Raw genomic sequence first — 144,179 nt, 5'->3', positions numbered from 1 at the left:
ACCTTGACAAACTCTGATCACTAGTACTTGAGCTATCTTGAATCACTTCATTTGCGATATTCTCATTAGATAGTCAAATTAGCTCTAAAATATACCTTCTAATTGCCTCTAAAAAAATCCTGGTCCTCTGATGAGTTGACATACTGTTTTGACACATGTAGCTGAAATTTTTTTGTATGAAAGCTTTTTCAGCTGAAAAACCCTTTTCCAAAATGAAATTTTTCATTTAAAATATGGTTTTGTTTTTCTTTCCTAACAGTGAAAAGTATCAGATTTCATTTTTATTTATCTTATCTCATTTTTAAATTTCATTTTCACTTATCTTAACCTCCCTTTCTTTTGTGTCCCTCACTTTTTACTATTATCTAGTTAGAAGATGTAAAGCAGTAGGAAGCTAGGCAGCAGTTCCCTCACATTACAATTACTGTAGAATAGCTAGTATATGATTACTTACAATCTGCAGTAACTATTTTTTTTCTATAAGAGTATCAGATGAAGAATGAGGTTGGTAAGGGGATGTGAATCAAATGGCAAGAGAGAGAGGGGGAACATGGAAGTCAGGATGACGTCGTCAGTTAATACTGTGGTCTTTGCTACCAAGGTAACATCCATATTCTTTGCTTCTGTAGTGGCAGAGGCCAAGTCCTCCATGTGTTATACCTAAGATATCTAAAACAAGGGACTTCTTAGCAAGATCTGAAGTACCAGCCAGCCTTCAAGTTTGCCGCTTGGTTGCTACCTAAGCTAGAGACATGAATTTCCTAAGTAAGTGCGTGCCACAATTTTTGACAGTCATTGAAGTTTCTCATGCATTGATAGCTGTACTCTGTTGTGTATCCCAGTGTTCAGTACCAGTTCTCTCTGGTACCTGCCCTATGCTTAAGGCCAATGAGAATCAACAGTTAGATGTTCTTCCAGCAAACTTATCTCAGAGCCTTAATGCAGCAAAGGGACCAAGGTCAGAGTACCAAGTTCCACTGCCTTTCAAAGCAGAAGCTGAAGTAGTATGCCTGCTATATCCATAGTTTGATGATTACAATCCTCCACCTATGATAATCTGGCTGAAAAATAACTGGGCTGGGGGGAAAAAAGTTTTCTTAGCCACATTAGTTCCACAATCCTATTCAACAAAATATGTGCCTAAGAAGTCAAGTGGGCGGTGGGGACAAGGCACTGAGGACAGAGCACCTGCTTAGACCAGCCCAGCTGCTGACAAAACAGATGTGGAACTACAGGCTCCACTCCACTTGTGATCTGGGCTGAAGGCTCCAGTTCAGCAAAGCACTTAAGCACACATCCAAGAGTCATTAAGGAAGCAGACCTCTGCGTGCGCTTGATGAAGAGCTAACATTGTACATCAACTGAGATTCTGCCCCATTAACTACAGAGGACTTAAGCAAGTGCTTAAGGGCTACAGCCAAAAATGATATAGTTTGAAAAGGTACCTCTCTTCTTCCCAAATCCAGTCAAGACTCAGGAGCTACAAAACTAAGTAAGGCTAAATAGTTAGGTTTAGTGGATCACTTACATTTTGTTGCAAAACAGCACAGCTTCAGTGACCTGGTTAGACGAAAAAACTTTTGCCTTTTCCTCCATCCCCTCTCCTTAATGGTCTGGTTGTTAATATGCATCCCTGTGAGATGGGTGATGTATTTAAATCCTTTCAAGCTGAGGAAGGACATGAATCCAGCTGTTCTGCTTCCCAGATTACTGCTCTGCCAGGGCCTATTAAATAAGGGAGAAAATACTGATACTGGTTGTTTCTTTTAAACAATGACTACAGATGTATTCCGGAAGGATTATCAGCCTGTGGCTACCTTGTTGGACACAAGCAGCTCTGTAAGGTGCTACACAGCACAGCCAGCCTCAGGATCCTTATCAGCTTGCTACAGGAAGATCTCTGCTGTGGTTGCTGGCTTTTCTGTGTCCCGTTCCGAGGTCTCTAAATCTACCTTAGGTAGGGCCTTGAACTTGGGGATGAAGGAGCGCATGTTCTGTCTCGGAGCTAGCCTTCAAGTCCTAGCAAACAGCTGCTATTTGTTGAATTGGGGTCTACAGAGGAAAACTCATGACAGCTTTAGGAGAAATTTCAGGTCTTGCCACTTTAATGACAAATTGAGAATTAACTAATCACTTTAAAGTTAAACAACTTGTACAATTACTTTCTATAAACAGATGCACTGTTAAAGCTGTTTTGTTTTTAGAGTGATTTTGGAGATGTTAATTTGTGTGATCAATTAGTAAAGAGCATGAGAAATACATGTGGCTCTACGCAAACATTTTTAATTTTTATTTAAACAGAACAGAAATGAAGCATACCCTCTTTAGCACTCAGATGACCTTCCAGATTTCCATGTACAGTATCTATGGATTTTTAAGTATAATTAACAACTGCCATTTCAGTATTTAAGAGCTTTAAGTTCTGTTTCTTTGACAGTCAAAAGCTAATCAATCTTGTTCTCAAATGCTAATACAAGCAATTAAAAATAACATTAATTGAAATACTGCAGGGGCTGTTAGGTTTTTTTTTTAACCTCATGGCAACACTAATTTACAGTACTAATTAGTGAATTGCCCTTTATATTATAAATCTTTAGAAGGGAGAACTGGCCTTTAAAGCCCAACAGAGAGATGCAGATGGTCACTGTAGTTTCAGTAAGCTTTCATGCTAACTATCAGAATATTCACTTCGCCACATAGACCAAACATGATGGATTATACTGTTTACAATGAAGAACATTCATTTCTGCAAAGAAAAATGCATTGCCCATTTGTCCTGTTGTAAAACATGCAAATATCCTTTATAGGATAGATTATATTCTGCCCAGTGGTCCTAATTAGAAGAAAGAGTATAACTGCCTCATACGAAACACAGGAGGCAAACGTAAATGGACAGTATGTTATAAAACTGAACAAGACAACCTATGAGACAGATAAAAATATATATCACATTGTTTTTAAACAAGCATAATTGAAAACTTTTTGCTGTGCAATTAAAAATTCAAAAGAACAAAAAGTAAAATTAAAAACTATCAAGTAACAGTTAAAAAAATGTAATTATTTACCTTAACCAATTTTTCCAGAAGATCCAGTTTAACGTGTTGGTATGGCCATTTTTACTCTCTAAACCAAGACACTTAGAGTAGTTTCTTTGCCAGAAACTTACCGAAGGCTCAAGGTGACTTTGATTTAGGAACAAAGTTGGGAGTCTTTAGTGATCACACTATAATCTACACAAATAAGAGTCCAAGTTCTCCTTGGAAATACCATTATGGTATCATTATAACACGTAAATATGAAAGTACACTTAGCTCCCTCTGTAGTCATGTAGGCTGATTTTTCATGTTATTTTCATGTATTACTCTTGTGGGTTTTGGAAATCTGATAAGAACTTTTAGCTTTTTAGTAACAGGGGAATGGAAGTACATCACATTGCATTTTCCAGAGAAGTCATCATCTGTGCAAGCAGAATACCTGCTACTATACTATGTATGTACACTGGGCTATAACAATGGGAGGGTGAGAAAAGTTGTTGTTTGAAACAGTAAGATGAGAGGTGAAGTGAAGGTAGATAATGACAGTAAGGTGTCATAAGTGTAGTCAGTCCCCCAGGGTTTGTGTATGATATACAGGGGTTGCTATTGAAGCTCTGACCTTCCAGAAATGCAAACACTCCTCTTACAGTAGAAAACCATGCTGGGTCCTAATTGCCACCAGGAGAAGTAATTGGTATGATTGGCATCCTGCCACTGATGTCATCCCTCACAAGCAGAAAACATACACATGGGGAGACCCCCTTTTAAAACATATAACACACTTAGGGCTCTGGATGTGAAACTACCAATAAAGCAGGAAGCCTTTGAAAAATAATATGAAAGTAGATTTTTAGGCCTTTACCAGGATTTCACTGCTTAAGCAGTAGGAAAATAGGATAGTAAAGACAGATAAGGTAATGATTAGTTACTAACAAATGTTGATTCAGGTAACTTTTATTTTAATTGTTTCTATCCTGTTCCTGAAGAAGAATATTTCTTAAGATCCTCTCCTGTCCAGCTTTGTTCCAGATAAACTTGTGTGTAAATAACCACAGCAAAAGTCTGATGCTGGCTGCAAGTTTATAATCTGGTTCTTTGGCTGAAGCTGAAGTACCCAGAGACTAATGTAGTGGAGCTTCTCCAGAGTGCAGGATGGTGGTGGCCTTAAGAGATCAATATAGCTGCACATTAGTGATACTGGGTATATTCACATTAACAGGGATTGTGCTTTTAGCACACACTTAGTCTCCTGTACACAGAGGCAATACCATTGCCAGCATGGGCTACATGGTCCACTGTAGGTCTGCTAATGCTGAAATCACCAAAAGAGCCAAACTTAAACAATGGCATAAAATTAAACAGAAAGAGGTATAGTGTTGATGACATTCTTGGAAGTCATGTGCCTTAAAAAGGGGTATGGGAGGTGGGCAAGCAAAGAACAAGACAAAAATGTAGGGGAAAAAAGAGATTTTGCAATGAGATGAGGAAACCACAGTGTTGTAGTCTAATCTTGATCCCAGCACCACACTAAAGTAATTGTTGCCAAGGAACCTCAAGCTGTAGGTGGTAAAATCAACTCTGCCATCAATTGTATCAAAGGTCAGGAAGCTAACATTATGACAGAGGCTGGCCAAATATTGAAATATTGTTGCAGCTCATAGCTCATTTGATTCCTAGATTCTGAGAAACTGAAGTGCATGGAGGTGACATGTGCCAGCTACTGGAAAAGAGCGAGCAATTGTAAGATTAACCATCAGTGTAATATCTGAATGTAAAGCACTTATTTTTCATCTAGTTCCTTCCCCATCTGTAAAATGCAGGATACTTAGCACTCTGAGTCTTAGAAAACCACTTTAAAGATGAAGCATGAAAGATTCTTCTCAAAGTAAAAGCAAAATATTATTACTTTTTCCTCTTCCCCTCCCTCCCAAATGCCAAAAGGAGAAAAAGAAAGTCTTGATTCAAGGAGAGCACCTTGATGTAACACTGGAACAGGTAAAGTACACGTGTCCTTTACAAGAAAAGAAGAGAACAAAGCCAACAACCTTACTTGCTTATATATTAAGTCTTCTGGTCTTTTGTGAACAGCTGCAGATTGCAAGTATTGTGTATAAGGGTAAAACAACTTGTTTTTAATCTAAGCATCAGAGCTATGTGATTTCTTTTTTTCCCTAGGAAGCTACAGTCTTTTCACATTACTTTTTCTTACTGTAATCCTTTTCATTAAAAAAAAGGTTCAACTTTTTTGTCTCCATTGTCAGAAGGCAGCAGCTGCTAGTGCAATGAACCTCTTACCATAAGAGTGTGATAAAGCAAGGGGTCACTAACAGAAAATTTGAATCTATGTTAATATATTTTACAGGGATGGAACATCAACTTTTTCTGCATTGCTTCTGTCTGAAAACTTTTTGCCTACTCCAGCTTAGACTGTGCCTTTCTAAATCAGGGTTAATTTGGACTGGCCCTAAGGTAGGCTGGTGCTCCATGAAATTAAATGCTTCTGAGATACTCAGAGAGATTTCCCTTGTTTCTTCCCTCTACTTCAAAGAAAGTGAGGAGCCAGGGCAGTGACTTGCTGCTGGTGCTACGAGACCCCATGTCAGTACCGCACTGGCATTTCAAAGAGGTGGGGTTTTGTTCCAGTTTTCTGTGGCTCTTTCTCACAGAATTTCTCTAGGGAAGGGGAAGCATGTTATCAAAGTTATCAGGGGGATCACACAAAACATATTATAAGTTGGACAACATAAAAAGAAATGGTTGGAATTAAAATACAACACATAATTGCAAATGTGGAGTATATATGGTTTCACATTTTTATATTCAAGTTTTAAATGAGTCAATGCCCCAAAATGCAACACTTACTATTTATAACCTGTCTTTCTGTGAATGTAATCCAGAGGATTAGTCTTTTCCTGTTGTTCATAAAGAATTGGCAGTAAGGTTGGCAGACCTGAACATAACATTGTTTTACTCACGGAGGTTGTTTAACTCCCCTTCTCTACACTTACACATGCTCTAGTGTAAAGTGGTTTGGACAACTATAGTAGGGTATTAAACTTCTCTCCCCTTCCTTCACCTTTGTCTGTTAAAACCAATCTAGACAGCATCCTTCTACCTCTGTCCTGTAAGCTAATGAGTACAAGAGAGTGTTTCCTCCTCTTCCCAGCTACATTTTTTCAAGGAAGGGTTGGTTTGGGAACCTAATTTGGGCGATGGTTTACTGTTGTGAAATTCAAGTTGAGTAAAGCACATAATTTAAGATTTTTTTTAATGGAACTTTTTGCAACTTCCTCTCAACATGACAGCTTTTATGGGATGCCTGTCTGAAGAGCACTGTGTGTATATCAAGGACAAGGCTACACACCAATTCCTAGTTACATTCTGCAGCACAGTAGACAAGCAGCATGCATGATTTAGCCTCCGTACAACCTCTAATTATCAAATTGCTGTTTAAGTAATACACATATGCCATGAAGCAAATTAGTATAACCACGTTATTGCTTGACTTCTCTGTGCTTACATAGGTTTTGGTGCAGATTTTGTTAGATAACTAAGGCAGGGTTTAAATAGCTTCCAGCACCCCTCCAGATCTTTGTTCTTTCATTAATACCAGACTGTATTGCAGTCCCCCGTACCATATGTCAGAGGCTTGGCCATATCTGTATTTGTCTGTCTACACAAATATGAGGGTGGATGTGAGACAAAGCTAATAAAAATGATCAAGTAACAATTGCCTGGATAGCTGTTTGGAGATTTTCTTGGAAAAAGTACCAAGAGAAATTGCATGAAACTTTACAATGCTCATATAACCTGGTTAATCAAAACCAGGTAAAAATTAAGTGAAGAAAACCTGGATTCCTTTGACTGGTTTAACTAAGAAGATAAACCAAACCTAATCTGCTTCTCTCTTCCAGATTCCTAGAAACATAATCATGCTTGTCACTAATTATACGTATGCATAATTTTTTAACAAAATGTAACACAGAAAATCAATCTCTCAAGAATAAAGATGTTGCTACCATAAGGCAAAGGGAGAAACAGAAAAAATTAGTCCTTAAAAACACCGCTGGGTCCATGGCTGCTACAATTATGTGGATTCAGTAGTGGAAATATGGCTCTGGTTTTGCGACAGGAAAATATTGCCTGGGTAAAACCCAGGAAAAGCATGCTGTAATACGTGAACTGCACAACACTATGCTTTTGTTAGAAAATAAGCCATTGAGGAACCTACAGTACACGCCTGTCTGCATCCAATAGTCTAAATAGGGAAAGAAGTCCCATCATGTTGTCTGTTTGATTTATGATGTGCCTAAATCTTGAGGGAAAAAACTTTTGCGTATCAAACCTCTGTTCAAAGCAGTGTTGCATGGAAAGATAACTGAGACTGACAGGGACGTCTGTTGGTCCAAGGAAGCTGGAACAGATGTGATAAGCACTATTCTTCTCTTGTTTCTACTGCTTTTGACTTAAAACTATTAAAAGGGAGGGGCAAAAGCAAATCTAATTCAAAGATGAGACACAAAAATAATATCCACAGTGAACTTTTGATACACTGCTGCCTTGGTAATAGGATGGTCTCCAAATACAGTGAATTTCATGCTGATACTTTGATTAAAAAAACACATTAGGAGCTCATTATTTCTAAGCCCTAAGCACGATTTTCTAACACTGCTAGTTAAATTGTGCACCAGCTCTTGTCTGCATAGGCTAGTCAAGACATTTTTTTTCCTTCAGGAAGAGGGTCACCATTACAAAATTCTATAAAAGATGTTTTTATTTCATCTTCAAAGCATGAACACTTCCTAGTCCTGAAGATGTACACAGTACATCACTGCAGAGAGGCCTTCCCTGCTTTTGTCATGCTTGACAAAATTTTGCTTATTTGGGATATATCTTTATACCAAACGCATCTAACCATAACTGAAGAAAATATTCCACTACTGGATAGCGACTATCTTTCTTTAACTGGCTGCTGTGATATCTGGATACTATGATGACAGGCACTTTATAAATAGGCATAGATCTCCCTGCCCCTATCACGCCATTTATCACTGTGTTTGGAAGATCTTCTAATTACTCTGCCAATGTAGGTGGTCGCAGTAGCTGAAGGAGTTGCTTTAGGTATACTGCCAAATATCTAATTTGTCTTGTCATCCTTCACATTAAGTGCCTATTTCTTGTAGGGTCATTTCTCTGTGCTCATTCTTCCTTGATAGCTCTGTTACCTTTGACACCACAGGCCACTTACTACTCCACAAGAAACTCCCACCCTTAGGTTTATGTGACACCAACTTATTGTTTCTTCATCTGGCTGACAGCATTAGAGAGTTAGTGCTGATGGATCCTCTATTTCTCCCTCGTCTCTGCTGGCACCTCTCAAGGCTCTGTCATCATTCCCTTTCCCCTCTTCCCAGTCACTGTCTGGGTGTCTTTGCCAGCTGTCCTGGACCCACTTATTTCCCAGCGTTAATGACTTTTAAATCTGCTCTTCTGCCTGTCAGCCTTGCTTCTGCGGTATCTTGTGCTGGACTCCCCATGGCTTCCTTAGGTGTTGCATGCCTAAGGATGAATGTGCAGCTTTATCCACGGCAGCTATTCTCCTTATCACCACCTTACGCACGTCTCATGGTTATTGTAACTACTCCTTCAGTTCTATCTCCCTGCAATCATTTCCTTCTAAAATATCGTTACCTCTCATCACTGTTCTTCCATTTCCTCTGCCTAAATTTTACCCAAGTTCTTTCTCAACAGACTGAATTGAACTTTCTCTGAACTTTATTCTCCTTTGGCATTGTCTCCTGTTCTATTTGTTACAAAACTTCTTCATTAAGGCTATTGCCTACCTCCTTTCAAAATCAGCAAATCTAGCATATGCATATGCTAAAGTCTTTTGAGACTAAATCTGAAAAATGTAGAAGAGTTTATTTGTTCAGAATATAGTATATTTTTAAGCCATTATGGTCAAAACATTTGACACAATGAATACTTGTAACACTATCAAAAATGTTTACTTTACACCATGGTGGTAAACTGTGTCTCTGTGATAGTACTGTTCATATCTTCATGAACACGATATAAGATTTTCTACTGCAATGTCTTCTACAGTAATTTCTAATTCTTTTCATCTGGAACTTACAGCTCTAGCAACCAGTAACTTGGGAATGTCGTCTTCGAGCCTGAAGTTTCAGCAAAGCTGATACCTCTATCTAGTCCCCCAAAACTGATGAGAGAGCAAAGATGAATTTTGAACCCGAGTGTCACATATTGTAGGCAAATATTCTCACAGGCCACATCTGACCACTCTTCCAGCTTTTGTGATGGTAGATATAGGGCAACATTTTATTTTGCAAATGGCAACAGTCATGGCATAAGATAGGCAGAGAAAACTCTTTTTAATCCTCTCATGCAATTATATAGCTGCATAGGAATGGAAACAGTTGAATAAATGACTTATCTGACAGACAACAAGGGCATCTAGGCATGGAAGAGGGAGATTTGTAATTGGTGATGCTGAGTAAATGTTAGGTCATTTTAAGCACATTGAGTCAGATTTGAATCACCATCTTAGCAGTTCATTCAGCAACCAGCTGATCTGCTTTGCAGGTATGAAATACTGAAAGTCTACTGGTGACTGCTCAGAGATTTTAAACAATGGCACTGCTGAGTATTTTCCACATTCCTCTATTTTTGCTTTCGTATTACAAGCTGCACTGCAAAATTAAACACTGAAGATCAGTCAAGGGGGGTAATGAGAAATAGCAAAAATATCCTGAGAACAGCATTTTCAAAGTGTTGTTCTGAGAATGACAACTGTATAGCACCTAATGTCTGCAGGACAAGCAGATTTGTAAGTATCAAAGCAAACATTATCAATGAACCACTTGGCATATTAATAAGGGAAAGAATAGGGGGAAACCCTGGATGTAATGTAATAAACCTGTTTATTACAACTCTGCAGCTTTTATCTGCTCAGAGTCTTAACTGGAAAGTGCCCCAAGCATGGCCACTGATGGCCAGGACCATGAATATTCAGAACAGATGAGTAGCAGCCGTTTATCCAGGCATGGATATAGAGACTGACCTCAAGCGATTTCCATCAGAGTACTAACATGGAGGGTTAATTTATAGGCGAAGGGGTAGGTATGCTCAGAGTTGGACTGTGTCCCACCATGACAACCTGACTGTCATTTTTCTTTATAAAGCACCTTCTGTTCTCCCTACCTTAGAGTGTCTTTAGAAACGCTCCCAGCTTTTTAAGATGTTACTATTAACAAACATTGGACCAAGCCCAACCTGAGTCATCTGCATTAACTATTTAATCTGAGAGACTGTTATATCTCCCTTGCTTACTCGGCCTTTAATATACTAGCAAAAATGGTAGTATATGGTATTTGCTATGAGAATACTTGTTCACTGCTAATCTCTTCTTGTCACTTTGGGCTCCTTTTAAGGAGAGATTGGCTATTCCTTACCAATACAGATGGCAATACCAGATCATTTCACCCAAATTTGTGAGAACAAGAACCCCATAGACAGTGTCCCATACTTAAAATGAAAATGTCAAATCTTGGTTTTCATACGGATTTTACAGAAGTCATTGCACATCAACATTTGCACTTACCTAATTTTACAGTGAGCACAATTACTAAGTTGCAAGTGTCAAGGTACTTTTTTCCTATTGGATTGCCGTGAATGCTCTTGTTCATCATCAACCAAGCTCATTCTTTCTGAATAAAAGGAAGCCTTGTACATTTGTACTATGCAATCAATACTTATTCAAAAAATAAGATTCCTCATAGACCACAAAGTGAAAACTATGAAATGCACTTCTCTGAAAACTTCTGGAATTGGCATATTACTGTATACAGAATCTGTCTCACTACCAAAAAGCATTCAATGATGCAAATGAAATGTACAGGCAAATGATATATATGGATTTAAATAGATGTTGAATAATCAAGAGAATAAAAAAGAACATTAATTTAATACCATGTGTATTGCTATGCCTCATACCTGGACAGAGTTAGCAAATTTGACAGAAACACAAAGGGGAAAAAATTGATCTGAACAATGGAATGAGATTAGACTGAGGCTTAGATTTCAACAGCATAAACTAAAAAAGCACATGAGAAAGACCAAAAAAGGAAATCAAAATTCCAGTAATATAAGTGACAATCTGGGTTGCTAACACAGAAGTATGACATAAAGACAGCCATACAGCATCACAATTGTCACACTTTACAAAAGTCTAAATATTTGAATTATGTTTCTCTGTATGGAAATATGCAGAAAGAATCAGGAAATACTGTCAAAAAATATCTAAAGAAGATTTCAAAATCTGTACATCCACTGAAATTCAAAGAGATATCCATTCCCTTTTGTGAATGATGAAGGGACTTAGGACCTCCTACTAAATGGAGTGTATGTTCATGTATAATTACATTTTGGTCACATTGACATTAATGGCAAACCTCCCACTGACTCTGGAATCCTGAATTTCACCTATGTATGTGGCATGTTCAGACATCTTCAGACCACAATTCATGCCTAACACCACTCACAAAAATGATCAATACACACTCAGGTAAATTAGAAAATTTTGTCCCAGCTATACTGATACCATCCTAATGGAGACTTCAAGGTTGTATTGGTGTAACAGAAGGACAGATTTACCATATCATGCTTACATACCTAACCGACACTACACAAACCACACTCTAATCAAATGTCTGAACTGACATAAAGGCTGGGTTTCAGTTCCAATTTCCAATTTCTCATTGTAAAAGAAACAATTTAAATTTGAATGTGATTTTTCCTCATCACCAATCAAATGTATACTTTTTTCCTCAAAGCAAAGTAGGGGCAGGAGGAGAAGAAGTAGTATTAACAGTCCAGCAACACACACTGGCTTCCCCAAAATAGACGGATGAAGACAAGAAAAACATTTTTGGTACAGAAACAGATTTGTGTTTAAAGCCTCTAAGGAATTATTAAAACCCTAATGAATGTTTTTAATTAACATTCACAGTGTCCTTTTAAGTGAAATCATTTAGGAGTTGCAGTGGAAACCTGTTAAACAAATTGCTAGTTGGGAAAAAAATCCAACTCTGCCTGTTAATAGCTCTTCTGTTTCAAATGGCTCCACGCAACCCACTCGGCATATCTAGGAACTCACAGTGGAAGATTTAACCAGTATTTAGGTATTTTTAAAGAGGAGGCGTGGGCTAAATTTACACCCAGATGGTGCAAACTGGTAGCTGCAGTGCAGATATGCCAGGCTACACTAGCAAATAGATGTCTCTCTGCACCCTGGACTAGTAAAGAGAATAGATACTTTAAATAGATCATTTTCTTTAATAGATCAATATTCTGTTGTTTTACAGATTCAGGTACATACAGTGGTTTGGCTGGTAAAAAAATCAATACACAGATATAGTGTCATTTTTGCAGCTGGGACCAGTGCAAGGGAGCAGGATGCTGTAGCAGAGTCTCTCCTTCAGCTCATCTCCAGCCACTCCTCTGCTCCTCTAAAATCTCCCACAATTCGTCAAATTCTGCAGGACTAGCAAAATGTTCACTGCTCCACAAAGTGAACCGAACCGCTTCTCATCACCAGAAAGAAAAAAGGTCACCTCTGGAGCAGGGCTATGGTTATTACTGGTAGGGGGCTAAACCAAGGGTTTGGTTTCACAGTGTCTAGCTTGGTTGTTTTTTCTGAAATCTTTTGCATAACTATAGCAACCATGCAGTATATTCATACTTCCAGCTATCTGTGACAAAGAGGGATGTCTCCTGTGTTAGAACACAATTTGCCTTTGTTGCACACAGAACTGATGCTACCCTACAGTATGTTTTGTATGTAATTTATAAACATTGCTTATAAATTAATAAAACTAAGGTTCTGGAAAACCTTTTTATTTAAGTAAAGACATTTTTCATATCATATTAATCTTCTCTATTACAACTTTCAAACAGGTGCACACACTTTGCTTATTTAAAAGCAATAGATTAAGACTGAGAGAATTAAAATGGACTTTCCATGACTAAAACTAACTATGGAAAGGATGTAGCAGAACACTGCCACCTCCAGTTACAGATCATGCACAGAATATACTGTCTATATTATTCAGACGCTTTCTCAGAATAAATGAAAAACAGGCACGAGCTCTGGCAACAGGCTCAGACTGACTGCCAGCAAAGAGGCACATACACATTTGAGCCTTTGATCACAGATGACTTTTAAAAAAATAATAACAAAAACTGATACCAGAGAAACAAATAAGCCATCACTCCCCACATACTAGTAACAGCATGTTGCCATGTTAGCAAAATTCTTATGACTAGAGACTGTTCAATTAAGGACTGTAATCTCTAACTTCAATGCTTTCCCCACTCAGCTTACATTTGGTGTAAGGACAGGGAATCTACCTTCCCATTTTCCATATGTCCTTGCTGTCTAGTTGTCTAGGATGAACTGCTTCTTGAATACTTATAAAATTCTGGGGGACAGCCTATGACATGGGAAAATGCACAGAGGGAGGCAACGTCCAGGCTGAATCATGAGGGTCCATGACCCAGAGAAAATAGAGGTGGTGGTTTAGACTAGAAGACTGCACTGATGTGGGGTACTTTTTTGCCAATGATGTGAAGAGAGAAGCGTTATCCAAATACATGTAAAACAAGGAGGGCAGAGTTGCAGCCGGTGAGATAAAGAGGATGATTATGGATGCTGCTACCACTATATGGGTGGTGAAAAGAGATGAGATAATACCAGTAAAATATGTGGAGAAGTGTGAGAATTCATCTCCTGAGGTCCAGGTGGCTAAAATCTCATAAAGTTCCTGTACCCAATATTTCATTATGGCTAGAGCAGAGTTTCCAACTTTTATGTAGCCAAGGTTCACTGCTGCCACAGTCTCCTTCTCCTTACCTCTCCTTTCCATCTAACGTGCCTTGACCACACTCCTGAGACCTTTGTCTTCCTGCTTCACCCACTAAGCCATGCTACATACAACTCCACTTTCCACATGGGACTGATATTTTTTCCTCTGTCCCTTCCCCAGCCTCAGACCTGAGACTGCTCCTTGTCTTTTCCTTGGCTGAAATTGCATTGGAGTTTACTTGAAACATATATTGCCTGTCAGATCAGCAATCACATCTGTGTAACACTTGTTATTAGTATGGTCTCATGTTCTGGGTATGATTTGTTTGGAGAGACAGCGAGAAATTGAATGAAGCTGAAAGAAAAACAAAAGCGATCAAGAGATAGAAAAAATGAATTATGAGTTAAGACCAAGAGAAAAGATAAACATGCATGGCTTGGCTAAGTGATGTCTATGGCTGGAGGAGAGGAAACACTGTTACCGACAGTTGTATGAATAAACACAAAAGAAAGAGAGAAATTATCTAGCATGGCACTTGGAAACAGTAGCAATAATGGGAAGAAAAGAAGGAAGCATATTGGGATTAAATGACATATATTAGACAGGGGAATTGCTTTCCAAGTCTGAGTCTTACAATAATATTAATATTCTACTTTTAAAACAATTTGTGGAATATAATTAACCTTTTAGAAAATCTTTATCTTTAAAGATAAAGCCATTACCGTTTCACACCTATATATGATTACATCATTTAAAAACCTATCACTGCCTGCATAAATGATAATGATTCTCGGAGTGGAGAACAAGCGAGAACAACCAATGAGCATTAGTATGGAAAGTGTTTCCCTGTTTTTCTGGACAAATCTTGGCCAGTTTTCTCATTGAAAATAAGCATACTGTAAATGCAATTATGGTGTGAGAAGGGTAGAAATCTTTCAGCCAGAAAAAAAGGAATGTAAAAAGATTTGGGGAAAGTATAAATATTTAAATTAAAAATCTCCCCGAAGAAACAGCTTGACTTTTCTTTACAAAATGAGGTATACATTTTGGGATTGTCCTGACTTCAAAAATGATAATAATTTAAAATAATTTAAATATTAAAATTATATATTCTGGACCACTCCATTCCTTTTTTTGTTTGTTTGTTTTAGATTTGTCTTTAGGCCAATAAAACAATTATTTATATAGATCTACTTCCACAAAAGCAGTGTCTAATATTCCAAGGGCACACCTCACACCAGCTTGCTTTTCATGATATATGGACAGTCATTGTAGTCAGCACTTTTACATTTATAGAATTAAAAACCGAGAGATCATAAGATCATCTAGTTTTATCCTCAGTGAATCACAGGCTCTTAAATTTCACTAGTTTCCCTGGAATGTATCTGAAACTTGCATTTGGCTAAGGCATGTCTTCCAAACTACACTCAGCACTGATGCGAAGGCAAGAGGTGCAGAATCCAGTCCTTCTGACAATTTGTGCCAATATTGAATCGCTTCCACTGTTAAAAAATGTGTCTGATTTCTCATTTGAATTTGTCTGGCATCCAGTCTTTGGCTCTTTTTACGCTTTTCTCCACCACACTAAAGAGTCCTTTAGTACCTAGTATATTTTCCCCATGAAGGTACCTGTACACAGTAATCAAGTCACCTCTCAATCTTCTTTTTGATAAGCTAGACAGATTGAGCTCTTTTAGAGTCCCACAGTAAGGCATTTTCTCCAGCCCTCAAATCATTTTTGCAGCTCCTTCCTGAACTCTCTCCCATTTTTCACCGTCCTTTTAAAAAAGTGGACACTAGCACTGATGAAATATTCCAGTAGCTGTCTCACCAGTTCCTTATGCTCTTCGCTGTACTTATTCATCCTCTGAAGAAAGGCAGAGCTAGTCAGAAGGCACCATCTGGTGAGGAAGTCTGACTGGTAGGGGGCAGATTTAAATACTTAAAGAGTAGCAGAGGGGAGGGTGGAATGGGCAAAGGACATTTAAAGACTGACTTGCTAGACTATGATCATTTTTAGTTTCCCCAGGAGGTTAGTGAATTCTTCTCCCTTGGACTCCTATTGCCTGTGTTTAGAAAGGTGAATAGCAGCAGACTATAAAATATGGAAAATGAAAATTTCATTGGGATTACACATGGATGAGGAGAATCAGCATCTGCCTGCTGGAAAACATAGGACTAACGGGGGTAAGGCAAGCAGGAAATAAAAAAGAAGAGAAATGCCATGATAGTCAAATAAGAACAGAAAAAATCCACAACAGTCAAAAGAATACAAATGGAAAGGGGATTTTATGACCCTAACTGATGCTGTAACCTGTATTAAAAAAGTATTGAATTACTGAAATCTCAGGATGCAGGTCCAGTATTCAAGCCAATGCCCACCCTGCAGAGCCAACACCTGAAAAAGGAGACTGATGATTTTGCCCCACTCTGGCTCTGCAAATTGTATTTCTTAGTGAAAGATCCTTTTTAGAAGCTTATAAAGATGTTGAGTAAAGGGCAGGATGTAGAACCTGGGAACTGTTTACTTATGCACCCAGCTGATCATAACTGCTGGGGTAGCTCATGAGAAAAAGACTGCCAGACAAGCATAAAGCTGGTTGCTGAGATCAGAGGCGACAGTCTGAGTTGCAGATATAAAAGGCATGCAAGTCCAAGAGAGCTTTTGAATGACTTTCAGAAGCTGCGGAAGCCAAAAGCTCTCTCTTCCTCCCTTCTGCAAGGACTAAAGCATTTGTCTCTGGCTCTTGCATTACGTCATGCTTATTCATTCCTTTATGATCTTTAGATTGGATTTCTGCAATGCACGGTGACTGAGGAATAAACTTGAAAAGTGCATGGCAGCTTCAGTTGTTACCGCAGGAGGCTACTTACTGCTGTGAAGGTATTAGCCCAGGCAGAAGATATACTGCATGAGCTCTTCACTGTAAGTGCTGACCCTGTATTCACAGTAGCACAAGCATTCTTTTGCCTTTTTTTTTTTTTAAATCATCCAAGTAATCAATAAGAATTCATTATAAAGGGCACACAGTATTTAAAAACATGGAATTTTGAACATTCTTTGTAAACTTATGTGTCATATAATTTCTTACACTTCCAAGAAAGGAGAGTGCAAAGTACTGTTGTTGGGTTTTGACCATCTGACTTTTTTTTTAGAAACATTCAAACAGCTAAGGCACGTATGGACTACAGTTGATCCTTTCTGAAAAATCAAAGCTTTTCTTTGTTGCTTATGCCCTTTACTAAAGCTCCCATAGCCCCTGCTAATATCCATATAAACTTTATCATTCCATACCAATGTTGCCTGAATTCCAATAAATTAGGCAACACAAAGAACATCAACAGCAAAAATTACACTTTAACTGAGGAGACAGTCAGTGCTTCTAGGAATTCAAGTCTTTGCTATGCCTAACCCATTGGTGTTACCAAGGGAATACAAACAAAGGAAGACTAACATGGAGGTATCTTAAAGGCTTCTTAATAACTGAAACACAGGCAAGATATGGTGTGGGACGCAGGAGAAGGAACCTTTCCAGACCTTCTTCCCTTGTTTTGCAAACAGCCATTGCAGGGGCATTGTCTTCTTTCCTTTAATGGGCAATTAACCCCTTGAGCCCAACACTAGCAAATACTTGTCCTCCAAGTCCAATTCACTCCAGATTTTATCTCCCATGCAAGATGGTTAAAAAAGCCCTATATTCTGATGCTTCCAAGTCACTTTTACACTGTGTAAATGTGCCTGGATGCACAATTTGAGAGTAGAACACAGAATTGCTATAAATATTAGGAAGGTCTTTACTTTCAAGTGTTACTTTTCCAAAATAAAATAGTGACACCAACAGAGGGTTCCTCAGGGAATAACAAGGAAAATACATTTAACTGTTACATTATTGTAAGAAAATTAAATGTAAAAGTAAATTCTTTTCAAGCATTCATGAACATGATAAATTTAATTCTCCTTTTGAGAACCGCATTTTATTACATTTACTTCTTTCTGAAGATAAATTGTTAGAGAAGTCTAGAAAACTTCATGTAGCTGGTCTTTTGTTACTCTAGCATGAAGAAGTAAAAGCCATGGGTTTTTTTCCAATTTGTATATTCTAAATTGTGTTGTGTCCAGATAGATGCAGCATTCTTATAGAGAAATAATGCCTTCTACTTATTTTCCTATTTGATGGTTTGATTTTTCATTTCCCAGAAATATAATCATCCACCTTTTTTCTGGGCAAATTATTCCACCGTGTAATAGAATTATTAACTCCTCAAAAATTTTCTGTTCAAACATCAGACTTGCCTCACTAAGGATAAGCGTCTTTAATATATTTGAAATAGTAACATTTTGTATTTAATTTCCAGCTACTATATGAGTTCAGTAGATGACTTTCTCATTAGTGTTTTTGAGAGATGTATACCATGCATTCCTGTACGTCGTCATATTCTCTGATATGAATGTTTATTTCAAAATGTGTTTGTTAGCAGCAGGAATGTGACATTGCACACAGAGAGTCAGAACAGGAGAGCAGAAAAATCCAGGTACTATTCCTGTTATTACCCCATCTGCTTTTTGACCTTAGCTAAATTACACTGAACTTGTGCTACCTCAATTTCCCTAGTTTAAAATTGAGATCAAGATACTTCACTCCCTGTGTAATGAAGCTAAGTATTTCTTTATATAAAAATGGGAGATCCCTTAGCAAAATTGATTCAATGCAAATAAACTAATGCAATGTTATGGTTGAGAATCTGAACAGAGAGCTATCAAAAAATGCGAAGGCAAACTCCCACAGCAATTATAAAGTAGCTCATATTGAATGTATGTGTTAATGCATTGAAGGAACATATACTTGCTCAGTAAAAACTGCAGTGGCTTTAAACACCCAGACATATGTGAGTTCAAATTCAATGCACTGTTATAGCCTGAAAGTTGTATTTTCATTTAATAAGACTTTATAAGAGATAATGCATTGTTTGCATTTTATCCAATCACTTCTGATACTCTGCTTTATTGATCAATATGATTTCTTTCCTTTTATATTACATTGTAGCAGCATATACGTAGAACTGCAATGATACTGCTTCATTTGACATTGTAATATTCTCTGTACAGCTGCATTTACATCATTTTCAGCCCTTTAGAATGACAATAACTCCCATGAAATCAAATGATGAGCTATTATTATCACAGAAACATCATGAAAAATAACTAGTTTTGAAGCTGGATAGCAATATATTAGCTATCAAAGCACTTCAAAACACAGATTTTTTTTTTTTTTAATATAGTAGACCCAAGCTAAGGTTCTTTTCTCATTCATTCTCCTATTCGCACTGCTAAAAACATGTCTTGGAAAAGATCCATTCTTCAGTAACTGTCAAATGAACATAAGGACAACCATATCACAGGTCTGTCTACTTAAATGGTTAACAGCAGATATTTAGACAGAAAGATGAGAAGCAGGGCATGAATAATTCCCATGGAAAATACTCAGGAATCATCACTTACAAACATCCTGAGACACTGAGTTGTATCAGCACTACTACATTTAATAGCTTTCTCACTAATTTTCTAATATTTTTGAACCAATTTTCATAATATTTTTGGTAATGAGCTCTGCCCTAAGAAGAAATACGTTTCCTGTTGTATATTAAAATGCAAAATCTCATTTTCTGGAATAGAAATCTGTGACTAAGAAGTGATAGGTATCTAAATAGAGATGTTTATTCTAATAAAATGGACTTATCTCCCAACTCCAGGAAAGATGCATGCCTATATGGAAAAGCTTAGCTGAACTGTACTATATATTAACTTAGTTTCTGCTATGAGCAATCATATATATAATCCTAGGAAAGGCATTTAGATGCACATAATGGGCCTGAGTTATTTAAAACTGAATTATCTTGAAAAAGGGGAGATTTAAATTAAAAACTGTCTCAAAGACACAACACTAGCACAGTATTTTTTTATGATACGCCTCTGTGGATTCAGTACATTTTCTCCTGAAAGGTAACTCCAAATGAAGCACGTGGCTTAGAACTGATATCAAACCCAATGATGTTATATGCAATCCACATCTGATGAATTTAAACTCACAATTTTCATAAAAGTCTGTTTATTCATCATAAAGGCCAAAATCCCTCTTTTTTATTTGTGAGGTTTTTTTCAGTGGAGTTGCTATTATCTTTCATCTTGTACAATAAAAAAGCAGAATCAAAAAAACTACAGTAGCTACTTCTGATGTGGGGATTATGTTGTATATGTATGAATCATTTCCTAAGGGAAATCTCTAATGTGCAGGTGACTAATAGTTGCCTCTAACTTTCTGGCCACAGAGATATGATTTGGAGATTAGAGACTGGTTAGTTGTTGAGATCCCCAATCTTTGCTTGCACAACTGAGACAACTAGCAGCAAAGCTGAAGACTCCTGAACTTTGCTTCAACAATGCAGTAGTACTTCTATCTAAGAAAGCAAATCCTCTGTTTGTAACAAAAGTCATACCCCAAAGGGGGTTCTAGTATGGACTTAATCACAAGCTATCCAGCAGTAGTACAACATCCACAGTGCCTAAATATTTAGGTTATCCTCTCTGAGGTAACTAGTAGTCACAAAACCTCCCACACAGTATCTCTCCTCTACAGAGTACGAACTATTCTTGTGCTGCAGTCGCTAACACTTTTGAAAACTAACAGTTCACTGGGGGCTGGGGTCTAGTTACTTTTGAATCAAAGCACATCCCAGGTACCGCATGAGGATGTGAAATACTGGTTACATCCAGATTCCCAACAACTTGAACAAACTGCTGCACCACTCAGTTTAGCTACCCTCTTCCTAACACTGCACACAGAGCTCCAGCGTCTTCTGCAGCCCTTTCCCCAGGGACTATCTGATCGGCCCATAGACATCTAGCAGCTGTTGCATAATCTTGCTTTTAATTTAATCTTTTCAATCAAAATCAAGAAACTGGCAAGCAAGAGATCCACTCACGTATCTTTTTTTCAGAGAGATGATCCTCTTCTGTTGCTGTACTGACCAGACTCCTATTACCCTGGTTCCAGCAGAAATTTTCCCAACACGAGCACAGAACTGTGTTTTGCTATCTTCACTGAAGATACTTTTGAAGGCAGATTGCAAAGCATTTTGGAGAAAAAAAATGTTCCTTCATAATTTTGCATTGGAAATTGCAAAATTGAATTGGAATTGGAAATTGCTGATTAATTGGAATTGAAAAAAAAAAGTGATCACTTGCAGATTAAAACATTCAGATTAAAGGATTAATGTGAAAAAAATGAGGTATAAACTTTCAGTAACAAGAAAATAGTGCTACAAAGTGGTCGTTTCTATTGTCTAGAGGTGGTCTCAGACACCTTTCCTAAGAAAATATGTGTGGCTGTTCTTGTCATAACGTGAAGTTATAAAACTGGCATTTAACTGGAACTTTATGGAATCATACTTATGTATTCTGGACCTTTTAAAACTATATTAAAAATCTGATAAAGACACTGTTCTATGCTAGCTATATCTTTATGATTTTAGGGGTTTCTAGTTTTTGTTTGTTTGTTTGGGTTTGGTTTTTTTTTTACAGCTTTGAATCCCTCATAGTATTCACAACAAATTCAGCCTGATTTTCACGCTTCTGCAGTGACTACTGCAAAGCTTCTTAACTTTTACACTATAATGCAGTCAATGTATTTATAGTTCTTGAAAATGTCACATGGCAATGTTATGCCAGGGACAGCACAGCTCAGAGACTCCTTAATATGTCTGCATTGTTGTATTCTATTTGTAGAGGCATTTTTGTCAGCAGCAATGAAGAAACAGAGCTGCTGCTGCAGCTCTTTCAATAACGTTCAAGCTTATAGTTGACCTGAGGGGCTCACATTATGACATCCATATTTAATTTAACAATAAATCATATTTTCATGAAGTACAGTATTGCATTATAACCTCACTGTTTTATGTGCATGGGAATGCAGCAAAAGCAGGTTTGTACGTATCTACAACAGAGACTAAATGGTTAGTTCATGAAAGCAAGGTCAAAGTGTACAGTGATGACAATATATAAAAGGTTTTATAACAACTCTTAGAAGTCTGAGGGAAAAAAGGACAAAAAAAGCTGTCCATAAAGGACTGCATTTAACTTAAGGTGCATTTTTTTAAAATCCTCTTAACTGCACCACCTTGCTTACTGTCAGTTTTAGTTCTGCTCTGCACTTCCCATTGCAGTCAGCATTCTCTGTATCTCATTTTCTCTTCTGCTTCATTCAAGCATATTTAAGGCAAAAATTAACACCATCTGAATTATTAAGCTTTACCCATCCCTTTCTCCTCACAATAATTTCTCCTATTTGCCCTGCATTTTTTATTGTTGACCTTCTAGCTGACTCCAAATTAAATGTTCATGTTTTCTATTCACTCCCAAATCTAGTCCTGTTTGTCTACATTTATTCTTGTTCATCTCCCTCTTATTTGCCTCTGCCTGTATCACATCACATCATCCTCAACTTCTTTACTTTCTATTCCTACTAACTTCAACGCTCTTTCCAGTGCCTACTTCTTGCAGCTCCCTGCAACCTAAAATTCATTTAATTCATTCTTTCCTCCCCATCAGCATTATTAATAATCTTCTACCAGCCAGATTATGGAATAACTTCATTGCTCTTCTCCATCAGCTGCCTCTGGCAATAGTTTACCCACTATTTGCATTGCTCTCCTCCATAGACTTTATGAAACTCTACTGTCTCTTTTAGAAGGTACCACTTTTCAAAACTAAGTAGTTTCAATTACCTTGTTATTGGCAGCCTTGATCTTTGGTCTAGATGTCATCCTTAACATACATTACATAAAATTAAGGAAGAGCAACCATAGTAAAAAGCTTTTCACTACTCTGATCCATGTTCTCTTTTTACCTTTCATCCAGCTTTCTGTTCATCATCTCTCCATGCATTGTATCTAAATTAGATTTTCAGTTCCTTGGGGTAAGAAGACATAATTTTCATTTATCTGTAAAGCACCATGCATGCTTATGGCTCGATAGAGATGCTAAATATGTATATCCACATTTATTAAAATATTGATGCTTTTATCTATTCATATAGTGCAGAAGCAACATGGCAGCAGTTGTACCCATTTAAAAACTATTTTCCATGTATAATAGCTATAATATGATATATTTATAGTAGCTGCATGCTGTTCACTCTCTATTTCCTAGTTCATGTTTACGTTGCTCTTTCTGGTCTTATTAACTAACACTGCCCAAAAAATAAAAATCTCAATTTTCTCTGACAGCATCAAAATCTTTTTCTAAAAATAAAGCATAGGGGTAACATACAGTGGTTTTATTACTTATCCATACTGCGTAATCACAGTCTTAGTGGGTGAAGGTTGCTGTACCAACTCAGGACTGCTCCTGCCCTCCAAAATCTTGTGATTTAAATAGTCCTGATGATAGTAAAAATTTTAGGAATTTTGGACACCAGCATTCTTGCTACCTAGCTTGAGAGGCATTGAAGTATCTGATTTTCAGAGTACTAGAGCATAGCTCTTTCTAAAACACAAGGTCTTGAAAAGGGAAGCTCTTTATTATTTTGAAAATTTTGGCTGACAAAATTAACATAATTAGTGCAAGCATGTATTCTAAAAGCTAAGAGGGTTTTTAGAGCAAAAAGATAAAATGCGGATACTATCAATCCAATTACAACATATTAAAATATTTCTATTAAGAAGTGCAGTAACAGGCTGTAGATACACTCTCCTTTGTAGTGAAGTATATTTATTTCTTGGTTAGACAAAAGTAAGTAGGCATGCCCAAATCCCACAGCAGAATCCACACAGGCCCCTGTCATGACCCAGAGCTCATTGCATGAATGAGCCTGTACTAATCATTTCAAAAGTTAGCTCAAAAGATAAGGAATTATTGTACAGTAGATACTGCATGCAGAGCAATTAAACTGTTCTGCTTCACATTACAATTAATAAATGGTTAAGCATTTAAGCATTGAATAAAGTGAACATCTTTGAATATCCTGCTTTGCAGGATATCTGAGCTGAAAACTAGAAATGGGTTGCTCATTCGTGGGTCAGTACATACAGAGTGGCCTTAACAAACTTTACTCAGAGTAGCAGGGGAGAAGTTACACGGCGATAATGTTACTGGCATTTCTTCATAGAGTGCCTTACAGCTGATGGAATTAATATTTATATTATCTTTGCATACAGGGACCTGTTTCAACCAGTGTTCCACCATGCTTTTTACTGGATAAAATGATAAACATCAATCCAACTCAATGTCAAACTGCACATATAACTAAACATGTGTAAGGTTGCACTGATTACAGTCAGACCACATACATGTTTAAAAGCTTTGTTGGACTGAACAAATGGCAAAGGTTCATTTTACCCAACTCTTGATGTCTCCCATATAAGCATCTACCTCAGAGCTAGTCCCCTTCCTTTCCTTACTATGCATGAAGAGAACTGTGTCAACGAATGCACTAAGGCATGATTCCTCAGACCTAACCTAAATGTTTACTTCAGGATAAGCCATTGTACATTGTAAAACAACTAGATTTGGTAAATGAATCCCATTTCTTCAAACAGTGAGAATCCAATGGTTATTCATTTCTTTACATCTTCAGAGAAAGTCCAATCCAGATATCCTGTCTACTACCTTATAAGTAAACAGAACTCCTTGACAAAACCGCTGTCCGATGCCAACTATTACTCTCCAGACATGGCTTGGGGCCAGATACGGCACAGCCCAGGAAGTGCTCTCCAAAGGCAGCTAGAAGATGGTCTGCCTTCTTCAGATAGAAGTAGGCCCTAGCAGTTGGTTTCAGTGCCAGAAAATGGTCCTTTGCATCTTCTACTTAGTTGAAGAAAAAAAGTTAATTGGTATGGATGACAAGTCTAAATTGCAACTTTAAATGAAAAGGAAGAAGATAAAAAGGTAGCTTTTAAATGAATATTTCAATGAACGTAAGGATAAAATAAAGAATATAAACAGCAAAAGTAAAAAAGAAGCATGAAGATGGAAAAATGGCTACAAAAAACTATTGAACTATGATATGACGTTCATGATTGTGAACACTTTGGACAAATGCAACAGAGGGACTAGCTGTTATCTAAATGAACTGGCATTTTAAAATATAGTTCACTTAATACATAGTGAGATCTACTCCCTGTAAATTACCTCAGAGAATACTACCAACAGAAGAAGGTAAGGAAGGAATTTTCAGAAGATTGGAAATTGGACCAACTTTGTTTCTATCAAAACTAATGGTAAAGCATGTTTCAAAAAAAAGAGTTTCACCAGTGCTGAACACTTTTGGCCGTCCTGACATAAAGGCAGAAGCTGAGCTATAATGACTTAGTGGCCCTGTACAGGAATTAATTATTACATGGACCTCATTGCGTATGGGAGGTTGTATTCTGTAAGGATATTATGAGATGCAATGGTCAGGTTTTCAGGTGCACTCAACTATACATCCTTCACAATGAGAAGTATCAATGATAAGCACTTTTGAAGATCAATGTGGTTGCTTTGCTCAATGAAGAACAATGGCCCTATAAAACTGAGAGTTTAGAAATAATGTATGTATGGAGCACCTTTTCATCTGTTTCCACCCCAAGATGGGGGAGTAGGATTAAAACTACTTGCTTTTGTTTCAGCTAAACATTTTATTTCCTAATCACATCACTTTACTCCGATTTACATGAGTTTTAGCTTCAAGAATTATTGGTCATTGCTGAATGCAAATAAGCACAAAGTAAAATTATATTAAGTCTGCACAATTGATCTTTCATCATTTTAAATGGTACCTTTTAAAATTTCCTGTAAAATCAGCCTGAAATACTCCCATCATTGACTGTCATCAAGTAGAGCAGGGTCACTTTGGGAAAACCCATTCTCAGTGATGTAAATTATAGAGTTATTATATGTATCCTAGAACAAGAGAGCAGAAGTTTTATTCAGAACAGATGTAAGAAAGTCCATAAAATCAGATGCATTACCCTCTATCTTTTCTAAGCTACAAACTAAAACTAGTTTTCATCAAATTGCACTGACCCTATTAACTTAATTTTCCATGAGCTGACCTTTTATGACTAACAATGGAAAAGCAAAACTGTGCAAATATCCATGAAGACAGTGAAATGACTTATTTTAATGAGAAGACTAAAATATCTTTCCTGCATTAGCATCTGCTTATTGTCACTGCTCCTTAACCCCTTGGTACTGGCAGTCACCACACGTCCCATTGCCAGGAGTAGATGCATGCCAGGAAAGCCTTACTGCTGGCATTAGAAAGATCATTTCTGGAGTTCCAAAGATGATATAACACTGGTGTGTCATTTCAAACTGTAAAATAGCTATCAAGTACAAAGGCAATAGGAAAACACTAAGGCTTCTACTCTTTATAGCCAGCATGCAAAAATTAAATTAAGAATCCCAAGGTGACTTGTTTATTTATATCTTGTACGATGTCTTATGCCATCCAGATGGGCTCCTCAAAAAAACCCAGATCACCAGTATTACTCATTGGATTCTCGGATCCCCTCATTGGCCAGCTAATGGTGGTAAAACGGTCCTGTGAGCCTTAGGTCATTCCTCGATATAACACAGAAGTCAGTGCAAACCCCATGGTACTACAGCCAGCCATAAACTCCCAGTTGCAACAGGCCAAGAAGGATCCATTATTTGCTCAGCTTCACAGTCCATTGAAACACTTAGCTTCTTGTCTGCGTTTTCTTCATCTTAAGTTTAACAGTTCAGAGCAGTCTTAAGTTTAACAGAGCAAAGAAGTCAGCAGTACCCGTGATCATTATTTTTTCCTCTTTAGTGAATTCCAAAAGCCTTGATGATAAGTAAACCTGCTTTGAAGGCATTGCAGAAATCTGGGACGTCATGATGGCTGGATATTCAACACCGAGCAAATATTGTCCTGACAAACCCATCTAAGGTAAAGGACAGGTACCCTTTAGTCGCTTTTTGATCTGCTGCAGAATTTGTAGAGGTTCTACCAATCTGAGTTCAGAGCTATAGACACAAGGCCACATTGTTTTCTCTAAATATCTTATTGCAACTGTGTCAGGCTTTACCATGAGCTTTTATCATATTTTAAGCTGCCTTGTAAGCTCTGGTACCAATGCTGGGGCTATACCTTTTTCACAGCCACCTATAGCAACAACATAAGGCTCATTAATAGTGATCACTCAGTCTCCAAATGTTCTGAAGCAATACTTTGCATGAATATCAAAGGTCTCAACGATCTTTTCAGATCTCCAGCCACCTTCATCTTCTAAGGACTGAGGTAAGTCAAAGTGATACAGGGAGCAGGATGCCATTTCCCATGTTATTAATGGCTTTGCTGCAATAATTGACTCCTGAAAATATTAAAAGAAACAAAAAAGGGTTAACTTAATAACTTTATCACATTTTAACACACGAAGAAACCTCACTGCACATTTTCTCTGTTATGAGATGCAAATATTTCCTCTCAACTGCATGCTGACTACTGTTACAAGACCCCAGAGTTGGCAAAAATGCTCAGCACACAAAATCTTCCAACCAGGCACATAAAATGAAATGAGGATGCAAATTTTCAAAATAGATCAGTGGACAGCAACTCCCCAGGAGAAGCATAATTCTGATGGGTGCTGGTCACATGAAAATATAATCCTTTCATTTAAATGCCTGAATGGCAGCCTGGCTGCATGTACAAGACGCAAGTGTGTTGGAAAAATCCTGACACTTGAGAGCCTGACAGGTACATTTGTTCTAACGAAAGCATTTCTCTCCTTGAGAACTGTGTCTTTTAAAAAGTTTAGTGCCACACTCAGCAAGGTAACTAAGCTCATCTTTTATGATTTGAACTTGGCTAGCTGGGTGAGCTGTTTCCTCTAGACTTTTCCATTCTCCATCACTGTCTGTGCCAGCATCAAGACAAAGAAGATACTGTCAATGCATTCAATATTTTGCAATGGTGTGAATTCAAAGATTCCCTCATTAGATCTACATAACATTTAAGGTTTTTCATTGGGTTTTACTAGGTTTTAGATGGAGTTTAGGGCACTGGTCTCTTTAGCCACCAATTTGAATGGCTTGGCAATAGTTTATCCAAGAAACCAACTCTCTTCCTTTTACACTGCCACTGCTGCAGACTGCTCAGTCCCTCTAACTGCAAGAAGGAATTAGCTCACCTCTCTAAAAGCTCATGACTTCCAACCTTTCTTATCCCCCCTTGATAAGACAGACATCAACTTTAATTTCCTGGATGTGTTGTTAAAGCTGGCCAGTACTGGGGATGTATTTCTAGAGGCTTAAAAGGAATTCACCTTCTGTTCAGATTTAGCAGTGCCTGACATGAATATGTTTCCTAAAGGACTATTTTTATGCTGCTGAGAGGTCACTCTAAGTTTAAATATCAGGATACCTTAAGCTCTCACACAGGCATTTTTAATTTTGCTTACATCCAAACACAACTACATTGCTTTTAAGCCTTCTGAAAACACTAGATATTGCAAAACACATCATAAGCTCTGGTTCAAAGAGTATCAATTAGCTTGCTCTTTTACATGAACTATCTGGTTTAGTGCGGTAATTGGAAAAGGCCAAGAGTGGCCTTGAATTATTATTTGTTAAGCTAAGAGGCTCCAGCCAGGAATAGGTCTCTATCATGCTGGTGGAATGTAGAAATCAGTTGGCCTTTGCTTCAGAGAATTGGGCTAAATACACCAAAGTGTTTAAGAACCTTAGGAACCTAAAACTTCTAAAAATTTTGTGGGTCTTAGACTACTACATATCCTAATAAGACATAGGTGCTTATGAAATGTCTATCCCAAGGCCTTGCTGTATTGAAACCCAGAACTGAGAAAGGTCTAAAGAAGTTGAAAACACAGCAGAAAGGAGGAGGAGGAAGACTAAGTTGCAAAGGTTAACAAAACGTATGCTTAGGAGGTTATGTATGGTGTAGATTATTATTCTTAACAGTTTCTGAACCAGAGGTTTTGTTTAATCCAAAGCCGAAAACTTGTTCATTAGTAAATATGTCTGTACTATATTGTACTATATATTCCTATTGTACTATATATTCCCTGGTATTTTCAGGTTCAGCTTACCCTGTATCGATATTTAAAAATGCCAACATAGAACCTCATACTACCTTCTTCTTAAAAGGACAGTATTAGACTTCAAATTATCCTAACTTCAGATGACTGATCATAAGGATTTCCATCAAATGGCTTTTTTGAGACAACATTTACTGCACCAATCAATTATGAACCCCAGATTTAGACAGTGCCTTCTCCTAAACAAACAGGTGCATACACATCCTTTAGCACAGCAAGACTCAATAAGTTTGTTTACAAAGTAATTCACAATAAATCTCACAGGTAGTTTGCTTTTCCTTCCGAATACAGCACCAGAAATACACGTTGAATTCTGAGGAGATACATGCCTGTGCCTGAGAATTCACCCATGTAAAAGAGGAAGGAATATACCAGAATTCCAAATTTTGAAAAGCAAATTCTTGCAATTTGCAAGAGCAATTGGGAGGAAATACAGTTTGTTACTGTTACTTTTGAACAGGGACCTATTTGACCTCAGTGGGACTGGGTGTGCATTAACTGTTTGCTGGTGGGACTACAAGGTTTACTACATAAGCTTAAACTGGGAAAAAAGAAATCCTTCGCTGGTACAGGAAACTGTTCTACCATATTGAGAGTAATGCGTGCCTAGAAGACACTAGCATTTCTCATTCTAATTTTCAGATTATAAATTACTTAGTACAATTTAAAACATTTAAGTGCAACCAGCTATCATTCATTTTTTACATCTCAATTAAACACCAATATTGGAAAAGATTTATATTTTGTGTTAGGAAATGAAGAGAAATAGAACTGCATCCCTGAAAAATGTAAATGTCAAGTCAAATTTTTGGATTGTCTCATACCTTCCAGAGTAGCCTGATTTAGTTTCTATGGCTGTATCTGTGGGTCAGCTAGAAGCAGAAATACAAAAGAAAACGTTCTTCTGAGAAAGTGTGTATATAAGGTTTTTGTGGAGACACCCCGAAATTTTGGGATTACAGACATTAAGGAGCATTTTGACACTGGAAAGTGAAGGATTGTTCTTTTCTCCTTTCTGTCATCTTCTCTCCCCATCCTGATTCCCTACCTTCATGCTGAAGTGAGGCATAGCATCAAACTCTCCCAGACTCGATACCCCCACGGCTACTACTTCTGTCTCCCTCCACACTGACACCTAGTGTTTAACAGCTAACAACTTCTGCTCAGGGCACCTTCTAGGGTAACAATAATTGTACAAAAATACTTTAAAAACAAACTTGGTGTAAGTTTTAACTTAAAACCTGACACGTCTTAGGAACAATACACCTACAACATTGCTGCTTTAAAAGACCCTCCCCCACCGAGTTAGAAACAGAATGGTTTTAAAGGTTTTCAAATGTCCTATGTCTTAGGTGTGAAATTGGTAGTGAATCAGTTGGTGTGAATGATTTTATTTGAAAGGACATTGCTCTAAGCTTTCTAATTCTCCACATGCTCTTTGTAAAAATGTTTATATAGAAGATGATGGCCTTTCCATGCTATGCAGTTACAATTGCTTCAACAGATCACTGCACAAGAGAAGTGAACTCCTGCCTAACGAAAGCTGGCCTACTTGGAGTTCCTCCAATGCCCTTTCGTTAAATGTAAAGTTCATAATATTAATCAGACAACTGCCTATACTGGGGATCAAGCGAACATTTTCTGAAATTACAGCTGAGTTTTGTCAAAATGTTAGCTTTCCTTACCAAGTGCATTCAGAATGTCTGCTTGCTATCATCTCCCACTCTGACATCTAAATAACAAAGTCCATTCAGTAGGCAGCCCTGTGGAGTTGCACAGTGCCTGCAGCCCCAGCCGAGGCAATATCAGTACAGGAAAGAAACCACAAGGACTCAGCCAAATTTAAATTCAACACACCACAAAAAGCGTTCCTAGGGAAGGGCAAGCTGTGCCAGTGAAAGTGGGCTGCATATTGTAAATTTTGGTGGCAAAGGAAAGGCTTCCATTCAAGCCTCTCCGGGATGCTGGCATGGTTTTTGCAGTCATGCTCTGCAGGGGAGAACGGCTGGTTGGTCTGTTTACAGCAGATTCACCAGCCCCTCTTTCTGAATTCTTGAAACAAAGGCTCCTCCACTTTCTGGTGAAAACCGTAATCTGCAGGATGCAGAGGACAGGCTGCTGCCTATTGAACAGCCAAACCCTACGTGACCAAAATTCTGCAGAAAAATATTGCTTCTGCTGGTATCTTCCTAGTACAGATCAGGATAACGTGAAGAACATTTTCTAAGAAAACCTTTCCCTTTGTATCCTTCCATCATTGCAATCTTCAAACCAGGGGAAGAAAAGAATTGCCAAGGCAAACACTGCCCCAGAAGTATAAAGATATATATCTTCTTGGTAGAACTGAGATTCAGAAGAGTAGGAGGCAGAACTAGGACTCAGAGGTTCATCCAGATCTACTTTGCTTTTTTCTCCTTGGAACGTTATCTTCCCAGCATACAAGAGACTTCAGCCAACTACTTTGATTCTCTCATCCTTTCTGGTTCAGCTTCAGTTGCTTTTATTCTTCACAGTTCTCTTTTTATTTCTTCTTTCTTCCATTCCCTATGTTCTGCAGGCAAAGTTGCCATTTCCTATCTTTTCCTAGTGAATGACCTTAATCTTTCCCCCAGTCCATACCAATGGAATTAAAATAAACAAATCAGAAGTGTAATAGATTTTATAGCTGACTTTTAGCAATCTGACCAGCTTTGTTATGTGCTGTATCCCTTTCACTTTTATGCTGTCTGCTGAGACTGTGAAAACTCTTCTCTTCAGAGCAGGGACTGTCTTGTGTTTGTCACAGAACTAACCACAGTTCCTACCTGAGTCTGAAGAATCCTCTCTAATTTGCTAAAGAAAATATCTGGGAAAAGTATGTCCCTCAGTGCAAAACAGTCGATGTGAAGTTCATCAAAGTATACTGATAAACTATCTAAATGCATTTGCCAAATAAGATACTTGTCTATTGTAAGCCATCCAAAAATATCCTCATGGCTAGGATCCCTGTAAGTACAAACATTCTGATGAAGCAAAATGATTTAGAGTTACAATTAAAAAAACTGGAGTAAGCAAAAAGATACATACGAAACATAATACTAATCGTATCCCAAAAGATTGTGCTATCCAAGGGGATCTAGAATATTAATTAGTAAGTTGTTGCAAACCTATAAAAAATCATCCCATAATTACTCTGAAAAAAGTTGCAATTTCAAAGCTACACTGCAGAATAGCATACTGGATTAATTATGCCAGACTGCAGCAATAACCTTGAATTAAAGCTGCAACCTTCTATTTTTAAGAAACAATTGCCTTTCTGGTTGATGAAACCTGTCGTCCCATCAGGTAACAGACGTGACCAGGAAAGAGAAAAGCGATAATGAGTCAATCCAAGCTGTTTGATACATTTCAAATCTTCCTCCCACAGAGTGTAGCTGCCACAAGCTACATCACCAGTCTGGTTCTTGAAAACTCGATCTCCTCCCTGATGGGTGAATGTGTCCCAGCCATTAGGGCCCTTTCCATCTGCATTCCAGCCTTCTGCTTGAAAAACAAAACTTGGTCGTTACACTTTTGACATCAAAAGACATATGTTGAATGTAAATATTTATCACAAAGTAGGCACAAAACCCTCAAAATCCTATGAGCAAAATAAGCATCCTTATATCATTGAAAGTAACTAGGAACTTTCACGCATTAGTATGTATTTGCATTAGGTTTTGCATTTATTCATATTTGTGCTTGCTGCTAATTATTTGAAAATCCTGTTTTAAAAAGCATTCAGGGTTCTGACACTTTTCATATTTCCTTAGCAAAAAATCAGATGTTTGCAACTCTTGAGATATTACAGGTTTTCACAAAGGGCATTTTCTAATGCAACTTCCATCCATAAATGTAAAAGATCAGTCCATATCAAAGAAAGCCTTTAGGGTATGAGAAATACATCCAACAAATAGGCACTTATGGCTTTCTGGATGTCCTTTGAAAATCCTGACAGTCTGTTAAAAAGAAAGGAATGCCATTATGAGCCATGGCCTTAGGCATATGCAAGCTGAATTAATAACACAGCTCTGCAAAACTTCTGCTTTTTGCTTAGCCAAACGTTCACAGAAATGAATTTTGAATGCTCAAAAACCCTGCACCATTTTCTTCACTTTCATAGTTTTGGAAAATTTCTTCACAATTCCAAAATTGAGATAGACAGATTAACTTTTAAATATTCAAAATTTAGCTGTTGTTTAAGATTACACAGTACTAACATCACATAGTATTTAAACCAAATAAATGCACCTTTCTTCACGACAAGCTTCTTTGTCTTTCCAGAGCAATGCTGCAGCTGAGGCAAACACTTCATTTTTCATGTGGAGAGCTCTGTAAACCTCTGCAAAGTTTGATTTTATCATAAAATTCCAAATAACCCCAAAATGGCCAACGTCATTTACCAGCAAGATTTTTCAGAGCCCCAGTGAATGCACTGTTCCAGGGTTACTCTTTAAAAACTAAAATGACATAGCATGTTAAAATCATGTATAAATTAAATATCAGTTGTGTTGTAAGATTAATAACTATATAATAGCTACATATCAATCCTCAATAAAAGTGTTTTAATAATCAATTAGTATCATAGAAATTAGAGATGGAGGAGAACTATTAGGAGGTCATTGAGTCCATCCCCTGCCAACGCAAGATTGCTCCCTTAAGTATATTCAGTACTTAATACACATCTGTCTTATTAAATCTAAGTTTAATGCAAGGTTAAGCATATTGAAGACACTTAATTTAAAGCATTACTAAAATCTGTAATATCACTTCTATAACCTAGCTTTTCAAAGATCATTGTCACATTTCATGTTCTTTACAGAATTTTATTGCAGCACAGGAACACCGATACATCTACATTTGGTTGGTCAGTAAATTAAACTCTTACATGGGACAACCTTCAAAGTAGGTCAAATTTTAGATCCAGACAGTTTGAGTTTCTCTTAATCTCAGATTTTATCACAGACTTTGTGCTCTGTCTGTGTGCTTCTCGGAAAAATACAGTACTAAAAGTTTTCTATATCCTGCTTCTGATTTCAAATATGCCTGCTGAAATAAACAGTCATTTTAGAGGAGTGCAGGAAATAACAAATAACAGTAATTTTTTGGCGGTACCTAGAATTTAGAAGCCTTAAAGAGCAGGCTTCCTGCACCGTATCGATATGATATAGCTCTTTTTTCACTACGGTGGGAGTGAAGGGAAGCCAAAAGCTGCCATAATGGGCAGCTAACACACTTTCACTTAAGAATCAGCAGCTAGAGCAGATGCTGAATGATTTCTTTTTTGTCTACCTTCCTTCAGCAAAGGAGGTGGGAGGGAGGAGAAGCATTTGATTTTCAGCAGAGTATGACAGTACTACTCCAGTGGCCATTAGTCACTATGAAGCCCTGACTGGGGCTGCAGCAAACAGACCCACTTTCAAGCATTCTTCATGCTGTTCGAAGAGCATCTCTGTACAGTGTAGACTATCTGAGCTAGCTAAATAAAGTGTAGGAAGCAATCCAGCCAAGGCAACAGAAAGCTCCGCATACACTAATGTATCCTGCTGAGCCACAATTAGTCTGCACAGAGCTCTGCTCTGCTTCAATGAACCGAGCTTGCACCTCTGAGCTTGCTCAGAAACCTCCATGCTACACAGCACTTCACAGTGTAGCCATACGCTGAGTTTTAGCGAGCTTTGGGGCCAGGAAACAACAGTGATGAGGAACTGATTTTACATTTCAAACACATAGGTGAGACTTAGCTACCAAATCATGGCATAACATGTCATCAAATGATTAATATTAATTATCATGAAACCTGATGCATGCTCTCTATTCTCTGCAATTATTACAATGGACTAAGATAGAATATTTTTCCATTTTGGTGAAGGTAGTGAAGCAGGAATATTACTGATCAGAATATTTAAGTTTTCACATACTTTTCCAAGTTAGCTTTTCTTCTAATTCAGCTGTGCTTTCACCTTTTGGAGTGAAATTTTCTTGGCCTGGTCTCTGCCTGAAAGATGAAATTTTGTTTGAATTAATGCAGTTCAACTATTTGGCATATGAAAGAAGTGAAGAAAACCACTTTTACCATTATGAGAATTTTTTGCAACTTTTCCCTCTCTCGCAAAAAAAAAAAAAAAAAAAAAATCCAGCAGAGAGTTGAAATTTAGCATAGAAATGGCCCTCAGTAAGAAGAAGTGCTTTTGAGTGTTCTGGTGCAAATTGATTTTGATTTGACTGAGTCATGAACCTTTGAAATCTGCACTTTGAGCATGCAGAGTACAATTGGTATGATTTTTTAGCACTTTGAAATATACAGAGTGGAGAAGGTTGTGCTGTGCATAAATACATAGCTGACAGTAAAAAATAAAGTAGCCTGTCAGCCCTTGCCTCATCCACTGTGTATCTTGTGATATGTGCAGCAACTGAGTTTGGACTCTACAAGAACTATTGCTTCAATCATGCTGCCTCTAAGTTGGAAGCTGCACAGCTTCCAAAGCTTTCAGGAGGAGGAATTCCCTGTTGAGTTTCTTACTTCTTTGGGAAAAGGGTCATTTGAGTAGTGTCTAGACTACATTATAGATTTTTTTTTTTACATTTCTCCCACTCAGACGCCTTAGGAAAGCTCATTAAAAATACATTAAGAGAACATTAAAGTTGCACATCTAGCCACTCAAAAGGCAGGAAATTATAATGTCATTCTATATGCACACACAATTCACATTTTAGAAATTAGTAGAGCTATGCGCATTGCAGGACTCGAGTTAGAATCTGGGAACAGCGAGCTGTTCAGTCTATTAGGTGAAGCCAACTGAGCTCGTTAAAAGGTACCAAGCACAGGCAAGTACTCTCGCTTTCAGCAATAACCAAGAACTAAAGGCTACATCCTCAAAGACAATTTTAGATCTACAACTCCCATTTAGGTACTGAAATCAATGGCAGTTAAGTACCTGTATGCTGCAGGGTATAATATGAGAAAATCAGATCTATACGTATTTTAAAGGTCTCTAAACACACATTTATGAAGGGATAAAGTTTGGGGGGGTTATGGCTGTAGGTGTCCCTGTACCTTATGGATTTACATTCCCTAATCTGCCACATATTTTCATATCTTGCTGGGCAAATCACTTTATCAGCACCACCATTCAGTTGGGAACATGATACATGTCCCTGGGGGGGGCCTCCACAAGTCCAACTGTTAACCTCTCAGTTCACCATTTTTCATATTCTTTGAAGATGAATTCCTAACTGAGGACCCCTTGTGAGTACCAATGTCTGATGAGGTAGTTCTCCCATTCAGTTTCGGATTCACTGATAGTAATCTACTTATATTAGCTCTAGAGAAAGGAAATACTCAAGAACTAGTTGGAAAATTACTTATATCTGCTTTTTTCCCCCCACTCTCAATAGCTAGTGCAAGGTTCCTCCTCCATTTCCATTATCTAGCCATATTTCTGAGATTTGAAACATCTTTTACCCTCTTCTTTCTGCTTAGGCCAGAAGTGTTTAAACAGAAGTGCTACATGGATTTGCATCAGATGTAGCATCTACATAACAAGGCAAAGATCAAACACTTTCTTTCCTGGATCCAGACTTTTCGTTCACTTAAAACTTCCTTAACACTTTGGCAGCTAAAAATTGACACCTTCAATTTGATATGCTGCTGTAGCTGCACCCCAAGCAAATCCAACTGGAAAAGCAATATCCTCTGGCACCGGCTGCAGAGGACAGGCGAATACACAGCATTATGCAATGCTATGGAGATGTGGGCTTCATTTGCAGACAACGGTTTCTGGCTCGATCACTCTTCCACTTGTTACAAGCAGATTCTATACTGAAGACAAAAATAAACCCTGTGCAGCTTCACACACTGAAGGGCAAGCCATGCACTTTGCATATCTCAGGATTAAAGCAGAGAGGTTCAGTCAGCTAACAGTGAAAGTGGAAAAGGCAGCAGTGGAAAAGCCTAGGGTGGTCACGGTAAAAGGGCTCCACCTAGTACAAAGCATTAGTACACAGAACAGATCCCTGTTCCCCTTCACTTCCCTCTCACCTCCCACCTCCCAGCCAAAGGACTTTGTGGACCCTCTACTCAACATAAATCCTTTAGCCACCAGGCAGAAAGTCATTTCCACCCCTTTCAGTAAGCTTCAAAAACCAGCAGCACCTCTTCTTTTCTGGCATCAAATTCATATTTTTTCTCTCCCAACACGAAAACAACTTGCCTGCAGTAGGTGAGAAAGGATGTTTTAGTCGTTACATGTTTAGCAGTGGAAACCAATGAGTAGAGGAAGATTTGTAGGGGAGTACAGACAGAACAGCTATCTTTCTCCTTTTTTAAAGTCCCACGGATGTTCATTTTTTCTAGAGCAGCAATGACAACCTTATGGCATGTGTGCCAGAATCAGCATCTGCAAAACAGCCCTCAGGTCTCTTTCTCTACCTTCTGTCAATGCTGTTACTGCTCTCCTGTCAGCAGGCTGAGAAGGGAGCAGCAGCAGGAGGACGAGGCAGGGTATGGCTGTAACAAGTGGGATGGGCTGAAAGTAGTTTACTGTCCCTTCCCAGAAAACTGCAACACCTGGCACACTAGATGGCACTACTGCAATTTTTTTTTGGACTTACAGGAATTTTTTCCCCATTTATTATACCACTATATCCACACTGCTTCTGCCAAGGTCAGTATCTGCACATATTGGACTGCTATGCGATAATGTATGACCACTACTATTTTTTCTTCTTCTTTACTCTTCTTCCACCTTTTTGATTTTGAAATCTTTCTGGGTGAGGACCTACTCCTGCAAAGCATTATACACATAAGTGTATTGGGTTTGCGTAGCAAGGTTTTGGTAGTGGGCGGGGCTACAGGGGTGGCTTCTGTGAGAAGCTGCCAGAAGCTTCCCCTATGTCTGATAAAGTTAATGCCAGTGGTTCCAGGACGGCCCTACTGCTGGCCAAGGCCAAGCCCATCAGCAACAGTGGTAGCACCTCTGGGATAGCATATTTAAGAAAGGGAAAAGAAGTTACAGGGGAGTAGCAGCTGCAGCGAGAGAGAGGAGTGAGGTGTGAGAGGAACAACTCCGCAGACACCAAGGTCAGTGAAGAAGGAGGGGGAGGAGGTGCTCCAGGCGCCAGAGCAGAGATTCCCCTGCAGCCCGTGGGGAAGACCATGGTGAGGCAGGCTGTCCCCCTGCAGCCCATGGAGGTCCACAGTGGAGCAGATGTCCACCTGCAGCCCGTGGAGGACCCCACGCCGGAGCAGGTGGATGCCCGAAGGAGGCTGTGACCCCGTGGGAAGCCCACGCTGGAGCAGGCTCCTGGCAGGACCTGTGGCCCTGTCGACCCGTGGAGAGAGGAGCCCACGCTGAAGCAGGTTTGCTGGCAGGACTTGTGACCCCATGGGGGACCCACGCTGGAGCAGTCTGCTCCTGAAGGACTGCACCCCGTGGAAGGGACCCATGCTGGAGCAGTTTGTGAAGAACGGCAGCCTGTGGGAAGGACTCATGTTGGAGAAGTTCGTGGAGGACTGTCTCCCGTGGGAGGGACCCCACGCTGGAGCAGGGGAAGAGTGTGAGTCCTCCTCCCCCTGAGGAGGCAGGAGCGGCAGAAACAGCATGTGATGAACTGACCCAAACCCCCATTCCCCGTCCCCCTGCGCCGCTCGCGGGGGGAGGAGGTAGCGAAAATCGGGAGTAAAGTTAAGCCTGGGAAGAAGGGAGGGGTGGGGGGAAGGTGTTTTAAGATTTGTTTTTATTTCTCATTATCCTGCTCTGATTTGACTAGTAATAAATTAAACTAATTTTTCCCCAAGTCGAGTCTGTTTTGCCCATGACGGTAATTGGTGAGTGATCTCCCTGTCCTTATCTCGACCCACGAGCCTTTCGGTTTATTTTCTCTCCCCTGTCCAGTTGAGGAGGGGGAGTGATAGAGCGGCTTTGGTGGGCACCTGGCATCCAGCCAGGGTCAACCCACCACAATAAGTGATATTTTCTTTGATAAGGAAAATAAGACAAACCTTAACATACACAGAAAAGCCACTAATACAGTTAATGCACATACATTTGCCAGAAATACACACAATGAAAGAGTCAACCTCTTAGGAAAAAAAATCCTTTGTAGAGATGCAGAGAAGCTGATTTAATTCCAAAGTGCACATTGCAGAACCAGACAGTGCAGATGCAATGCAAAATAAATCAGGCTTTCACAGCAGGCATGCATTTCCTCAAGTGTCTTTCAAAGGAAAGGTAAAAGCCCCTTGAATACAAAGGAACGAAGGGGGAAATGAGGCACAACATACCAATTTGTTCCCAAAACACATGCTGACACATGGTCTAGGCAAACATACATATCCATTACATGTTTTATACAGATGACCAAAAATTGATGCAATGAACTAGTTAATGTTCTCTGGTTGAAGCAGCCTCCTCAGGCTTTCATTTGCAAGAAGATAAGCATTGGACAGTTAACAGTAAAACCCATCAGGGACACCTTAAATCATGATTAATAGGTATTAATGAACCAGAGTAATAACACATATTTTTTACATCATTAAATGTTATTGGTAGGCACCTTTGAAAATGTAAGTGACATTAAATCTTTTCCCAGAAAATCATACAATTCAATTTCACAAGAGATATAATAAATATGTAACTCAATAATAGGGGGAGAGGGGCAGACAGGAGATAGTAGCAATAAAAACCCAATAAAAAGTTTTATAAAAATGCTTAACCATAAAAACAAGGCTAAAAAGTGTCACTGCTGATTCCCTAGCAGGAATCAACAGAGACAGAGATGGGTTTTAGGAGAGATTGAGTGGGAGGAAAATATTCCATAAGCAGTCTGGGGAAGAGTGAACAAAATTTGCCTCAGAGGTTAAGGCAGATTCACAGTAATGAGATAGCAGGCTATGCCAGATAAGTAGGCAGATACTGAAAGATGCAGAGCTTCAAAATTCAGAGAAGCTGCTTTTATAGCAACTAATCTCAAACTCTCCTGGCAACCCAATTTCTAGATTTGTGACCCCACTTCTGGTTGTATTTCTGGACTCATGAACCCACTCCTTGTTGCAGTAGTGGGACCTGCAATTATATTTCCATTAGACCCACTGCATGTCATGGCCCCTAGGATGCACCCACCTTCTTACTCTGATAATTTTCCCTGCATCTAACAAATAAGCAGACCCCAACCTGAATTTCAGTATTTCACTGTCCCATTGTTTTGTTCAACACATGTAAGTACAAAACTATAAGAGATCTCAGTCTACCTAGAGGCAAATTTTTTCCAGACTAGCTTTAGGGTTTTTACATTTGCACTGACACAGACTGTATGTAACTAAATGAGCTCAAGCCAAGTATTCCTAGGAAAAATCAAGCAGTTCCTGGACATCGTATTTGGACAAAGATATTTTTGGCAAGTCAATAAAGACCAAGAGTAATTGGCCCTGCTGCTAAGGGTTGGCAACTTAACTTTATAAAATGCTAGGTATTATATTCAGGTGAAGGATGAACAGACTTTGGTGTTGGGCCCTTAAGTCATGTCGGATTAATTATTATCAGAGGAATTGTGTCTTGTCAAAATGAGTTTTTCCTGACTGAATCGATGTTTCCTAATGACATATTATAGAAGTGTTTAATAGTATTTATTATGGAATTTAGAAATTAAACTTTGAAGGCGTTGTGAAAATCAAAATATCTTTCCTGAAATTTTACACTGTGCAGGAACAGAAGAAGGATATATCTGCTTTGGAAGCAAGACTGTACATCTCTGAAACAGCCAAAGATAGAAGTTCACATATTCTGTGAGTTGTCTTTGTAATTGCTACTCATAAATGTAGCTTCCCTCCCTGGCAACATAATGGAACAGCTATTGAGAAAACAAATTTACTAAAACACTTTGAAGTCTGCCAGACAAACTTGATTTTTTTAATAGTAATACAAAATTAATGAATAAAGAGCAGAAGCTATACTGTCACATGTCTGAATTTTAGCAGTACACTGTTTTATTCAGGATATTTTAGCACTGAGCTTAAGGTGTTCTCAATTAAGTTATGGAGACAGTTTCCACCTTACACTGTGGCTGCAGTAGAGGACTCCTAACTTTGATCCTCTAAATCGAGCCTTAATTAGAAGCCTCTGCCTGATTGTTGATTAGCCTTTCTTCTCCCATCTCCAATGTGTCAAAATTCTGTTCCCAAACTTAAATCAAGTTGGAAATGAACTATCATGTTGACTGAAATGAAGGGTGATGACAAACAATGAAGGGTAATGATAAACAATAACTTTGAAGGGAGGCATTTAGTGCAGTACACAAAGATTAGTATTACTTCTGATCTCATTTAATAGCTTCAATAATGAGCTAGAAGAGGGAGTAAATGGTACATTAATGAACTCTGCAGATCTATTAAACTAGGAGGAGCTGAGCACACTGCTGAAAATGGAGAAATAATACAAGGGGTCACGGGAAGATTAGAAACAGCCAGAATATTGCAATGAGATTCAGTTTAGAAAACAGAAGAATAATATTTGGGTAAAAAAAATCAACAGATGGTAACAGGTAAAAATCTGGAGAGCTGTAATGCTGGAAGAGATTTAAAATTAAGAACATCAGGAAAACTAGGCAAGAATCTGTAACTGAGCAGCAGAGAAAAATAGTGAAATTTGGGCAAAACTATTAAAGAATAAGCAAAGAAGTAATGACTCATCTTAAAACAGCTCTACAACCATCAGCTCTCTTCTGCATTTAGTCTGGGCACTGGAAAAACAGACTATCAGTCAGATGGTTAGAGATTTTGCAGCTATGGAATTTTTTCCTGGAAGAAAACTTATAAGTAAGCCATCCATTTAACAAACAGAGTGTTGTCCTTCAGGAAGTGAATGACATAACAGTGAGCCACTGGCTAAAAGACCGTAAAAGAGCATGAGACTGAAGAAATAAAATATTCTCCCACTGCTTCTGGTAATTGCATCATGCGGCTTGAATTTTTGATATTGCTGAGGAAACTGCCGATGTAATGCCAGCTGCTATGAGCTTTCCAATATCAGATATATGTGCACAATATCTTGGAGAGCTAAAGCTAGTTGTAGGCAAGTTAATTCCAGTTGAGGAGCTCACACAAATTCATCTTGCTGGGAATAACTCTACACAAGCTACAGCAGAGCGCCGAACTAGTGTTACATCACTCCCTGTACCAGAGACAGTTCGGTAATTCTGCACAGCACAGCATTAGGATGTATAGTACGTATGTAAAGTGATATTCCATATTGGTCATCAGTCTTCGAAAGTCCTTGGTAGCTCTTGGCTGTTGAAGGCATTGTCCTTTATTGCTGAGTGCCTCCATACAGTATTTTTCAGTGGGCTTGGCTGCTCAGGAGTTTGTCACTGTCACTACATTGTGACCCAACATTGAGTGTGCAGAAAGCAGGGTGTTGATCCACAGCTTTAAATTTGCACACTTCAGCAGCAAACCTGGCAAAAGCCCTTTCATGTAAAACCATGCTCTATTCATTTATATCTCAGCAGGTCCTGCCATTCCATGCTTCTGGATTGTTCACATTCTAGGTGAACAAGCTTAAAACCAATGAGCCATCATGCAAAAACGTCAGGATAAAATGGAGGATATATGTATGACAACCAACATGAAAAATACCAGAAGCATAGACAGACCCCCTGGTCCCTTGTGAATGCAACTTGTTTGCTGAGACAGCACCCCTTCACTGATGTTTCAGGGAGGGCTGCATACGTTTTCCAGAAACTGAGTTTCAAGACATTTGTAGAGCTACCTACTGGCAAACTTGCTTGATGTGATTTTGCCAGGAAAATATCTGCTGTACCTAATCAGATTGGCTGCAACGGGTTAGAATGACACATCTGAACGATTTCAAACTAAACTTGTTAACATGTTTAAAATAGAATGCAAAGAAGTCTTACATGTGCATGAAAGCAGTAAAGTTTCCCTATTTATGTCATGAATCTGTAGGCTATTTCACTACACAGCTGAATTTTCAAAACCATGTCCATATAATCTTCGCTGCATATACCAATTTCTGCTTTAAAACCAGTATGACCCATTTTTTTACAGTATGTACACTTCAAAATCCCATCACCTTATCCAAGGGTTACCTCACTCTGGAACATCTTTTAAGTGTCCATATGAATACAAATCTAGAGGTTAAATTTTACTCTTTCGAAAATGCGGGCCCAGTATCTGGTTGTTTTGATGCTTCTGAAACTTCTCCCTTATTAACAGCTAAATCATATTTACCCTTAGAAACCTGTCATATCACTTGGGTTTTATTCCTGGGAGATTATATACGTGATGTCTGTATTATTCTCCCACTCTAACACTCACAACTTACATATTTGCCAGCACAGCACTGATTTTTTTTGCTTGCTTCTGACCTCACATGCCATCAACAAGAAGAAGCCAGAGCAGGGCAGAGCTTGTGGCCCCCACCCCATGCACACATCCACCCGCAGCCCCTGCTGCCATTGCATTCCCAGGAGGCAGAGGTGTGTGCTCCCGTCACATAACACAGCAGGTAAAAATGTTGCTGAGAAGTTCGAACGCTTACAGGGATGATGAAGCTTTGTCCTCACAGGCTATCAACTGATATCAGAGGAAATCACTAGCCAGCACCAACCAAATTTGACAGAAAACTAACATTTGTGAGAATATATGGCTGAATAAATGGATCGACTGATGTTGGTGTTGCAATTGACAGAAAGTCTGCAAAGTAGGTGCAACTATAATATTAGGCACCAGAGAATATACTCAAAGGAGACACATTACAGATGCCGATACTATGGGAAATGCTTCAAGCAAGATTCATAAAACCACAAAAAAGCAAAAATCAAAACCCTCAGATAAACCTGGTTTTAAAACTGAATGATCATAGAAGTACTTTTTTCTTTTTCAATTCTGTGCAGGTTTTCTCACCAAAACACTAATAACCTAGAAAAATTCTTAACACTTTCTACTGTTTTTTTTTTCCTTTCAAATTTTTTTTTATTATTTATTTTAACACATACAAAGAATAAACTAGGAAAGGATTCTGCTCAGACCAGTTTTATACTGGGGATATATTGACTAAACCAAATTATTTCAACATTTATGATATGTATTAAGTCCTGTAAAGTCCCACATTTTGTTTTCAGAATTAGCTAGAAATAGTGCGACGAGTTTTTATAGCAGTGAAACTGTATCTTTCATTTTCTTTTCTTACAGAAATGCTGTTTCTAATGTCACTGACTATGACTAATGACATTGACTATGACTTTAGCAAATATGCTTGAAAAGCTTCTTCCACCAGTCAGGATTAAGAAATCCCATTATATTAGTGCATTTACATAAAATTCACTTCCCTATATCAGCAATATGGAACTATCTACTATTAAGCAGCAGCACACTATGAGAGACAGTAGTTGATATTACTTTTCAAAAGATTTGTGCTGCACCATTATGCTGTAAATATTTTTTCCTTTTGCAAGAAATACTATCCATTGTACTCTTCATTTTTATCCTGCAAAATATTAGTGAACACTACTGCTTGCACCTGGAAAGGGAGATAAGTAGCACAGCAGTACTTTAATTTGACAAAGTAATCCAAATACCTATTTGGAATTCAGTAAATACAGGTTATTTTTCAAACAACTTGTGCTTTATATATATTTTTTTGATCTTCCAAATGGTATTACAGATGCGCAGTGACATCTCAGGATTATGTTATTCTGGGAATATCACAAAACATGTACCTGACCCTGAAGCTAAACTAATAGAATCAAAAGAAAAAAATCAATACAACTGTTTAACATAGCTCTCTCTTTCTTGATTCAAACACATAAATAAAAAAAAGATTAAAAGATATGGTAGGTATAATGGTGCAGCACTGACCTTTTTATCATCACAGAGGTTGTCTACTTAACAAAGAAGTCACATAGATGAATATGGTATCTCATTCAATTTAAACTCTTTAGATCTTTCCTCATGTTTTAGCTTGGCACAGAGAAAACTGAACAGTCCCATAGTGTAGATGAAATCATACACATTTTTCCCCTTCTGATGAATACTAAAGAATTTTATAAGCACACAACAAAAAAAGTGGAGTTTATGGGTAAGCAAGTCTATTTTTGGATCCAGCTCCTTTGTATCTCTCTCTCTTAATTGCCTCTTACAAACTAGACCGGTGAATAGACCTAGTAATAGTTGTATTAAAGCTTTTGGCTGCTGAGTGATCAATATCCACTAGGAGGCAATAGTTAAAGCTGTGAGGATGTGAAAGTTGGGTGAACATACATACCAAGCTCTTGGAAATGTTTCTGGTTCCTTACATTGCCGTGGAGGCCTGTAGAAAAATAGTGGGTGTTTATGTAATTAAAAGACTACATCATGATCTATGACATATAGATTGGGATGGGAGACACGAAGGCAACCTTTTATTTTCTAGCCTTTGAAAAGCAGATTTTGTAAACTACCATTATTTTAGCAGAATACATATAGCAGCTTGTTAAATGTATTTAACAACTGTCCACTGGTGGTGCTGCTACCCACATCACTTTCCTCTCAGTCTAAGCCAAGGCAAGAAGTCATAGCAATAGAAAGCCGTTACCTTTTATATGGACTACTACAGCAGCTTGTCATTGGTTTCAGTTATTTGTTTCCTTGCCAAAGACTGAGTAACTTTATGTTGAGTTCCAAGTTCTGCAGTGGAGTGTGCTCTACTGATTATCAATTATTTTTACACTCTGCTTCTGGCCTGCATTCCTGATCTTAGCGTCTGGGTTTTTTTTTTAAACCATCCTTGGCAGCAGTAGGAAAATGGCAGGGAAAGTTTTGTTTGGCCTCTGAACTCTAGCATGGAGGCTGCTCAGTCTCTGTAGGAACAGCCCAATCCAGTTAACGCAAAGAAGCTGAGAGGGGCTGAAGCGTTCTCAAAGCGGACTGAATCTTTGGCAGACTACACAACCAAACTCTAACAAGTTCTCCACTGAGCCTATGTAAAGTATATTTCTTCCAAGGCTTATGCTGGGTGCAAACTTCAATGAATCTTAACAGATAGGGCAAGAGAGGTATGCTGACAAGCATGTGTCATTGGTGTCCCAATTTTGATTCGCTCCTTCAATGTCTGGAGATGCTAAAGCTATCTTGTTTTCTTCCCGCAAAAATCTCATGTTTCAGACACCTCTGACCCATACCAGGACAAATTTGAGACTGAAAAGAAAAAGGCAGTCAGACTCGTGGTCCAAAACAATGAGGAATAGATACAATAGTTATTAGAGGTGTTAGCTGAAATATTTGCAAGAAAAGAGTCCGGTTCTTACTTTGCCTGAGTCAGGTTAGAACGTGCATTTCTCACTAACCAGATGAGTATCCTAAGCAGCACGTACTGGCTATCCTGCACAGAACTTATAAATTCCTCTCCTTTTTTTTGGCATTCTGGATATCTTATTGATAAAAAGTGTATCACAATGCTGCATTCTGACAAAATACCTTGGTTCTAATGGATCTATCACTTTTCAACAGTAAAAAAGAATTTTACAAAGCATGATAATCTCTGCTTTTTAAACCCCATCTTTCCGTATTCACTGTTTTTTTCCTTTTAAATGTATTAGTGCAGAATTCCTCAGAGTGCAGTGGAAAAATGCAAATTCTATCACACTTCCGACAAGTAGAATACAAAAAGATTCCCATTTTGGACTCTATATGGACACAGCCTCTACGAACAAAATCAATACAAGTTTTCCATTAAAGTCATTGGGAGTTGGATCAGGTCTTAGCTTTCACCAAAATAAAGCATTTAATCAACCTGAACAAAAGGAGAAGAAAATATAATACATGAATGGTACCCAAATTTTTTCCTCCAACAAAATGTCTTTTTTCATATAACTGTAACTGACATTTTAAAAGCTATTTTCTCAGTCTTCTTTCAACATGGCTGAACTTCCACTATGGCAACGGGATGTTAAATGGGAATTGTAAAAGGGATTGGGATTTTTTTCTTTCACTCTCCCTCTCCCAATCAAGATTAGCCAGCTCCTCATTAACATATGCTATATATAAGATTTCTAAGGGTTTTCTAAAGACTGCAGGTTCTGTATTTCTCTTCCAGTTACAGCACAGAGTCTTGGATTAATGCCTAGAACAGACCCAAGATGTGTATCTCTCAGCGTGCTCTGTCATGTGCTATTGGTTATAAAGCTTGTAATTGTTATACAGCTGGATTAGTGCCTTAAGCATACTTTTGCCATTCAAGGAGAAGGTTTAAAAAAAACAAAACCTTTGTTCTCCTAGGAAAGTTCGATGTGAATGTCAGCATGACAAAGCAAGCTGGGAATATTTTCTTAAGACCTTGTGATTAGTATAACTTTTGTTTCTGGCAATATCTGGTTATTTGCACGGAATACTTTACAGCCATTAGTTTCTCTAGGCATTGGTTTATTCTCTCCCCTATTTAGAAAAAAAGGTGATATTAAATTTTTTGAACTTCCCCCCGCCCTCCCCTTGAATGTGCTGAGTCTTCAAATGAGAAGAGTTCACAGATGGAACAATGGAAAGAGAACACAATAAGTAGGAAATAACACTGTCAAAAGACAATCCTTAAAAAATCAACTGATACCAATTGTTTCCTGCCACAATACAGTAAGCATTCCAGTGCAAAAAGATTCCAGTGCTGTTATGTACATATCTTTCTCTGTCCCTGAAAAGACACTATACAGGAGAACAGAGTCCCTAGAGAAAAGAGAAATGATTTCTCAAAAGCCATACAAAAGATCAATATCAGGATTAGGAAAACATTTAGATCTTTCATCAGGCAAATGTTCTTTTCAGGGGACAATACCTGTCTCTACCTTCTCACATCTACTGCAGAATTACCTGCACATTTCTGAAGAGTTAGGAAAATGTGCAGATAGATGTTTTGCTTTACAATATACAATTATAAAAATAGAAAGCTAGAAGTTTTTTGTTAGCTTTAATTGTCTTTTATATTTATGTACATGCTGAAAGTAAGTTTACAGTGCTGCTTTGTTCTGGAAAGCATGTCTGTAGAAATGCTCAACATAAGATGAAACTTCATCTATTCCTTCAAAACTGACATTAACGGAGCTTTATAACTCAAATGTTAAAATGTCAGAAAGAAGACCTGAAACCCAAAATCACATATCCCAGCTCTGCCCTTCTGAACATTTTGTATGCGGTAACCTGCATGTACTGCTGAATGGATGCTGACACATATGTTTTCATCCACAACTTTGCAATAGCAAGTTTCCTGTACTAAATTTACTTTGTATTTTAAAAGTTTAAAAGTTGAATGATTGCCTATTAAAGTCAATACTACAGAATCTCAGCTCCTGTAGAGAAGGAAATCTTAAAGGCTTGTGTTCAGTATACAACCAATTCAAACATGAACACTGTAACGACATTAGAGATTACCTTTTTATCATTCAAATTTCTCCTGTGAATCTGTAAGGGAAAGAGGTGATTTTATAAAAGACATAATTATAACTGCTTTTGAAGTGAGTTGTGATCACAATCTACTAAGAGGGTGGATAAGTACTTGACTGTAGGACTAGAATTTTAACAGATGTGGCATATCTATCTGCAAACAATAGCTTTTTCATTGGACAGCATTAAAAAACTGCTACACTTTTCCATTGTGGTTTATCTCTGTCATTGCCCATCTAGCACTTTAAAATTTATCCTCTTAACAATCATTAAAGTCTGAATACAAACTCTTCTCAAACCATGTTTGTATATATATGGTGTAGATATTCATCACTCTAATAGATGAAGGAAAGTTTTTTTGAAAGCTGGAAATAGCCAAAAAACCTGTTTGGTTATTTGAGCCTAATTCAGGGAAATCTATGGAGTAATGCCCTTATCCCACTCACAGCATCTGATACCTGTAACTTCCCATGAGATCACTCATCCCGCTCACTTCTTCAGGCACTATGTCTCTTTATGATTCTTTGACCATTGTGGAGTCTCTCCTAGCTGCTAGTTTCCCATGCAAAGTCACTGCATCATTTAGTGAGATGATAAATGTTTGCATGCACTTATTCTGAGACAGGAATCTCATTGAGAGGAAATAATTCAAGTTTGCAAATACTGACAATCTCATAATTTCATTTGTTTCTTGAAGCTCTGTTTCTTTCCACACATGGCCCATACCATTGAAAAAGAAACATAGCTTGGATAATCTGTATAACTCTACCAAATAGGAATAGACAGGTAATAAAGCACTAAAAAGAACATGTCTATACTAAGTGTTCTCTGAGATAAATTTCAAAGTCTTCAGATATGAGTGTTGCGTAAAGCTCTGTAAGAAAAAAATCCACCACACTTCATGTAAGAAAAAGCAAACTGTTACATGACTCAAGATCACAAAGCTGGATGAAATGTTCTTTTTTCTAAAACTTAATAAGTGACCTAGGATAAAATTGACCTTTGGTCAATGATCATATCTGAGAAATTTCAGTTATGAAGGTGAAAGTTTGACAAAGTCATAAATAACTGAAAAGGATAAAAAGAAAACATTAAGAAAACTATAAATGTCACTATGCTTTCCATCTGGAATACCATTTCTAGTACTTTTACAGTGCAGTACAGACAGCAACTAAGGTGATCTATGGAACAACAGTCTGTCATTAATAAAGAGGAAAAACATCATGAAGACTGAAGACGAGATTGTGGATCATCCAGAAGACTATCTACTGAAGAAAAAGACAAAGAGGGAAAGAAAGTCTGTTTTAGCCAGCTTCAGTTTCTTACTAGACTGACCCTTGAACCACTAAGTCATCAGTTTCCAAATACTCAGTTTTACTGGCCAATTACTCAGCAGAACATGACATGATCAATGATCTGGAAGTTTTCAGCTGGTTGTATTGATCAAATATATAAACAAAACACAAATGTCAGCTGCTCTGAGTTTACTGCTGATGAAGTGATGTTTAAAACAATTAATGAATTAATGCTTGAACACAGAAGAAAAAAGCCTAACTGATATAAAAGAGTAAAAATGTTTAGTGCTCAATTAATAATTTGCCTTAGAATTGATTTTTTGATTGTTTGACTGGCAAAACAGAAGTGTGAACTATAATTACCAGCTACCTATAATAGCTCATTTTTTGGATTTCTATTAATTATTTCTAAAGTGAAGGAAGCAGGATCGAGGCCGCCAAACTGTCTTCAAATTATTGGTGCTAAAAAAATAAATATCAGAAAATGCCGATTATTACAAAATGTGAAGGTTGATTACTTTTTGTAAAAAAAGGCAGATGAGCAAATGCTATGAAACGCTGAGGCAGGGCTGGGGCACACAAAGGAATTACGGTAAACTAATGAGCTTCCAGGTGTCGGCTGAGCTTGGGTAACTAACAATATTTGCACTCTTAGCCCCAAGCAAATCTGAAGCAAAACGTGTTAGATAAATCTTCAGGGAGAGCACCCTCTGTTAGCAGGATCAGCCCTAAACAAGAGCCAAGTTTGCAGTGAGGCACCACTTCATGAAGAACAATTTACCTCGTTCCTCCTTGTCCTGATCTGAGAATAGGAGCAATTTCAACTTTTAAAGGTGGCAATTTAATTTCCCTCTGACAGCAACAGAATGATCCAAGACTCAGTACTATCTTGCCTTTTCAGAGGAAGTATCTATAAAACAGGGGCCGCTTTCAAAAAGAGACTTGGAGTCAAATTCCACATTGGTCTCCCTGGAAAATGTAATTTATGCCTTGCTTAACCAGGTAAGATGGGAGGCAATCTAGCTGTTAGAAAATAAGGACCTGAATTAAAGAAAATGGAAGGGGAGAGAATTAAGCATGAAAAGAACACTATTTAAAGAAAGGATGAAAACCGAGAGATTAATTTACTGTTAGTTCCATTTTATCTCGTGTAAGTACATTTTTTAATTCTTTAAATCAAAGTTCTTCTGCTCTATGCGTGTTGCCATTATTTCCCTGGAATTGAAAATGTCTGTTTTGTTCAGCAAGTGCATGTTAGAAATCTTGGGCTATTAAAAGATGGTGCCAATGTTAACTATTATACAAAGGATTAAATCTTAGCTAAGTAGTATTAAAAAGTGACTCTATAAACCTTTAGGTTATTGGTACTTCAAGATTTTTCAAAGAAAAGACGACCAATATGAAGGATTAATAGTTAAGGTTATGCAAAATCCACTTAATCAGCATGGCTAATTTTAGCTTTAACTAAAGCTGCCGGCAACTATGTGCATTTTGCTTTGGGGCTTTACTTTTGAAGAGAGTGATGAATACACTTTTGAGGTAAATTTATCTTAACTGAGAGTCTACCTAATGGTCTTTAATTGCTGAAAAAGTGATGTTAATAGCATTTGCATTTAGGAGACGAAGGATGTCTTCAGCTGTGCATCTTTAAGACCCTAAAAAAAGCATTTTATTTTCACATTTATATAATATACTGCTTGACTGTAAAACAGGTGAGTTTTATAAACAATACAGTCATCAACATGGGTATTGTTTATGAAGAAAGAATTGTTCGCCTGACAGTACATACCCTATTCAGAAAAGAGCCTAGGAAAATTGGAGCATACTCTGAAGAGATGAGTACAACGACTTGCCAGACTACCTGGAGCAGAAATGCTGAGGATGAGGGTCTTTCATTGACAAATGCTACCTAAGCAAGGCAGATGTACAGAGTGTCAGCTCAAGCACCCCAGGCGTTTTAAGCCAGAAATATAAACTTGCTAATACTTACAGCTCTTTTACCCAGCTCCAACATCACAAAGGATTAGATCATTCAATGTGAAGTGGATTAGATATGGTTATGCTCATAGTTAAAACAAAATGATATGAGCACTAAGTTTCCTGTCCAGTGAGAGTCAGATAAAATCTGACTGCATCTCCGACTGGTGGGGTAATGTGTGGAGAAAGCAAGGGGGTGGGCATTTGGTGAACTCAGCTTTCACAAGATTGTGAAAATCTTCTGGGAGGAGCTACCCTTTACATTACAAAAATTAAGAGCCATGGTCATCATTCCATAGTGGATTACAAAGGGCTTTTTCTAGTGGGAAAAGTGGGTAAGCCTAGTAAAATTAGACTATTGATTTACAATGATGTTATTGCAGTTGGAGGCCCAAGTGAAGTTCGGATGAGCGTACCTATGTCAGCACACTGCTATTATTTATACAAAAAAGGTAATGCTATGTTAAAACATATGTCTAGATCCTAGCATACCAGTATAGGATAATTTAATTTATCATAAGCTGAAGTCTTTTTAGGCACCTTCAATACTATTTTTATCCTGTGTCATGAATAAATTAATTGTAGTACATGCAGTGTTGCCTCCCTATGCCTGCTGTCATGGCCTGAGAAGGTCATCCCAACTTCCCATTTCTCTTAGGATTTTCACTACTAGTACTTTTTCAGTGGAACCTGTTTATCAGCTAGGATCATAAAGGGTGATATACTGGATTGGATTCCACCTATGTGAGTATTCTGTGTGTGGCAGCGATCAGCATAAGATCCTTCAGAAGGTGGCACATGAGCCTCCAGTGAGCAAATGAACTTTCTCTCAGTCTACACTAATGGCTGGAGAAGGCTTAGGCCCTGTGGACCAAAGCTGACAATTGCATGTAATTAAGTCTGTTCATTCTATGTAAAATTAGGCAAAAAGTCAGTAACTGAACAAAAAGCCACTTTAAGGAAACAGGGAATCTCAACAGCAAGTCAGGAGTGATGCTCCTCCTTCTGGCAGTAAATTTATGCTGTAATGAAGGTTGTGATTAGCTCTGTGCACTTACAGAGGTTAGAGTTTCAGCTAACTAGTTTAAGTGCTGTTAGCACTGTTAGTGTGCTAGCAATTCTGCTTAGCAATCTACTAAAGATTCACATAAATATTTGAATGGCAAGCTCGCACTGATCTTGGTGCTGCCACGGCCATATGGCTATCCACAGCTGTTATAGGTGGCCTCTGCTACAGCTAGTATCTGCAAGACCTGGTTTTCTAGGGTTTTTTTTGAGTGCAGCATAGATGTCTTGAGAGCCTTGCATGTCTTTGATATATGTCCCACAAGAGGATTGAATCATGCCTATGTTACCAATGCTTTCTTCCAGATTGCAAATGGCAACTAGATTGACTATACTCAATGAAACTGAGATAATACATACTGTACTATTTCCCTTAGCTAAATGTCATCCAGTAATACAATTCTGCCTGTTTAAAATCTTCCTGTTCCTGCCACCTAGTCTTACTCAGATATTGTCTTTGATTCTTGATTTAGACCATTGTGTAGTAGACCACTGCATGGTACTCTTTGCTACACCTCAGAAGAAGCTGTATCTCTTGGATGGAAAAAATTGTTAGTAGAGATTTGTGGGAGGTATGTCTTTGAAAATAAATTATGCTAATAGTTCACTTTAAAAAAATCTTCCAAGTTTTGGCTTTTCTGTTTCTCGTTGTAGACTGGCACTTGGAGAATACTAATTTTGAGCAATAAGCATTTGAGCCTGAAATTTCATATACAGCTGTAATTCAAATTTCTTCACCTTCAGGGTATCACACAACCCCCATCGCCTTATGCAGTTGCTTTTTTTTGCTGGAGGCATTCAGAAAGGATATATGTATAATTATCTTAACATTTGTTATCTTGCTTTGTATTCTTACTTATGTTCATGTGCCGTGTCCTGGTTTCAGCTGGGATAGAGTTAATTTTCTTCCTAGTAGCTGGTATAGTGTTATGTTTTGGATTTAGTATGAGAAGAATGTTGATAACACACTGATGTTTTTAGTTGTTGTTAAGTAGTGTTTATACTAAGTACAAGGATTTTTCAGCTTCTCATGCCCAGCCAGCAAGAAGGCTGGAGGGGCACAAGAAATTGGGAGGGGACACAGCCAGGATAGCTGACCCAAACTGGCCAAAGAAATATTCCATACCATATGACATCATGCCCAGTATATAAACTGGGGGGAGTTGGCCGGGAGGGGCTGATCACTGCTTGGGAACTAACTGGGCATCGGTTGGCGAGTGGTGAGCAACTGCATTGTGCATCACTTGTTTTGTATATGCTAATTCTTTCATTATTATTATTATCATTTTATTATTATTATCATTATTATTTTTTTCTTCCTTTCTGTGCTATTAAACTGTCTTTATCTCAGCCCATGAGTTTTACTTTGTTTCGATTCTCTCCCCCATCCCACTGGGTAGGGGGAGTGAGCGAGCGGCTGCGTAGGGCTTAGTTGCTGGCTGGGGTTAAACAACGACAGCCCAAATGCATTTCTGTGGGGTAGATCTGAAAAACACTTTAAAACTCTTTGAGAACTATTTATGTGTGTCTGTATGTACATACATGTTTATACTACAGCTTCTCAATTAAAAAGGAAAAAAAGCACCCTTCTATATCTTCTAGGAAACATTCCTAAAAATGTGTTTTGAGCTATAAGCTCTGACCAGACCTCCCTAAATCAGATGCTGTAGGGTTTTTTTAAGTGGAAGTATTGTTACTTATGAATAAATCTGTTTAGGTATGCTATAACAAATGGTTTTAGTTCTAGAGTAGAAAGTTAAGTATTTAAATCCACTATAACTTACAAGGAAGAATGGTAAACTTTAGAGCCCATGTAACCCTCTGTACTCTTCACTGTGTTGCTTCAAAACACCAATGTCTAAAACAGGCTCGCAATTAGCTGGAATGTAAAAACTGGGATATTAGATAGGGTGTACTATTCCCATCAACTTTTGTAAAAAGTGCCTGGCACATTACTTCGTCAGAAAGAGGTGCTGGTGTGTGGGGGCTTCCTAAGCGGCAGAGTATTCAACAATTGTGGTAGCCTCTGAATTGGAAGTTGAAGTTTTACAATGTCCTTACTGCCTGGTGAGACTAATTTAACATATCTCATGTCTTCTGTTTTGACACTGCAGCATCAACTCTAGCCATGTGGGTCTCCAGTAACAGCAACTCCACAGCCACTCTTGTTTACTGTCTAGTCTGCTCATTGTAAACAAAATTTCCCCTTTGTAATTTGCCTGTATCCTTTATTTTGTTCTCAGTAAGCAGTATTTGCAATCTAATATGTATTTGTAGGCTATTAAATGTTGCCGTCATTCTTTCCTATGAAGTGAACATGCCTCCCTAGAAACTGAGTTATAAGGGTGTCGTGGTTTAACCCCAACCTGCAACTAAGCAGCACACAGCTGCTCGCTCGCTCTGCTCCCCGCCATGGGATGGGGGAGAGAATCAGAAGGGTAAAAGTGAGAAAACTCATGGGTTGAGATAAAGACAGTTTAATAGGTAAAGCAAAAGCTGTGCATGTAAGCAAAGCAAAACAAGGAATTCATTCACTACTTCCCATCGGCAGGCAGGCGTTCAGCCATCTCCAGGAAAGCAGGGCTCCATCACGCATAACAGTTACTTGGGAAGACAAACGCCATCACTCCAAACGTCCCCCCCTTCCTTCTTCTTACCCCACCTTTATATGCTGAGCATGACGTCATATGGTGTGGAATATCCCTTTGGGCAGTTGTGGTCAGCTGTCCCGGCTGTGTCCCCTCCCAACTTCTTGTGCACCCCCAGCCTACTCGCTGGTGGGGTGGTGAGAGAAGCAGAAAAGGCCTTGACTCTGTGTAAGCACTGCTCAGCAGTAACTAAAACATCTCTGTGTTATCATCAACACTGTTTCCAGCACAAATCCAAAACACAGCCCCATACCAGCTACTATGAAGAAGATTAACCCTATCCCAGCCAAAACCAGCACAAAGGGAAAAAACCTAAATCCATGCATTTTTGTTACATGTTTTGAACTCTTAAATTTATCTTAAGATAATATTGTGATTGTACTAGTATGCACATTTGAGGCAGTATTCATTACGGAGGAGAAAAGAGTTACCTTATTCTTTCCATCTTCACATGTGATACTTCCCCTGAAAAAACTCAGTGCAGTATTTTTCTACTCTTTTAAATATAAGCTCCCAATTTTGTAACCCCAATCTATCTAATGATATTTTATCCTTGCCCTTTTTAAAATTAACTATTCAAGTCATGTAGTACTTGGCTGAAATTAGAAGGCACACTGCTTATGAGTGCAAAGCCATTTCTGGGGAAGTCAGAAGCAATTTTGCATTTATTTCAACTTTAATGTAATCTGGACTATATTAAGGGTGCAGAAATGACTGTGGCAAAAGTTTTACTGACTAGGCTTTTATTTGTCACCTATATCTTACCAGTTTTATTCATTATACTTTAAAATAAACACTACTGCAGTCTGCATGGGCAGAGAAAATCAACTGTTTAACAATTAATGGTATTTGCTTTTTCTTGTGTAAAACACTTTGTTAATTGCAGCTGCTTATTCTCTGTGCTCTGCATTTCAATCTTTTTCTGCAACTGATGTCTCCTTTCAACATTATATTTTTATTCTAATATCTAAAATACATTTGTTGTGTTTTATTGTCAGATTTGATTAGCTCACTCTGTTCAGGTGTGTGCTGCCCTTCTTACTCGGGAAGGTTGTCTTGTAAGAATCTGCAAAACTAACCTGATAATCCTCCTTTAAGACTTCTAAAAAAATGTCCTTTCCTCTAATAGCTATGAAAAATCTTGACAATGATGAGGCAGCTGATGTTCTTGCTACAATTGCTGTCTATAAGTCTTACAAAAAATCTCTCATTGATATCTTGGGCTCTCATGTCTCTATCACCTGTTGCCTCTTGTCACATCACCTTTTGGGACAAGAACAAGTTTTTATTCTGTATTCTTAAAATCCAAAATATTCTCTTAGGTGTCAAAATGCATAGGTGGCCATAACTGCCAATAGCATGCCTATTTGCTGTGGTAAAACCAAATAGATAATCATAAGAATCTTTATTAGCTTTTATAAAGAAAACAGAGCAAAGGTTCCTGGAAACATGTGATGCCACTAGACATCTTTTCTCACTCAGTCACAACAAAAAGGCATAAACATTTCATGAATTGTGCGATTTTTAGATGAATGGACAGAAATATCAGTCAACAGAAGCAACGTCAATAAATAAATTTGAGATAATCCTACAGTAATCAAAGCTCTATTTAGATATGCTTTGGAGTATTTAATATATCTAAATAAAGAAACTCAGCTGTGTGGCAGAAAAACGATGCTGATGTAAGCTATTCTGGTGCTGGCATAGAATCAAAATGGCTGTCATTTTTGCTGGTCTGCTCAGTTTCTTTATTTAGGTATTTCTTACGCTTGATGCTGTTTTATGGCATTTTTTGGTCTTTAAAAAAAAAAAAAGGCAAACAAAACCCCTTCATGTCTAAATTGAGCTATGTAAGGTGTTTGATCACCTAAAGTGATTTTGATCTCCTCCCAGCTACCAGCTCAACTGCTCATAAAGTTTCCCAGTGTTTGATTTATTTACCTGTGTATTCATTTTATGCTGGTTCCATTTAATCCAACTTTATTTAGCTTCTTTCTGAGAATGCCATGTGCAACCAGTATCGGTGTCTTACCAATATTAAGAAATTCTGTGTCTACCACTTTTGCTTTACGCATTCATTATTCCATCAAAGAAACCAATTAGTTTGGTTTCACTTGATTTGTGCTTTTTACAAATGTGTTACCGATTTATCACTGCATTTTCTTCAAGCTGTTTACATACTGATTGCTCTTGCTTTACTAATTGTTCTAGTTATTTGTCAGGTATTGAAGTTAAATTTAGTGGCCTATAATTCTTCTTCATCTTTTGTCAACCCTCACTTATTCTCTTCTTTTAAATTGTAATATAATTTGAGCCTCCCCTTGGTTTCCAGAGGCAAAGAAATGGAGATGGATATTAAACTAAGCAGTAAACAGTAACACTTGACTAATAAAATCTAGTTTGATCAACAAATGACTTTAGTGGGCAAAGGAGAAAGTTCTGCTTAAACTGGACTAGAGAAGTGGCTTCCATCTTTGGCTCACAAGACCATACCCTCTCTTGTTGCCTGTACTTCTTGTTTTCCGTAAGTTTCTTCAGGGTGAGAGGGACAGTAAAGTAAAACGTTGGCACTGTTGTTCTCTTAGTATTTTTGGATCATGAATCAGCTGAGATTAAAGATCCAGCCAAACCAGAGCTAGGGCTACAACATCAGTGTTAAGGCAGTACAGTAAGAAATAGATGGCAAGAGCCAGAAATGATGTAATCTCTGGCTTTATATGAGAAACAAAAGTTAAGTCCCATCAAGACAAAGAAAATGGGCACTATTTGAAGAGTGCAGAGAAACATAAAATATCTGGTTCTTAAGTAGCTAAGAATTAACCCACAAAGACATTTATTACTTAAATCTCATCAACTTTTTGGATCTTGGCCTTAAACTCAATGGTCAGCCACAAACAGCTAAACAATGTAAAGGGTAGTAAATCTGTCTATATTATTTCTTTAGCTAACACAATTTAACTTTTTAAACACTCCCTATTTTCTCACACTGGACAAGATTATGAGGCTTGCACTCTTTTATGGGAGTGACTGTCATCAGGTCCCTCAATATTCAACTTTCATGGGAGAGGAAGCACCGGATGATCAAGACCCTAGAAGGAGCTGTGGAAGAGTCCTCACCAACACTGTTTTATCTCCGCAGCAAATACAGATTCAATTCTAATAAGATTCTACGCACCAAATGTTAAGCTAGCCTGAGAGGCTCAATGCTAGCCTGCACTTCAGGAATGTGCTTTTTAACAGCAATCCTTTGACTGCTCACCTGATGCAGCATATCATGCCAGCCTCCATCCTGTTCTGTGACTTTGCCTGCCAGCAACAGGTAGGTAGGTGACACATCTAGTATGCAGTGCTATAGAGTGGGAGAAAAACTACAACATGGCATTACAAACTTACGAGAACACAGCCTGGCTGCAAGATGCTGCAAAATAGGAACTACTGGACAAACTTAACAAGTCTGCACAGGAGCGGAAAAAATACAGTTGAAAACTACATATTTCATGTCTGGAAGTCTTGTGTCTTGTAAAAATAACACATTTGATTTTGTCCCTTTGCTGTGGCCATGGAGAATGTTATACAACATCTATAAAGGATACTACTATCTTTTTTTCAGTGCTCAATTAGCTCGTGGCTGATACTCCAAGGAGAGTCTGCTAAGCATCTCTCATACTCAGAGATGTTCAATCCCAGCCGAAACCAGGACATAGGTTAAGCCTTCAATAAATACTACATTTAAAGATTCCTTACACTGAGACGTTTCTAGTGTGTCTCATGAGAGACTCAGTTCTGGTACTATCCAACATTTTCATTTCAATTCTGGAAATAAATAATGCTGCATGACAGTGATGGATAATATGTACAGGGTAATAATACTGATCCCTTAAGACTGTAGCATGGCAACTTGCACGGAACTTGGATAAGAACTTGTACAGAACTAGGCAAGGCCCAGAGCAACCTGATCTAACATAGAAGTTGGCCCTGCTCAGAGCTGGAGCTGAACCAGATGATGTAAAGAGGTTCCTTCCAATCTAAATTACACTATGATTCTAATTTGAAAATTGCAGGTTTCAGTGGGAATGGTTTTGGGAAAAAGAGCCAGAACACTGTTCTGCTGTGCTTGTGGTTTGGATGTTAGATGTTATTACAGCATCAATGTAACAGGTCTATCAGTAGAACATCAAAAGTTTGATTTCAGAAACATGGAGTCTTTCATGCAAAACTGACATGCAATACATGGAGCAGCCTGCTGTACTGTTTGTATTTAAAAATTTATATGCATCTTCATATTGCCACATACACAAATATATCTAGGCATGGTATCTAGATAGGACAAAGAACTCAAGGTAGATCAACAAAACAACAGACTGTTCAGTGGGCTCCTGAACACTGATTCTCAATGTGCAGTGGCAGAAAAACGAAACACAATCATTGGAAATAATGGTAATTAGGAACAAAGAAGTTATACAGCATTGATGAGACTAGTGTTGGAATACTCTATACAGTTTTGGCAACTGTGTTTTTTAGGGGTGTTGAGAAACTGGAGTGAAGAAAAGATCCACATAAGGGCTGGGAATATTTCTGTATGACTGACATTGTTTGGCTTTAAAAAGACTGAGAGGTGATATGATTAGGGTGTATGGATACAGTCCTGAGAATTAGATACAGGGTGCTGAATAATGCCTTTATACTAGCTTTTAAAAATAACATAACTGAAGGCAGAAAAATTCAAATTGGTATGTTTATTTTTAAAACTGAAGGAGAACAGTCATTGGGAATAGATTACTAAAAGAAGCAATGAATCCTCTAGCTCTGGATGTTCTCAGAAATATCTTTCTAGAGAGCTTGAATCAGATACAATTTACTGAGGTCAATACGGGCTTTTGATGGCTTCTTATAGTATATGTTACACTATATGACTCAACAGTTTCTTCTGGCATTAATTTCAAGGAATCTTGTCCCTTTCTCCAATGAAACATTTCAGTTCTCAGATCAAAACACTCTGATGCCAATTATTGCTCATGGCTGTGCAGTCTTCGTCAAATAACAGAATCCAAGGTCTAAATCCAGCGCTATTGCAGCTTCTCACATTTGTTATGCAGAGGACTGCAAGGGATACAGTCACTTTTAGACCAATTCTGTGGTCATCCTGATTCATTTAAAGAAAAAAAGTATTTCAAAAATTTTCAGTCTTACATCCCTTCCTGAAAGTTCGTCATTTTGTAAACTCAAAATACGCAAATCACACAGACAAATTTTGACTCAGTGATTTTAATGAACTGCTGAATGTCAGTTCCTTCAGTCAATAGGGATTATTTTTCCTAAACAAATATGTGATATTTTATTATCTCCAGGTAATGCTAATTACACTGGAAGAAAATAGCAGACAATCTTTAATATCGCTATTAGCAGAGAAGCTTGGTAGAACGTGATTCACGTTCAGGTATTCAGAGCACCTAGTAACTTTATTCTAAATGAAACAAATTTACTCTGTCTTTAACACTAATTTTAATGGAAAAATACGAAACAAAGATCAGATCTACTGGGAAAATAGGTAACCTTTTAAATTAATGTTCCCGAGCCACAATTAATTTAGATTTAATAGGACAGTTAATGTATGTTATTTGAATACTGATTATTAAACATTCACCAAGGATTAAAAGTCATGTAGCATATTCATAACGGTGAAATTGATATGGACCTATTGCATAGCCATAATACTCTGCAAATATGTTTTAGTATTTAGTTGCTATTTGTTTAATATATAATAACTGTTTAATGAAGTCTAAATTAAATACTTAAATCTCAATTGAAAAAATGTCTGGGAAGTACAAAACACAATGTGGAATATATTTATCAAGATAAAATCACGTTGTTTTGAAAACAACAAAAAAAGTGAGTAGTCCGTGGGGCCTGCTTGAACAAAAAGTTTTCCCTGGATAGTTTCACTGCCGAAACTCCCATGAAAATGCCTAGATGTCAGGGTGATTAAGTACCCAAAAAGCAGGATCCAGAAATTTTGCTGATGTTGACATTAAAATGCATTGTTTTCCCCATTTCCTTCTGCCTTGAGAAGCAAACCTATAATGATGTATTAATTGCTATTTATTATTATGCTTCCTATTGCTTCACTTTTTATGGCTTGTGGTTGCTTACCAGAACTAAAAGTAATCCTATGGATAAAACGTACTGGGAGAAAAGACCAGCACAGGTCTTACTGCAGATTGTTTGGACCGTGTTTTTATTTAGTAATTGAGGGTGCCACAAAGATCACTTCTCTAATGACAGAGTGCTAGCTCTGCAACCAGACAGGCATGCTATAACCTACTGCTGTGGCTCCACCTGCTGAAAGGTATGGGTTTGAGTTCGGACGGAGTACCACGGTAAGACACATTGCTTCTTCTATCCACTTACTGCTTTTTTTGCATCTCTGCATGGTACTGGCTGTGCCATGTGTCTTTATGCCATTATAGGGTGTAGATGCATCTTGGGTACTTGACAGCAATGACCCCAGCCTCTGTCTCAAGGGCAACATGTCACTTATTGTCATCAATGTGACTTTAACTCCGGCTCCATCAGCTGCGGGTACACCTCTGAGCCCAGATGTACTTCTTATCATCCTCCTCTTTTGCTTTTTTGACTATTGCCCAGGCCCAGCTCAGTCCTGTAGGATATTGTCCGAGCTACAGTCCTGTGTCAGTGTGGGACTCAGCTGCCGCTTGCCTCTGGCCAGTGTAGCCTTTTTTATTTTCTTTAACTATCACATTAGCCTTTTCCCTTCTGTTTTTCCTTCTGAATTTTCTGCCTGAGTTCGAGGTACTGTGCAGGAAAGAGAAAGAGAATCTCTTGCTTCAGGTGCCATTATGCAGTCAATAAAATTGGGACTTTTCTAGAGTTAATGTTCTGTAAAATCTAAGGTGATAAGATTTGGGAGTGAAGGAAATTCTTCAAAGTATTCATGTTAAGGATGTTTAACTTCTGAACCATTTAAATTGCTTAAGCATCAGACAGCTTTTCTTTCATATGTATTGTTCACACAACAGTGCAAATCCCTATCTATCCAGCTAGACATAATCACTACCATCTTGGAATACCATCGCCTTCTTTTCAGCCATAAGCACTGATGTGTTAGTAATGAAGTAGTTCAGCTTTTGTTTTCCCTACTAATTTTCCCCCACAACTCTGTGTGTTTGGATCCTACTTACATTATAACATCTATTAAAGTATTTAACAAAGTATAACAAGGAATAGAAGGAAAACTATTTTATTTCCATTTTTATTAGCAAATTATTGCTTGGAAGCCTGTAAGCTTATTAATGCTGAGTAATGTGCCTAACTGATGACAATCTTTTCAAAAGGGGCTGAAACGATAGTTACACATTTTAGCAAAATTTTTAATGCAAGGTTGTATGAAAACTATATTTATCTCTTCCTCTTCCATGCAAATATATATTTCTATAGCTTTATCTTTATTTTATTGCAAATTCACATCAGATATATAGAAAACCAAGAGGTTTCAAAATCATATGAAACAATTATTTGGAGGCCAAACACTGAAAAAGTGGTGATGGAATTGCATGTCAAAAAGAAACCTTGCACAACGTATTTTACATATTTTTGAGCTGCGTACATTGCTTTCTAAAATTTAGCGATGGGACTGTATTTCAAAGTCAGTGTTCCATCTACAGTTATAGACTAGAACAGCAGAAGATGAGTGAGATCCCTGTATGAGTCTGCTGAATCCACACAGTATGGGGTTTTTTTCCTTCACTCAAGGCAAAGAAAATAATGAAAATCAAGCATGAAAATATTCAGGGCCTGATTGTTCCTTCTGCAGAAGTGCATCTGGTGATATTTCAAGTTTTAATATACAAAATTTCAGTGTCTAATTCTGGCTTAATTTGGGATTTATTGATAACCAAACTCAGAGACTTCTAAATAAACAGCTTTGAGAGCATTCTCCTTTTAAGCATTTCCAAAAAGTTTTTCATAAGAAGTATACAAACTAAGCCAACTAATGTTTGGTATTCTGCCAAAGCATTCTTGAAATATGTCTACTTAAAGGAACAAACAGGTAAAGGGAAATAGTGTTTCTCCTCAGACTCCCAGCTGAGTCTATAAACTGTATTTTCCCCAGTTATACTACTGACACTGAAGCTCTCTGATCCTTGACTGCAGTAGACTGGGGAGAGGGGCTTGCAGAGAACATCTCTGTGTCTGAAAACAAATGGAGGATGTCCAACATGACAAACATCAGCTAAGCATCTGGGAATACCTGTGTTGGTCACAAGCAACAGCAGAGCTTGGGGTAACTCAGTGAACTGTCTGACAGAGGCAGGGATATAATACTACAACCTGCAGCTGTCTAAGAAGTAGTTGTTGTAGAAAGGTAACTCTGTGCCTGCTTGGATTTAGTGGTTACCAAGAAGCAAGCCAGCCTGTGCCAGCAGTTATCATCACCTCCCTGTACTTGGAACAGCAAATAACCACAGTATTGCAGACATAGCTGAGGGCAACCAAATGCTTCCTCTTCCTTGACAATTGCTGTAGCAAACAAAACATAACTGATGATGTCCCAATCCATTAAGGGAAGAGATGAAATGTGGTAGGTAGAAGCCTCCGTGGCAGTGAGGAAAAAAAAAAGAGAAGATATGAAGGTAGTGGCAGCATGGGAGACCCTTGAGAGAATTAGGGAGCAATCATTTCAGTGAAGGTGATGATAGCTCAGAAAAATGTGCAGGGATGTGAAACCTGAACTGATAAAAGCAAAGGACAGGAGTAAGCAAAGAAAAGAACGAAAGACAGACAAAAATCACTTAAAAGCTCCTATTTATCTCTCTGACTTGAGGACAAATGAAGGATTTGAACTGCTGCCAAAGCTACCTTTGTTTACACATAAACACTGATAAGAATTTCTTTGCCTTCCCCTCTTTCCCACACCCTTCTTCTTAATATCTTGGATACAAGAAGTTAGTAATTAGTAGACTAGAAAGAAGAGAGGAAAAATTAATTTTCAAAATCAAATGTACTAGTGGCAAATTTTATGAAGGGAAGAGAAACAACAGAAAAGGACTAAGTATACTTGTTTGCAAACTGGAACCAAAGCGCATTCAAAAAAGTTCAAGTTACATGCCTCACCGCAAGTAAAGCATTACCAGCACCAACAAGATTACCAACACTGATGGAGAATGAGGGGATTGAGGGAAAGAAAGTTTGTTTTTTTCAATTCAGCAAAAGAAGCAAGAATTGCAGAAAGAGGTAATATTTTAGAGTAGCTGCTACCCCAGCTATTGCCAGTAAGTTTTGGGAACAGCTTGCTTCCTTTTTTGCAGCTCTATCAGCTACTATAATAAAAGATACTGCCTCCTTCTACAAACCTTGTCTTTCTTGAAGTTACATAGGATGGCTTACTTTGCTGCCCAGGTGAGAGGTTCCACTCCCTTCGCTAGTGCCCTCACCTTCCTCCAGCTCTGGCACTCTTTTAACCCTTCCCTGAGTTGATTCAACTCAATAACCTGGGAGAAAAATAACTCAAAAAAAGGTTAGCTTAGTTGTTGAGTTGAATCAGTTTATTGAACGATCAGATGACTACCACAGGTGGAGCAAGAGTGAGGGCATATAACCTAAAGGTAGAGGGGTTGTTGGAAAGCTAGGAGGAACAGGACTTTCTGGTTTTTGAAGCAGACGTCCAATGTAACTTTGTCCTTATATCCTTAGACCACCACAACTACAATAAAGGTAGTGATCTAATAAACTTGACAAAGGTATATTGCAGTTCAAAAAACCACACATGAAATTTGTTAAGGGACTCCTGTGGGACATATGTTTTGCATTAAGAGCTTTCCTGAATCAATGTAAGAAAATACATTTTCAAATGTTTGGCACAGTATGGAAGTTGCAGTAATTTGCATGAAAGAAGAAAGATGAGGGTAAAAGCACAAGCATTCAAGAAGAGCCTTTTGCTTGAAGCCTTCAAGCTTTTTGAAAACAGGTGAGGAACAATACGCACTGGAATTAGATTCACTGCAGAAGCAGACAAACTAAGAGAATAGAAATCAACAGAGAACAACACTTCAAGGTTTCAATAGTAGCAGTTTAAACAGCAGTTTAAAATTTAAAATTTTAGGAGCTTTGCAACTGGGATCCATAGAGATCTTAGTAGGGTTGGTCTCAGTGGAGTAGAAAGAACAGAGCAGACATAGTTCAGAAACATCAAGGGCAAGTAACACACTTGAATCTATAAATTAGAAGGAAAGGAATTGGACATGACATTAAGATGAAAAGCAGTGGCAAGAAATTTTTCTCTCCAGGATTATGGGAAAATCGAGAGTTAAGATGGTCTATGATCAAGCTTACCAGAAGCAACATTTCACCACTTCCATCATCATCTTTAGATTATGTGACCACGTGAATCATCTGACTGACACAACTGGAGACTAATGGGGTCAAAACATATGCATTGCCACAAATGCAAGACAAGGGAAAGGAGCAAGTAGCTTCAGAAAAACATGGGAATGTTCCCTTCGGGAGCACTGAAGTGCAATCTTGATTAGCTATGCTGAAACTGTGGTGATGCAAAGCCAAAATTCCGGTGGGATCAATGGTTTAAAGTGGCATAAACTGGCTCTGCTGCCAGAAGAGGCACCTGTATGCCCTATCTCCATGTTGATCCTTAACCCAGCACAAACTTTTTATGTAGCTGTGCAGTGAATCAGATCACGTTACTGATGTAGCTGAAAGTTATAGGAAGAAAGTAGCAAAAGGGAAGAACTGTCGTGCTGGTTTTGGCTGGGGTAGAGTTAGTTTTCTTCATAGTAGCTGGTTTTGGATCTGTGCTGAAAACAGTGTTGATGATAACACAGAGATGTTTTAGTTATTGCTGAGCAGTGCTTACACAGAGTCAAGGCCTTTTCTGCTTCTCTCACCACCCCACCAGCGAGGAGGCTGGGGGTCCACAAGAAGTTGGGAGGGGACACAGCCGGGACAGCTGACCCCAACTGACCAAAGCGATATCCCATACCATATGATGTCATGCTCAGCATATAAGCTGAGGGAAGAAGAAGGAAGAGGGGGGACATTTGGAGTGATGGCGTTTGTCTTCCCAAGTAACTGTTATGCGTGATGGAGCCCTGCTTTCCTGGAGATGGCTGAACGCCTGCCTGCCGATGGGAAGTGGTGAATGAATTCCTTGTTTTGCTTTGCTTGCATGCGCGGCTTTTGCTTTACCTATTAAACTGTCTTTATCTCAACCCACGAGTTTTCTCACTTCTACCCTTCTGACTCTCTCACCCATCCCATGGGGGGAAGGGAGTGAGCGAGCAGCTGTGTGCTGCTTAGTTGCTGGCTGGGGTTAAATCCTGACAATTGTTTAACCCTGCACTACTTCTGAGGGAAAAAGTATCTTGGGCCATGGTTTGATACAGTCAATCCAGCTTTAAAACTCCTGGTGCCAGATCAAAAATGATGGGGCTCCATGATACAAAGCACTGATCCAATACAAATTCACTCTGTAGTTTGAATTTGTTTAAAACAAAGCCCAAAACAGAAGAATTAACCTTACACTGGTGAGTTTTATGCTAATCAGATCTCTCTTCTCTTACAGTTGGCACAACAGCAGCGTAAGAGCACAAAGGCATTGTCAACTTTGTATTTTGTGTCCTGACCTAATTTAGTTCAAGTGTAATAGTGGCCTTGCATTTCACCCAGATCAGGTTGGTCCTGCTGAGCAACTCAGTGGCATGCAAACCTAATATTAAAGTTCAAGGACGTGTGTCCTCTTTGCATTCAGGTCAACAATTTCAGTACATGGGACACGTTCCATCTACATTTGTAAGAGGCCATACAATTGAGGAGAGAAAACATGATGGTGGGTAAAGGGTATCTACAACATGCCCAGGTAATTGTGATATTATTACTGTAACCTTGTTTCACTTCCACCAATCCACAATTCCTATTGTTTGCCCATATCTGTCATAAGGTTACATTTAAAACTAGGTTGCAACCTGAGTGTTCAACATCATTCAAGGACACCTTAGGTTAAAGACTTTGTAAGACTCATTTTGGCAGCTGTTATGGCCAATGCCTAAAATTGCATTTCTGTGTAATAACAGGTATTTTGCAGGGTGTTATTTGCCAGTGCTCTTCTGTAAGGATGGGGCATTGTGAGTTCTTGGTTAGGGATCAGAACTTCCTATGGGTTCTGCAAAGTCACTCTTAAAATTTTTAAAGTAGGTGCTGCCAGTTCTTGTAATTCGATTGCGAGTTATGTAACAGTTTATTATCCTCACACCTATTGGAGGCAAAGAACGTATTGAGAATTTCAGCTGTCACTGGCACAAAGGCATTTGTGCCTGGCTGTCCTGGCTGCAGAAAAATGTGAGAACATGACCTAACTACACTCAGAAAAGCAGTCCCAAGTGTGCAATGAAAAGACACATTGTAGGTAGGTGGGTTTTTTTTTTTTACATTTGAGGTTGATGATACTGAAATAACTTTTTCCATCCTTTGGCTCTTTGGCTGTCAAGTGGGAATAACAGGGTTACCGCATTTTACAGGGATGATTTGAGGACAAACGTCTTACAAGCACAAGATACTTGGCATTAGAGAACTGAAAGCCATTCAGCACCTAGGCAAGGGATTACCCTTTCTCCATGAAGCGTGAATGGCAACAGTCCCTCCTGCAAGACCAAGGATTTGGAGCTGGGGGCAAGACGAAAGGCATGGAAGTAGAGGAGAGGGAAACCAAACTGCTCCACCCTGTTCCTGCGAGGGGGACAGGGCCCACGAAGCGTCAAAGGGACTCTCGGCTCTACAGAATGCTGGGGGGCCCAAAGACACCGGCCATCGGGGAACAGGCAACGGCCCGGGCGAAGAGCTCCCGCTGCAGGAGGCCGGGTGAGGAAGGCCCCGACAGCTCACAGTGCCGCCGCTGCGGGGAGCGACGGCACCGAGGGCAGGCCCAGCGCTTCCGACGACCCTGCCAAGGGCGCGGCGGAGGAACGGGCCAGGGGCTCCCCCTCGGGAGGGCGCTTCCCCCCCTCAGAACCGCGCTCCCCTCTCCGCCGGGGAGCAGCACCTCCCCGCCGCAGCCCCCCGACCCGGCGGCGCGCATGCGCGGTGGCGCCCGCCGCCACCGCGGCGCTTGCGCAGTGGGGCCGAGGCCCGCCGGGCGCGCTCGCTGCCGCGGGGCTCCGGCACCGGCGGAAGGCGGCGCTGCTGCCGCTGCGCGAAGCCCGCCCGGCCCCGACACAAAGACGAGGGCGGCTGCGGATCCTGCCCGCCCGCAGCTCACCGCCCCCGCGGCACCACATGGCGGCAGCGCTGCGGCCGCGCCTGGCTGCGCCCCCGCGGAGCTAGGCCAGGACGAACCGCGGCCCGCCCCCCCCCTCCGCCCCGCTCGCTCCTCTCCCTCCCGGGCCGGCCGACCCCGTCTGTCCCCGCCGCCTGCGGGAGGAGCGGAGCAGGGCCCTGCACAGCCCCGCCATGCTGCCCCCGGGCCGCCGCGCTCTCTGCCGCCCACCGCGCCGCCGCCGTCGTCGCCCGGTGGGGTTCCTGCCCGCGCTCCTGCTTCTGACGGTGCTGGGGGGAGGCGGCGGCGCCGCGCTGCCCCCGGGCTGTAAGTACGACGGTCGCCCCAAGAGCGCCGGTAAAGCGGCGGCGGCGGCCGCCGGCGGCCCGGTGGAGGTGAAGGTAGTTTGCAGCAACCTGGAGCTCGCTCAGGTCCTGCCTCCTGAGGCGCTCCCTAACCGGACGGTCACCCTGTGAGTACCGTCCCCCGGGTGGGAGGTGGGTGGGCGGCCTTGGTGCGACGTGGACGCGGGGGGGGGGAGGAAGGGAGCGCCGGCCTGAGGTAAAATGGGGTCAGCCGGGGAGGGGGCCGGGCGGGGAGAGCGCGGTTGACCCCCCTCTGCTGCCGGGGAAAGCCCCTGGGAGCGTATTTTTTTTAGCTGTGCTTTTCATGTTTTCCCTTAGCTTCCCGGAATGGTGATTTTTGGGGGGGGGGGGGGGAAGCGTCCCGTTACTCACCGGCGGGGCGGGCGGGGGGCTGCGCGGCGCGGTCTCGCCGCGCGCAGCCCCCCGCGCCGCCGCCTGCCCCGCCGAGCAGCATCCCCACAGCCCCCGTTGCTCCTTCTTCTCTCTTGGGGCTGCTCCCCATCAAAGGGTTTAGGCTGGTCGGAAGGCTTAGATGTTGCTGTATGAAAAGTAATTCCACGATTTTTTTTTTTTTTAAACTTCCCTAAATATATATATATATAATCTCGGGAGAAACTCGGCTTCGGAGTACCGTGCTTTGAGGTAGTTTTAACAACCAAGCACTAATAGAGAGCGTGAGCCACTTGGTGTGCAGTAGGCTAGGTGGGCCTGAAGTTTCACGGTAACAAACAGCAACTTGTTCATTTCAGCTGGTTTTATCACAGGGATTTATTTTGTTTCTTCTTTGGGAAAAAGGTCAGTTTACTTCCATGTAGCAGTAGGCATGCTCTTTTTATGTGGAGGCAATCATAGCTCATCCATTTGAATAACAAGTTTCAAACAGGATGTGCAACTTATTCCAAAGTAAGAAATATGTTGCTATTTACTTAGACATGAGTGTGCACATGTAAAGAAAGGGTTTGCAAGTTGTTTTGCTTCCTGAGACGTTAACCGGTCGCTCTAGCAAAGAAGTTCATAGAATCATAGAATGGTTTGGGTTGGAAGGGAGCTTTAAAGATCATCTAGTCCAACCACCCTGACATGGGCAAGGACATCAGCAGCACTGGATTTCATCGGTGGATGGTCCCAAAAGTGGAACCCTGTCCCTTCTTTAGAGGACTTTAAAGTGCCTCTGCTACCATGGGAAGACTCAAGTACAATGAAGTAGTATGCAAGAATATCGATGAAAAGAAACTGAATTATGGGGTCTAGCTTAAGAAATTTATCTACTTACCTGGAAACACAGGTTTGAAAGATCTACCAATAATCCAAGTTTAATAAGCATAGAATGTATGTAGTTCTGTCATGAGAACAACAATCTGACTGCTGCTTTTGTGAACTTCGGCAGCACTGAAACACCAAGGAAGGGCTTTCTTCAGGAAGTCTTAGTGAGGTGTGGACGCAGTCAGCGGCAGCTGCATGGATCTGGACCTATGAGAAAAGGGAAAGCCAAAAAAAGGGAGGTGATTGAGGCTAAAGTAGTTGTTCTTGCTTGGCAGTCTTCAAGGATTCAGAGAATTTTTCTAAATTACCTGTGAGAAGTGACCAGAAATATTCATATGTGAAGTTTCTGAAGTAGAAAAGAAAGCAAAAAGTAGAAGGTGATAGCTGTTTGTTCAACAAATCCATTTTGGTCTTTATTAGCCTCAAATGCTTTGCAGCTGATTAACTCTTAAAAATATAGTATTATCCATTAAAATTTTGATAAAAGTAGATGTTAGTATGGTTGATACGATTGAAGTTGACTGTGGGGGTCTTTTGGTTCAAAAAAATTTGGAGTCACAGCTCTGCTGTGAAAGACAAGCAGATATTAAACACAGCAGCCTTGCTGTGAATGGACCTTTGTTCATAATTGCAGTGACAGAAGAATTTGGAAGAATGGTTCATCTTTCATCTTGATTTTCATACTCCTCTATTATCTAGAGTGTATCTAAAGCGTATCTACATACACTAATTAGTTGCTTTCAGTTTTAACTGGCCTTTGAAGTTCATGATAACTTCAAAACATTTATTTTTCCCTTTTAAACTTTTTAATAGACATAGCAAGAAACAATGTGATTTTTTTTATTGTTATTTGTAATAAGTATCATAACAGTTGATACAATTAATATGAACACACACTTTGAAATTTTACTTAAATATAAGGCAAAGATTATTAAACCAATCCTACTGCTTTTTCTGAGAGAGTGGACGCAATGACTGTTGTGGTTCAGGATCTTTCAAGTTTGTTGACTCTTGAGGCATGACTTTCCATATCTGAGAGAGGTTTTGGTTTTTTACTGAACACATGTTAACCTGCTTAGAAAGTTTTGGTGATTTATGGGGTGTGTTGCCAAGAGCCATTTCACTAACATGTTGATTAGTAGTGGCTGGGTTAATCGTTATATAATCTTTTCCCCAAAATTACTTTTTTTTCCAAGCTGATACTTAGAATTACACCACTTGGTGCATAGTGGAAGGTTGTCTGATTAGAGTCAAACTGCCCTGAGTTATCTTGAATCTTGATTCTTGTGGGATTCTTCTATTAAGATAAGTACTAGTTCTATTACATCTTTTTGGATTAGTGGATCACTGCAGAGATAAGTAGCTAAAAATAGATCACTGTTGTGTAGATCAGCTACTTTTTAATTCAGTTAATTTTCTTTTATGTTGACTCTTATTTTGCGCAAACCTATTTTAAATACGAGGACCTACATAGTTTTATATAACTCTTTGGTTTTTGAGTGAGCTAGGAATGACTCAAATGAAGTGATTATATTCATTTTAGAAATCCTGATTCCATCCTTATCACTGATCAAACTCTTAGACTTTTAGTAGATCAGCTGCTGTGCATTTAGCATTTACAATTTTTTTTTTCCCCCAATGAAATATTTTTGAGGACAAAAGTCTCTAAAAAGTGAGGAAATAAGAGAATTAGTGAAAATTAGGATAAATGAATAGCATCTGAGGATGCTGGCTAGGTTCTTTGGTTCTTGCACACCATTGTAGTTAGTGGTTAACAACATGTGCTGGTTTTGGCTGGGATAGAGTTAGTTTTCTTCACAGTAGCTAGTATGGGGCTATGTTTTGGGTTTGTGCTGAAAACAGTGTTGTTAATACAGAAGTGTTTTAGATATTGCTGAGCAGTGCTTACACAGGGTCAAGGCCTTTTCTGCTTCTCACACCACCCCACCAGCGAGGAGGCTGGGGGTGCACAAGAAGTTGGGAGGGGACACAGCTGGGACAGCTGACCCCAACTGACCAAAGGGATATTCCATACCATGTGACGTCATGCTCAGCATATAAAGGTGGGGTAAGAAGAAGGAAGGGGGGGATGTGCGGAGTGATGGTGTTTGTCTTCCCAAGTAACCGCTGTGCGTGATGGAGCCCTGCTTTCCTGGAGATGGCTGAACGCCTGCCTGCCGATGGGAAGTGGTGAATGAATTCCTTGTTTGGCTTTGCTTGTATGCGCGGCTTTTGCTTTACTTATTAAACTGTCTTTATCTCAACCCATGAGTCTTCTCACTTTTACCCTTCTAATTCTCTCCCCCATCCGACGGGGGGGGGGCGCGGGGCGAGGAGAGGAGAGGAGAGGAGTGAGCAAGTGAGCGGTTGTGTGGTGCTTAGTTGCTGGCTGGTGTTAAACAGTGACACAATGATATTGGTAAGCTGGGCAAGGTCACTTAATTTACGAAATGCCTTGACCTTTATTTGCCACAAAACATTTTATTGTCCTAGTAATTTAGGTCGGTATTATTTACAATTTTTAGTTACAATTCAGAAAAAATACCGTAACTTGATTTCAATTGATAAGTCATGAAATAAGTTTGTTTCATATTTAAGGAAGGAAAGCAAACACTGGAAGAAGAGTATTAAAGTGTAGAGAGATGTCTATTCAAGAATAAGTAATGTTTAGAATCTCTGGCAGTACTATAAATGGACATTCCTTTAGAATCCAGATGGAATTAGCTGGTGCTTTATTGAGCAGTTAGGTCAAATTCCAAGGTGAATTCAAGTTTAGTTATAGCTAAGGAGGGGACTTTCATAGCCTTACATAATAATAACTGATTGGGATGCAAATGAAGGGTGTATCTACATGAACACCATAGATAGCTTTGACCTTTGTAGTTTAACCAGCCAGATGAGATGCTTTTGGTGTGAAGGTAATACAGCTGGGTGATTGTAACTCTGCGCTGTCTGACATGCTCTGTATTTCAGTAGATACTGAAGCTGTTGCCATGATTCACATTTAAGTAAGGAATGCACTATACTCTTGTAATAGAAGTCTGAGATAAGATATCCATTGCTGTTGTGTTTCTTGACGCAAGCTCAAGTGATGATGTCATAATTTGTTGGATATTAGCCATTACTTCGTTCTTTGGAAGAAAATGTGTAATCCCACTGAAGACAAGCCCGTGAAGTTGTAGTCCTTGTTATTTGTTGAGAATTTTAGTTACTCATTACACATAGATTATTCTATAGGAATAGGAATCTAAATAAACAGAGGAAAAGCATATATATTCAGTAAAGAATTGTGTTTCTGAATCAGGAGCCTTACTGGTCTGCAAACAACTTTGCTTACCCCCATATCCTGGTAGGAACATATGAGTATCAGTGTTTGCACTTACAAGTGTTAGAATTTACAAGCCAGAGCATTAGCCTGGATTTGTTTTAAAAACTGTTCAAAGATATGCTTAACTGGGTTGCTGTTGAGAAACATCTTAAAATGTCACAGTTTTTGTCCCGCTCCTAAATATAATCATGTCAAACTACATCCATTAAGCAGCTGAAAGGCATACTTATTTGGCCTTCCAGATATCTGTGCAGCTGTTGCATTTGTAACACAAATTTCTAAATTCCAAAAGTTTCAAAGCAAAAGGTCACTCATATTGCAAGGAGTCACTTGTATCACAATGTGCGATTACATTGTAATTACGTGAATGATGTGTAATTACGTGAGTAATTTTTTCCTTCTTACAGAAAAAGGACTCCAAGTTTTAAAAAGAAAGCAAATAGGTATTATGTAGTGACTTATATTTATGATTTTTAATATTCTTTTCTTTTTTTAAGGCATGATCTGATGCTTTGCTAAACTGTTTTAATTTCCTTTGTTTTACTTAGTTGGGCCTTTCTCTATTATGTGTTTGGAAAAATGTGTCCTTTACCAGAACATTGACAAACAGAAAGTATAGGCATAGTAAATGTCTTCTGTGGAAGTTTGCCTCTTCTTTTAAAGTACGTTTCCATTATTAACTTGAAGGTACTCTTGACTGCTAATCCCTTTTTTGCTAAAATAGTCTATTTTAGACTGTTGTAAGTGCTCAGTGCTAATAACTTGGGCAGTGATAACATTTTTTGAAGACACAAAGTGCTAATAACTCCCATTAAAACTTATCTTAAAATTTTCTTTGGTCAGTGGATACACGGACTGTGCAAAATATATTTTGCACATTAACACATGGCAGTACAGAGACAATACTTGAATTGTCATATCCACAGTTTAGTAATTTGCAAGTACTTGTGCACGCCTTTTTACCAGTGGCATCCGACTCCTAAAAATCATTAGTGATGTTTCATTTTCTGTTAGGCTTGTATTCTAGTAGACCTATTCAGTATACATCTATCAGATTTTGTGTATGTCTTTTACCTTGCTGAGAAGATAGCAATCCACATTCAAAATCAGATTCATGCTTTGCTGTATGCCCTATTCCCACACTGATTCATTATTGTGGGGTTATTATTATAGGATATTGAATACATACAGTATTCTTTTATGATTGTTTACGCTTTTGTGTATATTTGAGTATTGCAGGAAAATTCTGAGGTCACAATTTGAACAGCATTTTCTTCTAAATTGCAATATTTTGTTCTACATAAATAACTATTCAACTTTGGAAGAGATCATGTTACGTTGTTAATACGTATCCGCTGGGATACCCAGTCAAGTTTGAATAATGCCTTCTTATTTCTTTTAGTGTTGCAGTAATGGCTTTAACATACATGGTGGGTTGTAATTGGTAATAGTCTTCATGCAATAATGATTGTATCAACGCATACTGATTTTTTTTTTAAAGATTATTCTTCTATATAAGTATTTTTTAATTGTTTTAGGTGCCTTTCACAATGAAATTATTGTACTTTTGATTAAATACGTGAAGAAATTAGAAGTATGGCTTTTGTACCATAGATACAACTGTAGGCAGTTGTTACAAGCCTGGGGCCCAGATTTTGAATGAGAGCTATGTATTGATTACTGCTGAGTTAAAAATAAGGGAGGAGGACAGAGATAAGTTCTGCAAAATACTGGAGAGCAAATTTAAATTTTTGTAATGAGGACAAATTAATTTTTTTAATTCTCCAAGCCACAACATTAATGTAGAATTGCCCAATACCATTATTCCCATGAAGATAGCCATATAAGCAGTGCCCTTTATGTGTTCATTAGCCCTTCAGGAAGTATTAAATGTTCAATGTGTTATGCTGTATCTCACCTCAGGAACAGAGATTTTCATCTTCAGGACTAATACGTTTTTCTTTTATTGTTGTCTCTTATTGATCAGTAGTACTCTTGGTTTTGTTTCAGTTTGGCAAAAATGCAAAATATTAAAATTTAAAAGTTAATGCCAAGAGTTAAAGAAATAGAACTAGAATTTGTGCTGCAGTGATGAAGAATGAACAACTATATGTGTCTCATTCCTTTTTGCTTGCAGTTTGTTCATGTTTCAAAGGTTATTTTTGTAATTTAAAACAAGTATGGAGCTGCAAGATTAGATTTTTCAGAATTTAATGGTTCCCATATGTACTTTGCATGGGCCAGATATGTTGCAGGTTCATGGATTTGTCATTACTGCCTTATTTAGTCACCATATCTTCACCATAATAGTCTCCATAATTTTTGAATCTATACAGTTTAAATGCTTTCTTTGTACCAGTAGTTAATCCATGAAGATTAAAAACAGTTGAGCATTTCTTTTCATTAGTAGTAATAAATTGTTTTAAATTTAAGAACTTCAGAGAAGATAACTACAGTATGTTTTTGTGGGTTTTGCTTTCTGCAGTGAGGTAATTAATGAATTTTAAACATTAATTTGTAAAATCTTAAATAATCTATTAAATATCTTTAGTCTTTAACACAGTAATTAGATGAGAATTTTATTTTCACCTTTGGATTTCACTGTTTGGCTGTTTAGCAGTGAAAACTGCAATGCCTTGCTGCCCTTAGAATGCTACAGTGGGACAGATCATATCCATGAATTAGTGTTTATGTGCATTACTGTGTTGTGACTCCTCCTTTGGTAATGACACAGGGCACGTCCAGTGGTGCAGTGCAGTGCTGTCCTACAGATCTCCAAGCTGCCTTAGAGTGAATGGGATGCCAGTGCACTGCAGTGCAGAGCTGCTGAGTCCCAAAGTAGCATAGTTGCTTTGATGGTGTGTGTGATCCAAGCTAGTCGGCCAGTTTTGGCAGGGCTGTGGAGCTGTCACTTTTGGAGTACAAACTCGACCTTTTTGGCAAGGCATACCAACTAAGAGCTTTTTTGGGGGGAAAAAAACAAATAAACCAAACATAATGAATGCAGATTGATTAAAGACATTTAAGAAATAGGCAACTTAATTCCACAATTCTGTCTGCACTGGACAGTGTGTTCTAGGATTCATCCAGACAAGTCTCTGGCATTACAGCTTAGGTGGCTGTGGGCTGTGCCATCTTCAGGTGCCTTATCTAAGAGTACAGTCTGTGTCTTCTGGTAGGCCAGTTCAATCTAGGGGAAAAAAAGATGCTTTGAGGTAGAGGGAGGGAGGTTAAAGTCTAGATAGGGAATGAAGAAAGGCAGCGAGATTGGATTAAAAGGCAGAAACTACTACTAGGAGTTGGGGAGGAGTTTGGAGGGAGGGTTTCTTTGAATGGATGTGTTGGTCATGGAGATGGGAAATCAGAAGAACTTCAGAGAGAATGAAGGCAGGGCAGATAAGGTGTTGAAGGGTGAGTTTAACTGGCTTAGCCAGAGATGGGCAAGAATTCTTGGAAATTCAGCAGCTGCCCACAAAATCAGTAAAGGCAGGATTAGTGACTGGATGCCAGTAGGAGAAGATGGATCATATAAGGAAATGGTAGTGGTATGACACGGTCTGGGAAAACTCTTCTGATATTGTTCAGTTGATGCGCTGTTTCCATCTGAGGAGATAAACATAAAGGCTTATTTCTGTCAGATATAAGAACTTGTTATTAGTTAGCCCATGTTGTTATAGAATAGGTTTTACCTTGAAACTTAGTATCAGGCAGAGTTTGCAAATTATGCTCAGATTTCCGAAAGCATCCTGTAAGACATCCCAAACAACTGATTCTAATACCTTGAACTGTTATTTTAGGATAACAGCCTCTGGCGTTAACAGGAATTTAAACCAGTTCTCAAAATTGTGTGTTGATGGGCTCATTAAAGTTTCTGTCGGTTGCAGTGAGCTGACCTCGCAGCTCTGTGCTGGAGAAGGGAGGTCCCTCTCTTCCTGCTTCTGGCATAGGGATGATCAGGAGCAAGGGCAGGGGAGAGGAGATCTCCCCCTCTGAGTGTGGAAAGTTACATATACATCTAGCTGCCTGTAAAATTGTAGCCTGAACTGGAGCTGGTGTGTTTGTACCTTCACCTCCCAGTCTCTTGCTGTGCAGGTGGGGTTATTTTTTTTCCCCTCCCTTGCTGCTGTACTAACATTTGTCTGGCTCCATGCCTAGTCAGTTCAGGGAGCTAAACTGTCCAAAAACCGTTGACTTCTGTAAGATTAGGATATAAATTTTTGTGAAGATGTATCTTCATGTGCCAGCAGTTGACAGGAAGTGCTTGCTAACGTGTCTAGACAAAGCACTTTCTGGAGAGCACATGTACCTGATAGAAAATGTAAATACATGTGAGACTGGGCGTGACAGCATATGCTATAACTAATACTACTGTGATACAACACATAGAATATATCGGCCCTAACAGCTTAAGTTAGGAGAGTCTGGCTAGGCATCTGTGTGTGTGCAGTATTTCCTGTGAAGCGAGTTACTCTTGCATGTATGTATGGAGGTTGAAGAGGTAGGATAAATTTGCACTAAACTGCAAGTCAGTGAGAATCCTAAAAAGTGTACATCTGGTGGATAAGAAGTGAGAAACTGAGGAGGGAGCAGAAGGGAGGGGAGTAAGACAGGAGGGTTACTATAGAAAAAGTCGATCATCGTCTTTTAAACTAATGCAGATGCTACAGATGATAAGAGGGGGGGGGAGAGAGAAGTTGGAGGAAGCTTCCCAGAATGTAATGGTCTCAAGGGTTAGGTTGCCACTACTTTTGATTAGTTTTAGAAACGGCAATTCAGAGTTAGTGTTGGAAGAAGTTGGATGTTGCTGTGTCCTCTTAATTTTCTCTTAGGTAGGCTTTCCAACCTGGGATAAGTACTAGAAAGAGAGGTTTGGTTGGTAAGGTCATAATTTCACAAGAATTTCTCTTGATACTAGTATCATTTTCAGCAACATTGCTACTCATTCTTGCCTTCTGTTTTGCCCCTCAGTTCTGTCCTTTTTCTAAGATGATTTTTATTTAGTACTTTTACATAGAAAATTCACAGAGGTACTCCAGTGATTGGCACTGTATTTCACTAGAAAGGAAGAATTTCTGTCCTTAAAGAAAGGCAATAAATAAAGCATGTGGCCACATACTGAATATCAAAGATTTTTTTTTTCTTAATAGCAGTGCACAAAGTGAGCATCGTTGCTTGAATGATGCAGGGTTTGTGTAGGGGGAAAAAAAAAGGTCCATCATTACATCATATAAAGTTAGCACATTCCCAGTTAAAAATGGAGCCATATAAATAGATAGTTTTAATTCTGTAATTTCATTATTTCTGAGTGTTTTGGTTTACAATCTTAATATTGTTTAATGTGCATAATAATGAAGTAGCACAGGAAATCTTTTATCTGTTGCAAACTTCTATTTTGCAAATGTTTCATTGCTAAGCTTCCTCAATTATAATGTTTTTGTTAAATTGGAAAATACTGTCTCCTTTTGTTAGGGGCTTTGGAAAGATTCATAATTCTTTGTACATAGCTTGTGGAGTGTTTTCATTTCAGGGTTACTTTTAAGCAAGTACTGTTCTGTTCTGCTCGCTCCATTACTTATGTTTCTTTCCCTTTGACACCAGTAACTCACTAGAAGGCAAAATACTAACTGTTGAAAAGTATTGGGTTTATATCCTTGTTAAATCGTAGCTTCTACAAGATAAACTTTGAAAAATGTATTTCTTTTTGCATGTTCATGGCTTCAGCAGAAAGCATTTTTCTTGGTTGTACAGATGGTTATTTTAGTCCAATTTTTGCTGGTGGCCGCTTTCCCAGTCCTTAGAGTATACAGCCATCATCATGAAATGATCTGATTTCTATTTCCTGGCTCTCTATTTGAGCCTCTTAAAATGTGTTCTGGAAGCTACTTCAGCATTCAGCTAAAATTTACACTGCCTCCCAGTCTTTGTACAGGCTTCTGGGAGGCCTTTTTGACTATTTTGTAATAGTGTTAATGGATGTGTGTGTATTTTTAATAGTATCTTATGAAAGGATTCATTTGTGAAGTTTGGAGATGCATTCTAAATTCCTGTCTAGTTGACTGCTGTCTTAGTGATAGTTGTTGTATAGCTGACAAACCGAAATTTTTTCATAGAACAAAACTCTTTTCACGTAGTGCTTATCACCTTATTCTAATGGTAAAAACAAATCAAGCCTTGATTTTTTTTTTTCCTGCTTTATCAAAAAGAAAAGAATGATTTCATCACATTTAGTATCTGTTGCTAAAACTCTTTGTAGTACAAAGGACAGACTTTGAGTTTGACTGCATAGTTATGTTTTGCATGCTAGCAACTGGGCATCTATTGCTAAAGGTCTCGCCAATAAGTTAGAGCCAGAGTTGAGTTTCTTTGCAGAGTTTTGCCAAATTCTTCTGCCACGTTATGGAGCAAAATGGAAACAGGGCTTTCAGATCCAAGCTATGTTCAACAAAAGAACATTTCCGCAATTTCTTGGAATGGGTGAAAAGCTGGGTTGTTTTTTATTTTGGGGTGGGGGGTGGTATTTTTTTTTCTTGAGGTGTGTTGTTTCAGATCATCTCTGTCTCTATAATAATTCTGTTCAGTCAAAGGAGAGGGAGATGTGTTGCTTTAAGGTGACTTAAGACGTTGTCCATAATGCTTTCTAAAACCTACTTTTCAGCTGCCTTTTCTTCCAAGTTTTTTGTGTTAATTCCCGTGGCTGTGAGTGTGTTTTCATGCAGTAGTTCCACATTTTATTTTCTGTTATGTAAGGGCTGGATAGGCAAAATGCATTTGTTCCAAGCAGGTATTATTGATCATTTAGAAGAAGAAAAAAAAAAAAAATCTGATCTGGAGCTTGTAAGACATACAGAGCAACAATGACATTGGGCTATGGAAACCCCTTCATGAAATCTCCAGATACATCATTTATGTTGCAAAGTCACTTGTTAAAGAAGAGTTGAACGAGGTGGACATAAGTGGAGATCTGTAGCGCTCTGACATTTTCCCTTTAAACTTCTTAACAATGGAAAAGTTCCCATATTTTCAGAATCACTTGCCTCTTAGGAAAAATTATGGTCTTAAACTAGTAACTTAGAATTCTTATTGATCACAAATAATTTTCTGTGTCCAAGTGGTACATAATAGTCTATCATTTCACTGTACATTAATGCACAGAAATTGTGAAAGTGACTATAAAACATCTACTTTGAGGTGAATGCTTTATTGTGTTTTGTCTTCTTATGCCATATCCCTTAACACTTCAAATAATGTATGGACTAAATATATTAATAGCAACTTTTAAACTGCATTTTTTTTAAAGATTACACTTACAACATTTTTAAATGTGATGAAACGTCTTAGGTTTTATGGAGTGTTGTAAAATCTATCATTTATTGTACTAAACCTTTATGGTTGAGCAACTAACAGCCTCTGCAGAGAAAATACTAAATCAGGCTGACTGTAATTTGTACATCACACTCCAGAGAGAAATTTACCTAGTGCACAGATATTTAAAGGCTTCTGCTTTAGGCCTATTATTTTATAGGCAATGTCAGAAAACTAATTTTTTTTTTTTTACAGAACTGTAATTTTTATTTAGTTTAAATTTAGTTCAGTCAGTTATAGCTACTTTTGAAGTGGTCCATTTTGAATAGCTCCTTTTTCTGGAAAAAGTACAGGTAAAATCAATAAATCTTAAGATGAAGTCAATTATAACTAAAATACAAATTATTTCTGTGCTACCAAAGATTGTGGTTTGCTTGCTTGCTTGCTTGTGATGTGGATGGTTTCTAGACCTCATGGTTTTTTCTTCTTATTCTATCCATAAGTCTGAAATTGGTCTGTGTTTTTTTTTTTCTTGCTGCTGCTGTTATACCTTATGTTCAGTTTGCATTAACTATTAATGAGGGTTTTTGTAAGCTCTTTCATTCATTTCTTTATATATTATTATTTTTCTTCCCGCACACATTTCTGAAACCAGAAGGATGTTGAAATAAAGGTGTACTTTGCTCTGAATAGATTTGGTTTGCAGAATGAATCCTGTACCTACCATTTCTACAAATAATACTTACTATTTAGGTTGAAACCTTTTTGAGTAGAAGTGAAAGTAGTTTCAAAGACTTTAGGATGTGTGATTTTAATGCTTCAGTTAAATTTTACTAGTTTTGCAGGCATTCCAAGTTGTAGATGATGATTATTCTATTTACCAAATTTGCAGTCTTGCAAATGTGTATTCTGCTTTTCTGTTACATGTTGGGCCTTCCGTGGTGCAAAGATTCCGTGAAATACATGTAGATTTCTGAAAAGTACCCAAGCTTCCTTGATTTGTAGACCTGTTTTTAAAAAATACTCTCTGTGTTTCATTTGTTTGGTCATCTAGGTTATCACAGCTGCAGCTGAGGGGCAATTTTCCTTCTTTCCTTCCTGTAAGGTAGCTTAATGTATTTGACTCTAGAACTGTATTTTCATAAGAGCAAATTTTCTTAGCTGACACTCTAGTGGATTTAACAGGCATTATAGGCACGTACAACAGCAAATTCTCAGTATACTTTTAAGTATTTTTTTCTCATCCTTTCCACCATTCCTGTGATCAGTCTTCACCTGGGATTAGCTGACTGTGTAGCGCTATGTTGATCACGCTTTTGCAGCTGACATAAATTAATCTCTTGGAAGATGCCTTGGGTAAATGTGTAGTTTAACGTTCACTGCTCGTGGAGCAGTGGGCACCAGGGATGACTTGAGATGAGCTGCAAAAATACATGGTATGACTGTAAGGGGAGGAGGAGGAGTGGGATCTCCTCCTTTTAGCATCAGAACTGTTACCTTGGTTGAATGATTTAGTCTTAACTTCAAGAATTTTCAAACCTTCTGTCTGTCAGACTGGAAATGGAAAGATTTTCAAATAATTTGTTCAGCTGTCTTGATTCTGTGTATGTGAGATTGAGAGAGAGAGATTGACTCAAAGCCAGAGCTTTGAGACAAAAAATTGCCTGCCCTCTGTTTGTCTAAACCACAGAGGCTTGAGGCAATCTGAGAAACCTGGAGAAGAAAACTACTTAGCGTAATATATGGTTGTGTCAAAATGATGCTGTTTTCATAGATCAGTACTTCTGTATTTTAGTTTTATCTTATTCATGATGTGTTTTGAAGTACTAATCCTTGTCATTAGATAATAAATTTTATGCATCAGAGGAAAGGGGGTGGGGGTGTGTGTGTTTGGTTTATGGCTATTGTAAAGGATATCTGAAAGACGTAGTAGACTGGAAAGAAATCTCCTAGTGGCAGTTTTAAGTGCGGAAGTAGCTAGTCAGCCTGAAGATGTAATTGGTGTAAGTGAAGAAGTGCACGGACACGTTGGATCTGCAAGATGCATTTGATAGAGGACCTGTCTGAAATCAAAGTGACTGTAGCAGAAGTTGTGGAACAATCTGACAGAGTGAATAAATTTCCAGGACAAGATGCTTTTAGAAGAACTCGGGGATGAAAAAGTCAAAGGATGAATGTCTGAAGTCTTGCTTAGAATGAACTTGATTTTTGAGGACTGGAGGGATGGCAAATGCTGATTTTTTTTTTTAAGTGCATCAGGAGTTTAGGGGAACTACATGGTTTCAAGTCTGATGTTTGTGTTGAACAAATCAGTAGAATTTCTAATAAATATATAGGATACCTGGATAAAAGGAGAGAGACGTACTCTGGAAAATTTACATCTGCTGTAATGGCAAGCTCTTCCCCACAAACCTTTGGAGTTCTTCAGAATCAGCAAAATATTTACAAGAATGATCCAGTTGATATAGTGAGACATAGATGCTTTTCCAAAAGGTATCTCTCGGTCCCTCACCAAAGGCATTTGATGAAAATAGTATGTCAGCCTAAAATGGAAAATCATTGTATGAACAGTTAACTTGCTGAAGGATAAGAAGTGGCTGTGGAAGTAAATGGTTAGCCTTCTCAGTGGAGTCTTAGAGACCTGTAATGCACAATGTATTTCTTAATGACCTGTAAAACAGTGTGAGTAGGGGGTTGACAGAGTTTGGTGAGTTGCTTGATGTAATAAGGATGAGCATGTAAAGTGAAGAATTTTGGAAGAAGTTTATGAAACTAATAATTGGGCAATAAAATGGCAGAAGCAGCACATTGTAGAAAAATGAAAATTGTATTGGGGAAGATGACAATTCTGTCTTCGTATATGAGATAATGGGCACTGAGTTGACCAGAAATCTTCAATTCTTAGTGCAAGTGGTAAAGGCAGATCAGATGTTAGGAATTGCTAGGAAAACAGTAGGAAACAAAACAGAACATCATTATCTCACTATGTAGATTTGTGACTTGTCTGTGCGTTGAATACTGTTACAGTTCTGGTGGTCTTATTTCAGAATTTTTTGAGTGTAATAAAGCTGGAAAGAGCTCAGAAATGATTAAGGCGGCACAAAATGACTTTCGTGTGAAGAGTAATTAAGTAAAATATGAATCTTCCATCTGGCAAGAGACCATCTAGGTTTCTACATAATTATACGTGGTAAAGGGAGGGTAGGTAGGGATTGATTGCTGCCTGTTTCAGTGTAAGAAGTGAGGAGCATCAAATGAAGCTAGCAGGAGCTGTGTTCAAAACGAAAGATGAGGCGTTCTTTATGGAACGGAGCTTTGTACTGCGAAACCTTTCATAAGGAGTGTTGTGGATGCCAAAATTGTATGTGATTCAAAAGGAAAATAGGCTTTCTTATGACAGAAATATGTAGCTGTATAGAAAGCAGGTCCTTTAAGTAAGGAAGCATCTAGCTATACAAGGGATTTCCTAACTTGAGGATAATTTGCATCTGCAGATGGCTGTGATTGGAGAATAGGGTACTTGGCTGGATGGGCCTTATCCAGTTATTTGTGTGGAAGAGGGAATTTGCGGTTGTGTTGTCCTTTAAGAGAAGAAAGGATAGATAGAAGTAAAGGAGTGCTTGCTGAGCTTATTTGCAGATGTTTTAAAAAGATTGCATTGAGACGGATGAATGTATGAAGGATGGCTGGGAAAGGTGGCACATGGGAGAAGTGAGCGTGTGCAAGTGGCTGGGGATGGCAGCAGAGGAAATGGGAAATGGGCGATAAGCTGCGTGGTTTTGAAAACCAAAATGGGTATGGAAGAACAGAATGTTGAATGTGTAGATTGGTTGTTTAATACTTCATTTTCTATTATGCCAGTTGCGATGTTTTATTATGATAATCCTATATGGGTGTACTTTCTTTCATATGTTAATTACGTAAGCTTGCATGGTACTTAGGGCACATACCATAGAAAATCCTCTTTTTCTCCTTCATAATATTTAAGCAGTGCTGTTATATACACCTCAGACAATGAGCTAGGCATTGTAGTTTGATATAAAGGCTGTTGAACAAAAACATTTACACCAGAAGTGTAAGCTGCAGTGAATAATTGTGTTAGCAAACTTATAATATATTGTTCTTGTCTGGTTTTGTTTACAGGATTCTGAGTAACAATAAAATAACAGAGTTGAAGAATGGTTCCTTCTCTGGATTACACCTTCTTGAAAGATTGTAAGCACTTCTTAAAAAGCTATTTTCACTTTAAAAATTAAGTGGTATACTGTTTATGTTTCATTAATAATTCTGAGAACAAAATGTGTTATTTAAGAGATGTGTTCTTACTTTATTTTGATTTTTTTTTTTTTTTTTTTTTTGTGCTTGAGTTAACACAGTTAAGCGTTCTCTTCATGAATGTGAATGTCATGTAACAGCATAAAGGGATAATCTCACCTGCGGGTGAGATCAGGGCGGTTTCAATGGGAAGTTCACTGGAATGCTATGACGACTGGATTTGCTTTGTTGTTATTGGTCTCATATTATGAAAACTTATGTTGTAAAGAAAATTATTTCTTTAATTTCTTATGAAATGTCAAACCTTTTATCAAACAATTGTAAAGTATATTTGTAGGGGAAGTGGCTGTATTAGAACCACTATAAGAGCCTAGATTCATTGTAAGTTTCTTGTTGGCATTTATTTTAACAGTTTTGCTGCTTACTTTACAACTTCGGTATATACCGAATGTATGGGGGGGGCGGAATGGGAGTGAGTCTGATGGGAGTAACTTCTTGGACACCTTTTGCTTGCTGTTTTCACTTTCCCTTTCAGATGATATATCACCTATGGGATAAGAAGAAGCATTGTAGCTTCTGTTACAGTCAGCTTTTTTCCAGCTGGTAGAAGGTCAGGATTGGTGGGTTGATCTACCTGGGAGCAAGCAGAAACTTTAGAGATAAGGATTTTTCTAGGCCATTTGACTGGGAAAGTAGCCAGTTTCATAATCATCTCGCAACATCTAGGAAGAGTTCCAAACGACTTTTGGCTTCAGGGGATTAAAAGTATTTTATTCTTCCTCTAAAACTTGAAGGCTGCAATCCTGGTCACCTGGCCTAAATAAATTCAAACACTTCCACCATTTCATCCCCCACATGCCAGAAGAAAGATCTGCACTGGCAGATGAGCTTTATTGTAGAAATAAACCATTGTGCCAAAGAAGCAAGGTTATCAGCAGTGATGGCATTCTAGATCTTTACACATTGTTTTGACATCCTTGCTTAGGTAATAAAGGCATCTGCTGACAGTTGTTACTTGTTGTAACTCGTTACAATTTTCAGACAGGAAATACTTGAAACTCTAATTAATTTGAGGTGATCATTTACATTTGCTCTATGAATCCAAATCTTAATTTTCTTTAAAATCATAACCCAGCTTTCTTCCATTTAACTCCTGTCATTTGTATGGATTTTTTAGGTTATTTTAGTATCTTCTTTCATGAAAAGGAAAAGAAAGCAGTAAGGCAGGCATTGTGTTTTGAGCATTTAAAGTGATCTAGGATAACAGTATTTTAGATGGTATGGTGGTCTCATCTGAATGAGATAACACACTTTATGTGCACTGATGTAGGAGTTCATAGATCAACAAATGATTATTAATGGCCAGGTGTCTTCAACATAAAGGAAGGGATAACTAGCATGATACACTACTCATTAATAACCATTCTTTTTTTGTGTGTGCAAGGCTTATTTAAAAACAATATCTAACCACAGTAAAAGTAAACTTTTCTGCTTTAAAGGGTCTTGTGACCTTGGACAGAAGCTACTCTTGTAATTAAAATAATTTTTCAAACTTAAATGAATAGTCAATAGTAAAAGGAAAAAAAATTGAAAGCCATGGTAACTATTTTAAACTTTAACATTATGTTCAGCAGTTTCAAATTATATTCCTTAATGTTCACTGTGATAACTTGCATGCCTTTAAAATTGCACTTTTTTGACAGTTTCTTGCTTATTTTTATTTTTTCTTACTACTCATACTTCTCCTTGTTTCCTTATAAGTGTTTTCTTTCTTTGTACATATGCTCTTTTCCCCACTTTTAAGAGCTGAAATGGAGATAAAAGAAATAAATTCAGTCAGCATTTAAATAGTTAATTCAGACAATAGCATTGTCACTTAACATTATGGCTTACCGGGGAGAGATTCTGTATGCATTTAATGCTTGTTTTGTTTATTCCTTGTAATGTTATACTTAATGGCAAATATTTTTGCCATTTCTCTTTAATGGTTTTTGGACAGAGTTTAGATGTATAGATATATTTAATCAAAGCCTTTTAAAAAAAAATAAACTAATATGTCAGGAACATGTACCTGCATAATAATTGTTTTTAATTGCATTTTAATCAATATTTTGAATCCTGAAATATAGATTCACAACTTCATAATTCATCTGTTAACACACTAAACTTGTTTTCTCCTGTTTAGTTCTTGGACATCTTAATGAAAATTTACATATTTTTAAATGGTTTCTGTTATTTTATCAGTTCTTCAGATAAACTTGGGGATATGGTATCTGCAGCTGGCAAATTGTTGCCCTTTAGGTTATCGTATTGCTCAAATGTTATCTCTTGACCTCATCCCCATCTGACAATTCTTCACTGTTACTATTGAAAGGGAGAGATTGTTTTATTTGTTGCTTGTATGCCCCAAAACTATGGGGAACTACATTATAAATGCTGGCCCCAAGTAGGAATTTCAAATCTGTTTGTTAATAATTTTGTGCATGTATGTTAATTTATGAAAATGTAGAATTTGGTAATGCATTATTTTGTAAACAGGGTGATAAGATTACCAAAATAAGAGTTTTGTTTTACTGGAGTGTGAAATGTTTGTTAATTATAGTAGAAAATGGCTATGCTATGTCTACATCTACTCTTACAGGAAAAAGATCATGCAAATAACAGCTGAATAACAGTAAGCAGGTCAAAGATTTTAACCATAAGTGATAATTAAAGTGTCTGTACAAAAAGATGTTAAATATTTTAATCTCCACTGACTGTTAATGCTATGTTTTGCTATATGAATTTCGTGCAGTTTAAATGTTGAAGTGACTTCTTGCACAACTAATTTGTGACAGATAAGTTTTCATCTAGTAGATACTTGACTTTGAATAATGCTATAGGAAGTCCAGCAACTTAGAAGCAAACTGCTGTCTTCCATCTGGAAGCTAGCTGATGCAGCTTGTTGATTTTTGCGAGGATAAGGAAGATTACTTTATGTATTTGTAAGGTACTATTTTTCATTGTACATGAGGAAGAAAGGAGGAAGAGACAGGCATGGAATTCAGTAAGATATTTAGATAGCAAAAGAAGGGTTTGATATTTATTGAACTGTAAATAATGACAGGGGTTTACCAATGTATTTTTAGGATGTACTAATATACCTTTGAAAAGGGAAAATATGCAGTGTGAAGGGAGTGTTATTAGTAGACAGTCTCATTTTTTTTCTCCTGTTTTTACAGCACCAATCTACAGATACATGGATGCCTTAAATAAAAATAGGAGCATCTAATACTTTTTCAGACAGTAACAATTTCTGATTTTAATTCTTGTTGCGATAGTGCAGCAGAGCATGTGAAAAGATAGATCTGAGTTCTCCTAGTGGTGGACCTGAACTTTTTTTTTTTTGAAGTCTTTAAAAGTGATTGGAAAGTATCAGTATTTCTTGTTTGAATATTACTGAGCAGAGAAATGGTTTTATGAATATTCAGGAACTTGCTTTCTGCTCTAACTTTAGTTCTGGAAGCTCCATCTCTTTTTTTTTTTTTAGCTGTGGATCTTTCAGGAGAAGACTGAGAGTGTTAGGCTAACAAAATATTTATTTTTCTCATCCTCATCTGCTTCTCAAGTAATTTCTGAAAGGTGAGTGGTGGTGGGGAAATGTGCTTCTAGTCTCTGCTGAAAAATCTGTGCTATGAAATTGAATGCTTTGGAGTATTCTGAACTGTTGGAAGTATAGAAATTATTTGAAGGAAGCAAAAAGGCTTTATGGTCTAGGTTCTAGCTTTTGTTTAGTTTGCAGTAATGTCTCAAGCATATTTTCTTGAAGATGTAATGCAAAAAAGTTAAAAAATTTTGACTGTTGTAGTTCATCAGTGCACGTCAGGTGATGTGATGGGGTAAGCAAAACAGCAAAACAAAGAGATCTAAGTTGCTGTTGATTTCTTTAGATGCAAGGGGATGTCAGAAGCATATGTAAGAACTTTTTAAAAAGTCAAGAGATGGTTTTTAGTAACAACTTTTTAATTTCCATTTGGAAAATGTCCAGGTCTCAGAACTGTCTATTGTCTCCTCTTTCGGGTTCCTTATGAACCTGGACACTCCAGTTGCTTTCTATTCTTGTATTACTCTAATATCATTGAGATCAGTGATAGATTTGAGTCAGTTTTCCTTTCCTAGAGCGAGTTAATTGAACCTGGTGAAACAGCTCCAGCAGCACTTGATCCTCACATATGATTTGAATCTGTTGACATGAAAGCAGAATTCTACATCTGAGACCCACATGCAATAAAGTATTGGGCTTTCAGTTATCAACAGTTTTGGTGGTACCCTAAATATTTGGTACACTGATGGTGAAAACTCAAAATAAATGTAGCCTGCTGTGTTTTAGGGAGAAAGCCTATGTATGTATAGGGTAGAATTTAAATCATACACAGTGAATGATGAGGAAACATGAAAATTGTTTAATTGGTCATAAGCATTTTTTGGATCTGCCTGCATAAAATCTACACCCCATAGAGCTGTGGGAGAGATAGGCTGACTTTATGTAATGTTTAACTTATTTTTGTAATGTCTTTATTCTCTTCCCCCATTTCCTTTTTGAAAAGGTATTTTGTATAGTAAGAGTCCATGGTAGCTAATGTGTTTCTTGTCTGACGTTCATTTTCAAGTTCTGTTCAGGAAGAAAAGATGGTTTATCCAATGGTAGTTGAGAGGGCTAAATAATGTATACATGTCAGTATGTGTATATATGCATTGTTTGTTTGTGCCTGCAGGATGCTTTAGTAATAATTAAGACAATCTTCATTGTGCTGAGACAGAAAGCAGTAAATTATAAGTAATATGAATTCATACATAAGTAATTTTCAAGTATGTATATGTGCACTTTTAAGTCATAGACAACTGGCCACTGAAACATTTCATTATAAATTCTAATGAAATGAAAGGATTTTGTTTTTCACATGGCAAACCATAGTTAAATTTAAGTAGTATTTCATTAAGGTGTTTTTCTTATCTTAACAAGATTACATTAGATGCAGTTGTCAGGCTCTTAAAATATTTTTGCTTCTTGGTAAGTTGCTATTTGCCCACTTAATCATGGATTTGAAGAAGGGCTGTTCCAATTTGACATAAGAAAATTCTTCATAATGAGAATGGTTAAACACTTAGAGTTGGGTGATGAGATGGTGAAATCTACATCCTTTGAGGTTTTCAGGACTTCACTGGACATAGCAGTGGGGCAGTTGATCTGATTTAGTTGTGCTTTGAGCCAGAAGTTGGACTACGTGACCTCAATCCATCCCTTAAAACCTAAGTTTTTCTACTATCCTAATCTCAGTTAGTCACCTTCCCTGATAAGTACAGGGGCATCCTCATCTGCAGTGTTATTTAGATTTAAGAGAAAATTAATTTTTTTTTTTAATAGGTTCTCAGTGTAAGATTGCTCTACTGCCTGGCTTGTGGGTTTTTTTTGTAGCAGTATTTTTAATTGCTAGATGAAAGATGTAGTTACTGTAAGATAAAAGATGTACTGATAAGCTAGAGCTTGGGGAAGTTGTAATATTACCCTAACTGAAACCTTCTTCTAATGGATTTCTTTTGGACAGATTTTCTTTTATTTGGACAAATAAATATCTATTGTTATATCCTGTTGGTTGAGCCTTGCCAAAGAAAAATGATTGAAATCAGCAGCTGAGATGATTAAATTCCTGTTGCTAAAACTCAGTAGTTTCTATAAATGTATTTATAAGTGTTAAAAACAACAGAAACTTTAAAGCCAAACACAACTTTCTAATGAGATTGTCTCCCCCACCTCTCTATGTGAGAATCCTATCAGTCTGTTGGTTTAACCACAACTGTCATTTCTTCATTTAGAAACTGTCCTAGACCCTGGAGCGCTGGTGGTTGCACCAGCCTGTGTGTCAACATTTTTTAACTGTTTCTGAAGAGCCGCCAGACATGTCAGCACTGTGTTAATTTTGAGATCTTTAACTCTTATTTCACAATTTCATCTGCTAATACTTTTTGATAGATGAATACATAGCTAGTGCTTACCAATGACTGCCACTGGGAAGGGGGAAAAAACCCCAAACAGAGGTTCCCCAACTGTTGTAGTTGCAGGTTGAGAAAATGCTAATACTTTGGACATTCAGGGTATTATTTAAAATTTACTTTAGTATGGTGGTTCATTAATGCTTTGCTATCTTACTTACAAAATACAGAATATAACATTGAATGAATTTTATGAAAACATGAGAATTGCTGACATTTCTTTCTAAAAAGACTTTATTAATTCTAGTGTAATTATCCTTCTGGAACTGGTATTAAGACCTACTAAGGGGAGGTAAAAAAGCAAAAAATTATGTAAAGAATAGACTAGTCAGTTTTTATTAACTAATCTGACAAAATGTATAAATAGCTTGTGGAAGTAGTAGAACTCTTGCTTTTAATTTTAAAACTTCTTTTTTTTCCCCACTGAAGCAATGGATTTAAGAAAGAGGTGTATCAGGGAGTATGCTTTGAATTTAAGTAATGAAATTAAACATCACTGATAATCTAGACTAGTAGATTTCCAAGGCATGTTGTCAAGGTTTTTCTCCCTGAGTGTTTTCCACAGTGAGATTTTAAGTTTAAGTGGGAGTTACATGATTTTAAACTGAAATTTAAAATATGAACAGTAAGTATCATTTTTCTTCCCTGTCCCAAAGACTGATGATAAATAAGTGATGAATAACATTTAGTATTCTCAGATTTTTCATGGTCTTGGTACTGGGTTTATAAGCCTGCTGAAAGAAGCTTAAAAACATTACAGTTCTTCAGGCTCCTGATACTGCTTTGGAAGTAGTTGGCACTCCCTGCCACCGTACAAGGCAAGAAAATAAAGTTAAGAGAAGTATGTATACGTCATAGTTTTATTGAAAATTAATTTACTGTACTGCAAGGTAAATTTAAGTATTTCAAGTATTTCAAATGTTTATTAGGTAGAGCATTGAAGCGCGATCCATATGCCATGACACTGTCTGTTGTACCATGATTTGTTAAGCTGGCTGCAGGAAATGCTACTGTGAAATCTTGGGATGAATTTATATTTTCGCTCATGTTGTATCTGTGTGATGGTAGATCTAATCCTCTTGTACTGTTCTCTTTCGGGCAAGATTATTAATGTTGTGGTAGATTTAGGAGATTTTTTTTCCCTACCCTTGCTTACTAAAATATTGCTTTTAACTTTCTTTTCAAATGCAGAATGTTCACATATTACCAACGAATGAGAAATTTTTCTTGTAGTAATAAGTGCCTGTGAAGTTTCAGATAGTAGTATAATAAAAATCTTGGATGAATAAGGAGGTAGACATAATTTTAGCATTCATGCAGTGATAAAGTTTGTTCAAAACTGTAGATGCTGGCATATGCTTTCTGTGACCTTTCAAATTAAGCTGTATCTGCAAAATATCTCAAGTTAGGAGTTAAAACTATATCACTTGTACAATTAATAAAGCAGTTTAATGACATAGTTACTTTACATTTCTCCTTACAATCTCCTATTCCGGAAACTTAAGATTTAAAAATCTGTGCTCTGAGTTTTTTTCACCAGCTTTATTTGGGATTGTCAGCCAGGGCTTTGTGTTTGTGCCAATAAGGTTGGTGGAAACTTTCAATGTTGTGTCTTTGGTGTATTTTTAGAATCTTGTTTTGCTTCTTTTGGTAGATGTTGGGCACTACTAAAGTATTTAAAATTGGGTAGGCTGAAGAAGGCAACACTGTGCTAAACAGTATTGTACTGTGTAATGAGCAAATGTTACACCCTGAGCAGCTGTAATCTATTTCGATGCTGTGGCAAAGTATCTTTGACTCTATACCCTTTCATGTGATAGGAACTGATAGAATATTTAAAGGAAGACACATGCTGTTTATATTCCTCTTTCCATTTAAAATACAGATTTACAAATTTTGAAAGATACTATGTTTGAGAAAGTAGAAATGTGTTGTATGGGTTTTTTCAAACAAGGTGAGACAAGTTAAGTGTACCTTCATGCATATATATCTGTTTTAAAGGGTATTTTGTGGTAAATGTAATGTCTTAATTTTTCTCCACAGGGACCTTAAGAACAACCTTATTAGTACTATAGATCCAGGAGCTTTTCTGGGGCTTTCGTCTCTGAAAAGACTGTAAGTAGTATATCTAGCTAGTCAGTTTAAACAAAACAAACAAAAAAACCCCTGAGAGTAGAGTAAATCTTAGGTTCTGGAAATTTAGACAGCAAAGCTATTATATATTAAAAGTTGAATATGTATATGCTGTCTAAATTTATACACGCACACATGTATAAAACAAAGTCTGCTTTCAGTCTTATGACTGAAGAACATCTACTGCTTGTGGCTTGGCAGTCTCACTTCTTACTGACAGTCTCTTGTATTGTTCCTCCCTTTTTGTATTTTGGTGACTTGAAACATCACTGGGTGAATGTTCATTCAGAGCTTTGATGCCATCAAGTCTTGCTTTGTTAAATGTTAAACTCCTCATGATTCCCCCCTGCCCCCCTCAGGTTATAGTGGAACACAGAGTCCGTTGCTATTAATACTACACTGAAGTTACAGGGCTGTTAATGCTGCTTTATTGAAGGTTGTGCCAACATTCCCGTTAACACATTTTTTGGGGATTTATACTTTGGGTGTAAAAATTCTGTCCCAGATGAAACTTGAAAAACAAGACCTCAGCATGATGGCTTTTTCTTTCTTTCTCTTTTTTTTTGTAACACTCTTGAGATTTTTTGGAATATCTGGGACACCTTTAAGTCTCAGTGATTTTGCCCGCCCCCCCCCCCCCCCCCCCCCCCCCCCCCCCCCCCCCCCCCCCTTTAGTCAGCATACAGCTTTCCTTCTTAAATTTTTGTGGTATATATGTTCGTTTGTCACTGATCAGATGATCTGGCTCACTTAAAAGGAAATTTTGTTGGTAACTGTACTTTTGAAAATCTTAAGAATAAAGCTGAAGGACCAATTCTGGACCATTACTACTTGCAAGCTTAACTTTTATTCCTTTAAGAATTTTTGGCAATTCGATTTAAGACCTATGTTGTTGTAAAATATATAATATTTAAATATTTATGTAAGTATAAATAGAAAAGTGGTCCTATTTATGTACAATAAATGCACTAGTATAGGTCTCTGGCACGTGAAAAAATTAAGTGATGTAGCTCATGTGATGAATATACTGTACAAATACGAAAATTTACTTTGTAGTGATGTAAGACAAGCCTGTTCTAAGGGGATTTACTGGTAAGGCTAGGCTCATTTAACTATATGTGGGCAAACCATTATTACTTTAGAAATGGAATAAGGACTCTATGTGCATGTGTGTACACCTATATAGCAGTACCTTTTGGGTTTTGCCGAAAAAGACTAAATGTATATATGGTGCAATCTGTTACTCGTGAATTTTAGTTGAAATACTTCTGTTTGTAGACTGTATGTCACTTGGAAATAAAACAGTTTATTCTGATTTTTGCTTTTTCCCATTTATAGAGACTTAACTAATAACAGAATAGGCTGCCTGAATGCAGATATATTTAGAGGACTTGTAAATCTTATTAGATTGTAAGTATAACTTGTATATAATCTCACTTCTTAAGTTTTAGTCTTATGTAAGTTAATGTTCTTTGTTTCAATGGGAGTAGTTTGTTTTAAGTGTGTGCTTGAAAGACATGCAGGGTGGCTATGATTGTGGTCTGTTACTCAGTAGCAAGCTTAAAAAAAAAAAAAAAGGGCAGCGGGGGCAACGAAAACCATACTACTCAGTGCTCTATCTGCTTTGTAACCATTTCCCAGTTTCTTAGAAGGTATAGTGGGGAGAGGTGGAGGGGATGGGGAGAGTAGCAGACTGTACAAAATATTTTACCTAGAAAAATATTTAATAGAATCTTTTAATATCCATGCCTTCTACCATGGTATCAGTGTGGTATTGTTTTGCTGGTTTTCTTGCATGTTTTGTAGTTCTTCATTTACTTCAGGAAAATAGCATGTAAGATTATGGAATGTTTCTTTGCTCTGGTTGTTAGCTTCTTATGTTGTGCTTTCACTGATATAGAGAAAATTGGATGTATAATATTTTTTAAAAATATTCTGCTAGATTGAACGTGCTTCTTGTAGCATGTTAATAGCAACACATCAATTCACTGTGAACAACAAAGTTAATTTTAAATTTCTTGGAACGTATGCTAAACGTGCTAGTTGTTGCTTTAAATAAAAATAAAGTATTTGCTTTCAATCCTTGTTCCCAATCTTAAAATTCTTCAGCTAAAAAAGTAGTACTGGGGAACAGTTTGTTTTGGGATTTTCGCCAGGCTATCAGACCTGATTACTATTCTTACAGTCTTGTGACCTATGACAGAGTGTCATAGTAGTATCTTGTAGGTTTTAAAATAATGTTATCTTGAGGAGGGATTTTTTTTATTTCAAATGTCAGTTGCTTGAACGTGAGTTCAAATCATGATACTTTTATTTCTTAGGAATCTTTCTGGAAATCTGTTTTCTACACTTACACAGGGAACATTTGATCATCTTGGTTCGCTAAAGTCTCTGTAAGTACTTATTGCATCTAATCTTAATTTGCATGATCATTTGTGTTCTTAAAAAAAAAAACATTTCATATACACTTCCTTGTATTACAGTTTTGCAGTTTTACTTTTAAACCTCATAACTGTGGTTTCTTTATCTGAATAAGTGCATGGGAAATGTATGTACAGATATTTGGGTGTTCTGAGAGAACAAAGCTATACCAGCATCTGGGCTTCTGAAAGTTTTATTCTGTATGCATCATTTATTACTTTATATTAAATAAATAGCATTTTACACCTTTTTTAACAAAGGGAACAAATACTTTAAAGGAAGACCTTAGTCCTTGAAGAACAGTATAGTTTTGTTACACGTAACAGGGGGTACATCTCAACCTCTCACGTTATTTTTCTCTTCTTTAATTTCATGGGAGTTGTAATCTTGGAAGGAAGAAAGTAAATGAAAAAAATTATCAGTGCTGATGATTAGCTTGCATTTTTCCCTGGTAGTTGTGACAGTTGGCTCACTGTACTGGGACTTTCTCAAAAGCTCTGACTTCTGGCTTTGACACAGAGTTAATTTCTTGTTTATCAAGGCAAATGTTTCCCTCCTCCAGCTTCTTTTAATTGTTCATAAGATGTTATTCCTGGTATTTTAATTGTGTACATAAAGGTTGCTGTCCAAGAACATCACAGGTCTGACAAGAGAACCTGGATATAACTGTTGCTATTAAAAAATGTGTGTGCTTGGAGGAATTCCTGTGAACAAAGACCAAATGGAGTTTCACAGGAATGCTGATTTAGTGTTTGAAGTGTTCTGCCTGTGATGTTGTGTTATCCTCTAGACATTTGCAGACAGAAAACAAAAATATGTTTTCACTAGAAGTAAAAACAGTGTAGACACAGTGATATGTTTTGATACATTTTTAACTGTTTCTAAACAAATAAAATATTTATGTTCTCTTTTAATTTAGCTGACTACAACAGACACCTATGGGGGGATTTGGTATGTCTTTTTAGTGGAAAGTATTAAATTATACAGAGAAGACTATGAATCAATGAAAAGCCTTATATGATTTTCATATAAAGCAGAATAAAACTATCATTAAAATTGTGTGAATAGTGGTTCTGAAAAGAGAAATAGGTGAAAGGCTATTTTTATATTTCTGTTGATTTTACTGTTAAAGCATTTGATTGCTAAAATGAAGCAATATGGTGATGCATATTCAAGCAATTCCTTGTTATTGCTCACTTAAATAATGTGAACTCCCTCCATGAAAGGAATTACTAGAAATTTTTTCATGCGCAGGTATTAGATGTTCCTCATATTTATGGAGAGGGTTCCTTTTCTCAGGGAGTGTGTACTTTTGTTCTCAGACCACAGCTTGCAGAGGATTAGAGTATCTCCCAATACGTAGTGGTAGGCAACTCCACTGTATTCTGAGGTTTGACTGCTTGTTGTCTGTGTGTCTATGACAATGAGAGGCATTGCACAGCTGTTGATGTCAAGCTTTCAGACCTTTGAGTGTTGCATTTTGTCACTGTGAATGCCTACTTTGTGTTGCAGAGAATTTCAGACTGATTATCTTCTTTGCGATTGCAACATACTGTGGATGCATCAGTGGTTAAAAGAAAGAAATATAACTGTACGTGAAACTAAATGTGCCTATCCCAAGTCACTTCAGTCACAGACAGTGACTGGTGTTAAGCAGGAGCTTCTAACCTGCGGTAAGCACTCCTGACAACTGATACTTATTTTCCAGTCCATATTCTGTTATTATTAGTGAACAGACTTTTTTTGCTTTGTTTTGTTTCCCTGAAATTCAGCACTTACATGATAGTGGTAACAGTGATTCTTTTTCAATGACTGATCTTTAGTTGTGATTCAGTGTTGTTTGCTTTTGGAAATAAATAATAAATAAATTGGTGATTGTGGATGTTAGTCTGTAGAAACTAAGGATGAGTAGCACTCTCTGGAGATAAACTCCTTTTTCCTACTAATCCATGTTTTTCAGGGATTTTTACCTAAACTTCACAAAAGGAATCAGAAACTGATAATTTTTTTCCAAAGTCTAGCTATCCACAACTTCAGATGTGCAAATTATTCCAAGCCCAAATTTCTGAAGTTAAAAGGTCTTCATTTTATGACTGACTTTCCTACATGGTGATTCTGTTGTTGATTAGCCTTCTTGTTCTGATGCATCAAATGTAGTTTTTATATAAATCTTGCAAGATGCAGATTACAAGGAGATTATATCAATAATGATACTCAGTGTATTTTTCTCCTCTTCTGAACATTATGTGTATAACAGAATCTTGCTATTAATTGTGCTTTCATTTCTTGAATTCTAGAACCGCCGCTTGAATTGCCATCTTTCTATATGACTCCATCTCACCGTCAAGTTGTCTTTGAAGGAGATAGTCTACCCTTCCAATGTATGGCTTCATATATTGATCAAGACATGCAAGTCTTGTGGTATCAGGATGGAAAGATAGTGGAAACTGATGAGTCCCAGGGTATTTTTGTTGAAAAAAATATGATTCATAACTGCTCACTGATTGCAAGGTGAATCCATAAAGAGAAAATGTATTTCCCACTCCTTATTTTCTGCTCTGATTTAGTGACTATTTCTATAACCAGTAAGGCCCTCTCATGTCCTTGCTGAGTGAACATATGTAGGCAGAAACATCCCAAGTAGGGAAGTAGTCTGTAACTTCACACATCTCTTAAACTACCTGGGTTTGCTCACTGTTGCTAACTATCAAGTTTGAGGAGAGAGATCTAGAGATTTGATTAGTCAAACCCGCCTGCTTAAAACAGGGTTAGCTAGAGCGGGTTGCCCAGGACTGTTGCAGTTGGGTTTTAATTATCTCCAAGGATTACCTAATGCAGTTCATGTAAAATATGTTTGTGGTGGGATAAATTTGTTCTCTTGCAACATGAAAATTATGGAAACAAGGCATTTAATCGAACTACTCATGGATTCTTTCCTCTTCCTTTTGAGCACACCACAGTTGGTAATATTGAAGTTCTCCAGCAGAGATCTATAAGTATAATTTATTCTATCTGCAGCAGATTTTTAACTCATTCAGCATCTACAGAGTGGTTATATATCCTGTAATTGTATTAGTAAATTAGGGCTTCTAACTGTATCACAAATCATGCATTTGGGAAGTTATTTTAGTTTGGCCTTTCTGGAACAACTATAAAAATTTTGTATCGAAGAGCAATGATAACACTTGGGGAATTTGGACTTCTCATCTCTTCTTTCTGAAGTCAAGGAACTTTTTCCCATGGCTGTTCTTTTTCTTTCTTACCTTGGCAAAATTGAGAGCTAGAAGAATAGTAAATATTTCTCTGTTAACTACAGTACATTGATTCATGGATAGCTCTGTTTTTTCAAGATCACTCACAGTTGTATGTAATTGGTTGTTTCTTCCATTGTCTTTCTGTAGTTTACTCATCTTTTGGTAAAAGCTTATATAAGTTTTATTCCAAGACTGTTGGGTTTTATTTGTTTGTTTTATCTTCCCAGTGCATTGACAATCTCAAACATTCAGGCTGGCTCCACAGGAAACTGGGGTTGCCATGTACAAACCAGACGTGGGAATAACACAAGGACAGTAGACATTGTGGTGTTAGAAAGTTCTGCGCAGTACTGCCCTCCAGAGAGGGTTGTGAACAATAAAGGGGATTTCAGGTTGGTAACCTCAATTTTTTTTTTCAGGGAAAAGAAAAGTCCATTTCATTTTGTTTTTAACCAAGGTATTATGCTTTAAAGGCACCTATGTGGATGTTTGTTTGTAAATGGTGTGTAATAGATTTTTCAACTGTTCTAAATTAGTATGTGTTGAAAGAAGTGCACACAACTATACCATGAAATGTTAAACTTTGAGTCTGTTAACCCACGTCTTTGGAAGAGATGGAAAGTAAGCTATGATATTTGAAATACATAAATGAAATTATTGGAATAGAGTAAAACTTTTTAGGTGATCTGTAAGTTAGAGTTGGACTGCATACTGGCAGGGGAGGGGTTTCCACCAGGTTATCATTCTGTTCTGAAAACCCTCCTGCTCCTGTACGACAAAATCACTATATAAGAAACATGTAATATAGTTTGGGTGTCGTCCTCCCACCCCCCGTGAGTATTAGAGTAAATAATATGAACGGTGTTTCCTTTTAATGATTGTTGGGACTGCAGTGGTAGCTCTGATGTTCCATTGTGTGGGTTATTGCAGAGTATTTTATCTTTTGTTCTTACCTCTTCACCTGTTTTCCCTTTTCTGATCTTTCTGCTGCTGGTCACTCTAACAACACGTTACTCCTGGAGGTGCCAGCTGTAACAGATAGCTTCTGTATAGATTCTCTATGTGTAAGGTAATTCCCTTTATAACTACTCTGTGTTGTACCTCCCTGCAGTAGCTCCTGAGAATTAGTGTATGTCATAGCATATGTTTTCACTACGGTTTGTAGGGTTTCTTAATGTTGTAATAACTGCTTTTACCCACTCATTTATTTTCACTTTTCTTATGCTGCTTGGCTATGTTGATCTTCTGCTTGATCTTTTGTTTACATTTATAAACTTTTCTTCCTTTCCCTGTGTACATTAGAGTTCTTTAAATTCGTCTTCTTTCTATACAGCTAATCTAAGACCATAAATCTTCTATTTTAAGAAATGAAAAGTAAGTTAAAGCATGTTGCTGGGACAGAGTTTTTGGGGGGAGAGAAGACCAGCTTTCAAGTGCAGAAGGCCTTCTCCAGTTGTAGCAAAAATTCAGGTAAAGTCTTGGCTGAGAGCATTTGTTCTGAGTTCATCTTTATGTTAATCAGTTGGACAATTTGAGAAGAGGGGTAGGTGAGTATGAGGAACTATTAGTAAGGGAAGTAGTGTTAAGATCACTTGCTGCACAGAGGCAATTTGAACTACTGAAGAGCTTCACTTCCACATTGTAAGGAATTATTTATATAAGAAACTTTGTGCGTATCCTCTTTTTACCCTGTGGTGGTTTCAACTGCAGGGATAAGCATTACATTAGAAAATGAGAACTTCCTGCTTAGGATAAAAGGTGAAGAAAGTCAAACAGATGCATGCTGTATTCATCAAAGAACACATCTATTTAAATCACTTATGCGTTTTTTTTTTTTTAATGATACAAGTGTGAATCGTTCTTCTTTGATTTGCCATTAGAGGTGAAAACAGATGGTAAAGGCTTATTTCAAAGTGTTTTCCATTAAATTAACCTGTGCTGTTCAGTGACTGTTCAGTGTAATAGGATTTACCCCCTCTGGAATTCAGTAGAAAGAAATAAGATTTCAGGAAATGTTCAGCTTATCAAAAAGTTCACTATGTCTGGGTTTACTATAACAGACTTCCATTTGTAGTTTAGGTAGAGTAATAATAAAGAGTAATTTTTCACCTTTGAGACCATATGGAAATAAGGCTTTGACTAGTGAGAAAATGGTTCTGAGCAGATGGCTGTAAATGATCCTAGGTGAATTTGATTTTATAGTTTTTTAGTTGGAACTGGTTAGTCATTTTAGCTTGGAAGCTGTTTCAAAACTGGCATCAAGATTTTATCCCTTCAGAGATGGGATAGCAAAGTGTAGCAAAGGAGGATGTTTGTCTTCAGTGTCTTTGGCTCAGTAGTAGTAGTTTAGCATGAGTTTATAAAGATTAGGCAAAAACTGTCTTCATCATGGAATCTTTTTTTAATTTAGATATTCTTTTAAGTCTTACTCAGATAACATCCCTGAATATGTTACAATCCATGATTAAATTGAAAATACAGTTTGCATGTTAAAATGTAACCTAATGCTTCTGCTTCAGTAAATCCCTCAACTGTTGTGTTTAGAATAATTTTATGCTGGTAGTTGATAGACTTCTTTCTTAAATATAAGAATTATCCTTTTGAAAACTGTTACTCACTGGGTGTAATTAATCTTAAAACTAATTGTCGTGCTGAATTTAGAGAATTACTAAGACATAATAAGCAAAAAATACTAGACTACCTGCAAGCTAATGAAATTATGATATAAAAACTCATTGTAACTGAAAGTTATTGTTGGTTTAAAGAAATGAATGCTTTCAAAACAGAATTAATATGCATGAAGGAAAGGATTCTTTTATAATCTCATGGTCTGGCTTTTTTTTTTCCTGAAATGAAATTACAGTACTTAAATGTAAATGAACCATCTTTTCCCCCACAGCTGTCTACTCTCATGTATATGTGATAAATTTTGAGCACCTAATTATAAACAGTGATGGAATAAGAGTGTTAATACAGTCCAAATTTGCACTTCTGCTAGCAGTTGGGTAAACTGTGAAAGATATTCAAGCTCAGGCTCACAAGAAATTAAGAATACAGCCAAACTTACATAGCCTTTGTTTTCATGATGAGGATTTCATGTCATTAGTCACCTTTTGAGCCCTGCTGGAGGGATGTCCTCCCTGGCTTCATGGAGAGTGCCTCATCAGCTCATCTCATACAGGTATTGGGAGGGAACAGTTCATGGCTGAGAATGGTCCAGGTTAACATTCACTTAGCAAAAATAGGGAATAAGAGACGTGTAGTTACAGCTAGAATCAGTTCCCCTGTCTCATTCACCACTGGGCTGCAAAGAAACTTGTACCCGCACAAGGGGTATTGTGAATGGGGGAGGAAAGAGGATAAGGGACACTGTTCCCCGTGAAGCACTTCTCTTAGTGACACTGCGCATTTGTGTTGGGTTTGTGTATGTGAGATTATGGCAGAAAGCTGGGAGTTTTAAACTGCCCACCTTTTATGTCCAGTTTAGTGGAAAGCTTTCTAAATCATTAGATGAATAATATATTAGTTTTATTAGTAAAATGTTTCTGTAGATATCTAAATTTGTTATAAAGGTAGCACAGACTATATAGCTGTCTGGCATTGCTAGTATTCTTTTGAGAAGATCATGGTAAAATGATAAAATGCTGTGTAGGGAGATGAATGAAAAGTAAATGCAGTAGGAATAAAAGGACAGTGACAAAAGGGAAAGAGATGGATAAAAAATAGGGGAAGTGGAGTAGAAGAACAGAGAGAAGGCAAATAATCTTGTGATAATCTAATAACCTTTGAAGTAGTGTTAAACACTGAAACGCTCACTGTTTGCCATTTGATGGCTACAGAAGTTCCAGAAGATATATATATATAGCTTAGAAATGATACTTGTTTAAGAATATAGTAATTAAAGCTCTCATGAAAAACTTGTTTTTCATTTGAGTCCTAGTGTTTCACTCTGGTTTCTCTTTTTCTAATTCTTTAGCACTAGGTGTGAATAGTAAGGAAAGGAATGGCACATGCCATTTTTCAGTGAAAATATTTGTCTTGGAGGTTGTGTCATACAACATCTGTCAGGACCACAGAGTTCAAATTATCCTAAGGCCATGTGGCACTCAGTCTGTAAGGTGATACATTCAGTCAAAACTGAGCCGACCACGCTTTAACTTAAAATGCTTTGCAGAAATACAACTTTTAGAAAACTGTCAAGACAGAGACAGATATTCCTTTCAAAGTGGCATCTTTGATGTGGAAACTTAATACAAAAATTTCAGTGTTGATAAAATTGTTTTGGAAATTATGTTTTGGCACTCCGGTGTCAGTGTTTCTGGAAACCTGACTTTGCGTGCTGGAAGCTGAGGTTTGGGGGTATTATGCAAGGTATTTGTGGGCCTGCATGTCTTCTAGCAGCTGTGCCAGATGATTAGTTGTGCTCATCTGCCTCTCTTCTTCTTGGCTTCATTCTCTGAAGGGTCATTATGTATCCATAAGAAGTGGGAGCATAGAAGTAGCTCATCTTTGTACTTGTTTTTCCAGTCTGTGTTGATCAGACTTTATTTTAATTTGTCCATACAGAAATTTCAGAGACTTAGATAAGTTTACATGTATTGTATCCCCTTATCCCTTCCCCCCTTCCCAGCAGATCCATAACTTGCTCTCTCCATGATCAGAGTTGGCCAGACATGATCCAAAGTGATGTTTTTGTTAGCTTGCTAGGGTGCATGTAATGTTGCACTAAGGTCACTACTGGGATTACAGCAATTCACAAAGGCTGTTGTGACTTTTCTAAGGAAGATTTTTGTCCTTTCTGCTGGTTTTTCTTCTAGACAGGAGAAAAGATGGTAATAATTTACATTACCATTGCAGAATCTATACCTGTTCTTTGAATTAATTTACATTCTCTAAAATACCTGTATATAATTCCTGGCATTTAAAAACTATTCTAATTTTTTAAAAATTTTTTTTCTTCTTTCTTTTAACCACCTCCATTGCCACCAATTCTGGTATAAATTTTCCTTTCTCATAAAGGTTGGATGGTGACACTTCTGTTAATTTCTTGAAGTGGCTGCTGACGCTCTGAATACAAGTGTATGCATATTTGCTAGGCTGGATGAAGCTCTACTACGATACCCAAATAATCTCTCTCTTCTAGTATTCAGATACTATGGTGATGGTCATAATAATAAGTCTCCATTTCTTAACTAAATGATGTCACTAAAATATGGAGAACTAATTCATAATGCCAAAGCTGTTATAAAAGGTAGTAAAATTTAAGCCTTTGTTTTCTATTTTTGTTTGTGGTAATTAAGGCCTAGTCTTTTCCATTAGATTCCTTACTGACTTTGAATTCTTTTATGGTTGTTGCCGTGATCTGTGCATTTTAAGGATGCCACCAGCAGCTGTCTTTGAGTTGCTTGTTGCCCAAACCTGAGTAGTCTTTGCCAAAATGGCCTGAAGTAAGAGTCTGTCTTCTGTTACTGAACATGCCGAAATTGTTCTGTTGGAGCTGATTAGGAATAAATACGGATTTGAGATAGAGAAGACTTTCAGTATACCCCAAAAGGTTAATCTCTTGCATCATTTAATATAATTGAGAAGTGTAGCCTTTTGCCTTGGTCCATCTCTGCAGTTATTCTTTTCTTTGAGAAAGAACTGTGATAATTCCCAGCGTCTTCAGTAAGAGAAGTTACTTAACTGATGAATAGGAAGGAAAATGGAGCTGAATGGTTCAGTTTCTCTGTTTTTGCAATAGTACTTAAATTTTAATTTCCTGAAATGGAACATTCTTCAAGGTGTTTACTGCATCCTCCTGCAAACACAGAAATATATATTTTTTCAAATATAGATATGTTCTGAGCATCTCTTAATTTAGATAATAATAGTGACGAAATGGCCATTTACTGAAATGCAGTCCAGATATAAAAGCAAACTTTAAATCACAGTGTAATCTAACAGAATTTTTTGTTTGACCTTTTCAAGTTTTGGAGACAACTGCTTTGTGCAAAGCCCTTTGAAATACTTAAAACTGAGAAAAAGTATTTTAGCTCTTAAGGCTGTTCATGGAGCTTGACTTAATTATGGTACAGAAAGCCTGGGATGATCAAATGAAGCTCTCTTCTGCTCTCAGTTTTAGTTAAACCTTGTATGTTTAACTTAAACCTTAAGTTAAATAATCCAACCTTGGGTTGTTGGATTTGAGATACTTAGCGTTCTACAATTTAGGTATGCATGCTTTTTGCTTTTAAACTTTAAGTATTAGTGTTCTGAATGATAAAATACTGCTTATGCATATCTTAACAGGGGTGGGGCCAGAAGCAGGGGCAGGCAGACTGGCTGGCATTCTTTGTCCCTGTCCCTCTCTCTTCTCAGCATTGCAGCTTAATTCAGGCATGGTTTCCTTCTGTTCTTATGTTTCCTTTGAATCAGTTCTGAGCTCATGAATGATCAGTGCACTAAAGGTGTATTGCAATTTAATTTTCTGTATTATTCTTTATTTCACTTTTATCTGTGTATATGTTTATACAGATAAAATATGCAGTAAAATTACAGAGGAGACAATTGAGAGAATGTTAGAAGTTTTCTTAAAGTGCTTAGTTCCACATACCTTGAGTGAAAGGAATTCTTTTCTACTTTCTTAACGTTATGAACACTTTCTTTTCCCGTTAATTTCTATTTGGTATTACGTTTGGTTGCAAAATCGGTCAAAATGGTTGTACTACTGCTACTGTTTCTTAATTAGTGTAAATGTAGTCTTCTGTTCATATCTGCAGTTTAGTATTGATATCAGTGCAGTCATTTGAAAATTACATTGATGCACATGAACAGGACAAGTAGAAAGCTTGCAGGGCTTTCTACTATGTATTTAACTGTTTTTATAGTGTTAATACAGAATTTTTCATGAAGTAGGCAAGGTTGTTTTTAATAAAAAAAAATTGTAAACTATTTTTAGTAATTTTATAAGCACCTTTTTCTCTCCACCTGCAACCTCATGAAACAATTCAAAAAAAGCATGCTAGCATTAGAACTTATTTTGTTAATAGTACACAAATATGAACAGCTTGAAAATACTGAAGGCGAGCCAAGGTGGCCCTTTAAATAGTTTAGAGATGCTTAGTTTTGAGTGTCTCTTTATTTCATATTGTAGTGCTTAATCCTTTTATTTACTTGTCATGTAAATTTGTCTAATTTTTTTTTTTTTTGCTTTTGACTCCCCAGGTGGCCTAGAACATTGGCAGGCATCACAGCATACCTGCTGTGTACACGTTATTCTGCTGGCAGTGGCATATATCCTGGCAACTCACAAGATGAGAGAAGAGCCTGGCGCAGATGCGACAGGGGAGGGTACTGGGCAGAAGAGGACTACTCCAGGTGCCAATATGCAAATGATGTGACTCGAGTTCTTTATATGTTCAATCAGGTAATTTGTGCATTTCTATAAAATCAAATTCTTTAATGAAAATAAAAACTCAAAAGTCTGTTTCTCCATTTTTTTTTAAGCTGGTAATAGTGGTGGTCTAGATGAATTACGATGCACACGTGCCTCTGAGTACAACAGTAGAACTTGTAGGTTTATGTTGAGAGTTTGGTTTGATACCTATTTTGAGTGCCCCCAGATTGAAAGTGCAAGGAGAATTTTATTCTTTGGTGTACTTGTGTAAAACATAAGAGAATGGTACTTGTCATGATTGTTTTTGTCAACTGGATGCCCTGTCCTGCCCGCATGCTGTAAAGAAACAAGGCAGGCTGAAGTTGTAATGGAGAACAGCTATTTTCATTATAATAATAGAGTAGTCAAACTCTGCTCTGCCTCTGTTGCTGTAAACCTCTAATAGACACTGTGTGGCCGATGAGAGTTAACTAGTGAGTATTAACTAGGCTTCTCTGATCTGGTAGTACTCACCAGGATACAAGAGAGTATTCTAGATTTTAAATGCAGCTATGAAACAAAATTTTTCAGCTCTGAACTCCTTTTGAGGCTTATCTCTAGTTAATGTGTGTTTTCACAAGCACTGTTCTGCAGTGATGTACCCATGCAATGATGTACCCAACCTTATATGTATAGGCGCTGTATTGTAAAATACTCCATAAAGCTTTGAACCTCTCGTTTAAGCTTAATGTTTTCCAGTGTGTACTGTCAGATCACTAGCATCAATGCAACAGGTGAAACTATGGCAATGAGAACGTTTTTTGGTGTGGTGTTTTGGGTGGTTTTTGGTTGTTTTTTTTTTTTTTTTAATAATACAGCTATGCCACTTGCGTTGATGATGTTGGTAGCACCGCCCATGTTTAACATGGGCCATGGTGCTTGTCTGACCTCAGGATTACCGCGTGTTGTGTGTGTTCGGAGTGTTTCAGTGTGTGAGCTCACATTCTTTGAGAGAAAACTTCACACTGTTTATCAGAAGCACCACAGCCCCTAACTGGGACAATTGAGATCGAAACTGATATTTGCCCTTAGGATGTCTCCAATTCATACATATAGTGAAGTCTTGATATCCAGTGGCTTGGGCTAAATCTAGTTTGAGGTAAAAGCATTGAACTGCATATCGTGTAGATGCATTGCTGCTGACTTGCTCCCTCTATGTTCAGTTACTTACTAATGCAGACATAGCTTTTTATCTTCCTGCTCTGGTTCTCTGAGGACCAATGAGCACTGGTGTAAGAAAGATGGAAAGGGTGGGAGGGAGAGAAAGGGAAAGGACTGCCTGTTCTGGCCCAAGATAAACTTAGGGGTTGACTTAACTATTTGTGCTCTGCTGCTTTACATTCCTAGCACTAGAGGTGTATGCCATGGCTTGGTCACAAGAAACATGTTTGAGGGCTGAAATGGAGGGTGGTGGTGCTTAATGACTGGTTAGAAGGTGGGAGATGATGCCAGGGATCCCTTTGTTGTCCCTTTGTGGGACACAGCATGGTTGAGTGTTTGATTATTGAGAGCTTTGATGCTGCTCGTTTGCTTTTTCCTCACCTGTGAATTCACCTTTTCCTGCAAGGCCTGTAACAGCTCCACACTACTCCTGCATATGTACTGTAGCCCAACTTTAGAGTTGCAACTGCCCAAGAGCCTACATTACTTCAGCCTGTTATAACTGGTTTTGGTTAGCCAACATTTATCAGGTTGTGGAAGAATGTTGCCAACTTTGTGTTAGGAAGTTTAAAATGTGAGGGTCAGATTGGTATCTTCAGAAAAGCAGAAGTATAATTTCCATGTGTGAAGTAGATAACTTCCTATTATCTGCTTAAAAATACATGCACACAAGTATGCTACACTGAAATAGAGGTTTCAATTTTATTTTTTTTTTTAATGAAGTGGAATGTTTTGGTTTTAGGAGTTGTTTTTACTCATTAGAGCCTTCCTCTTTTTATGTGTAGTAGGTCTGGAATTTTTAGCAGTATTCTGCACAGAAATTTATTGTCCTTTGAGACTAATATTAAATGTAATAGTATTATAAGCATCTTTAGAGCCTTTGAACACAAAGGTAGTTGAGCCGTTTTGAACATTAGAACTCTGCCAAGCAATTTAAGTCAAGCAGAGGTCTAAGTTTAAAATGGAGTGAAACCTTTGTAACATTTATACAAGAACATTTCTATTTCACTGTTCTTGTTTGTGTATCGTACATGTATAGTTTTAGGTGAAAAGAAATTGATGTTTAAAGAAAAAGTTCAAAGAAATTATACAGAATATCTGAATTTGAAAGTTGACTTTGTTCAGTGTGTGTTATGACTTTGAACTTTATTTGCGCTTTAAATGCATGACAGTGTTTTGAAAAAAAGAAAAGATCTTCCATTGATTGCATTCGAATCTATGTACAAGTGCTAAGACTAGCAGGGACAAATATAAGTTCTGCTTATGTGGCACATTGCAAATTCAGTAGGGCAGACTAGATATCTGTACACCAAAAAACAGAGAGACGGAACATCTCTAGTTTGGATTATCATGGATAAACAGCATCTGAACATGACTGATAACATTTGCACCGCTTTCCACTGTGCTACATGAAATTTCGCATTTTTGGTCCCTGCTAGCTCAGGCGTGTTGATGTTGCATACTATTTAGTGAAGAATTTTCCAGCATGGTGCTTGTTTCAGGAATGAAATCATGAGCTGCTTTGTAGAGAGGATCTATCTTGTTGGGGTTTTTTTTGTGTGTGCGCCATTCCCAATGCTTTCTGTAATTACAGAATCAAGAGTGAATACTACAGCAGTGGGTGTGTTTGAATTTCTTTTGGCTTCTCTTGCTCTAAAATGCCATATTTTAGGATCTTTGCGTTGCCATACCTAGGCTCTGGTGAAAAGGAAAATAAGCATTTGACAGTACTCTCTCTTTTTTTTTTTTTTTTTTTTTTTCCCCCTCCTTTTCTTGGTGCAACCCCTCTCTCCCTTCTAGGACAAAAGGACAAAACTCAGTTTCTGGCTGCAGGTACAAATGCTGGTTCTCTGGCTTGTAGGAAATGTTTTTGCTAACAGATAAGGTGGTAGTCCCTGGCTACTTAACACAGTGATCCCCGTGGGAATTGCTGTCCTCTTTGGGAAAATGCTTATTTATTAGTTGCTGAAGCATTGCCTCTATCTTGTACTTAATTTTCACTTCTTCAAAATGCTTATGTTTGTTCTCTATGTAGATGCCGCTCAACCTTACTAATGCAGTGGCAACAGCAAGACAGCTCTTGGCTTACACAGTTGAAGCAGCGAATTTTTCTGATAAGATGGATGTTATTTTTGTGGCTGAAATGATAGAGAAATTTGGAAGATTTGCTGAAAAATATAAAGAGGTAACTGGATAATTTGCCATCACTTTAGAGATAATCAAAGTGTTTGTCCTTAAGTATGCTGAGCAGTGAAACCTTCTCAACGTTAGATGCAGGCACTGAGTTAGTGGATTATCAGATTCTATTCCATGTTTTTGTTTGTTTAGTAGGTCCCTGAAGTTGCTGACCCATGGTCACAGACTTTGCATTCGCGCTGAGATGATCCAGCATTCACTGGACCTGTAATGTGAGTAACACCTCTGGTCAGCACTGGAGCAGGGAGATAGGTACAGTAAGTCTGTTTTTATTTAATATGGAGTGGGTCACACAGGTTTTCATTGGTGTGTTCTTATCTAAAAATACAAATAATGAAAGCCTCAGAGATCCTCTCAATAATGAATAAAACAAGACTTATCTTCTCCCCTCCCACCATGGTAGGCTGTCTTTATTCAGTATTGAGCTGTATCTCTAAGGTTTTCAGTTTTCCTATATCTTGCAGGATATAAGATAAGACATTAAAATAAAATCTTAGAGAATGCTCATTCTTGGGGAGAAAAATGCGAGTGGTTGAATAGTCCCACCAGTAGGTAGGAACTCTCTGTTTCACTGCTGAACAGAGGTTATATTGATCTCACTGTACAGTGCATGTTGGGAAGTTGGAGACCACAGTGCCTCAGTTTTAAACTTCTGCAAAAAAAAAAAAAAAAAAGCCAAATTTTCCCCGTCCACCCTCAGCAAACCATAAATGCTGGTTCTAAATTCTTTGCAGAACTCCTTGGAGAATTTGCAGGCTAAATCTCCTTTTTACAGTCATAGCTTCGATATCTTTTTTTTTTGTGTGTGTGTATTTTGGAATTATACAAGCAGTTCATTAAATGGCTGAGTTTGTACCCAGTCAAAAATAGAAACCTGTTTTAGATTGCTGCATGATTTGTTACATTATAAGGATATTCTTTTCTCAGCTGTGATTTACTGTCTAGAGTGACACAATCTGGCATTACTGTGCGATGTTTGAAGGTAATAGATGACATGAAAAAATCTAAGTTAAATTTATAGGTATTTTCGGTCTTAGGTGATGTTTTTTTAATCTTAATTGGTTTGATTTGAAGTCAACCTTTGATTTGCTGGTATATTCAAGGAACATGAGTGCAATTGCATTTAAGAATTTTTAGTAGCTATTAATAAGACTTAGTTATTTCTTATTAGGGTATTACTCTACAAACTATTTCTTGACACTATTCACTTATACCATCATATTGTCAGTTCTTTTTAGTTTGTGGTACAGTGGCTATTCTGAAAGATAAATAATATAAATTATAAAAAGCTTCATTTAATAGCTTTTTCATGTCAGAAGAAACAAACTGAAGACAAATGTTCAGGAAGTTCTTTGCAGATTGTCTTAAGTTAGAATGCAGTTGGAAAACGTTGTGTGCACTTTGATAAGCAGGGGAAAGAATAATGTGTAATATTTTTTAAAAGTATGAAACAACTTGAGTCCTGTGACTTCAGGATCTTACTACTGATAATTTATTGTAAAACCACCATTTGCTGATGTGTAAAACGTTACCATTTTTCAAGTAGTAGTAAGTCATTAATTTAATTTTGTTCTTGAGAATTTAATGAAAAGGGCTACAGCCTGCAAATGCTGCTTGAGGCTCTGTTAGCTGTGGAGAATGTTTACTGATTGTAGCTTCTGTCCCTAAAAGAGACAGTTCTTAAAATAGTAAATATTCCTGTTATTGCCTTTATTTTTAAAGATTTAAAAAAAGAACAACAAACTACTGTGTTCTCCCCTTATTAGTAATATTCTGAAAAGAAATTGGGAAGCCTGGATGGTAAAGGCGATGTCTTCCCCGCCCTATGTCTCTTTATGCAGAAAATTCCAGTCCCTAAATTTAGGCACTGTGAATTGCTTTTCAGTCAATTCAGCTAGAAAATACACGCACCTTCACTTTTGGTCCAATATTTCTCACTGTTTCTTAAATGTTGTGAAAATCTGGTGTAGGTCAATGTTGTCAAGGTAGGTGCTCATTAATTTTGGCGGAGTTGTGGCCTCAATAAATGAATTCCCTTTATAGTTTGTATTTGTCTGTCATAAAGAAGACAGAGTAGGGAGTGTGAGCATAAACTTACAACAATGTAATTGGTGGTTTGAAAGCAGCTCTGGTACCTGTGAGTATTTGCTGTCTCTCATGTATAACCTACGACTTAAAACAGTTCATGCAAAATTGAAGGCAAGCAAGGAAGCAAGGCAGACATAGCGAAAGGAAGAGAAGCAGAAGGGTTGCGTGCTAATTTTTGCCTGTATTATTCTTTTCTAATTATCTTCCCCCATACATGCAAACTGTATTATTGTTGATTTATAGTTTTATTTTTATTTATTTTAGGTTTAAAGTTGATTATAAATAGTCCTTTTAAATAAGTAGTACAGTAGAATGTGGAGTATTACACTCTGCTTTTAATGAAATATCTGTATTTCTCATGTTTTTGTTTTCTAAGTATAATGTAAACAGACAAATTACGTTGGCATAACATTTTTCTTGAATAGAGGTAAATGTCTGAGTCAAAGTATTTCAGTATGTCAACGTGACAAGCGGTGATTGAAACAGGAACAACCAATTTCCTTTTGCTTTCTGTGCTGACAAGTCACTTTGTATTTTCTGGTAATGATCCTACTTGAGGAACGCTTTCAAAGATATAAAGTAGTCATTTCTCTTCCCTGTTAGCTTGGTGACGTGATGGTGGATATAGCAAGTAATATTATGTTAGCCGATGAACGTGTTCTGTGGATGGCACAAAGGGAAGCCAAGGCTTGCACTAGAATTGTACAGTGTCTGCAGAGAATTGCTATGTATCGGCTTGCAAATGGAGCTCAAGTTTATTCTACTGTAAGTATAAATTTATTTATTTAGAAGACATTTTGCTGGCTTTTGAGTTTCAATAGCTTTTTATTTTTCTTAATAGATGTTGGCATTATCTGAAATGCCTACTATTTCTGTAGGGAAAAGAGAAATACTCTGAACAGATTTATCCCTGCCAGATAAACAGAAACAGTTTTCTGGGTGTGTTTTTCTCTTAAGGCAGAGAATCCCTTTAAGATTATTTATTATTCTTCCTGTGGTGTGTAAAATTATTTAATGTTTGATTTTTGTCATCACAGTATTCTCCAAATATTGCTCTTGAGGCTTATGTAATAAAGGCTGCTGGTTTCACTGGGATGACATGCACCGTATTTCAGAAAGTGGCTACATCGGACCGTACAGGACTCAGTGATTATGGGAGAAGAGATCCAGATGGAAATCTAGATAAACAATTAAGCTTTAAGTGCAACGTTTCAAATACACTGTCAAGTCTGGCTTTAAAGGTTGGATACTCATTGTTTCCCTACTGACTTTGTAATACTACCTTAAATATGAATCATTTGGAAAGCAAGCTTGTATTATTAATTTCTAATGTTAAAGTAGCATTTTTACGTAATCCAGAATTAACTGTGTGTCGTGGTTTAAGCCCAGCCGGCAACAAAGCACCACGCAGCCGCTCACTCACTCCTTCCCCCCCCCCCCCCCGGCGGGATGGGGAGGAGAAAATACAACAAAAGGCTCGTGGGCCGAGACAAGGACAGGGAGGGATCACTCACCACTTATGGTCACAGGCAAAACAGACTCGGTTTGGGGGAAAAATAAACCAATTAAATTTGTTACCAACCAAATCAGAGTAGGATGATGAGAAATAGAACCCTATCTTAAAAACACACCTTGCCCCCACCCCTCCCTTCTTCCCGGGCTCAGCTTTGCTCCCGATACCTCTACCTCCTCCCCTCCCAGCGGCGCAGGGGGCGGGAATGGGGATTGCAGTCAGTTCGTCCCACATTGTCTCTGCCGCTCCTTCCTCCTCAGGGGGAGGACTCCTCACACTCTTCCCCTGCTCCAGCGTGGGGTCCCTCTCACGGTGGTCAGCCCTCCACGAGCTTCTCCAACGCGAGTCCTTTCCACGCACTGCAGTCCTCCGCAAACTGCTCCAGCGTGGGCTCTCCCACAGAGTCACGGCCTTCTCCGGGCCCAGCCACCTGCTCCGGCGTGGGGTCCTCCATGGGCTGCAGGGGAATCTCTGCTCCACCATTAACCCTCCATGGGCTGCAGGGGGGACAGCCTGCTGTCTCACCACGGGCTGCAGGGGAATCTCTGCTTCGGCGCACCTCCTCCCTCTCCTTCTTCACTGACCTCGGTGTCTGCATGGTTGTTTCACTCACATCCCACTCCTCTCCTCACTGCAGCTCTTCTTCTTTTCAGCAGTCTTTCCCCTTCTTAAACATGCTATCACAGGGGCGCTACCGCCATCGCTGGCTGGCTCTGCCTTGGCCAGCGACTGTCCCAGTTGGAGCTGGGGAAGCTCCTAGCAGCTTCTCGAAGGAGCCACCCCTGTAGCCCCTCCCCCGCTACACAAACCCAACACACTGTGACAAGAGATAATTAAAGTGACGAAGGATAATAAAGTTTGATTATAGAATAGTTTTTTAATGGACACAATTTTTAATGCGTAGGTGTGGTTTTCTTTATTAAAACTTCTTTATTTGAAAGATGCTTTCAGATCTTTTCATAAGTATGGAAATTGAAATGCTCCCTAGTTCATAATAACACTTGGCTTTATTTTGCTGTATTTTCACCTTCATTACATGTTAAATCAGATATTACCAGTCTCCTTAAATATCTGAAATATTCTGCTCAGAGTGGTACTGTAATTAAGCATGAAGTAGAAGATGGACCTGAAAGGTTAATTTTATTTGTGTGTGTGTGTGTGCATGTACACACACACATCTATATATGTGGGTGTGTATAGAATGGAAACACTTCCTCATATTCTGTAAAAGTATTTTTTCAGTTACATTCCCCAACATACCAGTTTGCTTTTATCACTTAAATTGCTTGAACGTCACTGCAGGGTGTATATTTGAAATTATATTTATGTAATTCTATGAAATTACATGCATGCTTCCCTACCCAAGTATAATTTATATACAAGTTATCAAAACCAGTTTGTATACAGTGTTTCATTTTGAATGGCACTAATGCACAATTACAGCATTTCTCTTTGTCTGCTTGTCTTGGTTGCTGCTTCTGGTTGCCAATAGTCTAATCTGGAAAGATCTTGTAATACTTCACTGATATCAACTTCAACTTTACTCTCTGTAACAAGTAAGGTAACTACAGAATCTTAACTTTTTTTTTTCTTTTTTAAAAAAGTGATAAGACTTTAACCTAATTCAACTATTTTATCATGGATTACTTGGAAACACTGTCAAATAGGTTTGTCACAATGCATAGTCTGCTAAATGCATTAATCTCTGACACTGTTCAGTTGGAGGAGCTGCTAATTTAATCTCTGTAAAGAATTTTATTTTCTCTTTAAAACCTTATAAATCCGTTTATTTGTAGAACACAATTGTGGAGGCTTCTATCCAGTTGCCAGCTTCCCTTTTCACCCAAAAGCAAAAAAGAGAAATCAGACCAGCAGATGAATCTGTCTACAAGCTTCAGCTTATTGCATTTCGCAATGGAAAGCTTTTTCCAGCAACAGGAAATTCAACAAATCTGGCTGATGATGGGAAACGTCGTACAGTTGTAACACCAGTTATTCTTACCAAGATAGGTTTGTTTTTTATTATTACTTTTTTATGATCTTTAAAAATAGACATTTTTGACTCCTTTGTTTTGACTAGTGTATATCTAATAAAAGGTTTTTAGCATCTAATGTGTTACATGTTGAGAAATTTATGTGCAAATACATTTCTTTTGTAACAGATGGTTTAAACCTAGCCAGTCACCACGTTCCTATAAATGTGACACTGCGGCGCATTGCGCATGGAGCAGATGCTGTTGCAGCTCAGTGGGACTTTGATCTGCTGAACGGACAAGGGGGATGGAAATCTGATGGTTGTCGCATTCTTCTCTCTGATGAAAATATTACTACCATTCAGTGCTACTCCCTCAGCAACTATGCCGTTTTAATGGTATGACACTTAGAATTACATGTCTCTTTCTGGTACTTGAAAATATTAAAAATACAACTCTGGGTTTTTTTTTTCTTGCATTAAAGAAAATGAGCATTCTCATGTTCCATTTCACATAAAACTAGACACAAGAAATAAAGCTTCAGTTTTTGCTTGTGTTGATATAAATGTTGCTATAAGATGAGGTTTAAGTGGAAATCTGTCAAAGTGGAATTAATTGCTGAATATACTAGACACAAAAGAATTTTCATATGAAAAGTACTATATTATAGGAAGCCATTTTAATGAGCTACTTAATCAAATGGGCTTTTATGAACTTTAGTCTAATAATGACAGTTTAAAATAAAGGTAACAGTTGAAAAAAAACGTATCTTCTCTGTGTTAGGTTAAATTTGTGAGCTTTGTCTGTTGGCCGGAGTGTTTTCCCAGGTGTGGGTGGGGTTTTTTTTTCTGTAATCCAGAACCAGAGATAGTATTTCACTGCAAATTAGCTATTCATTCACTAGTATGTAGGTCTGTTACCAGAAGACATCAATTGAAAAAGAAAAAAAAAAAACCAAAACAGTTACTATCGAAAATATTTTTGAAATAGTGCTTAAAAAATAGTATCTGAACTCTAGTCTTAGCATATTGATGTCAATAAAATGGTTAACCAGTTCTAAAATATAGTGATAGTTAAAGAAGAAAGGAGTGAGACACCTTCTTTTAGTCCTCTTCAGTTATGAAGTAGGATTTCTCCTTTGTCTGTTCCCAGAGCTCTTCACTTCAGAATTTGGCCTGGGAAGCTTCCCTTTTTACAGATGGTGACTGCTACCCTGCTCATCAGTCATCACCGCAGATGCTAAATGATAAAATGTGATACATAAAAATGGTAGGCTAGTAGGAAGCAGAGTGAAATAGTAAGAGGTTTAGGAAATATTTTTAAGTGTAAATTTGATATGGGTTTTGTTGTAGTTAATGTGCTCTGTGTGGAATTAAATATATATTTTTATGTAATCGTATGTGGAAGAAAGAGGATTCCTTTATGATGATCAGTGCCTGAGAAGTTGCTATTTTTGTTTTGCAACTCAAATTTTCAAAAATCTTAAGAGAATTAAGCAGTAAATACCAAAAAGCTAAACATAAATTAAGATTTACATGCCAAGCTTTTTAAAAGAGCTCAAAGAGAGCAACTTTACCTCTGAAGGTACTGTTTTAAATTACTTCGAACCCTATAGTTCACTTCTTTGATATTTTTTAAATATATAACCCTTTCCTAAAACATAACAGCACTCTAAAACAGAATTAAACTTCATTTGTATGTGTAGTATGCACGTAAAGAGAAATTATGCTTTAAATTGGTCACATTTCTGCCATCTGGAGGAAGAAAAATGAAGAGCGTATTCAATCTGCTGCTGTAAATTACTATTTCTAAATTAATACATGGTAAGATTATATCAATATCTTACTGTGAGTTATATAGAGAACTGTTGACAATCAGAAATCAAAAAAGTTAGAGGAAGGGGCAGCTTTCTTCCTTTTCTGCTCATTCTATGCTTGCTCAAAACTGGTATTCCTTAAATATTTAGCTACTTCCCAAAAATGTTAGGGACTAGAGACTGGAGAGGAGGGGGTAGGTGGAGGAGGACAGAGTAATGTTCATCTGATAAATGTTCCTTGCACACAGTTAATATACTGCAAAAGCTCTGGATGTCTAAGTGGCTGCTGAAAAAGGTTTTCGTAATGCCTATCCATATACTAACTAAAAAAGCCATGATAGCCTATTTGATTTGTCAACTCTTACAGTCTTATGGAAGTCTGGGTTCTGGTCCCAGGCTCATAGGAAATTCTTTTGGGTTCAGTTTTAGAAGTTTGGCTTTTAATTCAGCAGTTGTCATTAACATAAAATATATGAACAGTAGTGGCAGGAGGGACCTGAATGCAGTATTCCATCATCCTGGCTGGATGGCGAATGACGTAACCAGAGTTATTTTGCTCTTTTTTCAGTCTACTTTACTTTAGTACATATGTGTGTAGAAGAAAGCAGGTTGTAATGTACTGACCCGTCTTCATACGTTTCAGAACATAATGTAAAGTCCTCTCTGATAAGGAAACCTATAACTGAGTGCCTAGTTTTCTAATCTAGTGATTTAGGAAGATACAGTTATAAAATTTTGTATTTATTTGGAAATTATTTTAACCAGTGTTTAATAATAGAAGAGATAACCAGGAGGCTCAGCTGAAATCTCATTATTATAGGCCTGCAGCAGAGGAAAAAAAACAGCAATGGTAGTTGAGAAGAAACAGAGTTCTGCTAGTTGGCTATAAACGCCCCAATGTTGTTCTTAATGTCATCTCTACTGTTGGTTTACTGTCATTCTTTTTTTACTAAATTATTATTTAGGATCAGTTTAGCTCAGAAATAACATTATTAGCTCCCTTCACTCCTTTTAGTAGGTCTGATTAAAAATATCAGTGCAATCGGTAAGAATGCCATTGATTTAGTGGGTATTGGGTCAAGGCCTTTGCTAGCTATGCTAGGCATATTGAGTTTTCTCAGACGTTCTAGAAGATTATTGTAAATCTTGTGATTTTGTAGCTCTTGTTCTTGAAGTTCACACCAATATATGCATGACATCTTGTTACCTGTCACCAATCTGGAAACAGCAACCGGAATTCTCCTACAGTTTCTGTTCTCCGATTACTCACCGGCTATGTGTGACAATATATTTGCTCATGCTTGTAACAGCAGTGAGTTCCTAGGGATCTCAGCTGGATATCAACCAAGCTATGGGTAATGTTGAAATCAGATGACACTGCGTGCCTGAGGCATAATATCTTATGATCTTTCCCAAAGTGTTTTTTCCAGGTGCCAAAGAAAACCAAATACATAAAAATCCAACTGACAATCTGATTAAATTAGTTTGAAATGAGGTTGGTGAGTTAGTTAGGAATAACAAATTTATATTCCGATGAAAGAACAGTTGAAGGAGTGGTGAAGAGACTGCTGACTAATTTAATTGTAAGCCTCAATTCAAGAACTCTGCTCCTGTCCATGAAATCAGATTACTCTTCTTAACCTTAAAACCAGGTTGTGTATCACTGATTTTTCTCAAAACAAACTGAAGCTTCCTCCTAATGTTCTGCTGTTCTTTGTGAATGCCAAATTTGTTCTCCTTTCCCCCAGCACGCATTTGAACTTTGCCAACTCTAGAGGTTTAAGAGTGACTCACTCAGAATTATAGGTGAGAGAAGTTTCTGTGTCCTGTCCGTTCTGAAAAATTATTTTTAATAGATTTTTCCACTGATCTTAGTGAAGCGAATTTGTTTTATTTTGTGCTGGAAGGGATTGAAGGGTGTTTTTCCCCCAGTGTTCATTACCATTATGGAAATGGAACTCTAGTAAATTGTAACTGCATCCAAACAGAATTACTTCTTCTTGCTATTCTTGTTAGTAAATGAAAATGTCAATCCTTAGATGTTATTTGAAATACTGCCGTGCTTTAACAGTCCAAGGTTCCATTTCATGCTTACTCCTTGAGTAATATTTTGACGGGTGGGTTCAGAAAACTTGAACGATGCTAACGAGGTGTTGAATTCTGGTTGAGTTATCAGCTATCTATTCCAGTCAAACAGTAATCATAGAATACAATCTGGTAGGAACATCTGGGTGTCATTTGGTCGAATTACCTGCTCAAAGTTTGATCACCTTCAAAGTCAGATCATATTGCTCCAGGTCATATTCAGTCAAACTTTGAGTATCTCCAAGGACAGAGATTACACAGTTTCTCTGGGTGGTGACCACTTTCATCAGAATTTTTTTCCTATATCTAATCAGAATTTTCCATGTTGCTGATAATGTCCATTGCCTCTCATCATTTCATGGTTCAGTTCCAAGAAGAGTTTGACTCAGTCGTCTTCATACCATCCCAGTAGGTAGTTCAATGTAATAATGAGATTTCTCCCATCTTCCTTTCTTCTTAAAGATGAACAAACCCACCTTTTTCAGCCTCAGATATTGTGTGCTTCAGCCTGCTAATCATCCCAGTGATCTGTTAGACTTGCTCCATCCAGTACGTCGGTGCCTTTCTTGTACTGGGGAGCCTCAGATTGAAGACACTTCTGCAGAGGTGGTCTCACAGTGCTGAACAGAAGGGAATAATCAGTTCACCCGCTTGCTCTGGTTTTGCTAGTACAGCAAAGTGTGGCCTTGGGCTGCAGGCTACACTGCTGGCTTGTGGTCAGCTTTTGTCTGTCAGTACCCTCAAGTGGTTCTTTCATTGCTTTCTAATCAGCCCAGTGCTCAGCCTGTGTTTTTGCATGCATGGGGTTATTCTGTCCCAGATGCAGATCTTTTAACATTTTCCTTTGCTAAATTTCATGATGTTTTATCAGCCTATTTCTCTGGCTTACCACTATCCCTCTGAATATCCTCCAATCTGTTGGTCAGTTCCCCCAGTCTATAGCATCATCTGCAGACTTGCTGAGGGCACTTTCTGTAACGTTCTTTGGGTTGTTGCAGAAGATAATAATTATAACTGAAACACACAGTTGCTCTACGTGCTATACATATAAATATTTTAAGAAGAAAATGGTGTCTATAAGCTACTAACTTCTCTGTATCTTCAAGCATATATGAAGTTTAAGTGTTCCATAAGATAGGTGACTGCATTTATAAAGGTCAGCCAGAATAGCAGGTGATTGTGGAAGAAAGCCAGAAACATCAAGTAATAAATAATTGGAGGGTCGCGTTTGGAGTGGGGGGAAGACATTTCATCTAGAAGGTTCCTGTTACGTCTTAATTTGTGTTTTCTCTGCCATTCCCCCACCCTCACAAAATGAAGAGATAAGGTGGACTAATGTTAATCTTGTTTTTGTTGTCAGGACTTGACAGGAGCTGAATTATATACGCAGCCAGCTGATCTTTTGCATCCAGTAATTTATGCCACTGCCATGGTTTTGCTAATGTGCCTGTTGATGATCATAGTCAGTTACGTATACCATCACAGGTATGAATCAAAATTACTAGACTAAAAAAATTAGTTTCATAGTGCTTAGGACTACTTTTTCTTTTTTATAGGAACATGATATAGTAGTCTGCATTTGGTTTTTTTCCCTATAAAATTTGTTGATGCAAACTAACAGTTAAGCAAGTAGCTCTTTCATCTGTTCTTGATTATGACAATTTAGCTCTCATAACCATGTATCTCTTTAATTCTTCACTTTTGCTTCATGATGAAAGAAGAGACCACTCAAGAATGATGGTAGAATTTAACAAACTGTTCAGCTTTTTACATTTCTGTTGATGTGAAAGCTTGAAGCCTAAAATTTTTGAATCAGGCCCCAAATAGTTGTATAAAGCTAGTTAATAGGAGGGTGTTTTAATTTCTTGTGATGAAGACCAGAGATTATATTTGATTACAAAGTACATGGTAGTCAAACAATCATTAACAGTAATTGTATCTCATTTATCACAAGTATATCTTCCTAGTTTCTGAAAGACAATAACGCAGCTGTGTTTTATGTTGTCCAATTTGTTTCTTTTAACAGTGTCATCAGGATCAGTGTAAAAAGCTGGCATATGCTAGTTAACCTGAGCTTTCATATTTTCCTGACATGTGTGATGTTTATTGGAGGCATAACTCAGACCAGGAATGCCAGCATTTGCCAAGCAGTAAGTAAACATGCAAACACTTGAAAAAATTAGTGACCAGTTTCATACTCCTATATATGTATACGCTCCCCTTGCCTCCTACAGAACAGTAGTACTGTATAGGCATTTTCATCAGAATGTAAAATTTAGACAAAAAAAATTAATCTTTTTTTTTACCTAAAAGATTTCTCCTGTATTTTCATCCAGCCATGAAGATAAAACTAGTTCATTACTTGAAAACTGGAAGAATATTTCAGAAGTGCAATAGAAAATTTTTTTTGCCCAAAATGCTATCACCAAAAAAAAAGTTTTACCTGTTTTATTTTTGAGACTTACTTATTATGAAATTGTTTTATAAGCCTGTATGTGGCCTTTACAGACCATGTGAAAACTGATTTCCACAGGTATTAAAATATTTATTTCCATTTGCTCAGTATAACCTAAAGGGAGGGAGAGAGAAGTGTTTCAAGTCAAAGACCCATGCTTTCTCTAAACAAACATTGCTAGCTTTATTGAGACTCCTCTTATATAGTGAATTGTTCTTCTAAGATTTGGCCATCTCTAATTCAGTTGCAGTGTTTCAGTATAATAACAGTTGCTGCTTTGGAATGATATCAGGGAAATTTTTTTAATGTTTTCTTTTTTCCATCCAGTGATTCATAAAGGCTTCTAATCCCTCACCATAATATTCCATAATGCTTTTTGTTTGAATTTACATAGAATCATAGAATGGTATGGGTTGGAAGGGACCTTAAAGATCATCTAGTTCCAACCCCCCTGCCATGGGCAGGGACACCTTCCACTAGACCAGGTTGCTCAAAGCCCCGTCCAACCTGGCCTTGAACACTTCCAGGGAGGGGGCATCCACAACCTCCCTGGGCAACCTGTTGCAGTGCCTCACCACCCTCACAGTGAAGAACTTCTTCCTTACATCTAATCTAAATCTCCCCCCTTTCAGTTTAAAGCCATTACCCCTTGTCCTATCACTCCATGCCCTTGTAAAAAGTCCCTCTGCAGCTTTCTTGTAGGCCCCCTTTAGGTACTGGAAGGCTGCTGTAAGGTCTCCCCGGAGCCTTCTCTTCTCCAGGCTGAACAACCCCAACTCTCTCAGCCTGTCTTCATAGGAGAGGTGCTCCAGCCCTCTGATCATCTTCGTGGCCCTCCTCTGGACTTGCTCCAACAGGTCCATGTCCTTCTTATGTTGGGGCCCCCAGAGCTGAACACAGTACTCCAGGTGGGGTCTCACAAGAGCAGAGCAGAGGGGAAGAATCACTTCCCTCGACCTGCTGGTCACACTTCTTTTGATGCAGCCCAGGATATGGTTGGCTTTCTGGGCTGCAAACACACATTGTCGGGTCATGCGGAGCTTCTTGTCAACCAACACCCCCAAGTCCTTCTCCTCAGGGCTCCTCTCCATTGACTCATCGCCCAGCCTGTATTTGTGCTTGGGATTGCCCTGACCCACGTGCAGGACCTTGCACTTGGCCTTGTTGAACTTCATGAGGTTCGCACGGGCCCACCTCTCAAGCCTGTCAAGGTCCCTCTGGATGACATTCCTTCCCTCCAGCGTTTCGACCGCACCACACAGGTTGGTGTTGTCGGCAAACTTGCTGAGAGTGCACTCAGTCCCACTGTCCACGTCACCAACAAAGGTGTTGAACAGCACCTGTCCCCATACCAACCCCTGAGGAACGCCACTCGTCACTGCTCTCCGCTTGGACATTGAGCCGTTGATGGCAACTCTTTGAGTGCGACCATCCAGACAATTCCTTATCCACCGAGTGGTCCATCTGTCAAATCCATGTCTCTCCAATTTAGAGACAAGGATGTCGTGTGGGACAGTGTCAAATGCTTTGGACAAGTCCAGGTAGACGACATCAGTTGCTCTTCCCTTATCCACCAGTGTTGTAATTCCGTTGTAGAAGGTCACCAGATTTGTCAGGCGTGATCTGCCCTTAGTGAAGCCATGCTGACTGTCACCCATCACCTCCTTATTTTCCATGTGCCTTAGCATAGTTTCCAGGAGGATCTGCTCCATGATCTTGCAGGGCCCAGAGGTGAGACCGACTGGCCTGTAGTTCCCCGGGTCTTTCTTTTTTCCTTTTTTAAAAATGGGGGTTATGTTTCCCCTTTTCCAGTCAGCGGGAACTTCCCCAGACTGCCACGACTTCTCAAATATGGTGGATAGTGGCTTAGCCACTTCACCCACCAGTTCCCTCAGGACCCACAGATGCATCTTATCAGGTCCCATGGACTTGTGCACCTTCAGGTTCCTTAGATGGTCTTGAACCTGATCTTCTCCTACAGTGAGCGGTTCTTCATTCTCCCAGTCCCTGCCTTTGCCTTCTGTGACTTGGGTGGTGTAGCTGGAGCACTTGCCGGTGAAGACTGAGGCAAAAAAGTCCTTGAGTACCTCAGCCCTCTCCATGTCCCAGGTAACCAGGTCTCCCGTTTCCTGCCGGAGAGGGTTCACATTTTCCTTAGTCTTCCTTTTATCACCAGCATAACTACAGAAGCTTTTCTTGTTGCCCTTGATGTCCCTGGCCAGATTTATTTCTATCAGGGCTTTAGCTTTCCTAAGCTGATCCCTGGCTGCTCGGACAATTTCTCTGTATTCCTCCCAGGCCACCTGTCCTTGCTTCCACCCTCTGTAGGCTTCCTTTTTGTGTTTGAGTTTGTCCAGAAGCTCCTTGTTCATCCATGCAGGCCTCCTGGTGTTTTTGCCTGACTTCCTCTTTGTTGGGATGCATCGCTCCTGAGCTTGGAGGAGGTGATCCTTGAACATTAACCAGCTTTCTTGGGCCCCTCTTCCCTCCAGGGCTTTATCCCATGGTACTCAACCAAGCAGATCCCTGAAAAGACCAAAGTCTGCTCTTCTGAAGTCTAGGGTAGCAAGCTTGCTGTGTGCCCTCCTCGCTGCCCTAAGGATCTTGAACTCCACCATTTCATGGTCACTGCAGCCAAAGCTGCCCTTGAGCTTCACATTCCCCACCAGCCCCTCCTTGTTAGTTTACAGTAGTTATTAGGTTGATGGTTCAAAGTGTTGCAATAAAATATGTCCCTGATCCTTCTACAAAAATAAAGAGAATGCTAGTCTGTGTGTATGTGTGTGCACACACACACATATATGTGGAGACGAGGAAATAGTTTGACAAACTGCAATCTTTTTTCTTGCCTTCTTGGAGACAGTAATCCTCCAAGAGAAATTCTGTGATATGGATGGGTTGCTTAAGAGTTGTGCTTTTACTGATGATTGAAACTTCAAAAAAACCACCTCCAGTCATCTTAACAGAAACAAGTGTCGCCTCTTCCATGCACCTGTGCTGTCATTTAGGGGATACATGAAACTTAATTCTTGCAGTCACTTCATCTCAATGTTGGCTTATAAGTAAGGAAATACAGGACAACTAGACTGTGCCTTTCCTCGACTAAACCCCAGGAACTTGGGAATTCCCAGAACTACTTTTAAGAAGACAATGTTCAGTTTATAAAATAATGCAGATGCAAAAGGATCTGATAGACAACTGTTTTCTTAACAGTAGTGCCCAGTCAGTCTGTGAGGCTGTCTTTGCATTAACGTTTGGGCTGGTTAAATATCTAAGGTATGACACTTACTTTTTTTTTTTTTGCATTGTGTTAAAACCGCTGATGAGTGTTAGCTGTCTGTATTTTGCCGCTTGCTACATAGTTACCACAATATCATTAGCTTGCTGTTCCCTTACTTGTTTCAATTGGAATATCTCTAACACAAGACATTTTAAAGTTGAATGTTTCGTAAAATACAGTTTCCTAAAGTGTATGATTGATATGTAAACTTAAAAATGTTGGCCAGCAAAGTTCTTCCTGCATTACTAAGTTTTCCTTCCACTAGAAGCAACTGCAGCTATGTAGCTTTTCCAGACTCAGCTGATAGGAAGATGGGTTTGCATAACATATTTTACTTTTTTGAAAACATTTAGAACAGTCATAGTAAAATAAGAGGGTTTTTTCTTCTCTTGAACTGAGCTTTTGAAAATTCAGGCTTTATGCAAGTTGCGTTTTAAACGATTAATTTTTTAACTTGGTAGAAAGGAAATGTTTGGGGGTTCATATTTTTTTTTTTTTTAAAGGTTGGGATAATTCTCCATTATTCCACTCTTGCGACAGTACTGTGGCTGGGAGTGACATCTCGTAATATTTACAAGCAAGTAACCAAAAAAGCAAAAAGATGTCAAGATCCTGATGAGCCACCTCCTCCACCCAGACCAATGCTGAGGTGAGCCTATTGTTTGTTTCTGCAACTCATTATTTCCCAGGTTGCTATGCTTATATTCTGACCAGAAAATGTAATAAGTCACTACTGTGTTTTTGCAAGTGCCTTTCATAGAAGATTTTCTTTCCAGGTCTGTAAAGTCCCTTCCAGATTCTTCTGTTCCTCAGCTTTATGTTAAGGAGGATGAGGTGAAGGACGATTGGTGTTAGCATATTACTGTTGCAATGCTGTGTTCCTGAGTTGTAAATTAAGAAATTGGTAGTGTTTCAGCATCACCACTTTGGTTGGGGCTTTGATTAGGACTTTAGATAGCAACACTTCCCACTAAATTATCATAGAAGAAAGAATGTGGAGTGTGTTGTCTCAATTAACAAACACTGCAATTTAAGTAAATAAAGTTTAATATGTTTTCCCAAGATTGCTTACAAATAATTTGAAAAATAAGTATCACTCATTATCAAGTGAAAATAGTGTTCTTTGTGAAGTATTCCTCCTAGAATTTTTATTTCTGAAATCTCTGAAATGGGACAAGCTAATTATCTGTGAAATTCACCCTATGTGAAATATTTTTAACAGAATACATTAACATACTTTGTTCTTGTAGCTTACGGAGCCTCTGGATATTAATTAAAAACTGCTAAGCTGAAATTCTCCACGAGGTGGCAGAAGTTGATTAACTTTGATTAGTTATAGGCAAATATTTAGAAAGCTTGATTTTAAAGTACAGAGACTGCAGAAAATCAGAAATGCTTTTCTGAATATCATCAACTAAAATTTGCAGTATTATATACAAGCATATAGAAATATTTGATTGATAAGTTAGAAGGTAGAAGGTTAATATTTGTACCACTTAAGTGCTGTCTTTGCTTTCCTTAACTTCTATTATTTTTTTTTTTTTTATGAAAAAGTAAATCTATTGTATTCACTGTAGGATATCATGCCCATCACCAACTGTATGCCTTCCAGCAGGGTACTGAGTAGCCTTTTTAACATCTGTTGTGAATTTTTTTTTCCCCCCATCCCTTATTTGTCATGGAGTTCTTGCTTTGGAAAAATGTTACAGTAAAATTACCAACCTCACAGGCTCAGCTCTGCATAGACATAAACATGTACCTACCATTTCAGATCTGGACACCTCATCTGTGACAATGGCAGTAACTCTGGAGACAAGTATCAGAACAGAGCAAACAAGCTTCATATTTTTCAGATTTTCTCAGTGTCCAACTTCTTGCAGATCAGGGATTTCCTCAGTCAGATAGATGCGTGATGTTTTTGCATGGAAAAGCCATAGAAGGATTTTTTTTTTCCCCATTCAGTTGTCTTCTAAACTTATGTTCAAAACAAAACTACCCATAGTGGCATACGGCAAAGAGTTTTGTGCAAGAGTTTCTTGCTTGTTTGGAACTGGTCACCTACTGTTACCGGGCCCCCTGTTTCTTGAATTTAGAGGGACAAAACAACTGATTCTCTGTTTACCTCCACGCTGTTTATATTCCTCCTCTGTATGCCTTTTCAGAATTACAAAGGGTCTTTTGGAACAGAAAAAAAGCCCTGATAAATGTATGTAGGTATACATTTTTCTCCTTATTTGCCGTATGTAAATTATTCTGCTTTATGTTCTTTGGGTTTAAAGAAGTCCACCTTGCAGATGATAGGTAAACATGACGTTTACACTGACCTTCAGTTCCTGTAGGTATTTTCTGAGGGTGGACTTCATAGCTGTTAAGCTTCCTTCCCCTCTAGCGTAGATAAGCTTTATTCTTTATTTTGGGAAATTCATTGCATGTAAGACAATTTTGTTGGTAATGATGATACTCATTCAGTGTGTTAATGGGACCTTGTCACTGGTCATGAACAAGGTAGAAAAAGACTTTGAAATGGATGTGGTGTTCTTCAGGAAGCTGCTATAGACATTAGAGGGGATATTTGCTGTGGCTCACAGTAGCCGTGTTGAGAAGATAGTGCAACACTTGGCACTGGTTGGAATTTCTTAACTGTGAAAAACTTTATGCCAAGTATATTGCATTGCCATGCCAGGCAAGAGGGTGTAAAAATAACTGAGGTCCTCAGCTGCCGGTCACAACAAGGAAATGGAGTTTGTCATGCAGAAACAGTATTTTGTTCAGCAGGCTCCAACCAAGACAAAAGGAAACAGTTTCAAATTTTTTAACTAAAAGAACTACTTTACAAAGAACCTTGCTGAAGATCTTAATAGTGGGATACTTCATGTAGAGCATGAAATAAAATAAAAATACAAATACTTGTATTTGTAATTTTATTTAAAATAAATACAAATACTTGTATTACTATAATACAAATACTGGGTGAATGTTCTACTTAGAAATACAGCATTTCACTACTTACTTTTTTTTTTTCAGTTACCATTGTAACACCTCTTGTGTACCCATGTCATTCGTTTTGTTTTTCTCTTTTCGATCTAACTTAAGGAAAAGTTTTAGCTTGTACAGCGTTGTGCCCCAAAATCTTAATATTACTGCATCTCCTTTAGCATACTTTGTATATGTTTTTTTAGTTACTATTCTGTTCGTACAGCTCCTTGCTGCATGATAGTTTTGGTTTGTAATTTGGGCTCTTAGGAATTGCTGAAGACTTACACACAGCAACACACAAGTGGTTTGGTTTTTTGTTTTTCTCTTTTTTTTTTTTTGTGTTGATACTTGGTATCTTGGTATGGTTCAAGGCCAGTTGTAAACATGTTCCTTCAATACAGCAAACTGAACTATGGCTACAAACAATCCATATTGCTTCACTCTCCCACCAGTAACAATTTGCCTTGTGTAGAACCAGCTTCACCTAGCTGTTCATGTATGAGTAGTGGTGCATCTTGGAGGCAGTGATTTAGTAATTTGTAGTGAAAGATAAGTAGAGTAAAATCTGCCAACAAGATCTGTTTCATCTGGCTGGCTCCCGATTGCTGCATCAAGATACAGAATAAACCAATGACAGAATTTGATCTGTGTAGGATTCAGCAACTAAGTAATATATTTAATGTCCTTAGACTTCCAAGAAAGACTTAATGTATTTAGACTGTTGTTTTGTGTCTCATGTGAGACAGCAGTAACTTCTGGTGAATAATCTGAAATGCAGTGGAAAGGTCCAGGACCATCGGAATAGGTGTCTCCTGTTGACAAAACAAACTACCCATTTGTATGTCACAGTAGTAGTTTTCACTGCGTGTTCTGATCTGAATTTGGACTGGATTAGCATAAGACGCAGGACAGAGTGCCATTAATTGGAATGATTGTCAGTAATTATTGATCTGCTACTAACGAATTCAACGTGACTTCATAGAAATTGGAATGAAAAGTTAGATACTCCAACAACATATGCCCTCATCCTTCTGAAGGCATACAGTTTTCATTAACACCACCACAGGGAAGCAGGAGGTATATACTATGAGATTACAGAGTCGATTAAAAGTAAATGAATAAAAACAACACCATCCCCCAAACCCCTGCAACAAAAATGCCCAAGTAACAGGAGTTGTTATGGCTGATCTTCTGAACATAGTGTCCATAAAGTTAGGCAAGTTCATCTCTGCGACAAGGACATACCACTTACTATTTTCCTTCTAAGTTTCCGTATTCTTTTCCAGCAGTTTACAACTTTTGACTGCCAGCTTTTGCTTCTTCCTTCTAACCGTGTATACCTTAGTTCAGTGCCTGTGAGGGAAGTGAGCAGCTGTGAGAGAGAGGTGGTTTACAACAGGAGGAAAAAAATTGTAGTGAGGAAGACTTGTGACATTGCCAAAGCCCAAACCTGATTCACCCTGTTTATTTTCTTAAAGAACTTGCATATTTCCAGAATCCTGGAAAGCTCTCATTTCCTTCATCGTGACTGAATAAAATCCATTGCCATTAAGCAGCCACTGATATATTGGCTTTACTTTTTAGGTTCTACCTTATTGGTGGAGGGATCCCTATCATAGTTTGTGGAATAACAGCAGCAGCAAACATCCGAAATTATGGCAGCAGACCTAATGCTCCGTAGTAAGTACCATATAACAGAGCTCTGTCATAAGATTTCATGGGTTTGCTTTTCTAAGTACTTGTTGCAATTAATTCTGATCCTTCCAGAAAATGTAACACAGCCAAGATCATTTCAAAGTACCATTATGAACTGATAAAGCATAAGTGACTTGTGAGAAAACATTAATTTTGTTTCTTTGGTTTGTTTCTTTTCCAGTTGCTGGATGACTTGGGAACCTAGCTTAGGAGCATTTTATGGGCCAGCTAGCTTTATAATTTTCATAAACTGTATGTATTTTCTCAGCATATTCATACAACTAAAACGTCACCCTGAACGTAAATATGAACTTAAGGAACCCGCTGAGGAACAGCAGCGTCTGGCCACCAATGAACATGGGGAACTGGCTCATCAAGATTCACTGTCGGTGTCACTAGTTTCCACATCTGCTTTGGAGAACGAGCACAGTTTTCAAGCACAGCTGCTGGGAGTGGGCCTTACTTTGCTTTTGTATGTCGCTCTGTGGATCTTTGGAGCTCTGTCAGTTTCACTGTATTATCCCATGGACCTGATCTTCAGCTGTTTTTTTGGGGCAACATGTTTAAGCCTCAGTGCCTTTCTTATGGTGCACCATTGCGTTAACAGGGAAGATGTCAGGCATGCTTGGATAACAACTTGCTGCCCTGGAAGGAGTACGTATTCGGTGCAAGTAAACGTGCAGCCCTCCAGTTCCAGTGGAACCAATGGAGAGGCCCCTAAGTGCACCAACAGTAGCGCAGAATCTTCATGCACAAATAAAAGTGCGTCAAGCCTAAAAAATTCTTCTCAAGGTTGTAAACTAACTAACTTACAAGCTGCAGCAGCTCAGTGCCACCCTACTTCTCTGCCATTGAACACAGGTCCTCAACTTGATAACAGTCTTACTGAACATTCAGTGGATAATGATATCAAAATGCATGTAGCTCCCTTAGAGGTACAGTTTCGGACGAACGGACACCCAAGTCGGCATCATAAGAACAGAAGCAAGGGACATCGTGCTAGCAGGCTTGCAGTATTGAGGGAATATGCATATGATGTTCCCACAAGCGTGGAAGGAAGTGTGCAAAATGGCTTACCTAAAAGTCGACAAAGCAATAGCGAGGGGCATTCAAGGAGCCGAAGAGCCTATTTGGCATATAGAGAACGTCAGTATAACCAGTCCCAACAGGATAGCAGTGATGCTTGCAGTACACTTCCAAAAAGTAGCAGAAATACTGAAAAAACAATAGCTACCAACAACAAAAAAGATATTCTAAGGAAACCAATAGCGGTTGAACTTGAAAACCAACAAAAATCTTATGGCTTAAATTTAGCCATTCAGAATGGACCACTTAAAAGCAGTGGACAGGACGGACCCTTGCTCACTGCAGACAGTACTGGTAATATTAGAACTGGGTTATGGAAACATGAAACTACTGTGTAGCATTGTAATTCATTGCGGGACGAATCCATATGAACTGTGATTACACATTCCTTAAAGCTATTAACACTTTTAAAGACTGTTTACAAACTCTAGGTACTTTATGCAGGGAGGGAACAAAGATAATCTGCCAAGCAAAAGATTGTATGCATTATTATCTTTGCTGTTCTTACAATGATGAACTCTTGGTATTTTGTGAAAATTTTTTTAAAGCGTCAATCTCAAGAGATGCAGAACATCACTTTGTACATTTTTATTTTTTACCAGTAACCCTGCAGATGTGTCCACAACACATTTCAAATTTGTATTTAAATGTATAATAAATAGTATTTTCCCCAGCAGCCCAATGTTGCACTTATTTGTTGGGTTTTTTAAAGATTATTGCACTGAATGTCATCTTGATATTACTACTTCAGTATCTGAAACTTACGAGTTTCAGTTACTAAAGGAAATGTTTGGTGTCTGAAATAGACAATAGCAAATAGCTCAATTAATTGCATAAGGCCTAGAATTTGTTTGAAATGAAGAAGCTATGTTTTAAAGAGCTTTAGTATACAGGCAACTTGTTTACTCCAAAATCATTGTCTTGCACTTGCTGCATTAGTTATATTTTTAGATGGCTGTGGCTTATTTTAGTGCACTTGCACAGAGTTTTAGTTTACTTGGTAATGTATTTGGATAATACTCTATTTTGCCCTCATAATTACCTGACTGGGATGTTTTTTCTAATTTGTTTTAATCATTTGTAATTGAGAAGGTTATGAATGTTCACGGACAATAGGTGCTAATTTGCAAAGGTCAGTACATACCAATGAAAACTCATTCAGTTGTAATAGTGTGAAAGAATAATAGTGCAGGTGTTTTGATAGGTGGTAATGGGATAATCTGTTAAGAGTATGATCAGTATGCAAAATCAGGGTCTTCAGGTTCAGTGTCACTGTACAAGCTGACTCTTGAGCATTTTTGCAAGTTCACTTTTACTCACCTGTATGTGATAATTTGCAGAATAATCATCTCCAATACTATACAGCATCTGTGTTTAAAAAAAAAAAGTTTCAGGAGCAGAGCTATATTAATAAGGTTATCAGTTTTTAAAAGTATGTAAATTCCTGCAGTAGAAATAGTTAAAGCATGCAATCTTTTACAATAATGAAAATCTTGAAAAATAAAAGTTGTAGTTAAATTAAACTCTAATTTAAATTTAATTGCAATATAATTACAAAAATCAGCGTCAAGGTAAAATATGTGAAGTGAAATATTATAGAATAGATTATTTTTCAATTATGAGTATAGTTTTCTATACTTAAATTGTTGACACCTCAATGTAAACAAGATCGTATTTTATGTCACCCTGCTGCTGTGACAAATTTGAGGTTGTAGTTGCAGAGTAATGCTTGGGGTTTTACCTGTTTCCAGTACTGATACCCATTTTGCTAAAACCACATGTATTAAATAGCAAAAAATGCTTCTGTATAATCTAGTACTGATATCACAACTCAACTTTTAAGCAACAAATGGAATTGGATTGGATATACTTGGCTACTTGGTTACCTCATTCAGACTTGTCACTGTTGGGTATTTTATTTAAGTGTATCTGTTTGAATACAGATACAGGTCTAACATTCTCAGTACTCAAATGTTGTGTTAAATAATTTATAATGTGAGGACTCATTCAGGGATGTTTAATTATTGCTTGCCAGGATTACTGTACCTCTGCTAACCGGTTTGATAGTCTGAACTAATCTTGGATGCATTGTACAAACCTCTCCAGTAGGACTGTGTTAGGATTTGGGTTCTATTTTTGCTTCTTGTGAGTAGTTGCCATTTAAGAATTCTTAAAGCAACATTTTGACAAGTGTATGACTCAGTTGTGATTGCTATTCTATTTTACTGGCTTCAAGACAGGTAGCTTTTAGCTCGTAACCGACCTTACAGCTACCGTATGGATAGGTGCTCAAAAAAAGGAATTCATAGGTATTAACAAAGAAAAGAATTTAAACTAGATGTCCAAATATATGTAAAATATTTACATTTTAAGCTATTTGACAAGGTATTTAAGCATCTCAGACAACTCACTGCTTTAATTGCAATAAAAAAAAAAAAGCTGTATGTGGGCTGTTACTTGGTGTAGGTGGGGTTCCTCTTGGTAGCACAAATACGTTTTGGACCTAGAAGTCAAAACCGGTGACTTGATCCCATTCCATTTCAAATGCTGCAGGTCTGTCTGTCTTGATTTAGTGATGGATTGAATGAAAACTGAATTGCAGACAGTAAGGGCATGTGCTAAGAGCAGCACTCATCTCTCTGAGCTGAATTTGTATATTACAGAACTAGCAGCAATATAATCATTGGGGTTCCTTCATACATCGTTTGTAGCCCGAAACCCAGGTATTTTTAGATTATATTTAATCAGAAATGTATACTGTGCTGGTTTTTTTAATAGTAACAAATATATGTACTAATGCAAATACTTTAAGCCTACTTTGTGTTTTCTTTAAAATTACAGATCTAGAAAAATATAATCCATATATAGTATGGAAAAATGTCAAGACAGTCCATAGATTATTTATTATCTGAGCAAGGTATGATAGGGACTTAGGAAAAGATGAGTTATCCTTTAGGATCTGCTTGCCCTTTGCTTTTAGCACTTGAAACCTTTTGCACAGGTTTGGAATTGAACTTCTGCATAGCTTGATAGCTTGCCTTAAGTTTTGATGAGATTAAAAAAATAAACTTTCCTAAGTATGTAATTAATTATGAATAGCCTTGGTACATATGGGGGTTTTAATGTAAAAATATTTCTTAAATAATCACATTAATAAACATGCTTACTTCACTTACAGCTATGTACATAGCTACATTTGCTTTTCATCTAACAAGTGCTTTTGCTCAGATGACAAATTAAGACATTATTCTCAGATACAGTCTTGACAAATACTGAATCTTGACAAATACTCATCTCCTGTGTTTCTTATCAATAATCTTAAATGAAAGAATTTATGTAACTAAAAGGTGGAAGGCAGGTTATTAGACTCTGAAAAAGTGGAGTTAAGTATAGTATCTTACAAGGAAATTGGAAACAGAAAACCTTCAAGCTTTTTCATATGTTCTTTCCTAATAGTGTAAAGCAAGCTAATTTTCAGAGTTGTAATTAAATTTTGCATGAAAAACCACCTAAATCACTCCAATGGAAAAAAACACCACACAAAAAACTCATTTTTGCCTGTTTGTGGAACAATGAGAAAGTAGCTACAATCATTAATCAGATATATAAAGGGGAGTAGACAATACAAACTGAGGTGAGAACAGCCTTTTTTGAGATAAATTTGCTTTCTACCAAAAACAAGGTAGAGACTGGAAACAGGAGTAGTTAGTGCTGGTCGTCACTGTGATAAAAGTCAATATATTTGTCCATTCATAATAGTGACAAAAGCAGACTTTGAAAAACAAGCATCACGGGTTGGAGGAAGAAGGCTATAGGTACACCCTGGTTTATGGCTAAAAAAGTTTTGGTGGTGATACCAAGGATAGGGATTGAGGTGGGAAAAAAGTTAAGAGTGTTAGTAAGAAAAAGGAGTTGATTGAAATGAGGCATACATGATAAATCATTAGAGTTTTGCAGCCAGATTGACAATTCTCAAGTTGAGAGCTAAAACAGGCATTTGTAATGGAACAGATGAGGAAAGTAGCTCCAGCAACTGTGATGCCGTCATGGTGTATAATACAAGTGGCACCAGCGTATATAGGGTAGCAGAAAGGCATCATGTCAGAGTGCTGTTAACTGTAATCTCAGGGAATGCATTAAAAAACACATAGAAAATAAGTCACTTTTGATTAGACAGACATCTTTGAAGAAAATGTCTTTCATAACCAAAAAGGTAAGTTTTCAAAAGGAACTTTTTCATTGTTTCGATGAACATCTGCATATAAAATTCACACATGCAAACAATCATTGCTTGAATGTATGATTAAGACATGAAAGTGTAAGTATTTTCCCTTTTACTGAATGAGGTGCTCCCTATATTACTATTTGCTCATAGGTAATGTGTTATCAGAACACCTTAAATGCTAATTATTTTAAGTAGGTTAAGAAATACTTCAGGTGTTGGGAGGAAGAAACAATTACTTTTCATTGAGTTTTTACTTTGTTCCGTTTTGACCAGTTCTGTGTTAACACTGTGCTGCTTGCTGAAGCTGTTTGTCTTATGTATTGTATTGCTGCTTTTTCACATCCCTGAGCAAACTGAAGGATCAGTTTTGTTCGGTGTTTTTTGGTTGGGTTTTTTGGGTCACAGTTTCTAGATTTTACAGAGATTAATAGCATAGACATCTGTGAGAAATACTATTGTCCTTATAGTTCAAGATTAACATACAAAACATGAAGAAAACTTCTAATTTAAACAAATACCCTGTGAATTTTTAATCCCTGCTTTCAAAAACCGGGGGACCTGTTGTGTTGTGGGAGTTTGGTTTTAGTTTAAATTGGGTTTATATGCCTTCTCTGGTTCCAAGATTGATTGAATATGGACGTTTGGGAAGATGGAGGAGGAAATGAAGTGGTGGTATCTATGAATAGAGATGTAAATTTTTTTTTATATGGAAGACTTAACTTTTGAAAACTATTAGGTTAGCAAGATCATAAGTATGACAAACTTTCGTCTCTGTAATACTAGCCTGCCAACACCAGCTCGCATCTGAAACTCGCCTCCATGCAAGCAGGTAGAAGATGGCAGTCCTTGAGTACAGAGGTGAGGAAAGCAGCCCTATGCCTGGTATGCACTAACCTGGCCACTTCTTAAAGCCCTTGTAGAACTGGTGCTCCTGACCAGGCTTCTCTGCTGACTGCAGTGGTGGCTCACCAATGTATCATAGACCAAATCTTGAGTCAAGTGGAGGATGGCTCTACACAGTCAAAAGACAGCAGCTAAAAGGTCAGTGCAGAGATAGGGCTTGCTGACTTCTCAAAGCGTGCTTCACAGCCAGTTGAGTACGTGTCTGATGTGACTTTAGTTTAAAAAACCCAAACAACCTTCAATCACTGCAGCAATCTGCAGTGAGGATGGAAGTCCTTGAAAATTAATCACAATTAAATCCCAAAATACACAATTGGAGTATACAAATGAAGTGCTTAGCTGAACATAGCATTTTCTCTGAAGTCAGCATTTACTCAGTAGGATAGTGCTTATAAATCTTATATTCTTTGAGCTCTGTAGTGAAATAGATGAGGCAAGACTTAAGATATTAGTGAGATAAAATTGAGGGGAAATTTTTAGTTTCTGTTAGATGAAGATTCTTGAAATTTTGCAGTTGATAAGTGCTGAATATAGTAAAAGTGTCATACACCTCTTCCAATGGGACATCACTGAAAAGCCTCAAATCCAATAGTTAACTTGCATGAATGAAAGAGAATGCTAAATGGTTAAATAACATAGATTAATTTTTAAGTGTCTAGAGATTGTTTCAGAGAACATACTTTTCATAAAAAGTAAAGACATAGAAGACAAAAACATTTATACAAAAGAAAAAACAATCCTAAGTGTAAATTTCAGTTTTCACTTGGAGGAGGAGGACTTCAGCCCACTTGCAAAGCCTAAAGGGCCTGCTGTATAGAATCGCTATGTAATTCTTGATATGATGACTTGTTTCATATAATACATACCTGACACTTTCACTTCATCCACTTACAGTTCTCTTTGCTGACTATGATTATTGTGTTTCTCTCGGCATCAAATGTTCCTCCTGCACCCTTTTTCCTAATCTCTTATCAGCTACAAATTAAGACAATGTTAGATTGTCTGCTGCAGTCTGCAACACCCTTCTACATAGTTAAGCTGTGGAGCAGCTTCCTGAATTGTTTGCAGCAATTTCCCTTTAAATCACAAATGAGTAAGTTGTTCTTATCAGACAGAGTCCAAATCAGAGCAGCAGAAAGATGCAGTATGCAAAGACTTAATTTCATCTGTTAGCTGATGACGTTTCTATTGCATGCAACTGGTGAAATGGAAACTTGTAGGAAGGACAAGTTTCCTCCTAGGGGAGGAGGCATCCTGAGTAACATCCAGAGCTGCTGAGCAAGATATTTAAAATTAGAATAAATACTCAGATGTAATGTATGTCTAATCATTAACAGGCTTATCTCTAAAGGTGCTAGCCATGCAACTTCTACAGGCTCTCACAGGAGCTGTAATACATGAACTTGTCGATTCTGTTGACACTTAACCAGATCAGACCACAGTTTAATCTTCAGCTCTGATGGGCTGAAGATGTACTACTCTTACAAATTTTCAAGTAAAACTATACTTGAGTTTAATCATGGCTTGATAACTACAAGGCAGATAGTGTTTGCAGGGGAGAAGGGTTTGATGTGAAACAGAAAAAGATAGTTGAAAGGCCATCTTTATTAAATACAGTTGTAGATGTAAAAATACCTATTCTTAGGCCATTACAATCTCAAGATTTGATAAAAATGAGTGCAATCAGCAGTACCTTGTTCCTTCCACCTGTGGATAATGAACAACTCAGCAGATTGCCCTAAAACACTACCATGCCAGAGTGACGTACACAGTTGGCCAGTACCTCTCAACTGAAAGATGATCTGGATGTGGAAGCCATCACTCGTGTATCGACACATCCCTGATGATGACTTGCATTATCCTATCCTGTGTAGTAAGGCCATCTGGTTATCCCATAGCTGAAGTTTTCTCTGAACCTTGTGGACAGTGCAAATGAGCTTTAAAAATGCCTAGTATAGAGTTAGAACAGTTTTATGTTAGCAGTTTCAGAGAAATGCATCCTTCCATCTAAAACAAAGTCAGCTGTACAATGATAACTGCATGTAAATGGTGTCAGCTGTTCCCTCCAGTACATGGCTCAATAGCTTTCCTGTCACCTTCAGCAGCCAACAGAGAAGTGAACCCTGTTGTCTCCATCTTCTTGACAAAAGTGTTTTATACTTTATGAGATTTTTCTTGTCTTTCTTTTATGTAAGTTGTTTTCATCAAATGTTTCAACACCGAGCTACCTGGCAAGTTTCATTCATTAAAGTTACCAGCTCAACCAGTGTGATTTCCCCTTCCCTGTTACATTTGCCACCTTATATTTAGTGTTCCTAGATTCAAGAACAAGAAAGACAGACAGACAGCTTATGTCTTGATCATTAGTTTTGTGATGAACTCCTAAGTAACCTCATGTATAAAGGAAAGCTCGAGGAATCAGAGGAGAATTTCCTCATCTTGTCCAATATTTCTGATAAAGGAGATGGGAAGAGTTTTAATCCAATGCTTGCAAAACAAAAAAAAAAAAACAAACCCCAAACCCAAGCTGGCAAACAACCAAAAACCCTTCCCAGACAAGGAAACCAAACAGATTTCTGACACAGATCCCAAAAGGAACAAGAGCAAAATTTTAATACTGCTTACTAGGTAAAAATGCGCTCACTGTGGCAAAGATGAAGCTGCTCCTTGCACTGAGGTGCCCTTAGAGTGCCCGGTGTCTAGACATGGTGATAGTGCTGGAGTTTAATGGCTGAGATCTGATGGTGCTAATTCAGCCCCTACCGGCCTATTTTTGAAGCTTTTGTCTGAAAACAGGCAGACCCACCCAAGAGTGTCACGAAAAAATTACTTGGAGTGAGGTTACATGCTAGAAATACCACAGCAATTAATGGCCAAAGCTATCCGAGGGGTGATCTGTGTTCCCAAAACATCTTGTTTTAGAACACTGTAATTACCGTAGTCCTAGGACTGAGGTAAAATTATTTCTTTCCTGCTGTCAAAAAGCTTGTACTCAACTTAAATAGGCACCTGTCTGGGATTTTTTTCCCTCCCCCCATGGAGTTAACAGGTAAGAGCTGTTAACTTAGCAAGTTGGTAGCTCAGCTTGTCCAACATGTCAAATATCTTTCCTAACAGGATCCATCTAATTTTCTTGTTTCCCAGAATACTTTTTTTCCTAAAGATGTGTACTGTAATGAGCAAACCCCCCAAAAACCCACCCCAAGTCCCCTGCACACCCTTCCCGTTTCCCACAGGAATACTGGCTTCTGCTGCGTGGCTTTATTTAACTGGGAAGCACCTTTTTAAAGCTTTATTCAACATTATTGAAATTAAAGCAGAGATGATAAATTTCTGCAGGCCACAGGATTTCTTTTGAGAGAACCACTGTTCACCTATGTAAAGATGATGGGCTCTATGGTAGCGTGATAGCGTTATTAGTCTGGATCAGAAATGTGAAAGATTGCCTGGAGGTGTTTCTAAGAGCTGCTATATTATTCCTGTTAATTTCCTTAGGGTTTCTGCTTTTCAACAAGTATCACCTTAGCCTTGTTTTCTCAAGAGAATACTAAATCATCATTCTTAATACACAGGAGAACGCTTAAGAAAATAAAAAGGTGAACCCTTTTATTTCTGAAAGGACACGACAGAGATTCTAAATTTATGCCTACTTACCAATGTAACTTTAAAAAGGCTGTTTAATATAGCTCTATTAAAAAAAAAAAAAAGACACATACAAACCTCAAGGAAATTAGTTTTTCTTTTCAAACTGTGCCTGCTGAAAAGATCCAAGTTACTGTTAGAGTGTATTTTTATATTAAGACAAGTTTTTCGATTTATTACAGAATAGGTGTCCAGAACCACAAAGCTATAGTGAATGCCTCTTAATGCTCGCACGTCATCTCCTGAGCTCTGCCATTTCCATTGTGTGTTCTGTACAGATCAAATCAAAGCTGGGGTGCTGTCAAGCGGGTGTTTTGGAGGGGAGCTGCTGGTACCGTGTGCCTTGTGATAATGAGGCCCCAACTCCTCATTTCCGTGGATGTAGAATCTCAGTGAATTGATGCTCTCACACTAGCTGTGATCAAATCCAGCCTTGGCAGTCAGAGCTACCTGCTAACTGTAAGTTATTGCTCACCCGGAATACCATACTACATAAAAGTTCAGCAGGAAGAAAATGCACGTTCCTTTCCAAAACGTAATCTGCACAACTGACTCCCCTCAGCCTCACATACAACAGTTGCAAGTAACAAGCCTGGTTTTTACTCTGGAAAAGCTGTCCCTCGGAGAGCCGTCACTGTAGCACATCACCTGGCAGCTCTCAGCTCACAGAGGAATTAAAGACAAACTTCACTTGAAACTATTTGACCTGTGGGCAATAAACATAAGGAAAAAGAAACAGTGCATGTTGGATATCAATCAAATGACTTGCAGAAAGTGGAAATCTGATATCAATAACAAAATTGTTGATCCATCTTTTTATACTATGAGCAGAAGATGCAGAGTACTGTACTCCATCTGTTTCAACTCTCCTATTTTCATCCAGCAGTATAAGCTTCAGTGGCTGTGTGCAAAGAAAGAGAACTGCCTACAGCCCGGTGAGGAAGAAGCCAGCAACACTGACTTTTTCCACAAATTTCTGTGGGCTTTGAATGACAACAGCTAGTCTCTGACCTAGGAGGGCAACTAAAAATACAGGAAGTCAGGAGAGCTGATATTCTACATGTATTACTTTTGAAGAGCAAAGAATTGAACGAAGAGTACTGGGAAAATGTTTAGTTCTCTATGTACAGCCTTTGTTTTAAGGAAGCTTGCTATTAAAAAAAAAAAATCCGGCCTTTAATAATGCAAATATTCCCTTCTTCACTTCAAGGACAAAATTAAAGTTGGTGTGTTTCAAGTTACAGGTTTTGTGACATTTCCTTTGTTCAGACTTAAATAATGCGTACACTTTTCAGCGGCATTACAACCCAATCTATTTGATATTGGGGAGACAAAAATTTCCTAGAACTGTGCCCCACTTACTTATTAATGCAAAAGTGAGCAGGAAGCAAAGGAACATAAAAGGATAGATGAAGTGAGAATGGGAATGGTAATGGAAGAAGAAAATGTGAAAGAAAAGGCGGTTCATAGAAAGATTTTACATTTCTGCCAGGCCTCTGAGGGCTGGTAGGTGCCAATAGGCCTGGACTCCATTGCCTGCTGCTGCTTCTGCCTCCCAATGCTCCCAGACCTCTGAAGAGGCTATGGCTGCAGAAATAACTTTAAGGGCCCGAAAGACCCCAGGAAGATTTGAGAAGGAAGAATAGAGGAGAAAAATTCTTGAGACAAAGTGATAAATATATTGTAACGTTGCTAGTGATGTGCCACTTGTACCAGTCATGGGCAAAATAAAGGAATGGGAACTAGTCACAAACATATGGAAGGAACATAATAATAATAATAATAAATAAATGATCTGAAGTAACAATGTGAGTAATAGCAGAATGGTAAGGAGGCAGTGCAAGCCTGTCACAATAGACAGTTTCAGTCACGGAGAGAGCGTTGCCATGGATTTCAATAGGGAGCAGACTTTCAAAGTTGCCTGCAGTCACATTAAAATGGAAAAAGTTCCCAAATAAGAGCACACGCAAGATCATCTCCAGAAACGAAAGCCTACTTCAGTTATAGTGGTGGCAGAGAAAACAAAGAGCACAGTGCAGCTGTGATAAGAAACAGAAAGTGCAGAAAACTGGCAGATAATACTGCATTCATAAATAAATACTTTTATTATTTTTACTTTTTCTAAGGTGCGTTAGAAGCACATAATTGTTTTCTGGTCCTTATATTGTTATTAGCTCTTCAAAATCCTGCACTGCCAACCCCTGAACACCTATTCTGAACCTGATGCAATAGAAGGAAAAAAAGGCTCCAAAAAAACCAATGTCGCCTGCCCAAAACCCCACAGTCTTTGCTTTTGGGTTCTTATAGAAATCCTATTAGAACAACAATGTACATGTATTCCCAAAGCAATAATTGCATTATTTTGTAGGTAATCTATTAAATTACTCTGATGCTTTCATTTTTCTCCTATGAAGTGAGTGAACAATAAACTCCAAATACTTAAAAGATCTAGTTACGAAATTCAGACACAGAAAACAGCTTTGCTTGCCCAGCCCTGGCCAATACAATCATCGCATTAAGGAACCTGATTTATGGTAAGTGATGTCAGGCTCTTGCATGTGCATCTTATGTGTTAAGAATTGAGCCAGAGAATTAAGTAAATTAAGGTGATTCACAATCAGTAAAAATCAGCATTCCCTAAACATGTACAAAAACACTGAAGTTAAAGCTGTAGGGAAACAGATAACAGCTGGCCTTGGTATTAAAGCTTAAGTTCAGTTCCAGTGTTAATACCAGCAAAATGCAGAATTACCCCTCATATGCTATTCTTGTATTATCAAATAGTAACAAAAATCAAAGCTTTCACTCAAAATCACAGTGTGCATAACTTGTATTTTTGGTATACCACACCTGTATTAAGGAGCTATTCTAACATTCACTGTGTTATGTGAGAAGTTTAATCAAAGAACAGCAGGCTCTAATGTCTACTCAGCAAAGCATTTTGACTCTCATGGCTAAACAGATTTGTAAGGTGCAGTAGAAGCTAATGCACAAAGTGATCCTTCTGACGAGTTTATGTGCCAGTTTATTGTAAGCTGTAAATTGCTTTTGGAGATGAAAGACATTCTTTTCTGTTACTAACTATAACATAATGATACTTACTGATTCTGAAATAGTTTAAAAGCTAGGGACAGGAATATGTTCATCTCAGTGCAACCCAGCACTCCTGAAAGAGTACAGTACTGAAATAGTCACCTTTCAATCTCAGAAGAGAAATAAGTGGACACAACAATAACAGAACCCTTGCCATAGTATTCATGCCGTAACAAATTTGGTCTTCTGGATTTTTCATGGTCATTTTTACATAAGTGTAGCTTTCATTAAGACTCTTTGTCTAAAATGGCAGAGAAATGGTCATAAAGCTACCAAGAAACACCAGGAAATCAAAACTTTCCGTAGATAATACCAGGAAACCAGTGGAATTTAACCTACATGCATACATCTTGTATGAGCTAGAAGAGGCAATTTTAAGGTCTTGGGTCATCCTGCCAATTTTCATGGGATTATTTGTTGATGAAGGTACTAATTAAACCAAGTAATACCATCTCTAAACCTATGCAGTCAGACAATTACTGCTATTTTTACCACATAAACTTATTTCACTGTCAAGATACAAGAAATATATTATCAACTGATATTAAGTTGCCCAAAGCATGAAAACAGGAGTTTCAAGTATTCATTGCATGAATAACATCAAACAGCAATTTTGCAACATTAGCTCATGAATGCAAAAGTTACATATATGTTCACCATACCCTTAGGTGAGTCATGACAAACTTGTACACGTGATGGACTCCAGTGGTTCCCCAGGTCCGATGGTAGTGGTGAAAGCTTATTCAGCTATGCTTAAAAGCCACTGAAACTTAAGACAGAAAATAAGCAAGGGAACACAGAGCTAAGAGCAAAAAATAAACCAGCCACCTGTATCAAAGAAATGTTTGCCAGTTTTGTTGTTTGCCAAACAGAGGCTTTATTTAGGCTAAGAACAAAGAACAGAAATTTGGGTCCAGTCTAACAAAAGCCTATGTTTGGTGAAGTCAGAACTGAACCCAAATTCTCTGGGTAATTCTACTCATTCTAGATTTTTTGCTAATTTCTTAGGATTTGTTGCAAATCAAAACAGGGGTTGTGCGCATGCATGTATGTGGGTGGGTGGGTGTATAAAATGTATCATCAGCTTCACCCTCTTCCAAATATCCCCTGGTAGTTAATTAAAGAATGTAAAATTTCCTATGGATATTTTTAGAAGATCCCAGGTGATTTAAGAACTAATAAATTACTTTCACAGAGATCACAGAGATCTTTGCTTCTGACTCAAAATGCACGCTATAAAATCCCATCTTGCCTTCTGGTATTTCGAATTTTTTTAAGAAGTCACCACGGTCTTATTTGCTGCTGCTGCTTTTTTCTTTTTTATAAAATATCGTTTACTACATTGGCAAATGTCCATTTTTTCCCCAGAAGATGGCTCTGAAGGCTATATTGCAAGGTGCACATTTTTCTATACTGCAGTGCAAAATCATTTCATGTGTGATATATTGCAGGCAG

The 144,179-nt window shown here is 38.0% G+C and overlaps 1 protein-coding gene and 1 pseudogene across 1 annotated transcript; one reads left to right on the top strand and one right to left on the bottom strand.

Moving 5' to 3' along the window:
* Window positions 1-26,680: 26,680 nt before the first annotated feature.
* LOC127015535 (cytosolic beta-glucosidase-like) lies at window positions 26,681-40,159 on the bottom strand (annotated as a pseudogene).
* A 28,784-nt stretch (window positions 40,160-68,943) lies between these two features.
* Window positions 68,944-131,537, top strand: ADGRA3 (adhesion G protein-coupled receptor A3). The gene is made up of 19 exons (XM_050895640.1): window positions 68,944-69,221; window positions 85,151-85,222; window positions 93,356-93,427; window positions 94,784-94,855; window positions 95,767-95,838; window positions 97,379-97,539; window positions 98,164-98,377; window positions 99,348-99,512; window positions 106,327-106,528; window positions 109,734-109,883; window positions 112,586-112,747; window positions 113,020-113,223; window positions 115,292-115,505; window positions 115,658-115,866; window positions 120,730-120,854; window positions 121,396-121,519; window positions 125,608-125,753; window positions 129,665-129,760; window positions 129,957-131,537. Exons 1-19 carry the CDS (start codon window positions 68,944-68,946, stop codon window positions 131,197-131,199), a joined length of 3,981 nt encoding a protein of 1,326 aa, XP_050751597.1. The 3' UTR covers window positions 131,200-131,537.
* Window positions 131,538-144,179: the final 12,642 nt, after the last annotated feature.

This window comes from Gymnogyps californianus, chromosome 4 (genome assembly GCF_018139145.2).
Source record: "Gymnogyps californianus isolate 813 chromosome 4, ASM1813914v2, whole genome shotgun sequence".
Taxonomy (NCBI): domain Eukaryota; kingdom Metazoa; phylum Chordata; class Aves; order Accipitriformes; family Cathartidae; genus Gymnogyps; species Gymnogyps californianus.
This window is presented reverse-complemented; position numbering and strand designations above follow the sequence as displayed.

What these genes read in the sequence shown, in the direction of transcription:
- ADGRA3 (XM_050895640.1), top strand. Translation starts at nt 68,944, where the DNA reads ATGCTGCCCCCGGGCCGCCGCGCTCTCTGCCGCCCACCGCGCCGCCGC. An exon ending in GCAGGAGCTTCTAACCTGCG is followed by an intron (nt 97,540 to 98,163) that starts GTAAGCACTCCT and finishes CTTGAATTCTAG; the next exon opens with AACCGCCGCTTGAATTGCCA. An exon ending in TTGCTGAAAAATATAAAGAG is followed by an intron (nt 109,884 to 112,585) that starts GTAACTGGATAA and finishes CTTCCCTGTTAG; the next exon opens with CTTGGTGACGTGATGGTGGA.